Source organism: Sus scrofa, chromosome 6, assembly GCF_054392235.1.
Source record: "Sus scrofa isolate SSC_HxYL_T2T_F1_AM1 chromosome 6, Sscrofa_HxYL_maternal_Yorkshire_Landrace_v2.0, whole genome shotgun sequence".
Taxonomy (NCBI): domain Eukaryota; kingdom Metazoa; phylum Chordata; class Mammalia; order Artiodactyla; family Suidae; genus Sus; species Sus scrofa.
The window spans coordinates 15,580,204-15,703,562 of NC_139388.1; the positions used below are offsets into that span (position 1 = coordinate 15,580,204).

Genomic DNA, 123,359 nt, shown 5'->3' on the forward strand with positions numbered 1-123,359 from the left:
TTATTTTTTTCTCAGCCCAGCTTCTGTCTGGACGCAGAACTACTTTTCGTACATAGTTGTAATCAAAGCACATGTTCAACTGATGTTAATTTTTTTCCACTTAAGTTAATCAGATGTTTATATAAAGTCGACTAGTTAACTGGCAAGGAAGGGTGACCTAATAATAGCTCATGGAGTACTCAGGCCCTCTTGCCACTAAATTAGGCTGCTTGCCATCGTAACTAGCTAACCCCCTTCCTCTCATTCCTCAAGACATTCTAGTCAGTAGCTTCACCTTCCCCTGAATCCTGGGTTCTGTCCATTCTCATCCCTCTCAGAGCCATTTCTAACTCCTAAATCTCTAGGGGAATCCCTTTACTCTCCTGGGCCGGGCTTGTCTCAAAGTTTCCCGAGGTTCCCAAGAAGAGCTTCACAAGACTGTCCAGGAAATGAGGATCGCTGACCACCACGCCTCAGGGCTCTTTTTGTAGCCCCCAAAGTTTATTGAGTAGAGACTGCAGGGTCATTGTAGGGTCAGGGTGAGGACGCCTGGCCAGGCCCTATTCACGTGACCGGACCCAGGAGGAGGAGTTCGTTTTCCCACCAGAGGGGGCGCTGGGGGCAATGGGCGGGTAGCCAGCCTCCTCCCTTCCCCGGTACTCCGGGCATTGCTCGCCAGTCCGGGTCGTGACGTAATCTCCCCGCGCCGGGGGCGGTACGCGCTTGACGCCATCTCCGGGCGCCCGGCTGGGGGGGCGCTGGGTGTGGGGCGGCTCCGGCGCCGGGGATGGCGGCGGCCGCGGTTGCGGCGGCTCCGGGACAAGAGGGAGGAGCCCGGGGAGCGCCGTGAGATGGGCCGGTGAGTGTCGCCGGGAGTGGGGGCTACCGAGTCGGCCTTACTGCGGCCAATGAGGCCTGGGCTCGCAGCTCTGGAGGAAGTGGCCCCCCGGAGCCGGTTGCCCCGCGGACCGAGGGAGCGAAAGAGGCCGCGCCTAGACCCCCGACCGCTTCTCACTGGCCCGGCCCAGAGAGCGGCCCCAGGCTGTGTCCCTGTGGGCCGAGGTATCCGAGTCCTGGGGGCGGGAAGCTGCCCCCAAACAAGGAAGCATTGCCTGCGGGGCCTCGCCCCTGCCCCTCTGCCTGAAAGGTCGACCCCGACTTTCTGACCGCAGATTTCCCAAATTCGGGCCCTTCCTCTGTTGTTGAGAGGACTGAGGGTTCACGGGAAGCCATAACCCCTGGTCTCTTCTAAGCTCCTCTCTTTCTGGCGGGCGCACCTCTCTCAGCGAATTCGAGTCTTAGGCTGGGATCAGCCTCTTGATTCCGGGCTCTGCTGGCAGTGTTGGCAGTTCTCCGGAATGGTCCCCCTTTCCTGTTAGCTCGGTTGGGCTCGCAAGTTAGGTCTTCCCCTGGAGAAATCCTCATTGAGCCCCTACAGTGACGAGGTTTCAGATTCCGAAATGTGTTTTGCCGTCGTGGGAACCTGGTGCTCAGGCTTGGCTCTTTGTTGTCATTCCCGCAGACCTTTTGCCTCTTTCAGTCCTTTTATTAGCTTGTGATTGGCTAACCCCTCAGTGACCTAGAGGCAGGTTTTCTTTAATATTTTAATTGTATGGAGCAAGGATCATTCTGGGATTGAATGTGTGACCCCAGTTTCTCTTGGAAATGAGGGAGAAAGCTAACTGCTTTTCACTTACTGGAACTGCTGGCAAAGAGGGTATACAGACTGTGCCCACTGTGAAAAGTTGTGTTTATGGAACCAAAGATTTGTGTTTCTACCTTGTTTTCCTGTCTTGTCGCATTTATTGTACCCACGCACCGTGTAGATCTTGAGAGAAATGTCTTCAGTTTGGTTTGAGGCTTGCAGGGTTCTGTAGGACTTGGACAGCACAGTGGGTAGTTTCTCCAAGTACTGGTCAGTGCTGCTTTCTCTGTTTTCAGAGGTTAAGACTCTCTTCTTCAGTGCTTATTGTTTCTGGTGTGTGAAGATTCAGATATTGACAGCTTAACATGAATTTTGTTTCCCCATTGTTAGCTAGGTGAGGATGAAGGCAATGCTTTCAGTTTGTGTCACACTTGATTCAGCACTTAGTACAAAGTTGTCACTTAGAAAATTTTACACATGCACACACACACAGGAACCTGTTATTTTTTTTTTTAAACCCTGGAAATCTGTTAATAATGCTTCCTCTTGAGTGACTCCCCCTTGACCTCTTTTTCTGCCCCAGAAACATAAATAATTGTTCTTTTTCCTCTAGTACCGCTTTTCTCGTTTAAATAACCTCCACGTCTGTGTTTTCAACAGTGCTGAATCAAGTGAAATCCATGAGGTTGATTTTTCCTGCTTCCCTTTGTTCACATGGACACAATTTGAGTCTTCCACATTTATTTGTGCATTTACCTAAAATTGGGATTGGAAGTAAATTTAATCTTTGGGAATAGGTACAGATAGAGAATGACGAATACGATGTAGTTCTCATCATGGCTCACTGGTGACAAACCCCCCCTAGTATCCAAGAGGAGGCAGGTTTGATCCCTGGCCTCACTCAGTGGGTTAAATATCCGGCTTTGGTGTGAGCTGTGGTGTAGGACCCAGACGAGGCTCGGATCCCACATTGCTCTGCCTGTGGTGTAGGCCAGCAGCTACAGCTCCGATTCCACCCCTAGCCTGTGCACTTCCATATGCTTTGGGTGTGGCCCTCAAAAGGCAAAAAAAAAAAAAAAAAAGAATATGATGTTAATGAAAGCAGTGAAGTTTGACAGGTGGAAAATTTTTCGCAGGGATGTCTTCCTACAAATTAGAGCTTACTGGATGGCTTTTTCTCTGTTCAACTGCCTGGGCACTCTGGATAAATGTGCTGTTAACTCTGGAGAAAAGGACATGTCAGGGACTCCTAGACTTTTAATATCTTTGTGGTTTTTTTACCTTTCTTGATGATCCTGGAGAGGGTTAGATGCTAGACTCCTGCTTACTTTTTCTCTTTCCTTTTTTTTTTTTTTTTTTAGGGCCGTACCCACAGCATATGGAAGTTCCCAGGCTAGGGGTCTGATCGGAGCTGCAGCTGCCAGCCTGTGCCACAACCACAGCAATGCAGGATCTGAGCCATGTCTGTGACCTACACCACAGCTCACGGCAAACGCTTAACCCACTGAGCAAGGCCAGGGATTGAACCAGCATCCTCCCGGATACTAGTAGGGTTCGTTGACCATTGAGCCATGACGGGAACTCCCTTGCTTACTTTATTTCTATTTCTGTCTTTTAGACTCCCAAGCCAGTGGGGAGGACACTGCTTCTTACTACAGCTGCTCAGAAGCACCACTGGAAGCTCAGGTAACACAGATGCTTTGGATACCTTGTTGTAGAGAAACATCTGAAATTCAGCAGTGGAAAAACCAAACAGTGTAATATCATAGAAATCTCTTTGAAGATCCAAAGACCTGAAGCCTGATTAGAAGAAATAGGTGACAAATTTCATATGGGTTGAAGCATTCAGACCAAAAAGACACTTTATTGCAATGGAAAAAAGCATGTGTGAAAGGTGACAGAGAAAAGGGGGAGAGAACTTTCTTATGAATCACACACACTTAAGATAAATAAACAGGTATATTTGGAGGAATGGAACCAGAATTTTAAAAAGTGCTGCCTAGAGCAGACCTATAATGGAAAAGGAGCCACTGGCAAAGGAAAACACAAAGGAAAAAAGAAAGGGAATGAATGAAGAAGGAAAATTAAAGGTGGTTAATGAGAAGAAAGAAGCATTGCCAGACTAGGGAGTCACCAAGTCTGTGTGAGGTCAGAAGGGGTTTGTTTTGTGTTTTGTGGTTTTTTTATCTTTTTAGGGCCGCACCTGCGGCATATGGAGGTTCCCAGGCTAGGTGTCAAATTGGAACTACAGCTGCCAGCCTACACCACAGCCACAGCAACATAGGATCTGAGCTGTGTCTGCAAGTTACACTACAGCTCATAGCAACTCCAGATCCTTAACCCACTGGGCGAGGTCAGGGATCAAACCTGCATCCTCATGGATGCCAGTCAGATTCGTTTCCGCTGAGCAATGAAGGGAACTCCATGGTCAGAAGTTTTGTTGCTTTTTGGGATAGAGAGATAAATTGTAGAAAATGCCAGAACAGTCACTCTCCCTATAGGGCCCAAGTTTGAATGTAGTATTTCATGGGCAAAGAAGATACTAATCTTCATAACATGACATGTTTAGGGAACAACATTGAACAAACAAAGAAGACAGTCAGACCTCAGGGTCCTTGACACCTGAGTCCTTGGGGTACTGGTGATAGGAGGAAAAGGAGGACAAGAATTTAGCCTGGCCTGGGGTCGTGGGGATGGAGATAAGGAAGATCATAACCCGAATTAGGGTGGGGAAAGGAAACAAGGATGAGGTCATACATTTAGGAAAGAAGATAGCACAGTAGTCTTTGGTGGCAAAAGGAGAATCTTGGGAAAAGGAGCCAGCAGCAAAGACCTTGTATTCAAATTCCCCTTAGGGGAAAAGGCTTAGAATACTCAAGGTCCCCATTAGAGGCACAACTAATCATGAATTGTTGGTTTCCCTGAGCTTGTAGAGCCCACAGGTTATTTACGCATTGTCCTTGTAGGTCTTTGTGGTTCTGTGATTGTTTCTTTCGTGTCCTAGGCTGGATGAGTGAGAAGGGTAGCATTCTTTTCTGGCCCTTTCTCATTCCTCTCTCTTTTTTTTTCCCAGCAGTCTCTTTTGTTACATCTTTCTCCATGGGCGCAGTTTCTGCTCTTTCCTTTGACTTGGTTTACCCCTAGGTTATGTTTCTTTGCTTCTGATTTGTTCCCAAGCAGATGTGGGCGCCCCAGCCAGCAGCAGAGAGGGGTGCAGGGGAGCCACAAAGAAGCCCCTTCTGATGCCCCAAGGAGCAAGCCGACCACTTCCAGGCTCCAGGAACACCACAAAGCAATATGAAACCTGTTCATGAAAGGAGTCAGGAATGCCTTCCACCAAAGAAACGAGACCTCCCCGTGACCAGCGAGGATATGGGGAGAACTACCAGCTGCTCAACTAACCACACACCCTCCAGTGATGCCTCTGAATGGTCCCGAGGGATTGTGGTGGCAGGGCAGAGCCAGGCAGGAGCCAGAGTCAGCCTGGGGGGTGATGGAGCTGAGGCCATCACTGGTCTGACAGTGGACCAGTATGGCATGCTGTATAAGGTGGCTGTGCCACCTGCCACCTTCTCCCCAACTGGCCTCCCATCCGTGGTGAATATGAGCCCCTTGCCCCCCACATTTAATGTAGCGTCTTCACTGATTCAACATCCAGGAATCCACTATCCCCCAATTCACTATGCTCAGCTCCCATCCACCTCTCTGCAATTTATTGGTTCTCCTTATAGCCTTCCCTATGCTGTGCCACCTAATTTCCTTCCAAGTCCCCTCCTTTCTCCTTCTGCCAACCTCACCACATCTCACCTTCCACACTTTGTGCCATATGCCTCACTCCTGGCAGAAGGAGCCACTCCTCCCCCCCAGGCTTCATCCCCAGCCCATTCATTCAACAAAGCCCCCTCTGCCACCTCCCCACCTGGGCAGTTGCCACATCACTCGAGTACTCAGCCACTGGACCTTGCTCCAGGTCGGATGCCCATTTATTATCAGATGTCCAGGCTACCTGCTGGGTACACCTTGCATGAAACCCCTCCAGCAGGTGCCAGCCCAGTTCTTACCCCTCAGGAGGGCCAGTCTGCTCTGGAAGCAGCTGCTGCCAATGGACAGAGACAGCGAGAGCGAAATCTAGTGAGACGGGAAAGCGAAGCCCTCGACTCCCCCAGTAGCAAGGGCGAGGGCCAAGGACTGGTGCCAGTGGTAGAATGTGTGGTGGATGGACAGCTATTTTCAGGTTCTCAGACTGCGCAGGTAGAGGTGGCAGTGCCAGCACACCGAGGTACCCCAGACACCGACCTTGAGGTCCAGCGGGTGGTTGGCGCTTTAGCTTCTCAGGACTATCGCGTGGTGGCAGCTCAGAGGAAGGATGAGCCCAGCCCTCTCAACCTGTCCCATCATAACCCTGACCCTCAGGGTGAGGGGCGAGGCTCAGCCAGGAACCCTGCAGAGATGGCTGAGAAAAATCAGGCCCGAGGGCTCTACACACAGTCCCATCAAGAACCCATGAAACATAGACCTGTACCCAAAGCAATGGTTGTAGCCAATGGCAACCTGGTGCCCTCTGGAACTGACCCAGGCCTGCTGCCCATGGGCTCGGAGATCCTGGTGGCATCAAGTTTGGACGTGCAGGCCAGAGCCACCTTCCCAGACAAGGAATCAACGCCACCCCCCATTACCTCTTCCCACTTGCCCTCCCACTTTATGAAAGGCGCCATCATCCAGCTGGCTACCGGGGAGCTGAAGCGGGTGGAGGACCTCCAGACCCAGGATTTTGTGCGCAGTGCCGAAGTGAGCGGGGGGCTGAAGATTGACTCTAGCACAGTCGTGGACATTCAGGAGAGCCAGTGGCCTGGATTTGTCATGCTGCATTTCGTGGTTGGTGAGCAGCAGAGCAAAGTGAGCATCGAGGTGCCGCCCGAGCACCCCTTCTTTGTATATGGCCAGGGTTGGTCCTCCTGCAGCCCTGGGCGGACTGCACAACTCTTCTCTCTGCCCTGCCATCGGCTCCAGGTGGGAGATGTCTGCATCTCTATCAGTTTACAGAGCTTGAACGGTAACTCAGTTTCTCAGGCCAGCTGTGCTCCCCCAGGCCAGCTGGGAACCCCCCGAGAAAGGCCTGAGAGGACAGTATTGGGACCCCGAGAGCAATGTGACAGTGATGGGAAAAGCCAGCCGTCAGGTGAGAGCTCTCGAATGGCAGAGCCCTCGCAGCCAGAGCCAGGTGCTCAGGCCTGCTGGCCAGCCCCAAGCTTCCAAAGATACAGCATGCAAGGGGAGGAGGCACGGGCTGCGCTGCTCCGTCCCTCTTTCATTCCACAAGAGGTAAAGCTGTCCATCGAAGGGCGTTCCAATGCAGGAAAATGAACCTCTCCCAGACCCAGCCTGGGGCTCTACCCCAGAGCTGGGCCTCACCGTGAGCAGGCAGAGGATTTGCACATGCCGAGCAGGGGGTGGCTCTCTTGGCGGTAAGGTTGCGGGGGAAGAGGAGGCATGAAGGCAGCCTCCCAAGGCAGTGTCTGTTGCCCATTACCCCATGGCCTCCTTTCAGGACAGCCGCAGAGGGTGCTGTGATGGGGAGCAGCAGGCCTGGGCCAAGAAAGGAAGGGGGTGCACACAGAATGAGAAACATTCCAAATATCAGGGCCTCCCTGTTCTTTCCTCCCCATCCCTAGCTCCTGCAAGGGGAGAGTCAGGCTTTGGAGCAGGTGGCAGAGGGAGGGAGCAAAGAAAGAGCCAAAAATGATGATCCACAGCTTATAGTAGCAGTTCAACTGTCTGAAGTCTTTTTTCCTTTCTTTTTGTGATGGGAGGGCGGGAGGCCCCATGGTTGGAAATAAGAGGGTTCCCACCCAGAACTCCTCTTTTGAGAGCCGTGCACTTTAAAGGGTAGTTTTGTTACAGACGACTGTGGCTGGTTTTGGCTGGGGGACTCCCCTTGATCCTCTACTTCAGCCCTTTCCCGTCTCTCCCCACCATCCCTCCCACAAGGCTTCTAGCACCATGAGAGAGAAGCCTCGCCAGGGTTCAGTGTGAAGTACTGCCTTGACGGGGACCCAATCCGGGGCTTTGGGAGAGAGACCTGATGGCCAGGCCGACTGGGCTCTAGGCAGGGCTTCTAGAAAGGTAGCTGACCTAACAAAGCTCTTCCTGCTCAACGTGTCAGACCCACTTTGAAACTGTACCGAATCCCTAGTTGGTAATGATGACTTTTGAGAGAACCAGTGGACCCTTTCCCCAGAACCCTCCACCCCCTCCCTCCGTCTGTCTATGTTGTGCCTAAGTGCCTGCGCTGCCCCCACCCTCTCGCTGCCCTAACTTCTCTGCATGGTGTCTTGACCTGGGCCTAATTCGTAACTGCACTGCCTTTCCCCTTCTGCAAAACTGGTTTTGTCCACTCTGACCAAGACCTCTAGTTTTTGGTGTGTAGGGGTCTCTCTGGTTTCCCTCTCACTTATATTCTCTATTTTTAAAAACTCAGAATCATGTCCCTTTCTCTTCTGCAGCTGAGCTGTTTGGTGGTGAAACAAGAAGGGAACAGGGCAAATACAGCTGGCTGGGCAGTGCCCATCCTTGCGTTTTTTATGGAGTCCGTCTCTTACGCTACTCCCTCTCCTAGGAGTTCAGACTTCTCCAGGCTGTCCCTTCCCACAGCCAGCTCTAAGGTTCCGGGATGGTCTTGATAATCTTTCAATACCTGAAAAGTCTCCTAGATTTCATTTCATGGTGGAGTATTCCTCTGCAAAGAGTATTTTCAATCTTAGTTGCATTTGCCCCCCTGTGTCTTAAAGTCCACTTTTTCTTCAAAACTTTTAGCATCAGCTTGGACAGTGGGATTCCAGTGGATATTGAGGATTAGACTCCCCCCATCTGCTTTCAGATGGGTTGGGTGGGTTTTTTGTTTGTTTTTTGGGGGTCTTTAGACTCTTGAAGCAACTCAGGGTATTGTCCACTTAGCTCTCTGGTGAGGCTTCTCCCAGGGTCTAACCCTGGCATTTCCTTTCGAGATGGACTGGCCGAGGCCTGGCCTATCATCAGGAGTCCCAAACCTCCGAGGTCTGATCTCTGCTCTGTCAAAGACTTTAGGCAAGTCTTGTGACCTCTCGCTCTTTCACTTCCTCCCCAGCTGCCAAATGGGGATAAATAATCTTACCTACCTCCTGGGGGAGGGAGAGTTCTGAGAATGGAGTCATTCTTAATGTTCAGGTGCTACAGGTTGTTCTCCTGGGGGAACAAAGTGACTGAGACTGGCTTGTTTGCTACAAGCCCTACACTCCATTGTTTCATTCCTTGAGAGCAGTTACCTGGTCAGCTTTTGGAGGCCCGCCCAAAGGAAGCTGCTGACCTGACCCCAAGTACTTAAGCATCCGGTTCACCTCGGAACCAAACACCACCCCTGTCTGGAGAACACTCAGCCTTGTACGTGTTTGGGATCATGTCCTTTCCCTTCTCTGTCCCCATTCTCTTTGAATGCTGCTTTCTGTGGCTTGTTCCCTCCAGGGGGCCTGTGAGACTGAGTCCCGAGGAGTCTTCTCAGATGGCAGCCCCAGGAGAAGGCCTCACTAACTGTTCCATGAGCAACTCATTCCTAGTGTCTCATGCATGGGTTTCTCAGAGACATTCTCATTAGGAAGGCTCATCAGCTGAATATAGTGACAGGCACACAGTAGACACTCAAGAAATATCCACCAAGGATACCAACTGAGCTTCCTCCTTATGGGAGCAAACCTGTATCTAATGCAGGCCAAGTAGTTAAAATCAAACAACCTTCGACTTCCTAGCCCGGCAACTTCCACTTGATCCTAGAAAGAGGAAATCTTGTGCACCTTGCCAAGTTGGGCCCTGAACTCTGCTAATATTCCTCTTCTGTCTCTTGCTGGTGAAGCAATACCAGCAGCTCCCCTAACACTGTGCTGTGCATTTGTGGTATGTTAATGCTTGATTCTGCTGAGCTGCAGAGGTGGCTTTCGTAAAGTATGGCCTCCAAGGGAAAGAAGCTCTGTGCCATAAAACTTGGCAAGAGCGGTGGCATTCCTCTTACCTTTTCCCTCTGGTTCAGTCTTTTCTTCCAGGCATGAGGAATAAGAAGAACCGATGGTGTGCCCATTCTTCCTTATAAGGATTTCTTAGGCTTTATTGTAAGAGACCTAAGAGCAGTTTTGAGAGAGAGCATTTTGGTGGCAAGCTATCAGGTTTGGGGGGAATTGGGCGATTGAACAAGGCCCACGTTAGTAGTAGAACAGCCTGAGAGCTTAGGGATAGAAAGGAAAATGGCTAATTCTGACACTAAACAGAAATGCCTATACCAATTTGGGCATTAGGGGAACCGGGTAGAGGACAGGTAATGCATTCAAGTCTTGAATCTTCATTCCTATCAAGATTAGTGTCAACAGGGCGGGGGGGGGGGTACTGGGAGGTCAGAGCTGAGCACTCATACCCGAGGGAAGAGGTTCCAGTAGGTCTGGACTGACCTTTCTACACTCTTGGTCCCAGTTGGCTGTAACACCAAGGGCTGTGGTCTGTGCTGCTTTGCCACTGCTGCTGTCTGCTCACTGTCCTGCCTGCTGCCCTTTATAGCTCCCTGTCTTTCTGTCTTTGGCCATTTAAATGAAATTCAGGCATTCTGTCTATTCTTACATGTGCAGGTGTTATTTTATATCAAAGTCATTGAGTAGGGATAGTATGAAATGCTGCTGGTGGGCTGATAAATCCAAAGGGATATGGCTTCAGTGCTTGTTGGGAGCCCTTTGGCTCTAAATATCTGACTCTTTTGAAGCAGAGACAAGCAAGTCCTATTAGTGGGTGTTTTCTGTGTATTAACTTCTTTCCTTTATGCTATCTTGTATCCTGTTTTAAAAAATAAATGATGAGGAACCAGGTTAGGGCCCGTGTCAGCATCCCAGGGAGGTTTATCTGGCTCCAGTAATATGGATTCTGGGGTCGGGGAAGGGTTTGAAGTTTGAAATAGCCCCTCAACTGGGGTTCGGTTTTATTTTTACCACTGGGCACCGTAGGAGATGCACAGGGTGGTGGTATAAAAACCTGCAACAAGCAGGCATGTTGAAGAGTTGAGTGATCACACTGGAGATAAAGGGTGGACATGGGTTGACTGGGAAAGCACCTGGGTCCATTAGAGTAAAGATCACCTGATTGATTGGATTGGCCTTGGGAGAGTAAGTCACAGTCTTAAAAGCAAAGTAAATTGGGCAAAGGCCAAGTTTTTCGGGAGACGTCTTGGCCTCCTAGGGGTAAGTTTACCAAACCACACTGAAGCTACAGTACTTTCCAGATGGGAAAAAGTGAACACTACAGTTGAGCAAAACCGTGCTAGGTTGGATGTTGACCGGGAACCTATTAGCCCTTTGCTGGGAAGCCTTCATCCTTCAGCTTCCCTGGGGTAGGGAAGGCTTCCCACATTATGCAATAATAAAATAAGCATCTGGGTCTTCACAGCTGTCAGTTGCTCTTTCAGCTCTAGAATCCATCTTTGGGCCAGAAGCCTGGTCTGGGCCTAGAATGATACTGGCCCTTGAGATGCTAGAGTTGGCTGCACTCTCTCCTTACCTGCAGACTATGCACAGTGCCTGGGGCGGAAGGAGGAGAGGTGGTGCGCTTTGCCCTGCTGAGCCTCCCCAGCAGGAACAGTAGTAATAAATGCACTTTTCACACTAAGGTTTCTTTATTAGTTCTCCTGTTGAGCCTAGATCCTTCCCCGGTAGATTGCAAACTCAAAGTCTGTGTGATTTCCCCAAGCCATTCTACTGCAAATGCCCAGCAGTGAAGATGGCCTCAAATTGGGTTCCTGTCTGCAGTGTGTGTGGCGGCAGCCCATGTGCCTTTACCTATTGTCAGACTTGCAAACATTTATTTCTGTCTTTATGACTCTCATGGGGATTGAGGTTCTTTAGAGAGAGAGAGTGCAAGCGCAAGCGAGCTGATGACACAGTGGTTTTACACCCACTCCCTGGACAGGGAGCTTGCATGTAGTTGTGAGCTGTGAGTGGTTGGTGCATCGCTGGTGTTACTGAAGGCAGGGTTCATCCCTCATTTGCTTGACACTCGCATTCAAGAGAAGCTTGTATTGGGGAAGATACTGACTGTATTCGTGGCAAACTTGAAGTATTAAAAATAAGGCTGTCCCTACAACCTTTCTAGTCACACACAGGTTCCCTGTAGCCAAAACAGTATATGTTCCAGCTGCAGAGAGCAGGTTGCTCTCAGCTTGCACAGCACCTTAGGGGAGGGAAGAATAAATGGATGGGGAATGGGGTGGAGAAAGGAGGATGGGAATGTTGTCATCCAGGTGGCTTTAGGGTCCTGAGGAGTAGAAGAGAAGGACGCCACTGGGGAGGTCTGACGGATGGATCTAATTTGTGTAGGAGTTCCCTGTAGATAAATTACTGATCTCCCAACTACTATCCCCAGTATGTAATGGCTAAATTAATATGTAATCAACTGCATTGTATCTAAAGCCTTAGAACTAGTCAGGTGCTCCCCCCACCCAATACCATTTCTTACCCTCTAATCCTACCTGATCTTTAACAAAGCATTAATAATTCTGAGGATAATCTCTATTTTGTTGTGCTTTTTTGTAACTGTTTTAAATAAATCAATTTGTACTGTATATTTGTACTTTTGTGAGATCCTTTTTGCTGTTTTACCATTTTAAGTCTCTGTACTTGGCTACACACAGATTGTATTTTTATTGTTAATGCTCTTCTTATGGATACCTGCATTTAACTTGTGGACTATGTAAACACAATATATATATATATATATATCTCAATATCTATATATCTATATATATCTATCTATATAAACTACTAGCTTTTCCTTTTGGTGTTTGCGCCTTCTTCCTGTCCCAGCCTTAGATGGTGGCCATTGGGTGGGGGCTAGAAGCCCTAGGCGGCAGAGCTTGTAATAGCAAATGGTGCCCATCTTCGTGTGTTGGCCTGGGGGCATATTGTGCACGCTGGTCCTGGAGCATCGTCTGCAGGTTCTGTTGCTCTGTATCTTGGAGACCTGGAAGTCCACCTGTAGACTCAGATACTCTACTAACACAAACAGTCACACAGGGGCCTGTCGGTGCCCCCACTGCTGGCCTCTTCTCCAGTTCTTTTCTCAGGAATACTGCTGGTAATTTCTGGAATAGGTCAGCTCCAATCATAGCTACTGCTTCTAACCTAGGAAGCTGCCACTAGTAAGAGGTCACTCAGATACGTGATAGTTACTCAGACATTTATTGAGCACTTGCGGTGTGCCACCAACTATCCTAAGTGCATTATATATTAACAACCATTTGTTGCTGGTACTATTTCCATTTTTGTTGTGGGTAGGGAAACCAAGATGTTTAAGTAACTTGCCCCGAGTTCCAGCTATTAATTGGCAGTACAGAATGTTAAATCCAGACATCTGATTCCTGAGTTAGTGTTAACTCACAGATTGTTGTGAAAATTAAATGAGATAATCCACTAACGTGCTCAGAGCAGTCAATGACACAACCACTGCTCAACCATTTTGAAACATTCCAGATAGGACTTCAGTATGGGGCTCTGTGAGAGAAGGCCATTGGCTTCTGGCTCAATTAAATGTATTCTTTTAAACGTCCAGTATTTTCTTATAAGCTTATTAATATTTTTGTATTTTTCAAAACGACTCATAGGAATTAACTAGCTTGGTGGTTCGTAGGGGGAGGCGGGGAGTCAGTTAACACTCTTAAATAGCCGTGAACCTATGGAGGTCAGAGAGGAGTCCAAGTTTCCTTGTTATGATATTGGAAGAGATCCACATTCCTGGCATAGTTATTTTTCTGGCTACAACTTAACTAGGGCACTTCCTTCTGGACCTCAAGATCTATAATTATCTAAACTGTACACAACCTTCGGTGCAGGCTAAGGAAAGTTCTGTGCTTGTTCTGTACCATCACAGAAGCTTTTTAGAAATGACCTCAGTTCTTGTCTCCTCCATGGTTTGGCAGCCAGCCAAAGTGCCAGAGTAGTCATTTTGCTCTGGCCTTGACCACCACTGACTGGAGAGCTCATATCCCCTTAATTTTGAATTTTCCTCCATGGGTTTTATTATCTTACCTTGGCTCTGGGGAATAAATAAAACCATGGGTTACCTCTTCTCTAAACATGAGTTCTTGGCGCTATGGACCTTAACATTGCAGGTATTTCTATGACAATATTCCTTAAGGCAGCTGACTGCTATCTGGGGTAGAATTTTAAGTTTGGCAAAGTGAATCCTGATGGGAAGAGTAGCCAGTACCTAGTCTAAATGCTGCATCCTCTTTAGCAAATGACAGTTATGAGGAAAGGCGTCTACTTCTGAGTTTGGAAAGGTAAGTTAGGTTGAAAGAGCTCTTGGGACCACAGGTGATCTTCATTAGGGTCATGGGAAGGGACCCTCACAAATTCCACATCGGTTCGTTCTTCATGCCACCATTGACTTGTGAAGGCCCAAAGCGGGATCTCTGCCTGGAGAGCCTCTCTTGAGGACCACCCTCCCTCAGAAAAGGACAAGCTGCCAGAAGTCACTGACTGAAAATGTCCAGCTGGGTCTCCCCTAGATCACGTCCCTTGCTGGAACGAAATCAATAGAAAGGCAGGAAAGGGCCAGAAAAGATAAAATTAATTTATTTGCCCTCGACTGGGAGGCTGCGCAGGGGGCTCCAGTCCTACGTGCATGCCCTGCAGCAGAGGGCGGGGAGTCCGGCTCTCTGGAGTGCCTGCTCCCTCGCCCATAGCTGCCTTGAGCCAGGTCCCTCCTGACCCCATCATCCTGCTCCCACATGCAAGGGGTACACAGGTCCACCTGCAACACACTCAAGCCTGCCTCCGGCAGCAAGGACGGAGCCCTGTGGGAGGCTGGAGCATGAATCCCTGTGGGCTGGGGTGGCTGGGGAGGCAGGCAGGAGGGTACGGTTCAGTGCAGAGAGCTGTTGTTTTGCTCTTCAAAGGCCATCTTTCCCAGAAGCTGGCTGTCCAACTCCACCCCACTCACAGGTAGCTGGAAAAAGTTCATCTCAGCTGCTAAGGCTGCCATGGCAGAAGGGTCCTGGCCAAACTGAGCTCGCAACATCATGTCCATTTTCTCCAGCCTCCTCTTGAGCCGCTTGGCCTCCCGCTCCCGGATGAGCCGGGCCTGCCGCTTCTCCGGGGTTTCATTGGCGCGCTTCAGTCTCATGGCCTCCCGATCTCGCTGCAGCCGGCGTGCCCGCTGCTCATCCGTCTCCTGCATGCGCTGTAGGCGCTTGGCTTCCCGGTCCCTCATGCGCCTTACCTCCCGCTCCTCGGGGGTCTCATTGTCCCGCCGGCTCTTCTTCGCTGTGCGCTCTCGTTCCAGCCGCTGCAGCCGGACTTCCAAAGGCTCGTTCTGTCGACGCAGGGCCCACTTGCGTACACTGGGGGTCTGCGCTTCTAGCAGCTTCCGGTAGGCAGCACAGTTGTTGCACACAAGCAGAATTCCAGCAGGGTACACTGGAGGACTAAAGGCAATGTCCTTCCCCTCGGCACTGGAGGGGCCCTCACTGTGGGCTGGGGGCAGGGATTCCATATTAAGGACTTCGGGAAGCTTCTCGCTGGAAAGCAAAAATGGTGAATGGTTAGTGTCACCGTCCAGCAAGGCTCCAGTATCCAGGCCTGGGTAACTGTCCTACTAGGCCAGCTGCTCCAAGTTCACCAGTAGGGGCCAAAGAGAATGCTTGGGAAACCTCCCCTAGCTTTCCACCCTTGCCCTTCTCTGGGCTAGGGAGTCTACCAAGTCTTAAAGCCCATATGGAATTAGAGACTGAGCCAACCGCCACAGCCAGCCACCAGAAATCAGACAAACCCCTACAACGCGTGGTCCGTTCAAGCCAGACTGGTGGTACTTATGGGAGCTGTGCAGGGCAGTCCCCTCTGAACTAGAGGCTGTCCAGTCTACTGGCTCAACCTCCCCTCCGCCCACCCTGTGTTGTACACGAGCAAACAAGACTCGGACACAATTCACATGGTTCTAATCCTCCGGGGACACAGTGGTACCCTATAACTCCTTTCTCCACGCTTATCATGAATGTTCTTGGACTTCCCCACGTCTCATTCTAGATGAAAACATTCTGACAGAGAAAAGAAATGGGAGTTCATTTTCCTTTGGGGAAATCTAATGGAAAGGGCCTATTTACCAGCCTCAAGGCTTGTATCTCCAAAGAGTCATGGGTCAGTTGCCTTTGCGTTTCCTAGCTCTAGTCTTCACTTTGACTTGGGAGAGCAGAACCTACACCCAGTAATTTGTTCCCAGCACAGAGGGTTAGGTGCCCAGCTAACCTGTTAAATGTGGCATGGCTGGTGAAGCGGGCTCCACACACAGCACAGTTAGACCGCTGGTCCTCCGAGTGGATTAAGAGGTGGCGACCCAATGACCCTGGGGAGCTAAGGGCCCGGCCACAGACAGGACACATATAGCTCTTGGCGCTGACCACTGCTGCAGTGTGCTGTAAAAGAGAGCCTTAATCGGTCAACTCACGCCACGGCTAGGACAGTCTACACCCTCTTAGGAACTACTTTTGGGGAAGTGTTCCCTTTCCTTAGTCTCAAGTAACAAGGGACTTATTTAGCACCTGGAAGAGTAAGAGTCTCTTGGGTCATAAAGGGTTGGACCATCCAGACCACTGTTCAGATTTCATTCATTCGCATTGTGACCACCTTCTGGGACACGTGGCTGGCTTGGGGAACAAGGGGACTCCAGAGCCAGAGCCCTCTTCAGAGCCTGAGAAGAATTCCTGTTCAGGATAATTTCTCATGGTCTGCTTGCCTCATGTTGTGGAGGTACAAGAGCATTTTGAGGGAAGGTTGAAGGCCAACTCCAGAAGCTGGCTTGGAAGACTGGTCTCCAAAACGTATTTAAATGCACTGCCTTTCCTTCAGTCTTTTAAAATCAGTCTTCTGAAGAAATGCTTCTCTTCATGAACCAATTATCTTTATGGTAAAAGTCAGGCTGCCATATGTGCTGATGCTTGTTCAATACACATCCTAAGGCGCATGTGCTTTGCGACTGGATCAGGGGGAAAAAAATCAAAAGTTTGTCTTGTTCTGATACCCTGGTGTTTACTAACTTTCTCCAGGATTTCAGAAACAGTTAATTCATTTTTTTCTTCTTTGAAACAAAGCCCTCATGATTAATGAATGTTTCTATTCCTGTATTTACAATATGCATTAATTAATTTAGAGAAAAAAGAGACTTTCTTTTCTTTCTTTCTTTCTTTTTTTTTTTTTTTTTTTTGCTGCACCCATAGCCTATGGAAGTTTCCGGGCCAGGGATCAAATGTGAGCTACAGCTGCAATCTACACCACAGCTGCAGCAATGCCAGATCCTTAACCACTGCACCAGGTCCGGGATTGAACCCTTGCTGCCACAGAGGCAAAGCTAGATCCTTAACTCCTTAACCTGCTATGCCACAGTGGGAACTCCTTTCTTTCTCTTTCTCTTTTTGTGATACTTAATTTTCACAGTGTGTCTGCCTGGAAATCCAGAACATATTCACCCAACATATCCCACTTATTCTGTAAAACGTTCTGAGGATTGGAGTGGAGTCTTGGTGGACGCGACAACCCAAGGTTCTTTCAGGAGCTGGTGATTAATCAAGTTGCTGGCCCTCGTGTCCCCACACACATGCACGCAGCTCCCCATGCCATACCTGGTATACGTGCGCAATCAGCTGCTCCCGACTCCCACAGTCTAGCTGGCAGAGGGGACACTGGCAGAGCCCAAGTAAGGGGTCAGAATTCAAATTCTCTGTGACCTGCAATTTAAAAGCAGACAATTCATTAGGACAGTTTACCAGTCTCTTTCCTGCCCCTACTTCTTTTAAGATAGTATCCTGTTAAAAGGAGCACAACCACTTATCACACGTTATTGCTAGGGTCCCCTTGTGAACTGAAGGAAAAAGTAATATGGGAAAGGGAATTAAATTTGCTCCCATCTTCATTTTCTCCAAGGCTTCCTGCCATGAAGACACAGGATTCCTCCAGAGAGAGCTTATCTAATTTTTTCCTTAGTGTAAACTTTATAGAGAGAAGATTAGCTTCCCTCCTGCCATGCCTTTTGCGGGAATCCTCAGGAAACAATTTAGCGAAAAGATGGCACCTCAGTTAACACTTCCACTTAAATTTGCAAGCATATGCAAGAGTACACCTCAGGAAATCAGCTAATAGTTTTACAAAGGTGGATGTTCTTCTGGAAAGGAGTGGGGAGCTTACGAAGGAGAGCTGTGTGTGGGTGTTGTGATATGTGGGTGGAAAAGGAAAGCTGGGTGTGAAGAGAACTGTGTGTCTGAGGTTTGGGTAACTGATGTTGTGAAGAGAGAGGCTTCCTATGAAGGCCCAGGAGAGCTTCAGAGGCAAGAGTGGTACACGTGGAAGAGAGGCATCAGGGCAGAGCAGACGGGTAAGGGGCTCCCGGACTCAGGAGCCATTTGTCACTTGCCTCATGCTCTACCACTTTGTTCCCACCAACAGGCTGTTCTGCATTTTCTAACTCTTTTTCCACTTTGACCACCCCTCCATCTTCCTCTGATGTGTGGGAAGAAACTTCATCTTGTGTGGTCTCCTCTTCATCACCCTCACTGTCACCTGGAACACACAAACTGGTCACTTGTTCTGACTTTTGCATGAATACATCTTGCGTTGCTTTCCACTCTAGAATTTGCAGCTATAATGGAAAATACTTTCAGATCTTCCATAATATAGTTTGTATCAGTGCTTATTTGGGTACAAATCATGTTAAGTGGAAGCCAGCTATAACTGTTGTTTATAATGTCATATACACACTAAAGAGAAAATCGGAGGCAAACTGCAGTGGAAAATGGTTATTAGGCCCTGTGTATTATCATTAAAAATGATAACTTCTTTCACGTAGTTCCCAAATATCTCACACTTCAAATCACACCTCCCACGCACCTCATACCATGCTCATTCCCACACATCGCTTCTGACTTACCAATACTTCTCATTGATTTTATTACTTAGTCTTCTCTGTAACCTCCCTGCACAATTTCTCCATGGTGTCACATATGCTATTCTATTCTGAGACCCACTAATCTGTCCTCTCCCAACAAACTCCAAGGCACACTTACAGAAACGCCAACAGGTTTTTCTTTCCTCTTATCAGTAAAGGTGACAGTAGGAAACTAGGTGGAAATGTTACTTTATTGGGAAAAAGCTGCTTAGTACAGTGGAAAAGTTAGTTCAGCAAGAAACGCTGGGCATTTTGCGATGGTATTCGACTCACTGTGTCCTTACCCTGCTAGTAACTCATCATTCTAAGCTAAATGAGTCCATTGTTTCTGTTAGTTCTTTGGGTGATCTGATGGATAATTGAATGCATTTAAGTGGAGGGAATGGGACATTCATTACTTTAGGATGAAATATAATTTCTTGTGACTAAGGTAAGACTTGTATTTGTTTTAGTTTAGAGGCCAGAATGTGGCTATATGGAGGTTGGCCTATGGCTGGAGACCTATGGCTGCAAGGTTTGTATGAGCTGATTTTTTTCCCTATTATTTATCAAATAGGAGAAAATGATTAAAAAACCACATAATAACATAGGGAATTCTTTCTCAAAAAAAAAAAAAGAGTTCTAGTACTCTGAAGGTCAGGAGAGGAAGCCAAGCCTAGGGAAGCTATCAGACTCCGGTCCCATCTCAACAACACCTAGATCCTGGACTCCTGGGCATGACGGTCAGCAAGGGAAATACAGGATAGAGTTTTACCAGGCTCTCCGCATCAGCAGTGAGACTCTGCTTTCCTAGCTAACAGTGCTTATCTTTTCTCTACTATCTCTTGTATAATTTCTAAATATACCAGTAACTGGATAAGTCTGGTTATATTCCCTGTCTTCAAAAGAAAATTGAAATCTAACCAAATTATCTGGTAGTAGTTACATGTGTCTCTGTCAAATACTCCACTTGGTTGGTGGACTGGATGTGTGCCCTAGAAAGATCTATAGTATGTATGCCTTATTCCTCAGTCCAAAGCTTTAGTTTGAATCCATCTCAGTAATAAGGATTGGCACGGATTAAATCACACCACATTTTCTCACCAGCTTATTTGGAATACTTGTAGTCTAAGACAATATTGTATCAAACACTTTTTGTAATTTATCAAAAATATCCAAATATATCTCTCTACTAGAAAGATTTTTTTAAAAATTAAGTATGCCATCTAGAGGGATGATGCAACTCTTCCAGAATGGAAACCTACCAGACTTTTATAGATGCTGCCATTCCTACCTATTACTCAAACTCATGGCTCCCATAGGCCTTCTAGATTATGTGGGTTCATTTTTCTGTACTTAAGCAATTACTTGTTAAATTACTATTATTTTTGTTGCTGAAGTGTTAGTTTGAGTAGAAACTGCAGTTCTACTTGAGAAGAATGCAGAACTCTCTCCCTCTTCTTTCTTTTTCAACCCCAAATGTGGAGAAAAATCAGAAATGCCAACTTGAATTGACTCTAATAATAACCACTATCAGATGGATCAGATGAACAAAGTGTGGAAATCATCCTAGGAGATAAGACATCTCAGAGTGACTTTGTTCAGGTAAGCTATGGAACAGATGATCCACGAGGCTCAAAAGGTTACCAGCCACTGTCTTTTCCATTTCTTAACCAAAGGGATCTACTTAGGACTTAAGACCTTGACATTAGCATTTTATATGCTGCATAATCTCACTAGTAAAGAAGTCCTTGGGAGCTCCCATCGGTGGCTCAGCAGAAACAAATCTGACTAGCATCCATGAGGATGCAGGTTCGATCCCTGGCCTCGCTCAGTGGGTTAAGAATCTGGCGTTGCCATGAGCTGTGGTGTAGGTTGCAGATGTGCCTTGGATCTGGCGTTGCTGTGGCTGTGGTGTAGGCTGGTGGCTACAGCTCTGATTAGACCCCTAGCCTAGGAACCTCCACAGGCTGTGGGTGCGGCCATAAAAAGCAAAAAAGAAAAGAAATCCTCTTGTAGCACATTAAAACTGGGTCCTCAGGCAAAACTTTCATTAATATCACTCTTACATTTTATTAATTATGAATAAAAAGATCCTAGGAAATAGGGATTTTTTTCCTTTTAATTTGACCTAACCTAGGGACTGCCTGAGCACTAATTATTCTTATGCCCTATCAACGTCACAACAAACCTATCTCTATGTGGCACTGTGCCAAGTACTGCAGTCCAGGAGCTAAAAAAAAAAAAAAAAATGCCAAACCTGTTCTCTCTAGACAAGCATATGCCCATACACCTTAGAACACCTTGGGGAACCTGAGGATCCACAAATCTCCTTCTTCATGTCTTCCTCCCAACCCCCATGCACAACCCCAGAGCACACACACTCTGATAATTCTTCTCCCATTGCCCTGAGTCATTACCAGAAGGTGCAGAACTCACTGCTACTGGAGTCCTGATCTCTTAGTTGTTGGATAGCTTGTCGCTGACTGCCAAGGTCTCCAGGAAAATCAGTTTTCATCATCGCCTGGCGGGCTTGCTCTTCTAGCCCAGCAAATACTTGATCCCCTGGTGGTCATAAGGAAAAATAGTCAGGCCACCAGCTGGGCAGCACATCCCCAGGCAAGCTGGTTGGAAAGTCAGACCATTCAAAGGCAGGGGACAGCCAGGTACCCTGTGGTGGGGCCATTCATCTCCAAGTCAGCTTGTTGCCTCCAACTGTTTCTGGGCACAGCTACTCTTCCTGGGCAATAAGCCAGATGCTCTAGGAAGCATCATTTGCTTCTTTTAAATCCTAAACTTGACTCCATTTAAAAGGTCATCAATTGCGCCTTTACCAATTTAACTTCAAAATCTCAATCCCATTTATAACCTTCCATCAGAATTGGGGAGACAGAGGCAAGAGGAGGCAAAGTAATGGAGTGAAGACAGAACAACAAACCTGGGCACAATCTCTGAACCTCAGCGTAGTAGCAACATGGCCCTGACTCTGTCTCCTTCTGATTATAAACAAGCGCTTCAAATAATCCATCTAAAAACAGTACCTCTTGGAGTTCCCATCATCGCTGAGTGGTTAACGAACCTCACTAGCATCCATGAGGATGGCGGTTCGATCCCTGTGCTCAGTGGGTTAAGGATCCGGCATTGCCGTGAGCTGTGATGTAGGTTGCAGACACAGCTCGGATTTGGTGTTGCTGTGGCTCTGGCGTAGGCCGACACCACAGCTACGATTGGACCCCTAACCTGAAAACCTCCACAGGCTGCAGGTGTGGCCCTAAAAAAAAAATAAAAATAAAAACAGTATCTCTCACCCCATCTTTTATCCATTCTCCTTACAAGACATACTCTGGAAGTTCTCCCTTAACTTTCTCCCATTTATCAGAATTAGTCATGAGCAAACAAAAAAATTGGCTGAATAATGGATTGAAAGGAAAACAGGTAATACTGGATCTCATTTCCGCTGAGGAACGAACTTCCTGAAACATTCCAACCAACTGGCAATGAATATTTCACCTTGTCTCCTTGGTCTACTATTTTTTTTTTTTTTTTTTTAAGTATGGAGTATCCAAAAGCCCTGGGCACATCCATGACCATGCATTTACTCTGAGGGACCCTGTCTGGGATCTGTGGTTACTGAAGAGTTAACATCTAAGTGCTCTTTTATTTCCAAGAGGCCAGGCATAAGGAGAAAAGAGAATTGGGTTTCTCCAGGTTTCCATTATCTCAGTCAAGAGTGGAAACTACAGTCCCCATTCTCTAACCACCAAGAGAGAATAATAAAAAGCTCTGGTGAAATGTCTGACAATAGACTAGGTGCTTTCTTACTGAAGTCAGAAAGAAAAGTAAACAGGCTCAGGTTCCAGGGCTGATACAGTGATGTAGGAGGAACAAACTGGTCAGGTGACCGGTACAACTAGTCCCTGGGCAACGAAAGAACGGATGTGAAGTAGGTTTCATGTGCGATTCACTTAGGTATTTGTCCAGCAGTCACTGAACATCTACTATATGCTAAGGGCTGGAGGCTCCTAATAGTGATTATTTGATACTTCCTAGTTCCAAGCTTTATGTTAAGTCCTTTATAGTTACTACTTCACCTTAATTCTCTGCAAAACTCTCTGTGATAGGTATTACTATCTGTATTTTAGTTATGAGAAAACGAAAGTCTCTGGTGGAACTAAGTATTCACACCCCGGTCTGTCCAAATCTAATAACCGTATTTTTCAATTGCTTTCTAGTAGAGATGTAAAGAGAAGTTTAAGCAGTTCATTAAATGGTTTTACCAAAACCAAATGCTTGTTTCTGTGTGAAAAGGATGGCTCTGATCCTTGCATCAGTGCTACCTTCCTACCATGAGAAACTGATACACAGAACTCAAACATCTCAGTAATGTTCTCAGGGCCAGTACTGACCAAAGGAACCATCATTTTTATGGTTCTGATTCCTTGGGATGATCTACCATGCCTGGGTTAGAAGGTACTAATATTACGGCTACTCTGATACTGTGAGTGGGCGTAAAAGACTTCAAATGTACCTCTAGCCACACGGTCCTCAAGGAAAGGAAAAACAGGCTACTTTAAGTCCATTTTCATAATATTCAAAATGACATACTGGATATAAATTATCACTAGGGAGAGAAAAAAATGAGTTCTGTGTTATAGCGCCTTCTCTTTCCTTTTTGCAAGAATAAAGCGTTTAATTTCTCCATGTTGGTTCCTCTGTAACCACAAGACTGTAGCCAACTGGAGTAGTTACTTAATTCTTCTAAGGAAATGCATGTTTTTGGACCTAGTGGCCATGGGCAGTTATAACATTAAGGAACATTATATGTAGCAGCATATAATTATCAAGGGGCAGAGCATTCTCATCAGTGACATCTCCCCCTCTTTCTTTTTTTTTTTTTTTTTTTTTTTTGTCTTTTTGCCATTTCTTGGGCCGCTTCCCGCCGCATATGGAGGTTCCCAGGCTAGGGGTCCAATCGGAGCTGTAGCCACCGGCCTACACCTCAGCCACAGCAACGCCAAATCCGAGCCACGTCTGCGACCCATACCATAGCTCACGGCAACACCACTGAGCAAGGCCAGGGATCAAACCTGCGACCTCATGGTTCCTAGTCGGATTCGTTAACCACTGAGCCAGGACGGGAACTCCCTCTCCCTCTTTCTTAATAGGGAATCAGCACTGGATTAGAAGGATATCTAAAAGATATGTACCTTTCAAGATCAGCTATAATCCAGTTTAGCCTCCATCAACTTGAGCTGAAAATTTCTGTCTGTCGAAGTTGTCTAAATATTTAGATCCTCATAGAACAGAGTCTGTTTGATATAGCTGCCTATCTAGGATTGTGGGGCAACCTCACCTAGGATAGTTGGAATATATTTATTCTGTCATTCCTTTTTGGCAGTTTGGAAAGAAAAGCTATGCTCTTCTATTTTATTCTATTCCTGATCTGGGAAAAGGCTAAGGCAGACTTTATTCCTCAGGGCTATTCTTCTTTTGAATATCAACATAAAGTAGGGAGTTACCATCGTAGCTCAGTGGAAACAAATCTGACTAGCATCTATTAGGACGCAGGTTTGATTCCTGGCCTCACTCAGTGGGCTAAGGATCCAGCATTGCCATGAGCTGTGGTGTAGGTTGCAGACGTGGCTTAGATCTGGCGTTGCTGTGGCTGTGGTGTAGGCCAGAGGCTATAGCTCTGATTCAGCCCCTAGCCAGGGAACCTCCACATGCCGAGGGTGCAGCCCCAAGAAGACAAAAAATAAAAAATAAATAAATATCAACATAAAGCAAAAATATAAAAACCATAAAGAAGTGATTCTGGCAGACCTCATTAAAAAAAGATATGTGGGAGTTCCCGTCGTGGCGCAGTGGTTAACGAATCCGACTAGGAACCATGAGGTTGCGGGTTCGGTCCCTGCCCTTGCTCAGTGGGTTGCCGTGAGCTGTGGTGTAGGTTGCAGACGCGGCTCGGATCCCGCGTTGCTGTGGCTCTGGTGTAGGCCGGCGGCTACAGCTCCGATTGGACCCCTAGCCTGGGAACCTCCATATGCCGCAGGAGCGGCCCAAGAAATAGCAAAAAGACAAAAAAAAAAAAAAAAGAAGATATGTGAATGATCTCCCAGTAGTCATTATTTACCTAATCCCTAAATCTGGCTACCCAGAATTATCCTTCCAAAGGAAGACAGAGGAGTTCCCACTGTGGTGCAAGAGGATCCCTAGTGTCTCTGGAGCACTGGGACACAGGTTCAATCCCTGGCCCAGCACAGGGGGTTAAGGCTCTGGTGTTGTTGCAAGCTGTGGCATAGGTCACAACTGTGGCTCAGATCCAATCCCTGGCCTGGGAACACCACATGCCTCAGGGTGACCAAAAAAGAAAAAAAAAAAGAAGGTAGAGATACTTGCTAAAAGTATGTCATATTAACTCAAGTACAATGTGATCTATAGAGATACTAGTGATTAAAACGTATTATACAGGAGTTCCTGTCATGGTGCAATGGAAACGAATCTGACTAGGAGCCATGAGGTTTCAGATTCAACCCTTGGCCTCACTCAGTGGGTTAAAAGATCTGGCATTGCCATGAGCTATGGTGTAGGTCGAAGACTCAGCTCGAATCCTGCGTTGCTGTAGCTGTGGTGTAGGGTTGCAGCTGTGGCTCTGATTCTACCCCTAGCCTGGAAACCTCCACATGCCACGGGTGTGGCCCTAAAAAAAAAAAAAAAAAAAGTATTATACAATTGCATGCTTTTATAATGAAGTATTATTATTTCTTCTATTTGGAGACTGTTGGAGTAAGCTAGAAAAAAATCCTCTGGTCTCTAGATATAAGGTAGGGCAACCATCTTACTTAACATGGGTATTTATTTGTCTCTTAATAGTTGAGAAAGTCATCTAAGCTCCATAGTGAAAAGCAAGCAAGGAGACGTGCTACCTCTCCTTTTTGTGGTATGATTTTGGCTAAGGTTTGTCACACCAGATAAGAACAAGGCCACGCAAGTAAGTTTATAGAACGGAAACAAAACTTGAGATGAAAGTTACTGGAGAGGCCAAGATTTTATAATTCTCTTTCTTGAGTCCTTGGTGCAGTTAAATAATGCAATGTCTGGCTGACAAATTAAGTAAAGCAGCTGAGATGTATTCTAAGAGAGCAGATGTTAAATTCAGAAAAAATGAGCTAGTATTGGGAGTGAGGCACTTAGGATTCCACCTCTAGCTGATGATCTCTATAACCCAAAGTGCTATCGCTTGTTGGGGACAGAAACATTTCCCTCACAAGGACACTGATAGAATGAATGAAGACAAAACAAGCTGCAGTTTTTTGAAGAAAAGGGACTTTAAAGGCTTTTTTACCTACTTTTTTGTAAAAGGGGAAAACTTTAATTGAAGTTGGAAGCTTTTAGTCTCATATATACTCTGTAATCTGAAAACCAAAGTCTCTAAAAAAAAGTTTTCCTTTACTTAGTGGTTTGCTTGGAACAAAGTATGCAAAGGATTGCATTTTCAACCTCTCTAGGAACAGTTTACACAAATCTGTACTCAGAAGGGGGTGAGATGAGGAAGGAGGGAGGGGAGAGGTCTAACAGCAGCAGTTCCTCTATGACGAACAATAATTCTAGAGTTATATTCCAGTAGCTCTGCATCAAGTCTATTAACAAACTGGGCAAAACACAAGAGTCTGCCTAGATGTTTCTGGGGAAAGGAGAGATCATGATGGAAATTTAGATACAAAGACAGTCCCGAGGAAAGCCAAGTATATGCCAAAGCAGCCTGCCCGCTGGCTTCTAAAGTGGATCTGACAGATGCTGCTAGGCTACAGCAGTGAGATTCTTAATATATTCTTTAAGGCGGGCTTTGAGCTTCATGCCACACAATCCTCTTCTTCCCAGAAAGCAGATCTAATGGAGCTCAGCCACTACTCTGCTCAGATGCCGACTGGCTCTGACATTTACGCAAAGCTTCTGCAGACTTCCTGCCTCACAGACCTTGAGTCCATTCCACTTACTTTAAATAGATGAGCAGCATTAAATTCAATATGTTTGACTGGTTCTGTTTCACTGCTAGGGGACAGGAGACTCACAGCGAGAAGACTGAAATTACCTATTTCTATTTGTCATTATTGTCAATAAGAAGTATTATGAGAAGTCAATGGACAATGAGAAGATGACCTTTTAAAAAAGACAGGATCAGCTTCAGCTCCAAGATAGTAAATAAGCAGAAGGCCTTCAGAGACCAGCAAACCCCAGTGTCTTTCTTCTTTCTTGGCCCATCACTGGAGATGCCTTCACGATTCCCTGCCCAAAAGCGTCACTGACAATAGTCCCTCCCTGAGGGGTCTGCTTTTGAACTGCACCTGTTCACAGCCCTCTTAACAGTCACCACTGCAGAATCTGCAAAGTCCAACCAGCTCCACAATACCACAATGTTCACTCGATCAGCTCTGGAAAATACATTTCTGTAGTTGAGGATATGATACTCTCTCCTTCTCTGAGGCCTTTTGTCCATCTGTTTTCCAACTCCAATACCAGCTCATCCTGGCTTTGACTGACTATGGTGGGAGGAGATGCAGCTGATGGATTTATGCTATGTGGGCGCAGGCACAGGCAACACAAGCATTTACTGGCTCCCCTGGGTGCTTACCACATCCCTGCCAGCTATTTTCTTCCAAGTCTCTTTGGGCAGGTGGCTTTCATAGGTAAATGCTCAACTCCTATGACTGCCTTATTTGTGAACCTGTCACTCTACGAAAAGTTTCTTTCCTGCCCTGCCTTCTTGGGGTCACATCTGTGTCTTTTATCAATACACATCTCCAGCCAGAGAGAAGACAATCCTCCTGAGCCTCTGAGCTGGATTCCCTAAGTTAGAAAGAATTCATTTGATTTTTCTTGACAATCCTCACATTCAAGGCCCACTAAATTTTACTGTTTAGCAGCAGTTTCTAAATCCTTCCTGAACTTCTTACCCGAATACTAAGCAGCCTTCCAATCCACCTATCCCAGAACACTCTCCTAGAAGCATCCAACTTAATCTCTCCTATAAAACTTTTCTGGGACTTTGAATGAAGAATTAATTGTATATGAAGGTTTGCTCCCTAATCTCATTTAATCTTTAAAACGTTGTGGGGTTTTTTTTCTTTTTTTTTTTTTTTTTTTAGGGATGCACCCTCAGCATATGGAGGTTCCCAGGCTAGGGGTCCAATTGGAGCTGTAGCCGTCGGCTTACGCCACAGCCACAGCAACACTAGATCTGAGCTGCATCTGCGACCTGCACCACAGCTCACAGCAACGCAGATCCTTAACCCACTGAGCGAGGCCAGGGATCAAACCTGCGTCCTCATGGATCCTAGTCAGATTCATTTCCACTTAGACATGAAAGGAACTCCAATCTATAAAATGTTGAAGTCTTCTTAATTCCTCTGTTCCTACTGTTTAATCTCCTACTCTTCAAATTACCCAATAAGATAAGATAAGGTACATACTGCCTGGCATATAGTATGTTTTTAATAAATTTTAGTCCTCTTAACTCCTTGACTAATCTCTCCTTTCAAATGTCGATTTTTTCCCTAAAAAAAAACACTTTCATATGTTATACCACTGAATTCTCCTCAAATGTTGCTGTACTTTCATCAGCCCTTCATAGTAACAGGGAGCTATTTGTCTCTCTTATGGGCATTTAGATGAGGATACTAATATCCCCAGATCACAGGAAACTGGTTAACAGTCTAAAATCTGCATATTAAGTTAATTTAATAAGGCACTTTTGAACACCCTCTATGAGAAGTGGCAGAAGTAGAGAGGGAGCATGGGAATATACATGGGACACAGTGTCTGCCCCCTCTCAATTTGCAATTCAATAAAACATACATATGACACTGCTGGAAATAATGCAAGGCAACAGTGCATAGCTGGTCTTCCTGTTACCAGTCTCTACCTCATGTGATCCATCCCACACACGATTGTGCAGTCCCAAAACACTGCATTCTAAATGTCACTCCACTTTCCCTGCTTAAAAACCTTCAGTACCTCCTTACAGAATGAAGTCTGATCTTGGCCTGGCCTTCAGGCTTCTACAACAACATAGAGTTAAATGAAACATATGAAACTTCTGCTTCATAGAGTCTTCCTGTCCCCTGAACATATCACATACATTCTATCTTTACTCACGTAGTTTTTCCCTACCTGATTTTACCTCTCCTTTCCTCTTTTAAAAAAAATCCACTTTCTACCCTCTAAGGTCCAGTTCAAGTTCATGGTCTAGGTTCCAGTTCAAGGGCCTCTTCCATGAAGTATTCCCTCACCACCTCAGTCCATGGAGCTCTCTCCCTCCTTTTAACTTCTGTAGTATACACAGTCTGTAGCATCCCTATTTGGCACTTGGCATATATTATCTTGCTATGTGCCTGCCTATTTCTCTATCTATCTATCTATCTATCTATCTATCTATCTATCTTATCTATCTATCTGTCTGTCTGTCTATAGCTGTGGTTACATTATAATCCTATAAATCTTTCTATTGTTTTATAGCTTTGGCATCTAGCACAAGGCTTTGCACAGAGTAGGAATCTTTTAAACGTCTGTGACTACAAACACTAAGGATGAATTAAGTACACCTATTCCTAAGACAGCTTTCTAACATCTCCAACACAAACACATTTTAAATCCATCATGTTCAACACCTTTAAGCCTTTTTTCTTCACAAATTAGTGTGAGCCTCTCACCTACTCTTCCATTCCAACCCTCAATGCTCCCAGGTTCCAGAAGACAAAGACCAATACTCACAGTGAACTTTATTTGGATTTGTCTGTTTCCGACGGGACATGTTTCTCTGATCCAAGAGCTCTGGTCTTTCCCAGTTTCAGGACTGGATGTTACTATCTCCTTGCGAGGTGCTAACCTACAATAAAAAGGATAATGTTAGCACATGCCCAGAAATTATACACAATTAAAAGACAGAAAGACTTAAAAAAAAAATAGTTCTTAGTTTCCGTCATGGCTCAGCAGTTAATGAACCCAACTAGCATCCATGAGGATACAGGTTCCATCCCTGGCCTCACTCAGTGGGTTAAGGATCCGATGTGGCCATGAGCTGCAGCGTGGCTCGCAGACATGGCTTGGATCCCACATTGCTGTGGCTCTGGCATAGGCCGGTGGCTTCAGCTCCGACTGGACCCCTAGCCTGGGAACCTCCATATGCCTCAGGTGCGGGCCTAAAAAAAAAAAAAAAAAAAAAAAAAAGCCATTTAAAAATAAATAAATAGTTCTTTATCATGTGAAACTCACCAGTTAACAATCACTGAACTACTTAAAGAAAGAAATGAATAAATCTCTAGCATCAAGGTTCCAAGAAGTCTGGAAGGCAGTTAGGCTCACCATGGTACCACCAATGCTAGATTCCAAGAATTTTGAGAGGGGACTTCAGAGGACTTAGGGTATTCCACTCTAAATCCACCTGTGGAATCCAGAATATTGTTAAGTGATCACGATCAAGGTCATAAGAGTAGATAGAAAAGGAAGGAAAAAATTCAGGCAACCAGCGTTAGAAGCACCTCGGGCTCAAAGGGATCATCCCCACGAATTGTAAAAGGAAGCAAAAAGAAGCTAAAGAGGTGGCAGCTCACATGTCACATGCCCTCTGAAATCAAGCCCTGCAATCTGCACCAATGGGAGCCTCCAGATGTTTTTTTCAAGTTATCTCTCCCGGAGGTGACAAAGGCATCATATCCTTGTGGGACAGGAAACATCTCAAAACTCTTAGGCTCTGTAAATGAAAACATGAGAAAAAGAGCCTCTGTCTAGTGATGCGGACACAGTGCTAGGCACTGAGGATGACAGGGCACTAAAGCAAATCAGACTTGCAATGCTGAAGATGCACTTTCACCAGAAGAGCCAAGTGCTGTCCACATTGTTGAGTACTTATTCAACACCCCAATGTGAAACATCAGCCTGAACCTGCTCACATGTTTCTGAGCAGTGGTCAAAGTTAATAACTTTAGTGCCTCTTCTCAATCCAGCCTCTATGTAGGAAGAATAAAGAGAAAAGGTCCCCAGATGAGAAGTGCTGCAGAGACATGCACCTGCTTCCATGAAATAGGAGGGAAGAGATACTTCAGCCTGGAGGTACCTGGTTAGTTATAGGAAAGATTTTCCCAGCATTAGGTGGTATTAGAGAGTCTGAAATGGATTAGTAATGGAAGCTATGAATTTTCTTTGAAGGATAGAGGCAATAAACAGATAAAGATTAAAAAGAAAGATTTTTCTCTTTCCTACTAAAAACAAGAACATGGATCTGGTCATCCTCTACCTTTTCTTCCAGTTCCTGCCTTCTCAAATTGTACTTGCACTGAATAAGCAAATATAAAATTGTAGCTTATTGCCTTAAGAGGAATTACGAGAGACTACTTACTACCAGCTATACTTTGCACTCTAGTTAGTGAAGACTCACCTCCTGTTATGCCAACTAACTCCTCTCTGTAGCTAGAAAGGACCTCAGACCTGTAATCAGATCCTGCCTTCCCTTACCAAAAGAAGAAAGAAACCGCAAATGGCAAAGACAGGCCTCCACAGGAAGTGGTAAAGGAAGCAGCTTTCAGGCAGTCTTCTATCATATCTGCATATCAAACACAGTTCTTTTTCAGACCTTTAATTAAAAAAAAAACAAACAACTCCAAATGTATACAGTAAAAATCAATTTTAACTATTTAGGGGGGAACTATGCTGAAGGCTAATGCTAATGAAATGTGTTCTCTAAGTTCTGTTTGTGTAGATCATCAGCATCAGCAGTTATTTATTAACCAAAGCAGTGAATGAATTTTACACTCTTGGTTTTTTCCTGTAAGTTTGTGGAACCACAAGTGGAAAGCTGAATCAAGTGCAGGATGCCTATCATTACTTTTCCTAAAATTTGTAAAGCTACAGCTCTCTATTGTATGAGAAAGAAAATGAATTCTTAACTATTCCTTTTTTTTTTTTTTTTGGTCTTTTTGTCTTTTCTAGGGCCGCTCTCACGGCATGTAGAGGTTCCCAAGCTAGGGGTCCAATCGGAGCCACAGCCACCAGCCTACACCACAGCCACAGCAACGCCGGATCCACAATCCACTGAGCAAGGCCAGGGATCAAACCCGCAACCTCATGGTTCCTAGTCGGGTTCGCTAACCACCACGCCACGATGGGAACTCCCTTAACTATTCTTTAAATTTTCTTCGCATCAAGATCAGAAATTAGGAGTTCCCAACATGGCTCAGTGGTCAATGAACCCGACTAGAATCCATGAGGACACAGGTTTGATCCTGGGCCTTGCTCAGTGGGTTAAGGATCTGGCATTGCCCTGAGCTGTGGTGTAGGTTGCAGACATGGCTTGGATCTGGTGTTGCTGTGGCTGTGGTATAGCCAGGAGCTGTAGCTCCGATTCCATCCCTAGCCTGGGAACCTCCATATGCTGCAGGTGTGACTCTCAAAAGCCGAAAAAAAAAAAGCAGATAATCTTGGTGAGACAACAGTTCTATACTAAAGCTACAAGTCAGAAACAAAAATCACCATCTTCATATTTAAATCGCCAGTGTCCACTGCATCTCACAATCCTCCTAGTGGCCAAATGGGGAACCAAGCAGATGGTACCCAGTGAGACTTCACACCTGAGGGATTAAGGGGAAAAAATAAGCAAATACTCTTTCCTCCCTTTAAAAAAAGAAAGCCTATGGAGCTGTGGACTCCGGAAAATAAGCTAAAAATTATTTAATTAATTAACAATAAATAACTAGCCCTGGAGCTACATTCTCGATTGCACAACAAGATCTCTGAGGTTAAACAACAGTTTTATAGGCAGTAAAAGCTAATAAAGCCATGGATACATTGCCCTATAGTTCACTAACTCAGTTTTACTTTCAACACTGCCTCAATTCCCAGGGCTGAATCTGAAACCAACATAAAAATGTAAAAGGAGAGCCTGAACATCACCATCTGGAAGAAAAACAGGATGGGAAGAAAGGTAACCGGTGAGATTCAGGTCTACAAGAGGTTCCATTTACAAAGGGAGGCAGTTTTGTCTGTCTTTAGAACGAGGTTAAGAATCCTTGGGAGCGAGGCCAACGTCTCCCTTTAACACTATTCCTGCTCTCCCACAGGTGTTAGGTTGCAGCTTCCAGGACACACTGGACTTTAGCAAGGGAAAAACGGGTGAAATCCAACCTTTCAAAAAAGAGGGTGCATTCTTACCTCCAGCTCTGGTGCAGTTCCCACGGAGCAAAGTTAATTTGCCTGAATCCCAGTGATTTGTATCTGCCAAAAAGGAGAGGACAGGAAAGCCGGTCACGTAGCCGCCTCACTGCTCACCCTGTTCCCACTTGTGTTTGGTCTGGAGCGTGCGTATAATCAGCCGAGATGGTCCCTCCGGCATCTTCAAGCGTGAGCACAGGTAGATTCCCGGGAATTATCATACAAGAGACAGAGGTCTTCCGATGCGGCTCAGACAAACCCCAGACAACACGGGCTACTCAGAAATCTAAATTTAGAAGCCCGTTTGCGAGACCCAGACGCGGGACAGATACCCCGATCTGCACTCCCACGCCCATCCTCCCCCTCCCCCAGAACAGCCTGTCAGACGCCGGGGCCGTCCCGGCGGTGCCGACTGAGCCCGACCTGGGCCCACGCGGGGAGGGCGGCGGCGCGGACGCCCCTCCCTCGCCCGAGACCGCCGGAGAGACGGAAAGAGGAACGGCCGCCGCGGGGAGGCAGCCAGGTCAGGCCTCGTCGCGGGAGCCCGGGGCAGGGGGAGGGTCAGAGCCTGGGCTGCCCCCGCCCCCCAAGCCGGAGCGAGCCCCTGGTCCCCTCCCCAGACACAGACAGACAAAAGGGCCGACAGCCGGCGACCGAGGGTGGGGGGTGAGGAGCCCTGCATCCTCTGTCTGGCCTGGGAGGGAAAGAGTCGAGGGTCTTTTTACCCGGCGCCTCCGCGCTCCGCGGCTCTCCGGGTCCCTGGGCCCCGCCTACGGACAGACGGACCGCCGGACAATGGGCCACGGGCCGCAGCTCAGGCCGGCCGAACCGGGGCTTTCCGGGACTGGGCCCCAGCGGGCAGAGGGCAGCTCCGGGCCGAGCCGGTGGCGGGGAGCCGAGGGGTGGCGCTGCAGACGGACAAAGCCCACGGCAGACAGACAGACGGAGGGGGAAAAGATGGCGACGCGGGCGGCGGGAGCGCGCAGCTCGCGCACCCGCAGCGAGTGGGGCGCGTGCACGAGCCTCTCCTCTCCCTCCCCCTCCCCCCTACTCCAGTTCGGTCCCCCTCCCCGCTCCCAGGCGCGCGCCCGATGGCGTGGGCGGGGCTTGAAAGGCAAGGGGTCCCGGGAGGTGGGCCTTAAGGGAGCATCCAATCACAGACATTGGAGAGGGGCCTCGCCTCCATCCTCGCGCCGGAGAGACCCCCCCAGCCTCGTACACTCCCACGTCGCGCTATGGCCCTGTCGGCCCCTCAGCTCCCCTATCCTCTCCTGAACCTGAAACCTCCACCGGGACTGTCAGCTCTGAACCTGGTTTCTTACCCCACCTTCGAGTTCAGCCACAAAACCCACATCCCCCAACCACAGCTCCACCGCAGCCACCCCTTCTCCTTCGTTCAACCTTAGTACCCAACTCCTTTCCCCAACCCAAACCCTCTTCCCTTCATTTTCCCTCACCTCACGGTTTCTTCGGCCCCCAAGGAGTTTAATGTGACGGAGACCTAGGGTCCACGGGCCTTTGTGGGAGGGGCTAAGTTCAGCTGTCAGAACCTAAGAGAAAAAGCTTTAGATTTTTTTGACGTTTGTGTCTCCTACATAATTTTTTTTTTTTTTTTTTTAGGGCCGCACCTGTGGCATATGGAGGTTCTCAGGCTAGGGATGGAATCAGAGCTGCAGCTACTGGCCTACGCCACAGCCACAGCAACGCCAGATGCGAGCTGCATCTGCGACCTGCACCACAGCTCATGGCAACGCAGGATCCTTATTAACCCACTGAGCCAGACCAGGGATCGAACCCGCGTCCTCGTGGATACTGGTCTCTCCTACATGATTCTTAACTAATAAAATAACAGTAGCTGTAGACCTAGGGGCGTAGGATTAATTTAGAAGGGTAGCTTGTGCCTCTTTTGCCACTAAAGAGGCATTTTGGGATAATTGAGAGTGGTTAAGCTCACCTCCTAATAAAACACTTCCCCTCTCATCATCCCCTTCTATTTCCTCACCACCTTCCTTCCTTTCCTCCCATTCTGTCGTCCTGTAGAGTGCCTAAGCCTGCCTTTGATATAGCGCACTTGGAGAAGGAGGGCATGCAATGGGAAGAAGATTGGGTCTGACTTTAGAATATCCAGCTTTGAGTCTCAGCTCTCTGCTACTGACCAGCCTGATTACTTTGGGCAAGCCACTTCCCTATTCTGAACTCCTTGGTAAAATATAAAATGGATAATGATGTAATAATTCCTGGCCTCTATTCTCTTATAGTTGTTGTGCTAATTAAGTAAAATGAATATATGAAAGTATTATGCAAATATTCCTTGTGGTCACTGGCCCCACAAAGACAGAGCTAATGAGGATACCGAGCCTTGCTTATAAAGCAACAAGTCCTTGTATTTGCATAAAGCGTTCTTGCAAAATGTTTTTTTCAGAAATCTCTAAGGAGATGATACCATTGTCTTCATCCTGTGTTTAATGTGAAAGGATCTTGGTCCTTCAAATTCTGTGGTGAATGTCTTATTTACTCATTCATTCCTTTGGCTGGGATGAGCTGGGAGTTATTCTTAATTTCAGTTAAGAAAACTTGTAAATTTCATTGAAAATTTTAATTCCTGGGTAGCCAGAAAATGGATTATTCTCATCCCCCCAGAAGGTTTTCAGACAGTGTAAGAATGCAAGCTGGAATAAATATTGGCTTTTGTACTTAACAGTAATTCCTGATGAGTTTAGACTGAGGAATACAGATATAGCTTTATTATGTCACTTTAAATTTGAAGTAGTTGATATTTTCAACATGAAAATAGCTATCAGGTAAAGCATTAGGAGAGAGCCTCCAGTGAAATTTCTTGGCTTCTTCAAATAATAATGTGTAACACTGGGCTGCTTGTTTCATCTCCTTGAGCTGAAAAAAAAAAAAAGGAATCGTAATAAATGTTCATGTGTTCTAGAAACACCTCTGAAGTGTTGTGATTCAGGATTATAGTCAAATGAGGGGAAAATTGTTGAATAAAGAATTAGTTTATTTTTCCTCTGTTCTCACCTAAACTTGTTCTGAATCTAGAAGACTTTTTCATGAGTCATGGATTTTTTTTCAGCTTCATTTTTAATTTCTACTTTCCCAGTCTACTCATGGAATTATGCTATTCTGACACTTTAAGTATATAAACTTTCCCTTGAAATATCTTCTGGTTTATGTTTATTGGCTCCTAGGAAGAACTTGTTAGGACTTTACAACAGTATTGGTAGGACAATTTAAACTTCATTTAAAAATTTATTAGGATATAATTCACATACAATGAAATTCACCCTTTTAGAGTGTAAAAATGAATTTTTTTTTTTTTTAGTATCTTCACAGGTTGTGTAACATCACCGGTATCTAATTCCAAAACATTTTCATCACTATAAAGAGAAACCCCATACTAATCACTTCCCATTTTTCTTCCAGCCCCTGACAATCACTAATCTTTCTGTTTCTATGAATTTGCATATTCTGAGCATTTCACATAAATGGAATCATACAATATGGGGCCTCTGTGTCTGGCTCCTTTAACTTAGCATGACGTTTTCAAGGTTCATGCATGTTGTAGTATGTGGGTCAGTTCTTTGTTCATTTTTATGGCCAAATAATATTCCGTTGTATAGATATAATACCACATTGTCCTTTGATTAGTCAGTTGATAGATATTTGTGTTTCCACTTTTTGGCTGTTTTAAATAATGTTGCTGTGAACATTTGTGTACATTTTTGTGTGAATATGTGTTTTCACTTCTCTCCAGTATAATATAGCTAGGAGTGGAATTGCTGGTACATATGGTAACTGTGTTTTACACCTTGAGTAATTGTCAAAGAGCCTGCATCATTTTGTATTCCTACCGGTGAGGCATGAGAGTTCCAATTTCTCCACATCCTCTGCGAGGCTTGTTATTGTCTATCATTTTTGTTACAGTTATTGTAGTGGGTATAAAGTGATATTGCACTGTGGTTTTGATTTACATTTCTCTGAGGTCTAAGAATGCATGTGGAAATTCCTGGGTGAGGGATCAAACCCTTGCCATGGTAGTGACCCAGGCTGCTGCAGTGACATGTCCTTAATCTGCTGTGCTACAAGGGAACTCCTTGAACATCTTCTTGTATGCTTATTATTGACCATTTGAAGAGTGCCTATACAAATCCTTTCTCCATTTTTGCATTGAGCTATTTGTCTTTTTGTTGTTTTGTAAGATTCGTTTTTCTAATATTCTTGGTACTAGACCGTTATGGTGTATGTGATTTACAAAAATCTTCTTCTGTTCTGTAGGCCGTCTTTTCACTTTCTTGATAGTGTCCTTTGAAGCACCAAAGTTTGTGGGGTTTGTTTTTGTTTTTGTTTTGTCTTTTTTAGGGCTGAACCCACGGCATATGGAAGTTCCTAGGCTAGGGGTTGAATCAGAGCTGCAGCTGCTGGCCAGCATAGCAGTACCAGATCTGAGCCATGTCTGCAACCTATACCGCAGGTCACAGCAATGTCAGATCCTTAACCCACTGAGTGAGGCCAGGGTTTGAACCTGCATCCTCATGGATACTAGTTGGGTTCATTACCTCTGAGCCACCACAGAATCTCTTGTACACCTATATTTTCTCCTAAGAATTTTATAGTTTTAGCTCATGTATTCAACTCTTTGATTCATTTTGAGTTAATTTTTGTGTAGGTGTAAGGTAGGGAATTTCAACTTTACCTTTTTACATGCAGATATGCAGTTTTCTCAGCACTATTTGTTGAAAAGTTTATTCGTTCCCCATTGAGCTATATTGTTATCCCTGTTCAAAATCAAGTGATCACAGGAGTTCCTTGGTGGCACAGTGGGTGTTGTCACTGCTGTGGCTCAGGTCACTGCTCTTATGAGGGTTTAATCCCTGGCCCAGGAACTTCTGTATGCTGTGGGAGTGCCCCCCACCGTCCCCTGCCACTAAAAATCAAGTACAAATTCAAGTGACCACAAATACATGGATTTGTATCAGGGATTTTCATTTCCCTTCCATTGACCTATGTCTGTCCTTATATCTGAGTCATAGTCTTGATAAGAGGCTCATATTTCAAGGAGATAGTTTAAACTTTTAAGTTTATATTTAGAATCTAGAGTTATAAGTTTTCATTCCCTTTTTTTTTTTTTTAAGGGCCGCACGCAACATGCGGAGGTTCCCAGGCCAGGGGTCCAACTGGAGCTGTGACTGCCAGCCTACACCACAGTTACAGCAAGGCCAGAGCCAAGCTGCGTCTATAACTGACACAAAGCTCTCCGCAACACCAGATCCTTAACCCACTGATCACGGCCAGTGATTGAACCCGTATCCTCATAGATACTAGTCAGGTTCCCTTTTTTTTTTTTTTTTTTTTTTTTTTTTTGGTCTTTTTAGGGCCGCACCCGTGGCATATGGAGGTTCCCAGGCTAGGGGTCTAATTGGAGCTGTAGCCGCTGGCCTACACCCCTTGTCGGGTTCTTTACTGGTGAGCCATGACAGGAACTCCAAGTTTTCATTCCTTTGAATTCACTTAAGAAGAAAAATTAAGTTTTTAGGATGATTGCAATTATGATAAATGTCATGAAAACAATCTGATTTGAGAACTCCCTTTTGATCTGATATGTGAACCCAAGTCAATATTTGTAACTGTGATTTAATGCATTTTTCAATGCATTTTTCTTTTCATTTATTGAGAAATTCTGTATACACAAATTGAAGGTAAAACTAGAATGCAAAATATTATGGAAATATGGATATATGAAAATTGTATGATGTGGAGTCTCAAGATCTGTGTTTAATACCTGATCCTGGCACTTAATGATATATATATATATATATATATATATTTTTTTTTTTTTTTTGGCCTCACCTGTGGCATGCAGAACTTCTGGGGCCAGGGACCAAACCTGCATCACAGCAGTACCGTAGCCACTGCAGTGACAATGCCAGATCTTTAACCCATTGAGCTACCAGGGAACTCCACTGCTGTTGATCTTAGATTGGTCACTTTACAGCTCTAAGCTTCATTTTCCTCCTATAAAAACTAAAAGACATTTCTAACCTACAGCTGCTTCATAGGAATGTTGTGAGCCTCCAGTTGAGGTATTGTGCTTGTAAGTAGCCTGTAAACTGAAAAAATGCCATGGAAATATTTAATATGTGTACATTACCCTAATTGTTGATATTGGTAAATTCTCTGAGGAATCATTTCATAGGTGCTCTTTAAAAAATTCTCTCAATTTTTTTCTAGGTCTTAGGAAGTTCAGTTTCTATTTCATTTTATATTTTTTAGTCTAAAAACTTTATAAGACTTTCCTATTTCTAAACGTTAGTATCTAAAAAAAAAGGGCAGAGTTCCCGTCGTGGCACAGTGGTTAATGAATCTGACTAGGAACCTTGAGGTTGCAGGTTCAATTCCTGGCCTTGCTCAGTGGGTTGAGGGTCCGGCGTTGCCGTGAGCTGTGGTGTAGGTCGCAGACGTGGCTCAGATCCCGCGTGCTGTGGCTGGGGTGTAGGCTGGCAGCTACAGCTCCGATTAGACCCCTAGCCTGGGAACGTCCACATGCCTTGGGAGCAACCCTAGAAAAGGCAAAAAGGGGGGGGGCGGCAAATTACTCAATTCTCATCATCTTTCCCTTCTCTCTCATAGAGTGTGTGAGTCAGCACACATTCTACTGTGGGAGTCAGCAGACTTTTCCTGTGAAGGGCCAGGTAGTAAATATTTTAGGGTTCTGGGTTCTGTCACATATTCTTCTTCCTTTTTTTTTTTTTTTTTTTTGGTTTTGTTTTATTCTTTACAACCCATTAACAATGTAAAAGCCGGAGTTCCCGTCGTGGCGCAGTGGTTAACGAATCCGACTAAGAACCATGAGGTTGCGGGTTCGGTCCCTGCCCTTGCTCAGTGGGTTAACGATCCAGCGTTGCCGTGAGCTGTGGTGTAGGTTGCAGACGCGGCTCGGATCCCGGATTGCTCTGGCGTAGGCCGGTGGCTACAGCTCCGATTGGACCCCTAGCCTGGGAACCTCCATATGCCGAGGGAGCGGCCCAAGAAATAGCAACAATAACAACAACAACAAAAAAAGACAAAAGACAAAAAAAAAAAAAAAAAAAAAAACAATGTAAAAGCCATTCTCAGCTGGAAGATCTGTAGAAAAACAGGCCTGCCTGATTTTGTCCTACCTGCCTGTCACAGATTTTTATTTTATTGGGTTTCAGTACTAACTATATCATGTTTTGGTAGCAGCCACTAGTTACAATTGTGTACGTAAAAAAGTGTTAGTGGTTAGTTAACCTAAGAAATGTTATGTGTTATTTTTTATCCTAACAGCGAAACAGGATTTTCTAGAGAAACAGTGTGAGTCAGTTTGTTTTTTTGGATTATGCTCAGCTTCTGATTGAAACTGGTCTGTTCAGCCAGGGACAGAGACATTGTTTTGAATAATTGGTTGGTTGTGGTACAATTCACACTGGTATATTTTAGGCTGTAAATAATTAGGGCAGAACACAGGTGAAGAGTGCTGAATCCAAGCAACTGCTGAGTAGGAATCAATTTTTTTAAGGTAATGTCATTTTTAGCAAGACCTGGGCTCAATGACACTTTTTACCCTACTTTTAAGGTTTGTTCAGGATGCAGTAATGTCAAGGATTCCAAAAATTATCTAAGCACATGGTGTTACCAAAGGCATGGGGAAATAGAAACCTCACATACATTGGTGGTGGTGGTGGTGGTGTAAATTGCTACTTCCTCTCTGAAGGGTAATTTGGCAATATCTATCCACATTAAAAATATACCTACCCTTTGACCCAGTTCTTCTGCTTCTGGGAATTTACCCAATAAATGCAATCCATGCAAGCAAATATCTGGTTTTTGTAGCATTGTTTATAAAGGCAAGATTTTGGAAATAACCTAAATGCCCATCAATAGAGCAGTGCTTAAAAAACATGGTACAGGAGTTCCCATCCTGGTGCAGTGGAAACGAATCCGACTAGGAACCATGAGGTTTCGGGTTTGCTCCCTGGCTTCACTCAGTGGGTTAAGGATCTCGAGTTGCCATGAGCTGTGGTGTAGGTCACAGATGCGGATCAGGTCTGGTGTTGCCGTGGCTGTGGTGTAGGCCAGCAGCTACAGCTCCAATTTGACCCCTAGCCTGGGAACCTCCATATGCCACAGGTGCAGCCCTAAAAAGCCAAAAAAAAAAAAAAAAAAGGTACACATATGCAATGGACTATTATGCAGCCCTTTAAAAGAATTATTGATAACTGCTAACATGGAGCAATATCCAAAAGACATTTTTTTTTTCCTTTTTAGGCCTACACCTGTAGCATATGGAGGTTTCCAGGCTAGGGGTTGAATCAGAGCTGCAGCCTACACTTCAGGTTGCAGCAACACCAGATCCTTAACCCACTGAGTGAGGCCAGGAATTGAACCCACACCCTCATGGATTCTACTCAGGTTCTTAATCTTCGGAGCCACAACAGGAACTCTTCCAAGATGTATCTTTTTTAAAAAATTTTGGAGTTCCTGTCGTGGTGCGGTGGAAATGAATCCGACTAGGAACCATGAGGTTGCAGGTTCAATCCCTGTCCTCATTCAGTGGGTTAAGGATCTGGCATTGCTGTGAGCTGTGGTGGAGGCTGCAGACGTGGCTCGGATCCCACATTGCTGTGGCTGTGGCACATATCCCACGGGTTCGGGAACCTCCATATGCCGCGGATGCAGCCCCCCCCCATTTTTTTTTTTTTTTTTTTTTGCCTTTCTTTAGGGCTGCATCTGCAGCATGTGGAAGTTCCTAGGCTAGGGGTTGAATCAGAGCTATAGCTGCAGCCCTATGCTACAGCAACATGGGATCTGAGCCGTGTCCGAGACCTACACCACAGCTCACAACAACGTTGGCACCTTAACCCATTGAGCGAGTCCAGGGATTGAACCCACATCCTCACATTTACTAGTCGGATTCATTTCCATTGTGCCACAACAGGAACTCCATAAGATATCTATCTTAAAGCAAGTTGTAATAGTATAAACGAGTTGCAGGATACAGTCAGCCCTCCATATCTTAAAAGTTCCACATCCAGGAGTTCCCGTTGTGGCGCAGTGGTTAACGAATCCGACTGGGAACCATGAGGTTGTGGGTTCGGTCCCTGCCCTTGCTCAGCGGGTTAACGATCCGGCCTTGCCGTGAGCTGTGGTGTAGGTTGCAGACGTGGCTCGGATCCCGTGTTGCTGTGGCTCTGGCGTAGGCCGGTGGCTACAGCTCCGATTCGACCCCTAGCCTGGGAACCTCCATATGCCACAGAAGTGGCCCAAAGAAATAGCAAAAAAAAAGACAAAAAAAAAAAAAGTTCCACATCCACAGATTCAATCAACCTCAGATCAAAACCATTGGAAAAGAAACTTCCAGAAAGCTTCTAGAGGCAAATATTGAATTTTCTTCACACTGGTGACTATTTTCATAGCATTTACATTGTTTGGGGCATTATAAGTAATTTAGAGATGATTTGAAGTATATTGGAGGATGTGCACAGGTTATATGCAAATACTATAGCATTTTATGTAAGGGACTTGAGATTTTAATATCCTTGGGAGGTCCTGGAACCAATCTGCTGCTGACACTGGGTGACAACTGTAGTATGTATGGTATTTGTTAAAAAAAAAAAAAAAAAGAGCGTTAGGTATACAAATCATTTTACATGCAGATAATATCACTGGAAGGATTTTGATAGCATTAAACATTGTCTGTCTGACACTGTTTTAAGAGCTTTTCATAATTAATATATTTAATCCTGGTAGCAATTTTATTAAGGTAGGTAATGTTATTCCCATTTTACGGTGAAGAAAGTGAAGCACAGAGAGATTAAGTGACTTTCTCAAAGGCACAAGAATCTGATAATGACGGTTTCTCATAGAGCAAGGGACTGAAGGACTAAGAGTCAGAAAGAGGAGACAATTTTCAATATACATCTTTTCCAGCTGTGTGTTATTGGGGGGTGGTTTGACTTGTTTATATAATACTTTAAAGGTTATTTTTAGGAGGTCCCATCGTGGCGCAGGGGAAACGAGTCGGACTAGGAACTATGAGGTTGTAGGTTCGATCCCTGGCCTCCTTCAGTGGGTTAAGGATCCAGCGTTGCTGTGAGCTGTGGTGTAGGTCACACACGCATTGCTGTGGCTGTGGCTGTGGCTGGCAGCTATAGTTCCAATTCTAGCCTGAGAACCTCCATATGCCTCGGGTGCTGCCCTAAGAATGCCAAAAAAAAAAAAAAAATTATTTTTATTATTTTTTGTTGCTTTGTTTTGGTTTTTTTGGCCACATCCATGGCATGTGGAAGTTCTGAACCCCTGCCACAGCAGTGACCCAAGCCACTGCAGTGACAATACTGGATCCTTAACTCATTGAGCCACACAGGAACTCCTAAACATTATTTTTTAAAGCATCTGCACCATTAGGAAAATGGGCAAAAGACTATCATGAGTACTATTTATAAGACAGTCAATCCTATAACTTCTTAGCTTCAAAAGATTAGAAAGGTTGACAGTACCTGCTGTTGGGGAGTATGAGGAACTGGACATTAGGTGGATAAAGTCATACAACCTTTTGGGAGAGAAGTCTGTTAATGAGTTTTGCTAGTTTGCCTGTGATGCCATAACAAAGGACCACAAACTGGTGTGTGTGTGTGTGTGTGTGTGTGTGTGTGTGTGTGTCTGACTTCAATTCACCTTTCTGTAGGGTCACAAATCATACTGGATTAGGGCGCACACTGATGACCTCATTTTAATTTGAGTACCTCTATAAACAGTCTATCTCCAAACAAAGTCACAAAGTGAGATACTAGGGGTTGGAACTTCAACATGTAAATTTTCATGGAAACACAAATCAAACCACAAATAACATGTGTACCAAAGTTTTATACGTGCATGCCTTCTGAACTGGCAATGCCACTTATGGGAATCTGTCTTTAAGAAATAATCTGTGTTGTGGCACAGTAGAAACGAATCCAACTAGGAACCATGAGGTTGCAGGTTTGATCCCTGGCCTCGCTCAGTGGGTTAAGGATCCAGCTTGCCTGAGTTGTGGTGTAGATCACAGACACGGCTCAGATCTGGTATTGCAGTGGCTGTAGCTGTGGCCAGCAGCTGTAGCTCCGATTCAGCCCCTAGCCTGGAAACCTCCATATGCTGAGGGTGTGGCCCTAAAAAAAAAGCCAAAAAAAAATAATAATAATCTGAGGAGTTTTCATTGTGGCTCAGCAGGTTAAGGACCCGATGTTGTCTCTGTGAGGATGTGAGTTTGATCTCTAGCCTTGCTCAGTGGGCTAAGGATCTGGCATTGCTGAAAGCGGTGGCATAGGTCTCAGACATGGCTTGGATCCATTGCTGTGGCTATGGTGTAGGCTGGCAGCTACAGCTCCGATTCAACTCCTAGCCTGGGAACTTCCATATGCTACAGGTGCGGCCATAAAAAGCCAAACAAACAACCCTCAAGATGCATTAAAGACCTAAATTTAAGACTGGAAACTATAAAACTCCAAGAGGAAAACAGGCAGAACACTTTGACATAAATTGCAGGAATATTTTCCTAGATCAGTGACTCAAGGCAAAAGAAATAAAAGCAAAAATAAATGGGCCTTATTAAGCTTTGCATAGCAAAGGAAACCATTAACAAATGAAATGAACAGACAACCTATGGAATGGGAGAAAATGCTTGCAAATGATGCAAACGATGAAGGGTTAATATCCAACATACACAGACAACCCATACAACTCAATATTAAAAAAAAATAAAAATCAAAAAATGGGTTGAAGGCTTGGCCATTTTTCCAAAGTACGGATGGCTAACAGGCATATGAAAAGATGCTCAACATCTCTATTTATTAGAGCAATGCAATTCAAGGCTGTGGTGTAGGCTGGTGGCTACAGCTCCAATTGGATCCCTAGCCTGGGAACCTCCATATGCTGTGGATGGGTCCCTAAATAGACAAAACAAAAAACAAACAAACAAAAAAAACCCAACAAACCATAATACAAATGACTGTATATACAAAACAGAAGCAGACTCACAGACCTAAGAGGGGGAAGGGTCAAATTAGTGTATGAGATTAACAGACACAAACTAATATACATAAAATAAACAATGCTGTAAATCAATTGTACTTCAGTTAAAAAAAAAGAAAAATTTCCCTTTTTAACTGGTTATGCTGAAACAAAATCAGTAAAAGTTAAAAAAAATACTTGATAGAGAAAATAGTACAAAAATAACTGTCATCTAATTCAACCATTATCAAGACTTTTGCCACCATTTTACCCCTATGTACAGTGTATGTTTTTTTAAAAATTTAAAAAGGACTTTTTGGGGGAGGCTGCTGTCAGCAGAAGCAAGTAACAGAGCTAGGGATCCAGCCAAAACCACAGCAGAGCCTCCAGCTGCTGCAGTGACACTGCCAGATTTTTCACCCGACACACACAAGCGAAGTCCAGAAAAAGGGACATTTTCTTACAAAATCTCGATGACATTTTCATGCTTAACAAAATAACTCCTTGGCATCATATAATACTTGGTCCACAAACGAATTTTTCCAATTGTCTAAAAAATGTCTTTGTTAAGAGACTGTCCTGGCTCAGTGGAAACGAATCTGACTAGCATCCGAGAGGATAGAGGTTTGATCCCTGGCCTAGCTCAGTGGTTTAAGGATCTCACATAGCAGTGAACTGTGGTGTAGGTTGCAGATGCAGCTCAAATCTGGCGTTGCTGTTGGTGAGGGGTAGGTGGGCAGCTACAGCTAGGATTCTACCCCTAGCCTGGGAACCTCCATATGCTGCGAGTGCAGCACAAAAATTTTAAAAAAGATTAAAAAAAAAAAAGGTCCATATATTTGTGTTTCTAAGGCTCTTTAAATTTGAGCAAGCCGCCTCCCTCCCTTTTTTAAGAGGCCATTATTTTATTGCAGAATGGATTCAATTGGTATATGCATGTATTTACAAAAAACAAACAAAACCCACACATTTTAAAGGACCCAAACACTGTGTATTTTGAGGTTCTGGAAGCTGGTTTTAATTTAGAAATAATGCAAGTGGTTGTAAAGACACATTATTTCTAAATTCATGTAAACCTCATATGGTTGAGTGTAGCTCCATCCTTGTCATATGACCGCATCACAATTTAGCAAACCACAATTTTGGGCTCGGTAGATGCAGCCTGTACAGCAGGGGGCAGGATTACCTCATTCTGGAAGCCAAGAGCTCAGGAAAGCCCTTCCAATGCTAGACAGAGAATGGCTTTCAGGTTAAACACAAAGATAAATGAAAAAGTTTTCTCTAAATACAGAGTTAAGGTAAATTCCCAGAAAACATGGTACTGAGTAAACATCTTAAACAATACAGATTGAAAGAGCAACCAGACTTGGTTTAAAAGCAGGGTAGGGAATATCAGAGTGGATATGAGGGCTGGTGGGCAACCTAAGGGAGGAAGGTGAAGAGTTGGATAATAACCGAGTTGCCCGAGAAGGGTAGTCAAATCTCCTCAGCAGGTCATCCTCCCCGCCCCCCACCCATGAAAGAAACTGAGACTCAGGAGGAAAACGCCCACGGCAAGTGGAATCGAGAGAGGGAGAGAGCAAATCTCAGGGGCTGTGAGCGTTTGAGGGTACTGAAACCGACTGTAATGTTTGTTGAAAAGGCAGTGCTGAAGCCGGTTTTTCCAGGAACTGGAACAAACCGGAGCAAGGCACTGGGCGCGGACTCTGAGACTAAGCCTCCGCGGCCATCCTGGCGCCCAGGGCAAGACCTGTGACACCCAGGGCGCGCCCAAGTAGGTGACTCAGCCGGCGAGAGGGAACTCTGCCGCGGACAGTATCTCTGTTGTCGCAAGTAGTCCCCAGCCGCCCAGCTCGGAAAGGAGCTGAGTGAGAGAACCCGTAGGGCCTTGGAGCGGTGAGTCCCGGGCCCTGCGGGCGCGCAGCCAATCCCTGGAAAGGGGGCGTGGCTATCCCCCCCCCCCCCGCCGCCGCGGATCCCTCCGCCCGCTCTAGCAGTGCTGAGGCCGAAGGAGCGGCCATTTTGGATGTTAAGTCTGGATTTCGAAGTCGAGTCTCTGCCTTTTTCGCGTCCAGATTTGGCCAGGTGAGTGTGGCTTCTTCAGCGTCAACGGTCTTTGTTTTCATCCTCACACCGCGCTCTGATATTAGTAGTCCCTACCCCCGGGTTCGAACGAGGTGGCAGGTGAAAGAAAAGGCTTCCGGATGTGGGGGTCGGGCCGGAGGGCCGCGGCACCGGAGGCTGGTTAGGCCCGGCCCGGGGGCGTGGCAGGGCCGCGAGCCGCTTGGAGACCGCTGGTCCCGGATTCTTGACGCCGCCAAACTTTCCTGTTGTTCTCCCTGCCCCGAGGCGTCTCCTTACTGGGGTGGAAACGCCGCGGCCTGGGCTTTGGCCCCCTCCCGTGACAGGGCCGGGCGGCGCTCTCGGCGACTCCCTTAGCCAGCCTCTTCTTTCCCGACAGACTTCGCTAAGGTCCTGTCTCCACTTCCCGCAGGAGTCTGTTCGCCTCCGACTCCGGGAGCCTCCCCTGGGCGGGACTCCTTGCTGGGGTGGTACCTGGGGGCCCCGTACGAAATTGCATTTTTCTTTAGCAGAAGCAAAAAGCGATCTCTGCCCCGTTTCGCCGATTCCTGCCTGTCTGATAAGCAGTCTTGAGAGGAGCCTGTGGCTCCTCTCTTCTTTCTGTTTTCAGCGCTCCTCTTCCGGGGGGCTGGAGATGAGAGGACTTGAGAGTCGATTTGCATAAAGTTTTACAAGGATCCAGAGGCAAGAGCGCGTTTTTAATAATTAGATAGTAGGAAGGGCTCCGCCACTACCACTCTCTGTAGTAGTAAAATTGAAATTAAGAGCTGGTCTTGACTTTTGGGGGATTGTAGTTTAACTTACTGGTAAAATTTCAGACAGACCAAGCTGAAGAGTGTAACGAATTCCCTCCTCGTCCAGCTTCATAAACAATCAGTTCATGGCCAATCTTGTTTCATCTATACCCCCGTTATGCATTTAATAAAATAATTATTTATATATATATCTCCCACCGCACCCCACACAGGCCTTTTGACTCCTATGCCTACGGAGAAATTAACACGGGAAATTGTGTTTACGTTCTCAGAACCCCATCTTCTGGGATAAGAGGACTTAGTAATACCCTTTTATTAGAGGAGAGTGTTTGAAACATCAGTGTTAGTATTCCTTTTTTTTAAATTTTTTTCTTGGCCGCACCCGTTAAGGATCCGAAGTTGACCCTGATCTGTGGTGTAGATTGCAGACGTGGCTCGGATTCACAGTTGCTGTGGCTAGGCCTGCAGCTTCAGCTCTTATTCCACCCCTAGCCTGGGATCTTCCATAGCCACAGGTGCAGCCCTAAAAAAAAGTACACCTTAAGGGAAATTTTTGGTAAAAAGCACACCCAATGAATTTTTTGTTTTGTTCTGTTGTTGTCTTTTTAGGGCCACACCTGCAGCATATGGAGGTTCCTAGGCTAGGGGTGGAATTGGAGCTGTAGCTGCTGGCCTACACCACAGCAACGTGGGATCTAAGCCACGTCTGCAACCTACACCACAGCTCATTGCAACGCAGGGTCCTTAACCCATTCAGCAAGGCCAGGGATCAAACCTGTATCCTCATGGATGCTAGTCAGATTCGTTTCTGCTGAGCCAGGGCAGGAACTCCCCCAATTGATTTTTTTGTAATTTTTTATATTTCATTGAGAAACAAGATAAAGTGCTTTCATAATGCCTACGCATTTCAGTATTTATAGCTTCTTCCAGAAAATCTTGGTGGCTTCTGAATGCTGAAGCCTGCACTTTTTTTGTGAGTTACACATGCTGCTACTGGTTTTGTGGTCCTTTATTAAAATTTTCAATTTTAGCTTAGTCAGTGAAGATTTGATTACAGTTTATAGTGTGAAAATAGAGTGAACTTGGCCTTCTGTAAATGAAACAGTTTTAAGAATTTGACAGTATTTAGAAATGCCTTCTAGCTGGTTTCTACCTTTGTCACACCTTCATATCTGCAGTACCTAAATCATGCCTAAATATGTTCATACCACTTACAACAAAGAAATATTCAGGATAAATAATACATTTCAAAATGGAAGTTTTCCTATATACTACAAAATTATTCTAGCTACTCTTGCCTCCCTCCCCACTTGGTTCTTTTGGAGCCACAAGCTGGTATCTTAGGACCTAAGGGTTTTTTTTTTTTTTTTTTTTCTATTTTTAGCTACATTAACGTTTTCAGGATTACTGCCTCTGGGCAGCTTTACTGTTTTGGGTAGCTGTTCTGAGCTACAGCAGTCTATCCCTTCTTCCCTAAATAACATGAGGAATGATCCAATCCATAGTTTTACACTTTCCCTTATTCAGAATGGAGAGATAATCCATTTTTGTTGTTGTTGTTGTTGTTGTTGTTGTTTTCTTTTCTTGGCTGCCCTGCAGCATATAGAGTTCCTGGGCCAGGGATCAGGTGTGGCAGTGCTGGATCCCTAACCCACAGTGCAGGGTCAGGAATTGAACATGCCTCCCAGCACTCCAGAGAGGCTCCCAGTTTTATTTATTTAATTATTTATTTTGTTCTTTTTTTGACCACACCTGCTGTATTCTGAAATTCTTGGGTCAGGCATTGAACCTGTGCCACAGCAGCAACTGGAGCTGCTGCAGTGACAACACTGAATCCTTAACCTGCTGAGCCACATGGGAACTCTGAGATTATCCACTTTTTGTTGTTGTTTTGTTTTGTTTTTTTCTTTTTAGGGCCGCATCCACGGAGGTTTCCAGGCCAGGGGCGACTCCGAGCTGTAGCTGCTGGCCTATACCACAGCCACAGCCATGCTGGATCCGAGCTGCTTCTGCAACCTACACCACAGCTCATGGGCAACGTCGGCTCCTTGACCCACTGAATGAGGTCAGGAGTCCAACCTGCATCCTCGTGGATGCTAGTCAGATTCGTTTCTGTTGAGCCACGATGGGAACTCCCATTTTTTTTTTTTTTTTAAAGTCCAGTTTTAAAAGGCTTCTGAAGCTGAGTGTTGCAAGAGAGACTAGATAAGTTTGTTGTCCCAATGTTAAGGACTGGGTTAAAGTGAGGGATTGGAAAGAGCCAAGAAGAGCCCATAAGATTGCTGATAAATGTGTGACATAATGGTGTTACATTAATAAAAATAGTATAATACTGAGAACTAGGTTTGCAATCACTAGTTCATAATCCTTTTATAAAGTTTATGTTACAGTTGTTTATGCGTCGTATAGTTTTTAGATTGTGAGCCCCTTGAAGCACTAGGGTCATGTCTGTCTTAGGGTCATGTCTCTTGTCTGTGTTGGCTTAGCACAGTACTTGATAGAATAGTGATCACCATATTTGTGGGTGAATGAATGACAGTAAGGATTGAGGCACCAGTGATCTCTCTGAATCAAAAGGGAATTTTAACTTCCCTATCAGACAGTATTAATATGTGGTAATGTATTCACATATACATATATTTGCTTAAATGTATGTTTTATGTATGTAGATGTTTGTATATGTATAAAACAGTTATTTATCAGAATAAGACTAGTTTATTGACTTTTAGGTTATTCCTGAAATTAATATTACTATTGAAGTGAGGTAAAAAGTTTATGGTAAATAGCTGTAGAACCACAGGTTCAAATCCTGAAATTAAATTGATCTTTTGTATTAGGTTAGTTTTGGGTCTCATGATGTTTTATATATATTGGTAATTATTTAGGACATAGCCTAAATAAAGTAAATAATAGTCATTACCTTTGTGTTTTTGTTTGATTTTTGGGCTGCATTTGCAACATGCAGATGTTTCCAGGCCAGGGATTGAACCTGCATCATAGTTGGGACCTGCGCCACAGCTGAGGCAACACCACATCTTTAACCCGGTGCACCACAAGGGAACGTCTGCCTTTGTGTTAGTGTCATTCTCTTTAATGATTAGTTTTTGTAGGATAGAAATCGCAAAGTTGAAAATCCTCAGAACTTAAGTTACAAAATATTTCAACGAATATTCCTTTCCTTTCTTTCAATCTAAAACAAAACTAGATTTTGTAGGTTAGTGGAATTCAAGAAAACAACATTACATTTAGTTAAATTTCCTATTAATTAACATAATCGAGTGACATCTTTCTACTAAGTGCTATACCAGCAGTATGGGAGTAACAGTTATACTGATTATATACAGTTGAATATAATCAAAACAGGTTAATCAAAAAAGTTAAAGCAGGGGGAAAAAAGATAAAAAGCATACCTTGAACATTTTATTTTAACCTAAAACACATAAAAGTCAGTAAGAGGAGTATAACCTTTAAAAATTGTGAATCACTATATTGTACATCGATTATACTTCAATTTTTTTGTGTTTTTGACTGGACCATGTGGACTTTTCCTGGACCAGTGATTGAAACCACACTCCAGCTGTGGCAACACCAGATCCTTAACCCACTTTGCCATAAAGGAACTTCCTATACTTCATTTTTTTTTTAAAGTTCATTTATCACCTTGTCTTTAGATGATTAGATCTTTTCTTTGAGTATGAGTTGGTTGACTAGAGTTTATTTTAACAAATGTTTATACAGTGCTTACTGTGTACCTATAACCCTATGTGCTAGGCGCTGTCCTCAATTCTACAAATTTTTATATTGGTGCTAATTTTCCTTAAATGTTTGATAGAATTTTCTTAAATGTTTAACAGAGAAGCTACCTGGGCTTTGATTTTCTTTTGGAATGGTTCTAAACTTGAATTCAATTTTTGTAATGTATGGGGCAGTTACATTTTTTTGTTTCTTTGTGTCTGTTTTGGTAAAATGAGTTTCCAAGAGATATGTCCTTTTTGTTCCATTGTTGAATTTATAGGTGTATGTTAGTAATAATATTTACTTTTAATATCTGTAGTTTTAATATCTATAATGATAATCCTCTCTTTCAGTCCTGATACTGGTAATTTGTATCTTCTCTCTTTCCCTCTCCTAACCTTCCCCTCCCTCCTCCTTTTCTCTTTCAGCATTTGGTTTTATTGATTTTTCTGTTTTTCCTTTTTTCACTTTCATTATTTTTCCCCCTCTTTTCATTATAGTTGATTTAGTATTCTGTCAATTTCTACTATATAGCAAAGTGACCCAGTCTTACATATATATATATTCTTTTTTTCATGTTATTCTCCATCACGTTCCATAACAAGTGACTAGATATAGTTTCCTGTGCTATACCACCGTATCTCATTGCTTATCCAAAGGCTGTAGTTTGCATCTATTAACCCCAGACTCCCAATCCGTCCCGTTCCCTCCCCCTTGGCAACCACAAGTCTGTTCTCCAAGTCCATGTGTTTCTTTTCTGTGGAAAGGTTCATTTGTGCCATATATTAGGATTCCAGATAAAAGTGACATTATATGGTATTTGTCTTTCTCTTTTTTCTTTTTTTTCTTTTTTTTTTTTTGCCATTTCTTGGGCCACTTCCTTGGCATATGGAGGTTCCCAGGCTAGGGGTCAAATCGGAGCTGTAGCCACCGGCCTACACCAGAGCCACAGCAACGCGGGATCCGAGCCACGTCTGCGACCTACACCACAGCTCCCAGCAACGCCGGATCCTTAACCCACTGAGCAAGGCCAGGGATCGAACCCGTAACCTCATTGTTCTTAGTCAGATTCATTAACCACTGAGCCACAATGGGAACGCCTGTCTTTCTCTTTCTGACTTCACTTAGTTTTGAGAGTCTCTGGTTCCATCCATGTTGCTCCGAATGGCATTATTTTGTTCTTTTTTATGGCTGATAATATTCCACTGTGTATGTATACTATATCTTCTTAATCCATTCATCTGTTGATGGACAGTTGGGTTGTTTCCATGTCTTGACTATTGTGAATAGTGCTGCAGTGAACATAGGGGTGCATGTATCTTTTTCAGTGAAAGTTTTGTCTGGATATATGCCCAAGAGTGGGATTGCTGGATGGTGTGGTAGTTCTATATTTAGTTTCCTGAGATACCTCCATGCTGTTTTCCATAGTGGTTGTACCAATTTACATTCCCAGCAACAGTGTAGGAAGGTTCCCTTTTCTCCACACCCTCCCCAGCATTTGTTATTTGTAGACTTACTTCATGCCATTCTGACTGGCATGAAGTGGTGCCTCATTGTAATTTTGATTTGCATTTTTCTGAAAATTGGTGATGTTGAGCAGTTTGTCATGTGCCTGTTGGCCGTCCACATTTCTTTGGAGAAATGTCTCTTTGAGACTTCTGCCCATTTTTCTTTTCCCTTTTTTTTTTTTTTTTTTTGTCTTTTTGCCTTTTCTAGGGCCGCTCCCGTGGCACATGGAGGTTCCCAGGCTAGGGATCTAATTGGAGCTCTAGCCACCAGCCTACACCAGAGCCACAGCAACGCGGGATCTGAGCCACATCAGTGACCTACCCCACAGCTCACAGCAACGCCGGATCCTTAACCCACTGAGCAAGGCCAGGGATCAAACCCGTAACCTCATGGTGCCTAATTGGATTCGTTAACCACTGCGCCACGATGGGAACTCCTTCTGCCCATTTTTCAGTTGGATTTTTTTTTTGTTTTGTTTGTTTCTTTGTTTGTTTGTTTTTTGCTGTTGAGCTGTTTTGTATATTTTGGAGATTAGGCCCTTGTCAGTTGCATCATTTGAAACTATCTTTTCTCATTCTGTAGGTTGCTTTTTTGGTTTGTTTGTTTTTTATGGTTTCCTTTGCTGTGCAAAAGCTTTTCAATTTGATTGGGTCCCATTGATTTTTTGGTTTTTTTTCTATTGTTTTGGGAGATCCCTTTTTTGGGAGGGGTGCTTTTTAGGGCTGCAAGTGGGGCATATGGAAGTTCTCAGGCTAGGGGTCGAATCGGAGGTACAGCTGCTGGCCTACATGACAGCCACAGCAATAGTGCAGGATCCAAGCCTCGTCTGTGACCTACACCACAGCTCACAGCAGTGCTGGATCCTTAAACCACTGAGTGAAGTCAGGGATCGAACCTGCATCCTCATGGATAGTAGTCAGATTCCTTTCTGCTGAGCTACAATGAGAACTACAACTTTTTTTTTTTTTTTCTTTTTAACTTGGTTTTATTGTTTCCTTCTGCTTATTTTGGGGTTAGTTTTGCTCTTTTTACAGTCAGATTAGGTTACTAATTGGAGACCTTTCTTTCTCTTTTTTGTTTGCTTTTTAGGGCCCCACGTGGGGCTTATGGAGGTTCCCAGGCTAGGGGGCCAATCACAGCTACAGCTGCCAGCCTACACCACAGCCACAGCAATGTGGGATCTGAGCCGAATCTGTGATGCACACCATAGCGCATGGCTACTCCGGATCCTTAACCCACTGAGCAAGGCCAGGGATCGAACCTGCGTCCTCATGAGTACTATTCAGGTTCATTTCACTGAGCCATGACGGGAACTCTTTTAATTTTTTTTTTTTCCTTTTAATGAGAACTTTTAAGGTTTATTCTCTTAGCAGCTTTCAGACATGCATTACAGTATTGACCATAGAAGCACACTACATGACATGCTCATTATTTATTTATAAGTGGAAGTTTGTAACAAAATGGCTGGTGGGGCATCAAAAGGTACAACTTCCAACTTTCTTTTGATAAATGTTTGATATGCTTTTTCATTCTTTTAACCTACTTATTGAAGTAAGTTGCTTGTTGACAGTATATAGTTGAATCATTTTTTGAACCATTCAGATGCTCTCTCTTTTAATTGTCATCTTTAGATCATTTCTGTTTAATTATTTCTGTAATTATTAGTATATTTGAATTTAGGGCTACCATTTTATCATTGTTTTCTGTTTTTTCTCTTTTTCATTTCTTTTTATCTTTTTTAAAAATTTTATTTATTTTTTTGGCTGGGCCTGTGGCATGTGGAAGTTCCTGGGCCTGGGATTTAACCCATGTGCCCCTGTGCCACAGCTGCAGCAACACCAGATCCTTAACCCACTGTGCAACAGGGAACTCCTGTTTTCATTTTTGATGTATGATGTATGTGAGTTGACTTCCCTGGTTTGGGCAGAGAGACTCCAAATCTCTGTACACACCAGGAGTCACGTTTTTGGTTTCTCAAGGCAGGATGATAGAGGTTCTCTTGATGCTCTTGCTTTCTGTGCCAGTGCTGATTTCTGGGTTTCAGGTTGCTTTTCATCTAGGCCAAGAGTATGAGAAGGAAAAAAAGTGATGTTTATTGCCACTTTAATGGTATGTCACATTCTGGTCTTTCTCCATCTAGCTTCTATTATTTACTTTTCAGACTCCTTAGACAGCTCCTCTGCACATGCTCTTCAGGATTTATAGCTTCATCCAGTGGCAGAAATTCTGAACCTAGAACCCTGTTTTTCACTTTTTTTGTTTACATTTCTAAAGACTACTCATATTGCTCTAAGTGTAGCTAGTTCCTTAATTTTGACTGCTGCATAGTACTCTGTCATGTTTCTGTTACATTTTATATGTCTTGTAATAGACACTTAGTATTCTTCTAAGGCCTTACTACCATAGAATCTATATACATGTGTCTTAATGGTTCTATGTACAAATTTCTGTGGGGGTATATGTTCAGCAGTGGGATTGCTTGATCCTTAGGGTATGCATACATTTACCAATAAGACATTATTTTAAAAAAAATTGGGGGAGTTCCCATTGTGGTGCAGCAGAAAAGAACCAGACTGGTGTCCTTGAGGATGTGGGTTTGATACCTGGACTCACTTAGTGGGTTAAGGATCTGACATTGCTGTGATTATGGTGTAGGCCAGCAGTTGTAGCTCTGATTCAAACGCTAGCCCGGGGACTTCCATATGCCGTGGGTTCGGCCCTAAAAAAACCCCAAAACAACAAAAACAAAAAGATTTCCAAGAGTTGGCTTGGATTAATCTCAATTATCTATGCCTTTTTGCCTATTTCATATAATTCAGCACCATTGGATATTTAGCATCCTGCAGAATTTTAGGATTAAAAGGGACTTCAGAGGTTATATTGTAGGAACTTCAGTTATGTTCACTGTACTGTGTTTTATTATTGTAGAAAGGACATATAAACACACATTTTTATTTTTTCGGACAATTCATTTACCTACAGTTTTCTAACCTGGTTAACTGAAGTCGTAGTACAGTGTAAGTCTGTGGATCTTTGGTGGATCTAGGTCCTGCCTTTTTTGTTCTTGTGTAAAAATGCAGTCCTTGTGCTGGACATCTTCTCTTTCCTCCTCCATAGCCATTTATCATCCCTCTCCCTCTGATCTATATCCCTGGAGGTACACTGGTGCACAGTGTGTATCAATTCCTTTGGTTTCTTCTTCCAACAGGGGTAGGGGGTTAATACCAGTAGGAGTGAGAGCTAAGTATTTATTCCCCTGCTCCTTCCGGCGAGGTTGTTGCAAGTTGTCTGCATGCCTCTACCAGTGATTCTTATTTGGTGGCCCTTTCCCTATAGTGATCCTCTAGAGGGTTCCATTTCCTCATCTTTCCCCTTCAGACCTAAAGCTGTTAATGGTTCTGTGGCGATACACTGTCCTTTGTTGGTTTCTCTAAACGTTATGCACACCTTTGTAAGTAAGAGCTTATTAAAATTCTCCCCACATCACGCAGGTGTGGATACAGTGTGTTTCTAGCTGGTCTCCTGATTGTTAGACTTCTTGAAAGGGCCTATGATTTTATTCACTTTTGTAAATTTGAAAAAATAAATGTTGTTACTGAATCATAATACTTGTAATATGTGTTCGTTTTTACCTGCTTTCTACAATACACTTGTAGTAGGATTTTGAGGGAGTGAAACTCCTCCACACATTCTCTGCCAAGAGATTAACAGCGAAATGTAGACCTAACTGGAGTTCCCATTCTGGCCCATGGAACAGAATCCATCTAGTGTACATGAGGATTCAAGTTCCATTCCAGGCCTTGCTCAGTGGCTTGAGGATCCCACATAGCCCTGAGCTGTGGTGCAGGTCACAGACCCAGCTTGGGTCCTACATTTCTCTGGCAGTGGTGTAGGCCTGCAATGGTAGCTGCAATTTTACCTCACCACCAGGATATTCCACATGCCTTGGATACGGGCCTGAAAAGCAAAAAAAAGAAAAGAAAAAGAAAAAATATAGAATTCATTTGAATATTTTCAACTTTATTCACAAGTTGGATTTATCTTTGCAACATGCTTTTTTTTTTCTTCTCTTTTTAAGGACCACCCCTGTGGTATGTGGAAGTTCCCGGGCTAGGGGTTGAGTGGGAGCTGCCGAGCTGCCTGCTTCTGCCACAGCCAGAGCCAGATGGGAGCCGTGTCGTGTGCCTGCCTCGAGGCTCACGACAAACTCAGACGCTTAAAACCCACTGAGGGGGCCCAGGGATCAGACCTGCGTCCTCGTGGATGCTACTCCGGTTTGTTACCACTGAGCCACAGCGGGACGTTTTAAAGATCTTCATCTCTGCTCATGCACTCAGCCCCTCCTTGAGTGAGTGAAAATCGTTTTGGAAACATATTAGACGTTTAATGGTAAATTCCGGGTTTGAGAGCTCCCCGTTTGAGGTCGCTATGAATCTGATCATGCAGTTTTGACTCCTACTGTCTGTCCGACATTCATCTTGGGACGATGGTAGTGCCTCACATTGGCCACAAGGTGGCGGGCTTGCCCTTCTGAAGAAGTCTCCCTCTTCTTGCCCATCCCAACTCAGCTCCCTCTGTAGCCTGGAAGAGAGGGGTGGCATAGACTCACCGGTTGATAGAAGCGGGCAGAGTTCATCGCCCAATCCCCCTTTGTGAGACCTGAGGTGTCTGGCTCCAGACGTTTTTGCTTCTTTTCCTCATTCCAGAGTTTGGGGAGAAATGATTGAGTAGAGCCCTGGGTATAAGTTTCAGGTGTACAGTGTGGTTGGACCTGCATACATCATGCAGGGTCATTCATGGCTCCCTGTTTTTCTATATATGTTTTGTGATTCAAGACTGCGAGTCCACTCTTCTTAGGAAGGTCGTTTCCTCCAGGCAGGATTTGTGATTGCTTCTACCAGGTGCCTGGAAACACCATTAACCTGGGACCAACATAAAGTAGATTTTTAGCTTGCAGTTTTGGGGCGCACCCAGGCACTGTGAATTCACATTGCAGAGCCACAGAGGGACCGGCTCGTGGTCCTCATTTCTCGTGGGTGATCTTTTCCATGTCTTCCCCTCGTGGCCAAGGATTGGAACGGGCAGTTTACCTTGCAGTCTCGACCAGGAGGGTGTTGACACCTGGAGTCCCAGTTCCAATCGGCCTGTGTGTGTGTGTGTGTCTGTGCCCATGCGCGGCCCCCCCGCCCACCAGAGGGCTGTTAGAGACCCTGCTTTGGATGGGCTTTGAGTTTGGTCCCCAGGTGCCTGTGATTTCAGGACCGAGGAAGATAGAGCTCAAGTTTGCCTCCTCACTTGTCAAATGACTGCCAGGTGAAGACTAGCTTTCAGTGTTCTTCCCTGCAAAGTTATCACTTTGGCTTCTTTTTTGGCCTGTGTATTCCTGGTTTTCCAGCTTTCGGTGCATTTAGTTGTGGAATGGGCACTGCCGAGCTGCCAGCTTTCATCACAGCCATGTCCGTAGCCAGATGGGAGCCGTTTGGTCTGTGTGACCTACACTTCAGCTCTCTGCAACTTGGTATCCTTAACCCACTGAGTGATTCTTTGGATCAAACCCATCCTCACGGACCCTGTATCATGTCCACACAGTCCCAATAGATATATTTACCTATACAACTGATTCCCTTTCGTGTATACCTGAAAGTAATACATCATTGTACGTCAACTATGGTGCAGAGAAATTACATTTAAACATTTGTATCAATTTTGATCATTTAAAACATTTATGTATGTCATACTACAATTTTTAGTGTCTCAAATAGTGTTGCACTATATGACTAAGATCATTCACTTGCGTTTAAGAGTTCGGATGCACTTAGGTTTTTTCTTATCTCTGCTGACTTGTTACTCTTATTGGGCAAGTGTCTGGTAGAAGAAATGACTGTAATAGTTACTGTTTTTCTGGCTGTCTTTCTATTTCTCAACCATTTTTGGTTTTGAATACTTGGAGAATAAAGATAGTGTCTGTAGCTTGTCAGCACTAGAACCTCCTATAGCACCAGACATCTTATAGTTGTTGAATCGAAGTTTTAAACTTAGGATTATGAGGTGTGTGACATTAGCTATAATTAATGCCATGCTTTAACTGTACTAAACTTGTGTTTCTCATAAACCTTCTTCTTCTCTCTGGTACTTGGATTTTACATACAACACTCCCCACCTCTTCGTCCTGGGTTAGGATAGTCTCATCCTCTTTTTACCTCATGCATATCTTGTTTGTCCTTCAGGACTTGGTTTGGGCTTTTTCTTCTGTTAGAGAGCATTCTGTAACATCCCTAGTCAGATTGCATGTCTCTTTTCTAGGTTTTTTTATCCTGGAACCTTTGACATTTGGGGCTGGATATTCTTTGTTTGGGGTTGGGTGTTGTCCTGTTCATTGTCGGATGTTTAATAGTGTCACTGCCCTCTATCCACCAGATACAAGTAGCGTGGCCTCCAATCATGACAACCCAAAATGTCTCTAGTCATTGCCAGTTGTCTCCTATGGGCAAAATCACTTCTGGTTGAGAATCACTCCAGAATTATAGTCCTTACGAATAATACTGTAGTTGCCAGATTTTCTTTCTTTTCTTTTTTTGTCTTTTTAGGGCTGCACCTGAGGCACATGGAGGTTCCCAGGCTAGGGGTGAATCGGAGCTATAGCTGTCAGCCTACGCCACAGCCACAGCAGTGAGGGATCCAAGCTGCGTCCTACACCACAGCTCACAGCAACGCTGGATCCCTAACCATTGGGAACTCCAAGGTGATAATATTTTTTAATTTGGTTCTAAATTTTATAATCTTTTACTACGTGTCATGTGATTTTTAGGAGAAGCAGGATTGATACTCTTTCATCCATTACTAAGTTTCATCTCTGTATTCATGATAGAGCTCAAATCCCATCACTTCCATCATCATCACTGCTAACTTTCTCAGTCTAAGCTAATTTCCATCTTTTGTTTGGACTATTGTAGTAGTCTTGTCCTTGGACCTCTTGCTCCCATCGTTAGCCTTCCCTAATCAGTTCTTCCCACAGCCAGCCAAATGACCTTTAAAAAATGTGAATCAGATCCTGTCATTTGCCTATATAAGAAAACTTCTGTGGTTTATGATGTAAGATGATCCACCCTCTAATTGGTTTTAAGTCCTGAACTAAGTTTCACTTGAAAATAGTCATTGTGCTTCTTAATATTTTTCTAGGAGGAACAGCACAGCATGTTGGGCTCTGGATTTAAAGCTGAGCGTTTACGAGTCAATTTGAGATTAGTCATAAACCGTCTTAAACTATTGGAGAAAAAAAAAAGTGAGTAATGAATGAATGCCTTTCATTTTATTTCCCAAATAACAAGGTAGCTCATTCTAGACTAGATGGGATGGGACTGAATTTGATAAGGGAGAGCGACCCAGGATATAGTAGAAACACGCTCTTCTCTCTTGTGGGGTGGCTGTCTGCCTGCAGGCCAGGGCCAAGTATACTACTGCTGGGTGACTGGAGTGGGATTTGTGCTTTAGCGGAACTGGCCCAGAAAGCAAGAAAAGAGATTGCTGACTATCTGGCTGCTGGGAAAGATGAACGAGCTCGAATCCGAGTGGAGCACATTATTCGAGAAGACTACCTTGTGGAGGCCATGGAGATCCTGGAGCTGTACTGTGACCTGCTGCTGGCTCGGTTTGGCCTCATCCAGTCTATGAAGTGAGATTTTAAAATCTTTTTTCTTAAGCTTCATTGAGGTATAATTGATAGAGAAAAAGTCTGCACATGTTTAATGTATACAGTTTGATGAGTTTAGACATAGGCATGTATCTGTATACCATCATCACAATCAAGTTAATAGTCATCACCTCCAAAAATTGCCTTGTTTCCCTTTCTTTCTTTCTTTTTTTTTGCTAAGAATACTTAAAATGAGATCTCCCTCTTAAAAAATTTTAAGCATTCAGTGCAGTATTGTTTAAGAAGTAAGATATTTTGAAGACCTAAATCAAATCACCTCTGGAATTTGAGAAAGGAGTATAATACTGGTTTCTTCTTAAACGTAGGAGGCTAGCACCAAGGGACACACCCAATGACCTTTCCCTACTGTTCACTTTGAGGGTTTGATCTCAGTGTAGACAACTGTTGAAAAGAAAATGTGGAGTCTGAAATCAAGAGGCCTGGGCGGTGCTGTTGTGCCTCAGCTATAACGAATCTGACCAGTATCCATAAGGAGGCGGGTTTGATCCCTTGCCTTGCGCAGCGGGTTAAGGATCCAGCATTGTTGTAGGCTGGCAGTCACAGCTCCAGTTCGACCCTTAGCATGGGAACTTCCATATGTCATGGGTGTGGCCCTAAAAAGACAAAACAAAAAAAAGAAGGAGTTCCCGTTGTGGCGAAATGGTTAGCGAATCCGACTAGGAACCATGAGGTTGCTGGTTCGATCCTGCCCTTGCTCCGTGGGTCGACGATCCGGCGTTGCCGTGAGCTGTGGTGTAGGTTGCAGACGCAGCTCGGATCCCTAGTTGCTGTGGCTCTGGCGTAGGCCGGTGGCTACAGCTCCAATTGGACCCCTAGCCTGGGAACCTCCATATGCCACGGGAGCGGCCCTAGAAAAGGCAAAAAGACAAAAAAAAAAAAAAAAAAAAAGAAAAGAGAAATCAAGAGGTCTGAGTCTTGGCTTAACCATTTTCTGATTTTGTGACTTTGGGTTTGTCACTTAGTTTGAGTTGTGTCCGTCCCAACAGGATGACAGAGGTGGCTAGAAACCTAGAGTTACCGTGAGAATCCAGTGAGATTTGTGAAACAGTTCTAGATGCTTTCAAGTATATAATACAAATGATAGGGTTTTGTTGGTTTAACAATGTTAAATTTTATTAATTTTTTCCTTAATTAGGGAGTTAGATTCTGGTTTGGCTGAATCTGTGTCTACGCTGATTTGGGCTGCTCCTCGCCTCCAGTCAGAGGTGGCTGAGTTGAAAATAGTGAGTATAACTTCTTTCAGTGATGTATGTAGTTTTTCATATTGTTAGGAAGGTTGGTTAACATAAGTTATTTCTGCTTATTTGACCCGGTTTTTGATGCTCTTCCCATGCTGCCTTTGAAAAAGGCTTTATAAATTTGTGTTTTCCTTCTTTTCAGCCCCTATATCATAGAATAGAATAGTTTTGCAAACTTGAGTAATTTTTCTAAGGGGCAAAGTTACGCATACCCCTGTTTTTTGTTATTTCGTGTGTGTGTGTGTGTGTGTGTGTGTGTGTGTCTTTTTTACACCTGCACCCATGGCATATGGAGGTTCCCAGGCTAGGGGTCCAATTGGAGCTGTAGCTGCCGGCCTCCGTCACAGCCACAGCAACGTGGGATCCAAGCCATGTCTGCATCCTACACCACAACTCAGGGTGACGCCGGATCCTTAACCCACTGAGTGAGGCCAGGGATCGAACCCTCGTCCTCATGGTTGCTAGTCAGGTTTGTTACCACTGAGCCATGACGGGAACTCCACATACCCCTGGTTTTGCCTTATTTTTATTGAAATGTTTTTTAAGTAAATGAAAATAGAAGAGTTCTTAATGGTTAACCAATAAAGTTAAAATGACATTAAAGGAACAGATGTTTTGCTTTATTCATTCCACTAATATTTATTAAACAGATGTTATCAGTTAGGATGGCTCTAGGTACAGTGGTGAGCAAAATATGACACCAGTCCCACTCTTGTAGCCTGGAGTCTAGTAGAAAAGAGAGAGATTAACTGAAAAATTGCCTGCTACAACATGTCTGTGGTACTGACTGCTGAGGTACAAATTCAGTTGAGTTGCTTTCTCTACTGTTTTTGCCAGTTATTCACTAGGAGATTGTCTCACTCTTATCTCTCAAACTATCTTTTTAGATTTCCTTTATCTTCTGTTTGTTTTTATTTTTATTTTAGTTTTTCCTTTTAGGGCTGCACCTGTGGCATATGGAAGTTCCAGGCCAGGGGCCAAATCAGAGCTGCAGCTGCCAGCCTACGCTATAGCCACAGCAACACTGGATGCACGTCAAGTCTGTGACCTACGTCATAGCAGCTTTGCGGCCACAGTGGATCCTTAACCCACTGAGTGAGGCCAAGGATCAAACCCAAATCCCCATGGATACTAGATGGATTCTTAACCCACTGAGCCACATCAGGAACTCCTTTTTTATTTCTTAAGAGCTCTTTTTAATTCTCCAAATATCTTCTTTTTTTTGGCTGTGCCCATGGCATGGGGAAGTTCCTGGGCCAGGGATTGAATCTGAGCCACTGCATCGACCCAAACTGCTGCATTGATAACGCTGGATTCTTAACCTGCTGCACTACAAGAGAACTCCAAATATCTATTTTATTAATAGTTATTTTTTCTTCATGGCTATAGTATCTTGTAACTCGCTAAGAATTTTGTGGTTCCTTTTTAACTTTTCTTGTTTTTGTAATGTTTGTTTCCTTTTTTTTTTCTTTTTTCTGTTTGTCATAAGTATTTATTTATTTTTATTTATTTTTTAAATGTAAATGATTTTTATTTTTCATTATAGTTGGTTTACAGTGGTCTGTCAGTTTCTACTCTACAGCAAAGTGACCCAGTCACACATACATATGTACATTCTTTTTCTCACATTATCTTCTATCATGCTTCATAATAAGGGACCAGTTATAGTTCCCAATGCTATACAGCAGGATCTCATTGCTTATCCATTCCAAAGGCAATAATTTGCATCTACCAACCCGATTCCCTCCCCCACGGCAACCACAAGTCTGTTCTCCAAGTCCATGTGTTTCTTTTCTGTGGAAAGGTTCATTTGCGCCATATATTAGATTCCAGATATAAGCGATATCATACGGTATTTGTCTTTCTCTTTCTGACCTAACTTAGCATGAGAGTCTCTAGTTCCATCCATATTGCTGCAAATGGCATTATTTTGTTCTTTTTATGGCTGGATAGTATTCCATTGTGTGTGTGTGTGCACATATATAGATAAATACACACACACACCACATCTTCTTAATCTGTTGATGGACATTTAGGTGGTTTCCATGTCTTGGCTCTTGTGAATAGTGCTGCAATGAATATACGGGTGCGTGTGTCTTTCTCAAGGAAAGTTTTGTCCAGATGTATGCCCAGGAATGGGATTGCTGGATCATATGATAGTTTTATATTTAGTTTTCTGAGGTACCTCCATACTGTTTTCCATAGTGGTTGTACCAATTTACATTCCCAGCAACAGTGTAGGAGGGTTCTCTTTTCTCCACACCCTCTTCAGTATTTGTTATTGGTGAATTTGTTAATGATGCCCATTCTGACTGGTGTGAGATGGTGTTTCCTTTCTGTTTCCTAGATTTAGACTATTTTTATTTTTTTTAATTTAATTTTATTTTTTTGTCTTTTTGCTATTTCTTTGGGCCGCTCCCGCGGCATATGGAGCTTCCCAGGCTAGGGGTCGAATCGGAGCTGTAGCCACCAGCCTATGCCAGGGCCACAGCAACGCAGGATCCGAGCCGCGTCTGCAACCTACACCACAGCTCACGGCAACGCCGGATTGTTAACCCACTGAGCAAGGCCATGGACCGAACCCGCAACCTCATGGTTCCTAATCGGATTTGTTAACCACTGCGCCACGACGGGAACTCCTAGACTATTTTTATAGTAGAGACTTTTCTTAAAGCTTGGTGATGACCCTTGGCTGTCTATATTTAAGAGTGAAGTACTAGAGAGAATTCATTACTAGTGGTAATGAATCCAATTAGTATCCATGAGGACGTGGGTTCAATCCCTGGCCTTGCTCAGTGGTTAAGGATCCCATGTTGCCGTGAGCTGTGGTTAGGTTGCAGTCGCGGCTCAGATCTGGCGTTGCTGTGGCTCTGGTGTAGGCTGGCAGCTGCAGCTCTGATTCATTCTCTAGCCTGGGAACTTCCATATTTGGAGTTTTTAAAATTTTTTCTTTGTTTTCCTTGCCTGAGGAGACATATCCAAAAAAAAAAAAAAAAACGACCAAGACTGATGTGAAAGAGCATGTCAACTTTTTTTTTTTTTATGGTTTCAGTTTTTAAATTTAAGTCTTTAGTCCATTTTGAATTTATTTTTGTGCATGGTGTGAAAGTATCCCATTTGATTCTTTTGCATGTAGCTGTTCAGTTTTCCCAAAACCGTTTATTGAAGAGACTGTCTTTCCCCATTGTATATTCTTGCTTCTGTTGTAGATTTTTTTTTTTTTTTTGTCTTTTGTCTTTTGTCTTTTGTTGTCTTTTGTTGTTGTTGTTGTTGCTATTTCTTGGGCCGCTCCCGTGGCATATGGAGGTTCCCAGGCTAGGGGTTGAATCGGAGCTGTAGCCACCAGCCTACGCCAGAGCCACAGCAACGCGGGATCCGAGCCGAGTCTGCAACCTACACCACAGCTCACGGCAACGCCGGATCGTTAACCCACTGAGCAAGCGCAGGGACCGAACCCGCAACCTCATGGTTCCTAGTCTGATTTGTTAACCACTGCGCCACGACGGGAACTCCCTGTTGTAGATTAATTGCTCACATAAGTGTGGATTCATTTGGGGGCTTTTTATTGTATACTGTTGGTCTCTTTGTCTGTTTTTGTACCAGTACTCTACTGTTTTGATTACTGTTACTTTTTAGTATAGCTTGAAATCAGGGAGCATGATTCCTCCAGTACTAACTCACTGTTGAATTATCTGAGACCATGAGGAAACTCCAGACTGTCAAGAACTGGTTTTCTTTCCTTGGGTTGGTCATTTTCCTCAGAGAGGAAGTCTTTCTTCTACCTGGAAGGTTTAAGTATTGGCTGGCTGCATTTTTGAGAGCACAGGGGAGAAGGAATCCAAAGGTATCATTCTTCTCCTGTAGAAGCCTTAACACTTAATTCTTCGATTGCCAATATGTATCTCTGCTCTCTGTGCTGGAAGTCGAGTTCCTTTAGTTTAAGCCCTGCCAGAGAGCAAGCCTCCTGTGTTGTAATCGGGTAGGGAGGGTGGTCACAGAGCTTTGTGGGTAGAGGAATGGGAATGTGGAGGCAACCTCTTCTTAAATTTTTAACCTAAATCTCGTCTGTTGGCTTTCCTATACTCCTCCTTTATATCAAGATTAATTCCAGATAGAGGTTTACATGTCTTTTTTTTTAAAATCATAAAATAATTAGAAGAAAATTTGGCAAATTTAAAAAAATAATCTCGTAGTGGGAAGAGCCTGAATATGCCACAAAATCCATAAGCCATAAAGAAAGAGGGATAGATTAATATAAGTAAAATAAAATTTCCTACACAGTATAAAGCAAAACAAAAACCATTATCAAAAGAGAAGTAACAGGGAGTTCCCACTGTGGTGCAGCAGAAATGAATCCAACCAGGAACCATGAGGTTTCGGGTTTGATCCCTGGCCTCACTCAGCAGGTTAAGGGTCCAGAGTTGCCGTGAGCTGTGGTGTAAGTCACAAATGCGGCTCAGATCCTTTGTTGCTGTGGCATAGACCAGCGGCTACAGCTCCGATTAGACCTCTAGCCTGGGAGCCTCCATGTGCTGAGGGTGCGGCCCTAAAAAGACAAGTAACAGGAGTTCTCTTGTGGTGCAGTGGGTTAAGGATCCACCAGTGGCTTGGGTTGCTTCTGTGGTACAGGGTTCAATCCTTGGTTTGGGAACTTACACATGCCACGGTGCACCCCCTCCTCCCAGAAAAGAAAAAGTCACAAACTTATAAGTACCAGGTATCCTGGAAAGTCTGCCTATTAAACTTTGGGTGCTGTCTCACTGAACTAGGTGTTGGGACCACTCTGGTCCAGTAGCACTTGTCATGTCCTTCCTGTACTGTTTACTTTTTTTTTTTGGCTTTTTACGGCCGCACTCGAAGCATATGGAGTTTCCCAGTCTAGGGGTCTAATTGGAGCTGTAGCTGCTGGCCTTCACTACAGCCACACCAGATCCGAGCCACGTCTGTGACCTATACCACAGCTCACAGTAACACTGGATCCTTAACCCGCTGATCGAGGCCAGGGATCAATCCTGCAACCTCACGGTTCCTCGTTGGATTTGCTTCCACTGCACCACGACGGAACTCCATCATGTTGTAACGTCTTAAATGTTCTTTCTACGTCTGCTTTGGCTTCCTTTAGTTTCTTCAACATTCCAACAAAGCACTGATCTGATCCTGTTGCTGCCCCTTGCTTTACAGCCCTCTAGTATCTTTCTGTTATACTTGTAATAGAAACGAAATTCCTGATAAAGCTTGCATGGCCCTGCATTATCTGTCCCCCATCTACCTTCATTTCCTACCACCCTCTTCCTTTGGGCTTTGCACTCGAGGCTCACTTGATTTTATTTCGGTTAGAGGATTGGCCTTGTTTTCCAGTAGAGGCCTTTGCACATACTGATTTCTTTTCTTCCTTCCCTCCGTGTTTAGTTAACTCCTAATCATCCTTACATCTCAGTGAAGCATTGCTTTCTTCAGGAAGCTTTTATCTGAACTTGCTGATCAGATCTGATTCTACCGTCGTAAGCTGATAGCGTGGCGTACTTTTCCCCTTCCACAACTGCGTTTGCCCCTTTATCTTTGTGATTATTTGAGTCATGATTGTTTTTCCCTAGAGACTGTAAGATTCTATAAGATTAGGGATAATGTTTGTTTTTGTGCATCATTTATAGGGTATAGTTTAAGCTTATAATAGAGTTTGGCACATAATTGCAGCTCAGTGGATGAATAAGTAAATGAATTAATATTTACCTTTTAAATAAAAGCTTCACAGACCCAGTCTTTAGGAAATCTTGTAATAGAAGTATGTTTCCTGTTTTTTAATTTTTGTTTTTGGTCTTTTTAGGGCTGTACCTAGCCAGAGGTTCCTAGGCAAGGGGTCAGTCAGAGCTGTAGCCTACACCACAGCCACAACAAAGCGGGATGCAAGCCGAGTCTTCCGACCTACACCACAGCTCATGGCAACACTGGATCGTTAACCCACTTAGTGAGGCCAGGGATTGAACTTTCGTCCTCATGGATACTAGTCAGACTCTTTTCTGTTGAGCCATGACGGGAACTCCAGAAATATGTTTACTGTTGATAGGAGGAAGCTTGAAACCCTCTGTAGGAGTGGTTTCCATTTTTATTTACTGTTCTTTTTTCTCTGTAGGTTGCTGATCAACTCTGTGCTAAGTATAGCAAGGAGTATGGCAAGTTATGTAGGACCAACCAGATTGGAACTGTGAATGACAGGGTAAGAGACATACTTGTTAAACATGAAGCAGTGGGTAGGGTGGGGGCAGATTATTTTATTACCTGCAGTTATTCTACTGGCCTCTCTGAAGTAGGGTTAATCTAGGGTGGCACATTTCACAGTGAGAAAGGGAAGAGGGCTGTCTGGTCGGCAGTGCAGTCATTTCCTTACACTTAACATTGTGGGACTCTGTCGTTGTGTGTCATTCTTTATTTTGTCTCCTGTCCTTTGCGCTGCCTGTGCTCTGTGGAGGTAGAAGTAAGGTGGGGGGAAAAGTGGACGAATTCCAGTGTGGAAGGCAGCAGTATCCATCTTTTACCAGAATTTGGGGCATATGTAACCCATTAAACACATGGGTCTTGTAATGTGTTTTATGATTGAAAAAAATAATTTAACTGGTTGGAGCTTCTTTTTTCCCCTCAGTTTACTTGTAAAATGAGAGGAACCAAGTTCAGAAGTGAGACAGGTTAGGCTTAGGTTGGTTGATATAGATCCATCTCAAGTCTTTTACTTATAGCTAATGCACAAACTGAGTGTGGAAGCCCCACCCAAGATCCTGGTGGAGAGATACCTGATTGAAATTGCGAAGAACTACAACGTGCCCTATGAGCCTGACTCTGTGGTCATGGTAAGTTTAGTCTTTTAGAGTACCAAGGAAAATGAGTCTGAAGATAGCACCGTCTTTGGAAAAGAACCATATTCTTTGCACTTAAGTTTGTGTTCGGGAGAGTTTAAGCCTTTGTCCAGTTATTGCCTTTTGCAGTAACAATAAATATGCCTGTGAGAGAATGAATCAAAGCACTAGGAAAAGGTACAAACCCTAAAACAAATATAAAATGGCATTATTGTTACTTTTCGATGAAGTTCGAGCAATTGAAAGATCCCCCTGTGTTCTGCCCTAATACCTGGAACAGATCCTGAAACATTTTTTGGATGCCTGCCATGTGCACAGAAAGCTCAGAATATAGAGAAAACATGTTAACAAGTTTCCCTGTTCTGAACAGGCTTACAGTGTAAGAAGGGCAAGTATGCAGATAGTAATTCACCAGTTCACATTGCTGGGGTGTAGAAGATACTTTGATGCACTACTCAGAGAACCGTCCCCCAAGCAAATATATTCACACTTGAGAACAGTAGTATATATTCCCCCAGCTCTTGAGACTCCCACTTGTGGTTCATACACAAGTGGTTGTCCCTCCAGCAGGAGCCGTCAGGAGAAGAGTGCTTCCTTACCCAAAGTCTTCTCCTGGGGCAGCTTGTATTTGGTAACTGGTCATTGCAGCAGTTTAAGGCTTCTACCCCTTTGCCCCAGTTGGGGACACACGCTGTAGGCTGTCTTAGCTCCACAGCTCTCTAGGGGATTCAGCTGAGGCCTTTGTTGTGACTGCATGGCAGCCCCACTTCCTTCCCTTCCCCGCAGGTCTCAAAGCCAGGAAACCGCTAATCTCTGTCTCAGTGTCTGCTTCCTAAGGAACCTGGCCTGTGACAGGGCCTAATGGTCTGGGTTCTCTCTTTCTCTTAGGCAGAAGCTCCTCCTGGAGTAGAGACGGATCTTATTGATGTTGGATTCACAGATGATGTGAAGAAAGGGGGCTCTGGAAGAGGAGGCGGGGGTGGGTTCACAGCACCAGTTGGGGGACCTGATGGAACGGTGCCAATGCCTATGCCCATGCCCATGCCATCTCCAAGTACTCCTTTCTCGTACCCGCTTCCAAAGGGACCAGTAAGTATACCTACAAATAAGTATAAACTCCAGAACATGTAACAGAAGATGACAATTTGGTTCTGTGAATAACTCAGAAATTGTAAGCTGTCAACAGAAATTAGCCGTAACACTTGGTATTACCCTAGGAATCATATTGTGGAAAAAAAATATTGGGATTCAGAGAAGGTCTTTTGGTTCACCTATTGGTAATTATAGTTGGACAGTCTTGATAGAAAAAACTTTCTCGCTAGGTTTATCGAACATCTTTAGGACTTGTTGTAGGCACACGAGTAGCTTTTTCCAAATGTCAGTTGTTACCACTTATTACCAAGTAGAAAAACCTCCTTTATAAACAAGATGGAAGTCATTGCTAGTAAGAAAGTCTGGTAAGAATCTTCTCCTGTAGACATTGAGGAATTTCGTAATCAGAAGAATAGCCTTTAGCTACAAATCTTTGAAAGTCTGGAATGCTCCTGATCACACGTGGTATATTTAGGCACGTTTTTTCCCTTTGGGGGCTCTTGAATATATTTAATATATCTTAAATGTATGTATTCACTGTACATATATTCACATTGAGAAAATAGTTCCACAAACACCCTTATTTCTCCCTTCCCATACACAGACTTCAGAAATTGCAGATCGAGGGCAGTGTGTCTGACGTTGCCTTTCTCCTCTTGCAGTCGGATTTCAATGGATTGCCAGTGGGAACTTATCAGGCCTTTCCCAATATTCATCCACCTCAGATTCCAGCAACTCCCCCATCGTATGAATCTGTAAGTGCCTGAGCCTCTTTTATAAGCATCGGGAGAGTGAATCCCATGAAGAGAGAGCAAAATAATGGCTACAGGGAAGGCAAAGTTTTGATCAATTCCTCATACCAGCATTGCTCTGTGCTTTGGATTCTTAAATTGCTTTAGAATTTCCCTGGAAATGGGGAGTGGTGGTGGTGGTGGCAGCAGCATCATTGGCAGTGCTTTGTCTGCAGTCAAGCCAGGAATCGGGAAGGAGCTGCAGATCCCACAAAGTTCTGGGATGGCACTTAACCAGACTTTTTTTTTTTTCTTTCCAGACTAACTAGGCAGAGAATCATGTTGAACTGGTACAATTTTGGTGCAAAAATAATTAAAACATGTTTTGTAAATTCTGAACACTGTAAAGGAATGACAACCAGATTTTAATCTTAAACAGAAGTGTCTATAAATTACAGCCAATAGCATCAATTTTATATTTTCATCTTGTAGTTAAAACTTGCTGTACTAGCAAATAAGGTAATGATGCCTTGAGCAGTAGTGTAAGACCTGTGGTTCAGAATTAGATGATTTCTCCCTGCCTTGTTTCCTGAACGAGGGAGATGTCCCTGTTCCTGAGCTCATCTAGTGTTCTTCCCTTTGGTTTTTATGTTTTGCTTTTGCACGCATCGAAGCATTGCCTGCAACTGTTCCTGGCAATGAGGTAGAAGATCTTCGTTGCTATTTGAGGACTTGGTTCTTAGAGATGGATTTGGTGGTTTAGTGCTTTTTCTCTGACTGGAAGGTGAAGGTTTCAGATGAAAGAGAGGTACTGTGGTGGTAAGAATTTTCTTTTTTTTTTTTTTGCTTTTTAGGGCCGCACCCTCAGCTTATGAAGCTTCCCAGACAAGGGGGTCCAGTGAGAGCTACAGCTGCCAGCCTGCACCACAGCAACACCAGATCCGAGCTGCATCTATGACCTACACCACAGCTCACGGCAACGCCGGATCCTTAACCCACTGAGTGAGGCCAGGGATTGAACCCAAAACCTCATGGTTCCTAGTTGGATTGTTTGTTGTGCCACGACGGGAACTCCCAGAATTTTCTTTTTCTGTGCTTGGCACTTAACAAGTTCAAAGTGGTATCGACCTGGTTGGAAGATCGGGAAGGTAGTGGAAGGCCATTTTCTTTGGAAGAGGTTTTGTTGCTTTTGCTGAGCAGCTAGCTTTTGCAAAACACATGGGCTAAAACCATTGCTTTCACCCGTGGTGCCTTTGCTTTCTCCTGTGGTAATGACCTTTGTGTTTCAGGTTGATGACATTAATGCTGATAAGAATGTCTCTTCGCAGATCGTTGGTGAGTGTGGGTCAGAAACCCTCAGTGGTCAGTACTCAACCCTCTGCTGTGTTTTCCCATCGCTGCTCCCTTAGACTGTTTTTATGTTTGGGGATTCTGCCCACACGCCCTGTCCCTCCCACATGTCATGGTGAAAACCAAACTCATGATTTCCTTCTTATAAAAAGAAAAGATCTTGCCTGGCTCCAAAAAAACCTCCCAACTTCGCTGTTTCTAAGTAGTGGTATCATTATTCTTTGTCACTGTCTAGTTTCTAGTCACCCTCACGTTCTTTATGTTCTCATTGCTTCACCTTTCACTGTGCTGGGAAATACCAATTTTTTTTTTTAAAAATTTGGGCTTTACGAGTTCCCATCATGGTGCAGCAGAAACAAATCCGACTAGGAACCATGAGGTTGCAGATTTGCTCTCTGGCCTTGCTCAGTGGGTTGAGGATCCGGTGTTGCCATGAGCTGTGGTGTAGGTCGCAGACATGGCTTGGATCTGGTGTTGCTGTGGTTGTGGTGTAGACTGGCAGCTGTAGCTCTGATTGGACCCCTAGGCCTGGGAACCTCCATATGCCATGGGTGCGGCCCTAGAAAGACAAAAAAACAAACAAAAAAAAATGGGCTTTAAATAGGGGGAAATAGACAAAAATCGTAAGTAAGTAGCTCAATGACTTTCACAAAGCAGGCATGCTCATGAAACCATTCACTCAAAAAGTAAAACACTACCAGCACTCTAGAAACCCAGATTGAGGGTACTTTTTAAAATTGGGGATAGTTTAATTTACATACAAAAAATACACTGGAGTGTATGTTTTCTTGAGTTTTGATGTCGGTGTGTACACAAATGTATGTTATGTAACCACCATCTCAGTAAACATACAGAACGTTTCCATCGCTCCAAAAGGTTACCCTGTGTTCTTTCCTAGTTCTGTTCCACTCCAGGTGCAAGCACTGTTCTTATTTCCTAAAACTACAGTTTAGGTTTGTTCTAGGACTTAGATAAACATAGAAACATACTGTAGGTAGTGAGGGCAGGAAGTATAAAAGCTAAGACTAGGAATCACATTGTGTCACATTAGACATTCCTTGTCAAATTTTTTTCCCTTTAAAGAGTAACTCATCCCAACAGAATTCTAGTACCACTCCTTGGTCTTTGTTACTGTGGGAACAGACCTTTGTGAAAGGCAACAACCCATTTAAATGAGTCTAGCCCCATGCACCCACACCTTGACTTTCCCTTAAAACCTTTTTCTCATGATGGGAAAATAAAACAGACTCAACTGTAATTAGAAAATTAAAAAAAAAAAAAAAAAAAAAAGGAGTTCCCGTCGTGGTGCAGTGGTTAACGAATCCGACTAGGAACCATGAGGTTGCGGGTTCGGTCCCTGCCCTTGCTCAGTGGGTTAACGATCCGGCATTGCCGTGAGCTGTGGTGTAGGTTGCAGACACGGTTCGGATCCCGTGTTGCTGTGGCTCTGGCGTAGGCCGGTGGCTACGGTTCCGATTTGACCCCTAGCCTGGGAACCTCCATATGCCGCGGGAGCGGCCCAAGAAATAGCAACAACAACAACAAAAGACAAAAGACAAAAAAAAAAAAAAAAAAGAAAATTTAACAGTTAATTCTAAAGGTAAGTAAGTTTTCAGGACAATTTAAGTAATAATAATTGTTTAAAAACCAGTGTTTCCTCCAGTAAGTATTTGGATTGTTTCTGCCAAAGGGGATTGTGGGCTTTGAGGATCTGAGCCATTTCTTTGGGGTCTTTTAACACCATGCTGTTTACTCTAATTCATCTAGGTCCTGGACCCAAGCCAGAAGCTTCTGCAAAGACCCCTTCCAGGCCCGTGGATACCCATGACAACTTTGTACTGCCAGAACTGCCATCTGTGCCAGACACCCTACCAACTGCATCTGCTGGTGCCAACACCTCAGCATCTGAGGATATTGACTTTGATGATCTTTCCCGGAGATTTGAAGAGTTGAAAAAGAAAACATAGGACTCCTAAACCAGGCTATGTCCAAGTTCTGGGAATTGAGACTCAGCAGTTTCTCCTTGTAACAAAGAATCTCCGTGAAATTGTTTCATCTATTAACCATCTCTGAGCACTCTCTTCCTCTGGACTCTCTTTCTGTTCTATCCAACTCTGCTGCTTTCCAGTTCTCTGTCGCTGCTGGAGACTAACAACTGGAAATACTAAGGTTGGAGCACTTGGCTGCTGGCAACTGTGCTTGTCCATTTCCTGTCAGCTTGATGCCTGGTTCTCTTTGCCTGTTCCACTGTCCCTCCATAGGGAGTGAGAAGGTCAAAGTATTGTGAGGAGAGCTGTCAAAGATGGCTGGATAGTGGACAAGAGTGCTTCACAAAGTATCTCAGTCCTGTACAGAGGGATTTGTGGTGCGATCCAACGCCATGGTGTGTACTTTCTCACTTTAATAGAAATGGGAGAGCGAGCAGATGGCTCAGGAAGCCAATTTACCAGTTCTTGGAAGCTGGGTCTTTCCATTGACATATACACTACTCTTTGCTGCAGGGCACTGCTGTTCCACCTGGATCCAGTTGCAAAGTTTATTTGGAAAGTTGAAGGCCTCTCTTAGTCTACTGGATTCTCAGGGAGCCCTCTGTGGCCTTTTGCTTTATTTTGAGTGCTGCATCTCCCTGTTTAGTAGAGGCAGCACTATATAAATTCCTGTTTTTCCTCATGCATGTTCTGTTGGATTGCATTACTGGCCAGGGAAGGACAGATCACATGATGGGCAAAAGTCACCATTCAAGGCTAAGGTGGGCTTCCAGTAGCTTAATAGAAATATTCAAGTTTCTTGGGTAGTGGTCTGGAAAGCCTACAGGGGAAATAGGGTTCCTGTTTTCATTTGAAAACTTTATGATTAGAGAACCTTTCAGAATTGAGCGCAGATAATTCTGCTGCCGAGGGCTGTAGGTGTCTGCTGCTTTCCTTGATGGATAATTGTCTTGCCCCCTTGGTAAGGCCATTTTTCCCCACAGGGGTGGCTTTGGGATTGGAAAATATGACTTCGGCTTCCGTGTGGTGTATCTGTACATACTTGTTTCAGGCAACTTTTCTTTAATGTTTTTGATTGATTTGTATCTCACATCACAATAGCTGCTAATAAAAGTAAAAATTCTGTGCCCTGCTTTCTCCACTGTTTTGGTCAAATCATGAGGGGACAGATTTGGATTTTAGTGGAGATTATTTTTAAGTAAGTGACCCATACTGGGCATAGGCTAACCTTACCTTTGGTTCCTTGGGTAGTGTGAATGGAAGCCTACAGCAGTGAGGAGCCCATTTCAATCTCTGTATTTAAGCCCAGGTGGTATCTCTGAGTTGGCTTGGTTACCTCTGTGCCAGGGCTCCCCATTAGCCTCATCTCATGCTTGTGTCTTTAAGTAAATTGCAGTGAGCTTACTTCTGACTCATTCATGTTTTCCACAGTCCTGGAACCTGAGTGGTCAGTGCTCTCTTGCTGTTTGGCAGCAGAGCTGGTTTATCCTGTTACCACTCTTGCAGTTTTAACCCTTTTCTGACAGTACCAAGTTCCATAAAGAACAATTTGTAGCCAAGGGGATTTTGATTCTTCACTAACAAAATTAACAAATTGCAAAGATCAGTATTAATAATCTAAGAAGTAATAATAAGCCAAGGTAACAGGATTAAAATAGTTCCTCTTGTAAAAACTTCATTTGTCAATGGCCATTGCTGGTAAAGATGTTTGCTCACGTGTATTCTGGGCTGGATTCCTAACAAACTTGAGAGCTTCTGTAGCAGCATATCTACCAGTGCAGCTTCTTTCTTCTGAGTCTATTCGAAAACAAAGAAAAGCAAGGAAACAAATTGTTGTTCATATGTTGGGAAAAAAGAACCAAAAATATATTTTTTTAAAAGTAGCTATTAGAGTGTTTCTGCTACTTAGTTGAGGGCCAGCTATATAAGGACAGGGGATATGGAACACAATGTAGTCTTGCTAAATTGGGTTTCCTAGGAAGATGGTGGGCAGACCTATAGAAACCAGTAAAGGGAATATGCGGATAGTGTGCCTTATATCTGCAATCATAGGAGCAGCTAATTTTGAGTTTTCCCAGTGATAGAAAAATCATAATGTGGTTTATATTTCAATTATTAAGCCATAGAGTTACCTACTTTAAGAGACTTTGTTTACCGAGGCCGTTAAAATGGCAGAAACAGAAAGGTTAATGATCACAAATACCATCAAGACGACACTAGCAAGGATAAGGAGCCCAGGCCTGGCTTTAAAGCAATAACCTGGAAGACAGTGGAACACTTTGCATGTCAACAATGACAGTTTAATTTCTACTTAAAAAATTTAAGTTATATGGTAATGTTTGGGATATATTTTTACATAAAACATTGTCTCGTGGAAGGTAGGGAGAGAAGCAAAAATACTTAAAAGGAAAATACTTTTGAGTGGACAGAAGAGCAAAAATGACTGACTCTAAGGATGTGTAAATAGGAGTTCCATTGTGGCACAGTGGAAACAAATCTGACTAGTGTCCATGAGGATGCGGGTTCAATCCCTGGCTTCACTCAGTGGGTCGGGGATCTGCATGCTGTGGCCGTGGTGTAGGCCTGCAGCTGTAGCTCCAATTTGACCCCTAGCCTGGGATCTTACATATGCCATGAGGGTGGCCCTTAAAAAACCAAAAAAAAAAAAAAAAGGGTTGTGTCCATCATTGTGCCTTCAGAGTTTTCACAAGAGGAAAGCAGATGAGTTGCAATCAAATTATAACTCAAAGCCCATGTGAGTTTTGGCAAGGCTAGAAAATTGTCTCAACACGGAATCTTCAAGGAGTAGCAAAAGTATATTCAAAGAGTTCCCTGGTGACTCAGTTCGTTAAGGATCTGGCATTGTTGCTGCCGGGCATGGGTTTGATCCCTGGCCTGGGAACTTCCCTGGGCTCCGCCAAACCAAGAAAGTATATTAGAAGAATATAAAGATACCAAGAAATGATAATGAAAAACTGTCTCCACCATTCCTTGCACTTTCTACTCTGACACAAGAGTATTCCATTAAGATTTGGAGTTCCCGTCGTGGCGCAGTGGTTAATGAATCCGACTAGGAACCATGAGGTTGCGGGTTTGGTCCCTGCCCTTGTTCAGTGGGTTAACGATCTGGCGTTGCCGTGAGCTGTGGTGTAGGTTGCAGACGCGGCTCGGATCCTGCGTTGCTGTGGCTCGCGTAGGCCGGTGGCTACAGCTCCGATTCGACCCCTAGCCTGGGAACCTCCATATGCCGCGGGAGCGGCCCAAGAAATAGCAACAACAACAAAAAAGACAAAAAGACAAAAAAAAAAAAAAAAAGATTTAACATGTTAGCATAAAAAACTGGTCTTTCATGGTTTTGGGGGGGAGGGTTTTTTTTTTGTTGTTTTTTTTTTTTTTTTGGTCTCATTGTTATCTTGAGAAGTGTCATTACTGAATTTTTCCATTATTTACTTTTCAGCACAGAGATCTTTCTGAAATTTAGGGCTTAGAATGGTTTCCATGACAGTATTCTTTTATTTTAGGTATTCCTTTTAAAAATGATGATTATGGAAGTTCCCATTGTGGCTCAGTGGTAATGAGCCCGACCAGCATCTGTGAGGATGCGGGTTTGATCCCTGGCCTTGCTCAGTGGGTTAAGGGTCCAGTGTTCCCATGAGCTGTAGTGTAGGCTGCAGACGTGGCTTGGATCCGATGTTGCTGTGGCTGTGGCGTAGGCCAGCAGCTGTAGCTCTGATTTGACACCTAGCCTTGGACTTCCATATGCTGCAGGTGCAGCCCTAAAAAGCAAAATGGAAAAAAAAAAAAGGTTTTTCTTTGGTATTGCCTCATCCATTGTCCACTGGGCTCTGTTTTAATAAGACACCCAACAACTTAGAGAATGAATACCTGTAATAAATACCACGGTGATGGGAAATCTGTATGACAACATTTTTCCAGTACCACCTTTTTATTAATAAAGAGCTTAATCGTAACTCCAGGTCACACAAGTAGCCTGGCAATCTGCAAGTTTGTGATGTAAGACTTTTCCCAGTATGTTATACTCCATTTTCCCTTCACATTGTGTGATCTGACTCGAACAGGAAAAAAACATTTTAGGTCAAAAGTAGGTGTTGAAGGCACCCGGTGGCAGGGTCCAGGGCAGTAGGCTCCATGTCGGGCCGTGGAGGTGTCAAGGAGCAGCCCCAGAAACAGGCCAAGGAGACGGAGGAGGAAGATGCGGCATTCAAGCAGAAACAGGAGGAGCAGAAGGAACGTGAGGAGCTGGAAGCGAAGGCTAGTGGGGGGAAAGGCCCCTTGGCCACAAGTGGAATTAAGAAATCTGGCAAAAAGTACACTGTTCATTGTGCCTGAGGAAATGATGATTCCATTATTCCTGTTTAAACATCTGGATTCCCTGCTGTTTTTTGCCACCTACAACTAGAATGAAATGTTGTCTTGGAACCTATTGTACATTTAAGAATAAACTTTTACCAAAAACAACAACAACAACAACAACAAAAACCCAGAAAAGAAGTAGGTGTTAAAGTTCCCATCATGGCTCAGTGGAAACAAATCTGACTCACATCCATGAGGATGTAGGTTCGATCCCTGGCCTCACTCAGTGGGTTAAGGATCTGGCATTTGCTGTGAGCTGTGGTGTAGGTTAGATCTGACTTTACTGTAGCGGTGGCATAGGCCAGTGGCTACAGCTCCGATTCAACCTCTAGCCAGGGAACCTCCATACACCTTGGGTGTGGCCCCAAAATAAGTAAATAAAATAAAAAAGTAGGTGTTGACAAAAGTTAATTATTCTGATTAAAGGTCTTAAGGAAGTTAGTGTTCCAGAGGTTGAGGGCTTCATCCCTAGTGGCTGGGGCTAGAATCACATCAAAACAGTCTACCCAAAGGAGCAGTTGTATTAATCTTTCTTAGATCTCAGGAAGGGGCTAACACTCTACTTTAGAAACTATGTTAATTTACCCGTTTTATTTATTTATTTGCTTTTTAGTGCAGCCCCTGTGCACTAAAGTTGGAAGTTCCCAGGCCGGGGGTCAAATTGGATCTATAGCTGCTGGCCTACACCACAGCCACAGCCACGCCAGATCCTTAACCCACTGAGTGAGGCCAGGGATCAAATTGGAATCCTCATGGATACTAGTTCGAATTGTTACCACTGAGCCACAACAGGAACTCCAATTTACCCATTTTAATTAGTAACATGTGGTTTTTAGATTATCAGAATGGTACAGTTTGATGAAAATCTTGGCAGTTTCACTTTTTTTTGGGGGGGGAGGTTTTTTTAGGGCTGCACCTGCAGCATGTGGAAATTCCCAGCCTAGGGGTCGAATTAGAGCTGTAGCCAGTGGCCTGCGCCACAGCCATGGCAAGGTGGATCTGAGCCACATCTGAGATCTACACCAGAACTCATGGCAGTGCCAGATCCTTTAGCCCACTTAGCGAGACCAGGGATCGAACCCGTGTCCTCATGGATAGTAGTTGGGTTCATTACACTGAGCCACAATGGGAACTCCCAGTTTCACTATTTTAAAATTGTAATTTTTTTCTTTGATCAAACCTATATATGCTATTGTTTGGGAACCAAATCCTCATCTGGGTTTCCTACTTTATTTTATTTTTTTCTAACTAGAAAGGGATTTGGTAGGTAGTCCCTGGGAGAATATAATAGCCTCTCTGAATGAGTATAACTCTAAAACAGAAATACTGTGTTCTTCCTGGAATTGTACTTAATTTTTCTTGTAACTTATGTCCAGTATACACTTAAAAGGGCCATTGAGAAAGCAACACAAATCATGTTAATCTGGCTAAATCTGAGAGTACACGTCCAGGCTCAGTGTCTTTGGCAGTAAGGTTAAGGATACGAGAAGTGAGGAAGGGGGCACTATGTGCTTAGAAAAGGGAAGGATTTCTGAAAGTAACAGCCACTCAGAAGCTATAAGCATAAGTAGTACCATAAAGTAATAGCAAAGGATCTAAGATCTCTCCTGTTTCCAGTATGTGGTAGTTCAGTAGGGATTTGCTTCTATAAGCAGTTCCCTCCTTGTTAAATATATTAAGCCAAATAGAATTCTGCAGGGAAATCAAGATGAGGGTTTTTACCTTATGATGAGAGATTCCCATCAGGAGACCGACGACAGTGACTGCTGAGCTGAAGAAAGTCCAGTAGTTGGAGCTGCTCCATCCAAACAGCAGGTTAAACTGAAAAGAAGAGAGAACAGTCAGGGGTGAAGAGCAGCAGAGCAGACTGCAGCTCATTTGGTCCTGGGCTGCTTGGTGAGGTCACTGTAAAACCAGTGCGATGAAACTCAAATTCCTTAGTGGTCAAATCACCAGGCCTAAAAACTACAAAAACGGAGTTCCCATGGTGGCTCAGTGGTAACGAACACAACTAGTATATATGAGGACGTGGGTTCCATCCCTGGTCTTGCTCAGTGGGCTAAGGATCTGGCATAGCTGTGAGCTGCAGATGCAGCTCGGATCCTGCATTGTTGTGGCAGCTGCAGCTCTGATTCCACCCCTAGCCTGAGAACTTACATATGCTACAGGTGTGGGACTAAACAAACAAACAAACAAAAAAAACCCAACAAAAAACCCAAAAAAACTAAATAAAATTCCTCTGTAATAAGTGTTTTTGCATAATTTTTTTTGACTTTCACATCCTGTGATTTAAATTTTATCCCCATTGAGAGATGAGTCAAATGTCTTGAGTTTCCCATGCTTCTATTTAAGTACGGACCTACACAAATAACATCATCTCTCTTAGGTCACTCGTTACTCTCCAGAACCCAGTGCCAACTTCCACTTACGGTTTTCCATAAAGTGACCTCTTCTAAAGGAAGCAATGTGATTCCAACAGCAGAGAACTTAGGCAAAGACAGACACTGGAAGCGGGTGCTTACAGCAATGTCGTAGCCTGTCGGCAGCATCAGGATGACCAGAAGAAGCCCTGCACCTCGGCCCAGGCTTTGCTATGAGCTCTGCCAATGACTTGCAGTCCGGAGATTTGACACAGCAGGTTCCATAGCTGAACAGTTGCCAATAGAACCAGGAAGCCCATGAGGTGAATGACAGCTAAGTTCACGTTTCTTGCCTCACAGAAGCAGATGAGCCTGTACCAAGGAAAAGCTGACAGTCACTCAGCCTGAAGTGCATGCCATCATCAGGTCCTGCGATGTCAGCGTCTCCATCGCTCCTACTGCTCAAGTGCAGCAACTCAGTCCCGTGAGGTCAGGTCCAGTGTTCGTTGATGCTGCTTGCCAGTGTGGCTGCTTTTACTTGTGAACGTGACAGTGTTGGCACAGGCCACATATTCAATGGGGAGCTGTGCTGAAAAAGCCTTAAAATGTGACCCCTAGCTGATCACTCAAGATTCAGATTCACCCTCTGAGTTGAGCCATTAAGAATTAGGACGGACCAGCCTCTTCCACTGCTCTGGTTTGAGTTAAATCTCTCCTCTCAAAAAGAAGAGGAGGAGTTCCCGTCATGACTCAGTGGCTAACAAATCCAACTAGGAACCGTGAGATTGCAGGTTCGATCCCTGGCCTTGCTCAGTGGGTAGGGATCCAGTGTCGCCGAGAACTGTGGTGTGGGTTGCAGATGTGGCTCGGATCCTGAGTTGCTGTGGCTCTGGTGTAGGCTGGCGGCTACAGCTCTGATTGGACCCCTGGCCTGGGAACCTCCATGTGCCGTGGGTGCTGCCCTAGAAAGACGAAAGACAACAACAAAAAATAGATTAAAAAAATAAATAAATAAAAAGGAGGTAACCTAATGAGATTGGTAATTAGTCTGTTTTCTGTAACAACACTCTAATCCTATTGTTCTCTGACAGTAGATAACTGATTCTATAATAGGTTAACAGTGCTGAGAGGTGATTAAACTAGAAGTGAGGCGTGTTACTTAGCAATGAAGTTTTGTTGATTTTTGTTTAACCCATGAGGGTTTTGTTTTGTGAGAGATGCATTCATAATTTTATGTTGCAGCAACTAGCGTACTTGGAGAACCCCCATAGGGATTAGCAAGTTGGCACTCCATCACAGCTCTCTTTATTGTCTAAGACCAAGGCAGTGTCACAGCAACAGGCTAGACCTCAGATGACAATGCCGGTCAAACCGCACAGACCCCCGACCCTGCATGAACAGCTCTCTATAATGCCTTCCTGGGACAGTGCCTCAGTCATTGATAGAGCAGTGGCCCAGACTGTTGACCACTGAGGGGCTGGAAAAGCACCACAGGTCAATACGTGGTCTGGGAAACAAACATTCTTCCCCACGAGAAAGACCAGAAAAGGTGCCTAAGAGGCACCAGACTGCTTCCCGGGAAGGATGAACGAACACATCAACTCCTACCCACTAAGCAACCCCCGCGGATGAGAGGGTATTCTGTTGTGTTTGTACCTCAAGGATGATCATTTGTCATTTTCAAGGCTTTATTCCTTGGCAAGGGTGCAAAACAAAGGCCCAATTCCAGGCCCTTGGCTTTGTGAAATTTAAGGGCCTTAACCTTGATAAGCGTATCCCTGAGTACTATGAAGGCCGAAGAGCTTTTCGTAGATGATTAGCGGTATAGATGGTTTCTAGCTCATTGTTTTCTCTGCAGTGCACGGTGGTCTGAATTCTGTGTTTAACTCTGGTGTTTTACAGATAGAGATCTGGCGGAGCAGTAGAGGAGGAGGAAGAGTTTGAACGAGTATTTGTATCAGCAGCAAATTCTGGACACTGCTCCTTAGGTTCCGTCTTACCTGTTGTGGTCATAGCAGGACTGTGCCGCGTTTCTCTTATGTAGAGAAAGAAGCTTCACGTCAAGGCCCAAGATGACAAAGCGATTGAGGCTTATGCTCATGCTTAGAATGTTTCTTTTCCCAGTGAAGAACTTCCGCCTCTGCTCTTTCAGCTGGAGACCCTAAGCATAGACCCCACAGTCGCTATCGCTTGCCTCAAGGCCTCGCTAGATCCTTCCCCCAGTGAAGTGTCAGGAACACGGCAGAGCTCTCAGCCAGGGACTGTTTAGATGCCTGACTTGGGCACAGTGGCTTACGGTGCTGCTCTGTAGTCACTCAGGGCTGCTACTCAGAGAAATTCTGGCCTTCTCTAATACAACCTGCATTCATCTCTTCCTTGTTGCTTCAACTTAAGGATAAATAATAAAGTTTCTAAATCAGCAACCCTGAAAACCAAACACTGGGTTCGGCTTACGGGATGCTCTCTTTCGAGTGCAGTCATCTGTATTTCTCAGTACTTGTGCTGTGGACCATTGCTATTACCTTGCTAATACCTTGCTATTATTACCTGGCTTAGGGGTAATGTAATTCTACAAAAAATATTCTTTCTATAAACTTATTTTTTTTTTCTTTTTAGGGCTGCACTTGCCAGCGTATGAAGGTTCCCAGGCTAGGGGTTGAATCAGAGCTGTAGCTGCCGGCCTACACCACAGCCACAGCAACAGGGGATCCGAGCCGCATCTGCGACCTACAGCACAGCTCACGGCAATGCTGGATCCTTAACCCACTGAGCAGGGCCAGGGATTGAACCCGTGACCTCATGGTTCCTAGTCAGATTCGTTCCCACTGAGCCACGACGGGAACTCCAAACTTAATTCTTGAAATCTTGAAAACTCAAAGAGCTACTTGGTGGATAGGCAGTAGCTTTAACTGAATTCAGGGTTCTGGAAAGGACCAAAATCATAGCCATAATCCTAATAACAGCTCATTGAAAAGCTCCCCAAATAGGACCTGTCGACCTTGAGACTTCCTTAAATCTGACATTTTCAGTTCTCCTGTACAAAGGCATAGTAACAGACTAGCAGATAATCGGTGACTTGTGAGATGACAGACCAGGCAAGGTCCTTTGATGTCCGAAGGCAAGTTAAAATGTCCAGTCTCACCGAGGTGGAGAAAGCACCTGAGAGTAACAAAGAACACGTGGAGTCAAAAGCCTTTGCAAGTTTTGCCCCCTTCCCTTCCAGCTCCATCTTGGAAATAACCCCAACTCTTCCCTGTGTCATCAATTTCAAATATTCCTGAGTCTCTACACTCCACTTAGGATTTCTCTCGAGCAGTCAGGAATATTCAACGGGATCTTGTATGCAGAGCTATGTGAGACCCGTGCTGACTGCACCAGGTGTCAGTGGAGGGAGAGGATTATACTGCGGATCCCACGTAGAGGGCAGCGTCAGCGCCTTCACAGCGGCTGCAGGTGTGACTCTCGCCAACTCGGAGTGGCTGCGGAGGTGCAATGACGTTGCCAGGAGAGAAGTGGTGACTACAGGGTAAAGCCCGGGGAGGACGGAGTTACATGTAAGCAGGGAGCTTTGTTTAAGGCTATTTAGATACGTTTCTGAAATTAGTATAATGAAAACGCTTTGAGCCTTTTCAAACTTAGAGAGTTCTATATGTAAAGCACCACTGTTATCCCATGATGATAAGAGCAGCATCCTGGCATATTCAGATGTTCTGGGAATAGACTAAAAAGCCTCAGACGCCACCTTGAAGGACAGTGAGATTGTTCAAGGCTGTCAGATCATGACATGTGAGTGTACACTTTTTACAAAGTCCGCAAAACAGTAAAACTAAGACAGGCCTCCTTGTAGTACAAGTACATTTAAGAACAAAAGCAGCTCCTACTTTACACGGCTAGCTGCTAGGACTTTCCTAGTTTCCACATTTTGGGGGTCGTTACTAACAAAAAAAACCCCATGCAGACCCTCAGGAAGGCTTCATGTTTCACTTAGAAATAAGTCTAGCTGGAGTTCCTGTTGTGGCTCAGCGGTAATGCACCTGACGAGTATCCATGAGGATGTGGGTTCGATCCCTCGCCTCGCTCAGTGGGTTAAGGATCCAGCGTTGCTGTGAGCTGTGTTGCAGGTCACAAACGTGGCTTGGATCCTGCATTGCTGTGGCTATGGCGTAGGCCAGCAGCTGTAGCTCCGATTCGACCCCTAGCCTGGGATATGCCGCAAGTGTGGCCTGAGAAATAAAATAATTAAGTATAGCAGAAATGGTCTACTTTGTGTGGTTTGGGAGGGAAAAAATTCTGATTACAAGTTAACACCTAGTGGGCAAATTCTGGGGGAGAGAAGAAAGGAAGGAGGGGCAAAGCGGCAGAATTAGGACAAACTTCCTGTTATAGGTAAGGGGACTGACCTTACCCGTCTCTTACTAAATGCCCCTCCCGGCTCTTACTAAATGCCCCCATGACAGGCTAGAGTAAAAAGTGACCCAGGGAGTTGCCGTCGTGGCGCAGTGGTTAACGAATCCGACTAGGAACCATGAAGTTGCGGGTTCGGTCCCTGCCCTTGCTCAGTGGGTTAAGGATCCGGCGTTGCCATGAGCTGTGGTGTAGGTTGCAGACACGGCTTGGATCCTGCATTGCTGTGGCTCTGGCATAGGCTGGTGTCTACAGCTCCGATTCGATCCTTAGCTTGGGAACCTCCATATGCCGCAAGAGTGGCCCAAGAGATGACAAAAAAAAAAAAAAAAAAAAAAAAAAAGAAAAGTGACCCAAAGCTAAGAGGAGGGCAGATGAAGGTGACAAACTTGAAAACCAGAAAATAGATGAATGATGCTACCTTCGCCGATTCAAGAAAGCTGAAACCTAAGCCAGCAGTGCAGGAAACCCAGATGTGAGCCAATTCTTACCACAAAAGCCCTACAAAGGCTGAGAAACTGGAGGTTATCAGGTACCTCTGAAGCTAGAAAGTCAAATGGAACCAAAAACAGAATTTATTTCAAGTGTGAACATCATCATTTAAATCCCAGGTTTCCTCTATTCCCTTTGAAAGCAGGTATTTACCACCTATCCTGCCTTCTACCACCCTAAGACTCAAGGGCTAGTTATTTCCTAGGAATGTTCAACTAGAGAGATGCTGACCTCAGGACACCAAGGACATCTGCCAGCAGTTGTCTGCTGGAAAAGGGAATGCAGAGAGACAGTTCATGTACTGCATGGCCAGGTCCTTCCCACTCCCCTTCCTTTGACGGGCTCTTCAATTCTCATGGCAGGAGCCTGGAGGGGCCCTCTCTGTGCAAACCGACTACCCGATAGCATTTATTTGCTTTCTACTGCCTCCCTCATAAATATGAAAGAGCAACCACCTCTAACATTGAAAACTGGAGATCAAAACACCAAAAAATTGAAGAAGCCAACAGGAATTATAGGAAGTGAAGAAGCAGAAAAAAAACCAAACCTATAATATCCTTAGAGAGTAGAGAGGATGTTGCATCCATAAAAGAAACATTGAAAAAGAAGCATTAGGGCAGTTCCCATTGTGGCTCGGTGGTTAACAAATCCGACTAGCAACCATGACGTTGCAGGTTCGATCCCTGGCCTTGCTCAGTGGGTTAAGGATCCAGCGTTGCTGTGAGCTGTGGTGTAGGTCATAGATGTGGCTCAGATCCGGCCTTGCTGTGGCTGTGGCATGGGCCGGCAGCCACAGCTCTGATTCGACCCCTAGCCTGGGAACCTCCATACGCCGCGGGAGCAGCCCAAAAAATGGCAAAAAATAAAAATTAAAAAAAATTTTTAAAAAAGCATTAGGTATTTATCCTTGTGGCACAGCAGAAACAAATCTGCCTGGTATCCATGAGGACGAGGTTTTGATCCCTGGCCTCAATCAGTGGGTTAAGGATCCAGTGTTGCCATGAGCTGTGGTGTAGGTTGTAGACGCAGCTTGGATCCCATGTTGCTGTGGCTCTGGTGTAGGCCGGTAGCTGTATCTCTGTTGACCCCTAGCCTGGGAACTTCCATGTGTGGTGGGTGGGGCCTTGAAAAAGCAAAAAAAGAAAAAGACATTATGAGAACAAACAATTTTTTGGAATTAAAATATTCCAAAAATGGCTTGCAAACTGAACAGTTTTGAAATTGAATTTCTCAGAAACTAGAAGGAAAAAATGAAAAATAAAACCAAAGATGTAAGCAAGTCAGAGGATCAGGTCATGAGTTCCAACATCAATTGCCAAGAAAAATCAGGAAGAAAAAAAAAATAGAGAAATTAAAAAAAACCCTCTCAGAACTTAAGGACCCATTTCCAGATCAAAGGACTCACCATGAATTCCTCTTATAACTTTGAGGACAAAGAGACAATTCTAAAAACCTTTAGGAGCAAGGGCATCATCACACTTCTTTATGGCAATATGAGAAGCTAGAAGACAGAGGAGCTATACTTTTTAAAACTCTGAGGGATAATTGTATCCCGACAGATGAGCAATCAAATGCGATGGGAAAAAAAAAAGTTGGGCATATAAGGCTTCAAAAAATGTTACTTCTTGAAGTTCCCGTCATGGCTCAGTGGTTAACAAATCTGCCTGGTATTCATGAGGACGAAAGTTCGATCCTGGGCCTCACTCAGTGGGTTAAGGATCCAGCATTGCCACGAGCTGTGGTGTAGGTCGCAGACGTGGCTGCTGTGGCTGTGGTGTAGGCTGGCGACTACAGCCCCGATTCGACCCCTAGCCTCAGAACCTCCATAGGCCGCAGGTGCGGCCCCCAAAAAACAACCAACTTAACTTTCTGGAAATGCACAAGAGAAGTGTTAGAGGATATGCTCCAGCAAAGTGGGAGAGTCAACCAAGAGAGGAAGACAGGGACTGAGAAGGAAGGTGATCCAGGAGAGGAGACGGGAGACAGTCGAGGGAGCGTCCAGGCTAAGAGCCCCCGAGGAGGCCTCGAGATGTATTTTCCACACCAAAACAATGAAGGGCCTCCAGAGAAAGTCTCTTAACAAGATAAAGTGATAGATTACTTGATAGTTTTGAACAGAATGAGATTTTTACTTCTAGGAAGAGTCTGGAGGTCAATGACACATGCATGTAAAACCCAGCAAATGAAAACAAAATTGTCAGTTCTAGGGCAAACAAGAAGTGGAAGAAAGGAAATTTAATTGTAATACATGCCTCATCTTTGAGAACATTTATATAATCACAGTAATGAAACTTATTAATCACTGATTATATTACTATGTTGGGAGAATGAGCATTACTACATTGGGGGAATATTTTCATATGTTTCTATGTTGGGATATATGTGGGTTTAAGAAATGTGAATTCTCTACCTACATCAAATGCTTTCACTGATAGGTGGAATCTGAAAAAAGGACAGACTGAACTTCTTTGCAGAACAGATGCTGACTCACAGACTTTGAAAAACTTATGGTCTCTGGAGGAGACAGTTGGGGGGTGGGGGGATGTGCCTGGGCTGTGGGATGGAAATCCTGTGAAATCCGATTGTTATGATCATTGTACAACTACAGATGTGATAAATTCATCTGAGTAATAAAAAAAAATCTGAATTCTCATAAAAAGAGATATCAAAAACTGAAGATTCATGAAATAGCTAATAAGCACGTTAGTAATTTTTTTTTGTGGTTTTTTTTTTTGGCTATGCCTGTAGCTGCAGACGTTCCTGTGCCAGGGATTGAAATCATACCGCAGCTCCAACCAGAGCCACAGCAGTGCCGATGCCAGAGCCTTAGCCCACTGAGCCATGAGGGAACTCCTTTTATGTTTTTTTCCCTCTAGTTCGTTTACAGTGTCAGTTTCAAGTGTACAGCAAAATGACTCAGTTACACATATATGTTCTTTTTCAGATTCTTTTCCATTGTAAGTTGTTAAAAATATTGAGTACAGTTCTTTGTGCTATAAATTAGGTCCTTATTGTTTATCTATTTCATATATAATAGTGTGTTTATGTTACTTCAAAGGTAATTTATCTCAGAGTTCCCCTTGTGGCTCATCAGAAACGAATCTGACTAGCATCCATGAGTACACAGGTTGGAACCCTGGCCTCGTTCGGTGGGTTAAAGATCTGGGGTTGCCGTGAGCTGTGGTGTAGGTTGCAGATGCGGCTCGGATCTGGTAGGCCGGCAGCTGTAGTTGCGATTTGACCCCTAGGCTTGGGAACGTCCATATGCTGTAGGGGCGGCCCTAAAAAGCAAGAAAAAAATTTTAAAAATAAAAACAACCCTAATTTACTTCCCCCACAACCTGAAACATGTTCATTTTTAAACTCCACAGAATCAGTTAAACACACCTGCCTCTGGAGAGCAGTAATGAAGCGGACACGAAGGGAGGACTGCTAGTAGTTCCTGCCTTGAACTATTTCGCTTTTAAAATTATGTGTAATGACTTTAATTTAAATAATGTCATTTAATGGCGTAAGATAGAGAAAGAAATAGGGTCTTCTCCTGAGACACGCAGGTCACAGAGGGCAGAGAAAGGAGGCCTTCGTACCCACCTTGCTGGACTCCAAAGTCAGGGTCTCTCCACAGAACAGGTTCACGCTGGAAAGCGAGGACCGCAAATTCCGCAAAGAGGCTTTCGGTGCAGCGGTCTAGCCAGCGGCTCTGCTCACGCGGCTGCGGAACTCGGGGAAGGGGGAAAAGGCCTCGGCCTCCCGCCGCCGCTCACACAGCACGTGAGAAGCTGCGTTTCCCCATCTCGTCCGCCTGCAAAGTAGGATTTCTAACGTCCCACCTTTCACTCGTGTTAACACGAATGTAAGACTACAAAAAAAAAAAAAAATTAACGTTTTCACAATAGTATTCACACCAAAGATAAATGTTCAATAAAACGCGTCTGGCATTTAAGGTCTGAAGCGGAATTAATTTCATACGCAATGTCAACTACTTGTATCTGAAGTGTTCAATGCTGCGCTTCGCCAACAGCTATTCAGGTGCAAGGAGCTAAAATGCCTCTGTCGGTTCTGAGTAATTTCTTGCTGTGAATATCAATGAAGAGAAAATCATTTTCACCTGGGATTTTTCACACATAATGACAGAGGCGCTCAGGATTCACGGCAGTACCACTCTCTCTGGCAACCGATTTTGGCATTTGAACTTTGGACTGATCATGGCTCCTGAAGGTCAGTGTTGCCTCTTCAATTTGAATACAGTTTGCTCAAGCTAGAGTTTGAGTTCAACCGCAGCTAGAATTGAAACTACTTTGTTTTTCCAGATGAGAAAACGAAGATTTGGCAGAGTTGCAAACCAAAACATACTTGTAGTTTGAAGTTGAACAGGGAATTTTTAAAGATACATTTCCTTAAAAATCTAAAAAGTGTCTACAGGAGTTCTCGTCATGGTGCAGCGGAAACGAATCTGACTAGGAACCATGAGGTTTGGGTTCGATCCCTGGCCCTGATCAGTGGGTTAAGGATCCGGTGTTGCCGTGAGCTGTGGTGTAGGTCGCAGATGTAGCTCGGATCTGGCGTTGCTGTGGCTGGCGTTGTAGTGCAGGCTGGCAGCTACAGCTCTGATTGGACCCCTAGCCTGGGAACCTCCATATGCCGTGGGTGCAGGCCTAGAATGACAAAAAATAAAAAAAAATAGAAACTGTATACAAGTGTCACAGACAGTATAGTAGCTGTCAAAACTACTTAAAGGGGTTCTTATTATTTTTTTGTGTGTTCTCTTAGGGCCACACTTGTGCCATATGGAAGTTCCCAGGCTAGGAATTGAATCAGAGCTGTAGCGGTGGGCCTACGCCACAGCCACAGCCACATGGGATCTGAGCCGTGTCTGTGACCTACACTACAGCTCACAGCAACACCGGATCCTTAACCCACTGAGGAGGCCAGGGATTGAACCTACAACCTCATGGATACTCGTCAGGATCGTTACCCCTGAGCCACAATGGGAACTCCAGGTCCCTAATCCCCAGTTGTCCTAAAAATGAACTTAAGCAAACATCTTCGTCCTCCGGCTCAGGTTCACTCACCTGACTGCAGGACTGGAGTTTCTTCCAAGTCTCACAGCGTATCCTCCTCCTGAGTAAGTGGTAAATTCCCCTTGATGGGATGGCCACCCACGATCTCTGGATTCTGATCATGCCAAATGCAGCCTGTTTTTGTGTTGTTTGCATCAGGGGGCCCCGAGGTAACCCCATGGTTCTCTGCATCATCCTGATCTTGGTGAGACGCTTCACTTGTTCTTGGAGAGACACTGTAGTTAGAAGGAGTGGGGCACCAGGAATGCAAATCTGACGAAGCAGAACATTGCCCAGAAGAAAGGAGTTCCCATCAGTAATAAACCCTAATGAGAGAGTACAGGAAAACATTTTAAAAATTGCTTTATTAAGTTAGGAACAAAGCAGGCATATTTTCACCACTACTTAAAAAAAAATTTTGGAGTTGCTAGCTAATACAATCAGATAAGCAAAATAAATGATACAGACATTTTTTAAAAGATAAGAAACTGGAGTTTCCTTGTGGCTCAGCAGTAATGAACCTGACTAGTATCCATGAGGATTCAGGTTCAACCCCTGGCATTGCTCAGTGGACTAAGGTGGGATGGACTGGGAGTCTGGGGTTAGTAGATGGAAACGATTACATCTGGAGTGGATACGCAATGAGGTCCTGCGGTAGAGCGACTCTATCTCGTCACGTGCGATGAAACATGATGGAGGATAATGTGAGAAGAAGAATGTATACAGATTATGTGTGACTGGGTCTCTTTGCTGTATATACCAGAAATTGACAGAATAATGTAAATCAAATATAATAGAAAAAATAAAAACCTAAAAAAAAAAGGATCCATCATTGATGCAAGCTGTGGCTTACATCTGGCGTTGTGGCACAGGCCGATAGGTGCAATTCCGATTCAACCCCTAGCCTGGGAACTTCCATATGCCGCAGGTGCAGCCCCTAAAAAGAAAACAAAAAGGAATGAAAAAAAGAAAGGAAGGCAAGGTAAAGACATTCTCAGAGAAACTAAAGATGGGGGAGTTCATCCCTGCTGGATCTGCCTCCCCAGGGATGCTAAAGGGGATTCTTCCGGTTGAAAGGGAAGGATGCTATGTAACAACCTGAAAATATGTCAAAGCATAGAATTCACCGGTCAGGGTAAATACTTCGTCAAATTCAAATACTGTATGGTGGGGTGTAAACTGCTTTTATTTCTAATATCAAAGTTTAAAGACAATAGTATTAAAATAATCTTCACTACAATAATTCGTTAATGAATACATAATATTAAAAAGAAGTGAAGTGTGACATCAGTAGCATAAAATGGGGAGGAGAAGTAAAGTTAGTTTTGTAGGTAAAGTTAGTTTTGTAGTAAAGTTAGTTTTGTAGTAAAGTTAGTTTTGTAGTAAAGTTAGTTTTGTAGTAAAGTTAGTTTTGTTAGTTTTGTAGTTTTGTAGGACTGAAGGTATCAGGTTGTTACTGGCTTCAAGTACCCTGTAATAACTCTAAGATGCTTTATGTCGACCCTATGGTAACTGCCTAACAGAATCTGTAGTAGATACATAAAAGAAAGGGAATTAAATCACTACAAAATTAATCACACAGGAAGACAGGATAACAAAGAAACGACAAATGAGAAAACAACAAATTGGCAAGATGAAATTCTTACCTATTATGGAGTTCCTACTGTGGCTCAGTGGGTTAAGAACCTGACTAGTATCCAGTGAGGATGCAGGTTCAATCCCTGCTTTTTCTCAGTGGGTTAAGGATCTGGCTGAGCCCTACAGAACCAAATGGACCCAGCAGACGTGCAACACATTCCCTTCGGCAGCACCGAATACACATTCTCCTCCACTGCACATGGACCGTTCTCCAGGATGGATCGTATGTTGCACCACAAAGCAAGTCCGAACAAACTGAAGACCGAAATCACATCATGCATCTTTTCTGACCACAACAGTTTCAACCTAGAGATCAGCTGCGGGAAGAGAGCTGGAAAAGTCACAAGTACATGGAAATTAAACAACATACTCCTGAACAATCAGTGGGTCGAAGAGAAATAAAAAGGGAAATCATAAAGTATCTTGAGACAAATGAAAATGGGAAGTACGAACATCATACCAAACTTAGGAGATGCAGCAAAAGAGGGAAGTTTACTGCAATAAACGTTTACATTCAGAAAAGATAATCTGAATTATACAACCGAGCTTTACTTCTCAAGGAACTTATCAAGAACTGAGCCCAAAGTTATAAGGAGGAATGAAATAAAGATTAGAGTCGAATGAAGGACTAGGAGGACAAGAGTTGGTTTTCTTGAAAAACCAAAGTGACAAGTCTTTAGCTAGACTAACCAAGAAAAAAAAAGAGGACTCAAAATTTTAACCGAAAGAGGAGAGATTACAACTGGTATCACAGAAATACAAAGGCTCATAAGAGCCTACTATGAACAATTACATGCCAAGAAACTGGGTAACCTAGAAGAAACGGATAAATTCCTAAAAACCCAGCAACCTCTCAAGACTGAACAGACTAAGTAAGGAGACGGAAGCAGTGATCAACAACCTCCCAACAAAGAAAAGCCCAGGACTGCAGCGTTTCATCAGTCAATTCTATCAAAGATTTAAATCCTTCTCAAACTCCTCCCAAAAATTAAACAGGAGGGAATACTTCAAAACTCATTTTATGTGGCATTACTCTCATACCAAAGCCAGACAAGGACACTACAAGAAGAAAAAATTAGAGATCAGTATCCCTGATGAACAGAGACACAACAATCCTCAACAAAATACTAATAAACTGGGAGTTGTCATCATGGTGCGGCAGAAACGAATCCCACTAGGAACCATGGGCTTGTGGGTTCGATCCCTGGCCTTGCTCAATGAGTTAAGGATCTGGCGTTGGCGTGTAGGTCGCAGACGTGGCTCAGATCCGGCGTTGCTGTGGCTGTGGTGTAAGCCGGCAGCTGTAGCTCTGATGCAACCCCTAGCCTGGGAACTTCCATATGCTGTGGGTGCGGCCCTAAAAAAAAAATACTAGCAAACCGAAACTCGACAGCACATTAAAAGGGTCATACATTACAACCAAGTGGGATTTATCTCTGGGATGCAAGGCTGATTCCAAATACAGAAGTCCAGAATTCCCATTGTGGCTCAGCAGGCACAAATTGGATTAGTATCCATGAGGACACAGGTTCAATCCCTGGACTCGCTCAGTGGGTTAAGGATCTGGCGTTGCAGTGAGCTGTGAACTGTGCAGGTCACAGATGTCGCTTGGATCCCGCATTGCCAGTGGCTACATGTCCAATTTGACCCCTAGCTTGGGAACCGCCATATACCACAGATGCGGCCCTAAAAAGACAAAGACCAAAAAAAAAAAAAAAAAAAAAAAAACCAAACCAAACAAACACCTGGAGTTCCTGTCATGGCTCAGTGGTTAATGAATCCACCTAGGAACCATGAGGTTGCAGGTCCAATCCCTGGCCTTGCTCAGTGGGTTAAGGATCTGGTGTTGCCATGAGCTGTGGTGTGGGTCGAAGATGCGGTTCAGATCCTGAGTTGCTGAGGCTTTGGCATAGGCTGGTGGCTACAGCTCTGATTAGATCCCTAGCCTGGGAACCTCCATATGCCATGGGTGTGGCCCTAGAAAAGGCAAAAAGATAAAACAAACAAAAAACACCAAACAGAAGTCAATGAACATGATGCTCCATATTAACAGAATGAAAGATTAAAATCATATGACGATCTCAATAGATGCAAAAAGAGTATTTGACAAAATTCAACATCCTTTCCTGATAAAAACAAATTAGGGAAGAAGAAATATACCTCAACATGATAAAGGCCATATATGTCAAGCTCACAGCTAACATCACCTTTGAATGCGAAAAGCTAAGAACTTTTCCTCTAAGATAGGCAACAAGGCAAGGATGCTTACTCTTGCCATGTCTATTCAACATAGTCCTGGAAGTCCTAACCAGGGAAGTTAGGCAAGAAAAATGAACAGGGGGTTCCCTTGCGGTGCAGTGGGTTAAGGACCTGGTATCACTGCAGTGGCTTGGGATGCTGCTGTAGCACGGTTTCAATCCCTGGTCTGGGAATTTCCACATGCTGTGGGTGAGGCCAAAAATAAATAAGAAAAAGGAGTAAAAGGCATCCAAATAGGGAAGGAGGAAGTAAAACTGCCTCTGTTTATAGATAATGTGATCTTATACATAAAAATCCTTCAGGACTCCACCCAAAAACAGTTGCTAAAACAAATTTAGTAAAGTTACAAAAATCAAAATCAATATATAAAAGTCAGTTGCATTCTGTTATACTAACAATGAACTACCTGAACAAGAAGTTAAGAAAACAATCTTATTTAGGATAGCATCAAAAAGATTAATACACTTCAAAATAATTTTAACTGATAGCCAAAAAAATAATAATAATTTTAACTGAGGTGAAAAATCTGTCTGATGAAAATCTATAAAACACTGATGAAAAATAAAGACGACGCAAGTGGGAAGATGTCCCACACTCATGGATTGGAAGAGTTAATATAATTAAAATGTCCATAGTACACAAAGGGATCTCACAGATTCAAAGCAATCTCCATCAAAATTCCAATGACATTTTTCACAGCCATAGAGAAAACAATCCTAAAATTTGGGTGGAACCACAAAAATTCCCTGAATAGCCAAAGTAATCGTGTTAAAGCAGAACAAAGCTAGAAGCATAACACTCCCTGATTTCAAACTATATTATGAATGTGTAGAAATCAAAATAGCATGGTATTGGGGTAAAAATAGATATATATAAATGGAACTGAATAAATGGAACTGAACAGAACCCAGAATTAAACCCACCTTATTTGGTAACTAATCTATAACAAGGATGGCAAGAATATACAAGGAGGGAGTTCCTGTTGTGGTTATGAAGCCAACTTGTATCCATGAGGACACAAGTTCAATCTCTGGCCTTGATCAGTGGGCTAAGGATCTGGCATTGCCATGAGCTGTGGTGTAGGTTATAGACTCTGCTTGGTTCTGGCATTGCTGTGGCTGTGTTGTAGGCTGGCAGCTGCAGGTCCGACTCTACTGCTAGCCTGGAACTTTTCTATGCCCCAGGTGCAGCCCTAAAAAGGAAAAAAAAAAAAAAAGCATGCACAATGGGGTTAGTCTCTTCAACAAATATTGCTGGGCAAATTGGATTTCTACATGCAAATGAATGCATTGGACCCCTTTTTTGAATGCTATATACAAAAAGTCGATCCAAATGGATATACAACTTAAACCTTAGACCTAAAACTATAAAAACCCCTACAAGAAAACAGAGAAGTTCCTTGATGCAGGTCTTGGCAATTTGGGGACAATTTTGACACTAAAATTACATGCAACAAAAGCCAAAACAAACAAGTGGGGCTACATCATACTAAAGTTTTTGCACAGCAAAGAAAGCAATCAACAAAATGAAAAGGCAATCTATGAAATGGGAGGAAATATTTACAAATTACATATCTGGTTAAGAGGTTAAAATCCAAAACCCATAAGGAATTCATACGACTGAATACAAAAAAAAAAAAACACCTCATAAAAATATGAGTAAATGACCTGGATATGCATTTCTCTAAAGATGACATATAAATGGCCAACAAGTATATGTAAAAATCACTAATCATCAGGAGTTCCCATCGTGGCTCAGTGGTTAACAAATCCGACTGGGAACCATGAGGTTGCGGGTTTGGTCCCTGCCCTTGCTCAGTGGGTTGAGGATCTGGCATTGGCGTGAGCTGTGGTGTAGGTTGCAGACGAGGCTTGGATCCTGCGTTGCTGTGGCTCTGGCGTAGGCTGGTGGCTACAGCTCCGATTCGACCCCTAGCCTGGGAACCTCCATATGCCACGGGAGCAGCCCTAGAAAAAGACCAAAAAAAAAAAAAAATCACTAATCATCAGAGAAATACAAATCAAAACAGCAACGTGGTATCAGCTCACATCTGTTAGGATGGCTGCTATAAAACCGCCAAGAAACACAAGCATTGGTGAGGGCTGAAGGAGCCAACTCTGGGTAGTAACATAGACTGGTACAGCCATTGTGGGAAACAGCATGGAGGGAGTTCCCTGATGGTCTCATGGTTAGGATTTGGAGCTTTTACTGTTGTGTCCTGGGATCAGTCCCTGGTTGGGGAACTGAGATCATGCAAGCTGAGTAGTATAGCCAAAATAAAAAAATAAAAGTCTCACTAAACAAACAAACAAACAAACCCAAAAAACCAGCATAGAGTTTCCTCAAAAAAAAAAAAAAAAAAATAGATCTACTAGGGAGTTCCCGTCGTGGCTCAATGGAAATGAATCTGACTAGTGACCATAAGGATGTGGGTTCGATCTCTGGTCTCACTCAGTGGGTTAAGGATCCAGTGTGGCCATGAGCTGTGGCATAGGCTGGCAGCTGTAGCTCTGATTTGACCCCTAGCCTGGGAACTTCCACATGCTGTGGATGCAGCCCTGGCTTTGTCACCTCCTACGGGCTGAGGCAAGTCACCCAATTAATCCAGCTTTCTCATCTTTCCAAAACGAAGTCTAGACTGAAGGCTCTCTAGCCGAAGGATCTATTCCAGCTCCAAATGACATGGTACAACCGCCAAGATCACTAACAACAACAGAGTGGGTGTTCTGAATCAGCAAAGAGCCTGCGAGGGTGCGGGTGGAACTTACAACTGGCAGCCCAGCAGTGAAGAGGTGCCATTTCAGCAGCTCTGTTCCTGTGTTAGGCCTATGCCAGAGCCAGAAAAATCTCCTTCAACAGGAGAAGCCTGTGGTTAAGGGATAGGCTTTATCCATTCTGATTATTTTCCAATATATATATTTTTAATACAAAAGAGTAGCTCTTTACCAAGACTTTTCAGTACTACATGTTACATTTATATCCAGAGTGTTTTTTTTTTTTTTTGGTGAAAAATATATCTAGGTCCTACTTATATATATCAGAAAGACCTAACTTTTTTTTCTTTTTCTTTTGGTCTTTTTAGAGCCATACCCATGGCACATTGCAAGTTCCCAGGCTGGGGGTCAAATCAGAGCCAGCTGCTGGCCTACGCCACAGCCATAGCAACTCAGGGTCCGAGCCTTGTCTGTGACCTCTACCACAGCTCATGGCAATACCAGATCCTTAACCCACTGAGAAAGGCCAGGGATCAAACCCACATCTTCATGGATACTAGTCATATGCGTTACTGCTAAGCCATGATGAGAACTCCATTTTTAATGTTTCTAAACTACAATGTAGCCCTTCTGATCTTGTACTAAGACTTACTGAGCTATCTCTGGGCACTATCTAAATCTAAGATCAGAAATAAAATTCAAATATTACATTGCATATATACTCACGATATAAAGTTTGAAATAGGCATGACCCATTGATTTAATTGATACTTTCAGGACATTACATCCCAAAATCCCACTTTTCAAGAGTGCTTGGAACATTCTCAAAGATCGACCACAAACTGGGGCACAAAACTAACCTCAACAAATTTCAGAGTATAGAAATTATTTCAAGCATCTTCTCCGACCACAATGGCATGAAACTAGACATCAACCACAGGAAAAGAAATACCAAAATCGGACTACCTGGAGACTAAACAACATGCTACTAAAAAACCAATGGGTCAAGGAAGGAATCAAAAGAGAAATTAAAGATACCTCAAGAAAGAAAAAGAAAACAAATTACCTCAAGAACAATGACAATGAAAATACAACCATTCAAAATCTATGGGATTGGAGTTTCTGTTGTGGCTCAGCAGTAATAAACACAACTGATGTCCATGAGGATGTGGGTTTGACCCCTGGCCTCCATCAGGGGGTTTAGGGTCCAGCACTGTTGTGAGCTGCGGTGTAAGTCAGAGACATGGCTTGGATCCTGTGCTGCTGTGCCTGTGGCGAAGGCTGGCAGCTACAGCTCTGATTCAACCACTAGCCTGGGAACTTCCATGTGCCACAGGTGTGGCCCTAAGCAAACAAACAAAACTATGGGATGCCGCAAAAGTAGTTTGTTTTTTTTTTTTTTCCCTTTTCTAGGGCCGCTTCCCACGGCATGTGGAGGTTCCCAGGCTAGGGGTCGAATTGGAGCTGTAGCCACTGGCCTACGCCAGAGTCACAGCAACACGGGATCCAAGCCACGTCTGCGATATACACCACAGCTCACGGCGGCAACGCCAGATCCTTAACCCACTGAGCAAGGCCAGGGATCGAACATGCAACCCCATGGTTCCTAGTCAGATTCGTTAACCACTGCACCACGACGGGAACTCCAAAAGTAGCTCTTAGAGGGAAGTTCATAGCAATACAGGCCTCCCTCAAAAAAAGAGGAAAAAGCTCAAATCAACAATTTAACCTATCACATAAAAGAATTAGAAAAAGAATAAAACCTAAAGTCAGCAGAAGGAAGGAATTCATAAAGATCAGAGAGGCAATCAATAAAATACAAATTAAAAAAACAATAGAAAAATAAATCAATAAAACCAAGAGCTTGTTCTCTGAAAGGGTAAACAAAATTAACAACCTCTGGCCAGACACACCAAGAAGAGAGAAAGAACTCAAACAAAATAAGAAATAAAAAAGGAGAGGAGTTCCTGTTATGGCTCAGTGGTAATGAACCTGACTAGTATCCATGAGGACTTGGGTTCTATCCCTGGCCTCGCTCAGGATTAAGGATCCGGCATTGCCATGAGCTGTGGTTCTAGGTCTCAGACTTGGCTCAGATCTAATGTTGCTGTGACTATGGTGTAGGCTAGCAACTGCAGCTCTGATTCGACCCCTAGCCTGGGAACCTCCATATGCCACAGGTGCAGCCCTAAAGAGACAAAATATGAAAAAAAAAACAAAAAAGAAAAAAAAAAAAACAAGAAAGAAATGAAAAAGGAGAACTCTCAACAGATGCTGCAGAAATACAAAAAACCATAAGCAAATACTATGAACAATTATGTGCGAATGAATTGGACAACCTAGAAGAAATGTACAACTTCCTAGAGACATACAGCCTGTCAAAACTGAATCAAGAAGAAATACATCAACTCAACAGACTGAATGCTAGAAATGAAATTAAGTATGTAATAAAAACACCCTACCAACAAAAGTCCAGGACCAGATGTTTTCACAGGCAAATTCTACCAAATGTACAAAGAAGAACCTATACCCATCTGACATTTTTTGTTTTGAATTGGAGTGGGATTTTTTTTGAATTGGGTTGAAATGGAGCTGCAGCTGCCTGTCTACACCACAGCTCATGGCAACATGGGATCCTTAACCCACTGAGCCAAGGATTGAACCCACTTCCTCATGGATACTAGTTGGGCTTATTACCACTGAGCCACAACAGGAACTTCCAATATACTCATCCTTCTTAAACTTTCCCAAAAGTTTCTTTTTGTCCTTTTCCCATTTCTTGGGCCGCTCCTGTGGCATATGGAGGTTCCCAGGCTAGGAGTCGAATCGGAGCTGTAGCCGCCAGCCTATGCCAGAGCCACAGCAACGCGGGATCTGAGCCGCATCTGCGACCTACACCACAGCTCACTGCAATGCCGGATCATTAACCCACTGAGCAAGGGCAGGGATCGAACCCGCAACCTCATGGTTCCTAGTCGGATTCATTAACCACTGCGCCACGACGGGAACTCCTCCCAAAAGTTTGAAGAAGGAATAATCCCAAAGACATTCTATGAAGCCACCATCACCCTAATACCAAAATTTGACAAAGATTCTACCAAAAAAGAAAACTACAGGCCACTATCTTTGATGAATATAGACATAAAAATCTCAACAAAACTTTAGCCAATCAAATCCACTAACACATAAAAAAAAAAAATCATATAGTATGACCCAGTGGGTTTCATCCCCAGTTCACAAGGATGCTTCAACATATGCAAATGAATCAACATCATACACCACATTAACAAAAGCAAAGTCAAAAGCCACATGATCATCTCAATAAACACAGAAAAAGCATTTGACAAAATCCAACATCTATTCATGATAAAAGTGGGTACAGAGGGAACATACCTTAACATAAGCAAAGTCATTTACGACAAATGCACAGCCAATATAATACTCAACGGAGAGAAGGCAAAAGCCTTCCTGACAAAATGTGGAACAAGACAAGGATGCCCACTCCCACCACTTTTACTCAACACAGTATCAACATCAACACAACATCAACCTTATAAATGTTATCTTCTGTCTGTCTTTCAAGGTAATAGAAATAAAAACAAAAATAAAACCAATGGGATCCAATCAAACTGAAAAGCCTTGACACAACAGAGCAAACCATAAAAAAAAAAAAAAAAAAAGACATCCTACGGAATGGGAGAAAATAACTGTAAATGATGCAACTGACAAGGGATTAATCTCCAAAATACACGAACAACTCGTACAACTCAACATCAAAGAACCAAACAACCCAATTGGAAAAACAGGCAAAGACCTAAATAGATACTTCTCCAAAGAAGACATAAAGATGGCCGATGGGCACATGGAAAAATGCTCATCATCACTAGTTATTGGAAAAATGCACATCAAAACTACAAAGAAGGAGTTTCATTATGGTGCAGCAGAAATTAATCCACGAGGTGTGGGTTCAATCCCTGGTCTCGATCAGTGGGTTAAGGATCTGGCGTTGCCGTGACCTGTGGTGTAGGTCACAGACATGGCTCAGATCCCATGTTGCTGTGGCTATGGTGTAGGCCGTCGGCTACAGCTCTGATTAGACCCCAGCCTGGGAACCTCCATATGCCGCAGGAGCAGCCTTAGAAAAGGCACAAAGACAAAAAAAAAAAAAAAAAGTTCTTTAATAAAGCATCCACCAAAACTGATTTTTTTTGCACTTAAGTACTTTCCTATCCTTTTTAGTCAACTATATCCAGAGCACTCAACAAGACAGAGTAGAATTCTGGCAGGGGACTCACCAGGAGTGTCAAAGAGAGGAATATTCCAAGATGTGCACCATGAGGGTAAGAAAGTACTGACGAGATTGGCATAAGCAGGCTGGTGACACAGGGTTGAAAGATGAGTGGCTACAATAGGAAAAAGAAAGTCGGTTAAGTTGAAAAGTCTGGGATACAAGTATTTCTATTTTACTTGATTATTATTGGCTAAAAACAATGCAAAGTGTTGAATACAGTAAATCAAAGTGATCCTTTTCCACTGCTGATGCACCTGCCGACAAAGCCAGAATCCTGGAGCAGAACCATCACATCGTTAAGGTCCAACCCCTTGCTGACTCTACCAAGAGCCAAAACTTCTATGAAAATAAAGTTAGATCAATTACAAAGTCATCAGAATATAAACATTACTGCAGCTCTATCTGCCTCATAATTTTACCCGAAGGAGAAGCTCTTAATTAGTCAAGAGCATATTTATTTCTTTTTTCTTTTATTTTTTTTCCACACCTGAGGCATGTGGAAGTTCAGGTCAGGGATCGAACCCACACCACAGCAGTGACAACACAGGATCCTTAACCCACTGCACCACAAGAGAACTCCCAGAGCATATTTCTTTTTTTTTTTTTTTCCTTTTTGTTTTTTTAGGGCCACACCCTTCGCATATGAAGTTCCCAGGCTAGGGATCCAATTGGAGCTGTAGCTGCTGGCCTATACCCCATCCACAGTAATGCCAGATCCAAGCTACATCTGAGGTCTACACCACAGCTCATGGCAACACTGGATCCTTAACACACTGAGAGAGGCCAGGGATCAAACCTTCATCCTCAGAGATGCGAGTCCGATTCATTTCCACTGAGCCATGTTGGAAACTCCAGGTAGAGGGTACTTCTGATAGACTTTGAGAAAATGATCATTTACAACATTTGACCAGATCACCATTTTTGCTTTCATTTTCTTTTCCATATTTTCCAGTAAGAAAGCTGATCTGAGGGCACTATCAGGGTATGAATATGCCTATTTGCTGTGAATTTATTAAGTTGACTTCTTTCAAGGCATAAGCCTCTAGACTCGTTCAAAGTGACCTGGCTATAGCAAGCCTACTTTGCCCCCTCTCTTCTTCTACCATTCCTTCTGTTGTTCACTGGACTGAGCTGTGTGTTTAGCAGCAAAACTCGCTGCAGCTACCACTGTTCTGAGAGGTTCTCCTGACCAGATGCCATGTTTTTTTCCTACCAAATGAGCAGGATGGAGGATTGAAGAAAGAAACTGGATTCTTTTTTTTTTTGTTTTTTTTTTGTCTTTTGTCTTTTTGTTGTTGTTGTTGTTGTTGTTGCTATTTCTTGGGCTGCTCCCGCGGCATATGGCGGTTCCCAGGCTAGGGGTTGAATCGGAGCTGTAGCCACTGGCCTACGCCAGAGCCACAGCAACATGGGATCCGAGCCGCGTCTGCAACCTACACCACAGCTCATGGCAACGCTGGATCCTTAACCCACTGAGCAAGGGCAGGGACCGAACCCGCAACCTCCTGGTTCCTAGTCGGATTCATTAACCACTGCACCACGATGGGAACTCCAGAAACTGGATTCTGAGTCAAAGACTTGGGGTCCAGAGCTGGCTTGTCTTTACTAAAAGTATGTAGCCTTGAGCAAGTGACTTAACCTCTTTGTTTTCTCATCTGGAGAATGGGTGTACTAGTATCCAACAACATGCAAACTGAAGTTATGAACGTAGAATTCACTAAACCAGCACCTCAGATTCGGGTCATTAGGATGATCGCTCCCTGAGCAGAGGGAACTGACCCTGAACTTCAACTGCAGATCCAGTGAGGGCTTATGACCACTAAACAAGCCAAAAGGCTGCTCATCTTAGGGTGATCCAATTTCTTATTCGTAGACAAACATTGTTTTGGCACATCTTGCCTTAAAGATAGGGAAAAATAAACAAAAGGAAGCCTACTAATAGCACTTCAGAACCTGGGAATTGCCTCCAAAAGACTCAGAGGAAAATGTACACCTCTGAAAATTATGAACAGCAAAATCCAGGAAAACACTTCAGAAAGCCATCAAACGTCCTTAATTGAAACAGAAAGACTTAGAAGATAAACAAAGTGAAGCTAAAATGCACAAGAATGAGGTAGATTAAAAGAGAATTAATGGTATTTGAGGATTTTAAGAAAACCAAAAATGCTACAGAAAACTTAAAATCCATGTTGGAGGTAACACACAACAGGACTCGTGGAAAAGTCGTATCAGCGGTACGCAAGGTCAGTGTGAGGCGTTCTCTAGACAGGAAAAACATGGAGGGCAGAAACCATCGGATACTACAGGGATAACTGGTATTTCTTATGGACAAAATCAGAGCAAATGAACTAGAGGGGATAAACGTAGAATAAAACTTTCCTGAGCCAAGAAAAATGTATACATGTAACATCACATTCGAGGCAAAAATCAGAATCATGCTAAGAAAATTTCTTTACTACAAGGATTAAACAATTCTGACAGTAGAATTCATCCATGGCTACAGTCTGGTCCAAGACACTTTCATCAATCCTGGGCTCCCCCCCCCTTTCTTTTTTAATATGGTGGAATAGTAGGACTGGGGCTCAACTTCTCTCCTAAAAACAACAAAATTCACAACCAAATGCTGAGCAATCTTCAACCAAATGGACTGGAAACTTTCAAAAATATATTCTACTCTAGAAGACAAAGATGAGGCCACATCAAAAGGTAGCAGGGGTGATTACGTGATATAAGCAACCCCATACCTCCTAGGTGGGACGCCCCACAGACTGGAAAGTAACTGTATCACAGAGACTCACCTAACAGGAGTGAAAGTTCTGAGCCCCACATTAAAACCTAACATGTGGGGATCTGGCACTGGGAGAAAGAGCCCCTGGAGCATCTGGCATTGAAGGCCAGTGGGGCTTGTGCACAGGAGCTCCACGGGACTGGGGAAAACAGAGACCTCATTCTTAAAAGGCACACACGGACTTTCACATGCACTGGGTCCCAGGGCAAAGCAAGTCTCCATAGGAATCTGGGTCAGACCTGACTCAGTTCGTGGAGGTCCTCCTGGGAAAACAGGGGTGAATGTGGTTTGTTGTGGGGGAAGAACATTGGAAGCAAAGCTCTTGGGAATATTCAGCAGCATGCCTTTCTCTGGAGGTGGCCATTTTGGGAAAATCTGGCTCCACCCATAAGCACTGAGAAGCCCCTGGTCAAACAACAATCCAGGTGGGATCACAGCCCCACCCCTCAGTAAACTGGCAGCCCCAAGACCCCCCGCCCCCAGGCACACAGCTGCCTCTAATCTCACCCAGAGACAAAGCCCCACCCACCAGAGGGATAGGAATCAGCTCCCCAGACCAAAGGGCAGGCACCAGCCACTCCCATCAGAAAGCCTACAGCAAGCCTGCCCTGTATCAACTTCAGCCACAAGGGGGGCAGACGCCAGAAGTAAGAGGCTACAACTCTATTATCTGTAAAAAGATCACCACACCAAAAACCTGTAAAAATGAAAAGGCAGAATTATAACTCAGATGAGGGAGAAAGAAAAAAACCCAGAAAAACAGCTAAGTCATCAGAAGATTCTCAGCCTCCAGGGAAAAGACTTTAGACCATTGATGCTGAAGATGATGCAAGACATTGGAAATAAACTGGAGACAAAGATGGATAATTTATGGGAAACACTGAGCAAAGAGATAAAACATAAAACTTAAGCAGAGAGGAGTTCCCGTCGTGGCGCAGTGGTTAACGAATCCGACTAGGAACCATGAGGTTGCGGGTTTGGTCCCTGCCCTTGCTCAGTGGGTTAACGATCCGGCGTTGCCGTGAGCTGTGGTGTAGGTTGCAGACGCGGCTCGGATCCCGCGTTGCTGTGGCTCTGGCGTAGGCCGGTGGCTACAGCTCCGATTCAACCCCTAGCCTGGGAACCTCCATATGCCGCGGGAGCAGCCCAAGAAACAACAACAACAACAACAAAAAGACAAAAAGACCAAAAAAAAAAAAAAAAAAAAACTTAAGCAGAGATGGAAAATACAATAACTGAAATGAAAAATTCACTAGAAGCAGCTAACAGCAGAATATAGGAGGCAGAAGAACGAATAAACGAGGTGGAGGACAGATTAGGGGAAATACAGTTGGATGTGGAACAGAAAAGAGAAAAAACATTGGAAACAAATGAAGAGAGTCTCAGAGAACTCTGGGACAATGTTAAACGCACCAACATCTGTACTATAGGGGTGACAGAAGAAGGAGAGAGAAGGGGACAGAAAAAATATTTGAAGAGATAATAGCCAAAAACTTCCCTAACGTGGGAAAGGAACCACTCACTCAAATCTAGGGAGCACAACGAGTTACCATATAAAATAAACTCAAAGAGGAATGCCCCAAGACACGTATTAATCAAACTGACCAAAATTAAAGACAAACAGAAAATATTGAAAGCAGCTAGGGAAAAGAAACAAATAACATACAAGGGAACCCCAATAAGGTTATGGCAGATTTTTCAGCAGAAACTCTGCAGACCAGAAGGGAGTGGCATGATATGCTTAACGTGATGAAAAAACCTCCAACCAAGATGACTACCCAGCAGCTACAGCTCAGATTTCACACCTAGCATAGGAACCTCCATAGGCCACTGATGCAGCCCTAAAAAGATTAAATAAGTAATTTTAAAAAAAGGATACAATATGCTATTTGCCCAAGACAAACTGACTCACAGACATTTAAAAACCTTAAAAAGGGGCAGGTTGGGGCCAGGAGAGATGGGCTGTGGATTTGGGACAGAAACATAAAGTTAGGTTGTGATGATGGTTGTACAATTCAATTTAATATTCCCCGAGTTAAAAAAAAACAAATATTAAAAAAAAAGATGAAAATAGGCACCTTGGCAGATGAATCCATCAGAATAAACACATAGAAGTGAGACAGCAGCTTTATAAAGAAATAATGCTCTCTGTGGGGGGGGGGGATGGGGAGGGTCAGTAGTGGGAACTAAAACGTTTCAAATACCAAGAAAATAAGAGTTTGCTATTTAGGTACAAGCTTTCTGAGCAGAGGACTCAGTCGGGGCTACAATGAGATTGGTGCCAGGACATTTTCAGTTTTCAAAGTTCAGTAAGTCTTCATTTCCTGACACCCTTATAAACATACATACGTTTTAGGCTTTTTTTTGGGGGGGGTGTCTTTCGTTCTTTTTAGGGAGGCTAGGGGTCTAATCGGAGCTGTAGCCACTGGCCTAGCCCAGAGCCACAACAACGCCAGATCCGAGCTGTGTCTGCGACCTACACCACAGCTCAGTTGCCGGATTCTTAAGCCACTGAGTGAGGCCAGAGATCGAACCCGCAACTTCATGGTTCCTAGTCAGATTCATTAACCACTGAGCCATGATGGGAACTCCCAGATATACTCTCAATCCATTCTTTACCTAAAGCACAAGCACTCCACCAAAATGTTTAACTTAAATGATCCAAAAAAAACTGGTTAGAGTGTTGTTCAGACTCAAAGAACCAACCAGTAAGCAGTCAGAACGTCCAGATTACAAACCACAGAAGAGTTCGCACGCGCCCTAGCTGAGCGCTCTGCCCCTGGGCGACTCTCCGCCCAGACGCCGGGAGGTCGAATTTGCTGGCGGAAGAGGCGTGATCATCGCGCAAAGCGTCCAACCAGCTCCTAAGGGCAGAGCAGGGCCTTTTCCCGCCTCGGAGGAAGCCAGCCCCACCCTCCTGCCCGGCGATTGGTGAGTCGGAAAAGGGGCGGGGATTAGAGGACTCACCACCATCCTCTCCAATGGAAACGAGACAGAGGCGGGCCCAGTGGAGGAAGAAGCATGGCGTGGCGACAGCTCAAAGTGAGTCCAGCTGGTGCTGATGTACAGCTGAGAGGGAGGACTACTGGGATGCGGACCGAGGGGAGGATGGAGGGCTAGCCTGGGCCAGGTGTGGACCAGAGGCGCTCCAAGAGCATAGACCTCTTTGGCACATTGTCTGACTGTGAGGGCAGCTGCAAATGATCGTGCGTGTGCATTTACACGTGTGCTTGGTCACTGTGTGTAAATGGCAAATGTAAGCCGATCTGTGTCAGCGCACTCGGGCCTTTGTTAAGCCTGGCATAGGGACGCTAGTGAATACAGGACCGCCTAGCCCCCTGTGTTGGATCCAACCTGGAACTAACTTTAGTAAGACACGGCCCCAACCCCTTTAGATAAAATTTTAGGGCAGGGTCTGTGTAACGGCGCTCAGCTATTTGTTGATCGACCTGAGGGGCGTTCCTACAATCTGGAGTCTAGAAGCAAGAAAGTAACTGCTGCAGCTATGTTGATGGCTAGGAATGATCCTTAAAGGCACATCGGATTAGGTCTTTATTACTCCCTTGTTTAGGGAACAAAACACATCTTTATGCTGGCCAAAAATCCCTGCCTGTCTCCCCAGCTTTTTAAGCCATACTTTTCCTCACTCCTTGGTTCCAGATAAACCTTTCCCCATCCCTCATTACTTGGATGCAGCTCATTTTCCTGTGCAGCCAGAGAGAAAACCTGTACACACAGCCATCCCCATCCCCTGTACACACAGCCATCCCAAAGTAACTTCTATTTATCCTATGAACATCGGCTTTAAGGCACTTCCTCAAGGAAGCCTTTCTCTTACCTCTCAGATTGGGTAGGTTCTGCCATCACCCTTTGCTCTTTTTCATAGCACTGTCACAGTTACGTCTGCATGATCATCGATTTGTCTCCTCCTGAGGTTGTACTTTCTCATTAAGACAGGGACTGATAGGAGTTCCCGTCGTGGCTCAGTGATTAGTGAATCCGACTAGGAACCCTGAGGTTTCGGGTTCGATCCCTGTCCTTGCTCAGCGGGTTAACGATCCCGTGTTGCTGTGAGCTGTTGTGTAAGTTGCAGACATGGCTCGGATCCAGCATTGCTGTGGCTCTGGCGTAGGCTGGCAGCTACAGCTCTGATTCGACCCCTAGCCTAGGAAACTCCATATGCCGAGGGAGCGGCCCAAGAAATGGCAAAAAAGACAAAAAAAAAAAAAAAAAAAAAAAAAAAAAAAAAAGACAGGGCCTGGTAGGTTTAGGCCATCTTTGTTCAGTCACTATGCACTGAATGATCGCATTAATGGATTAGTAATTCAGCATCTGGCAGTGATAGAGAAAAGCATTATGAGCAACATCTGAGCTTGATCCTAGAAGACCCGACAGTCCTTTAAAAATTTTTTTTTTTGCAACTTTGTTATCTTGAAATGTAATGTCCTAACTTGGATGTAAAACAGAAATGAATTTATAATAAAATATGTATTTTGACCCATAAATGGTAGGGCATGAGTCACCTAGGTAATGAGTCTGGTGTTTAAACCTCTACTTAGAAATTCTAGTGTGACAGGTACATTTTATTGTCAAACTCAAGCAAAGCACTGAACCATTCTAGATGGGATTTTCTGAAATGGTGAGTGATTCTTGGTAACATTCTGTGCAAAACAGTACAGTCATTCATTAATCTACAAGGTAACTGCATTCCTAGAAAGTCAATGCAGATGAAAACCAGACAGGAGTAGGCATTCCCATTGTGGCTCAGCAGTAACAAACCTGACTAGTAACCATGAGAATGCGGGTTTGATCCCCGGCCTCCATTAGTGGGTTAAATATCTGGCGTTGCTGTGCACTGTGGTATAGGTTGTAGACACAGCTTGGATCCTGCATGGCTGTGGCTGTGGTGAAGGCCAGCAGCTGCAGCTCTTATTCAGCCCCTAGCCTGGAAACTTCCATATGCCATATGTGTGGCCCTAAAACTCAACAACAGCACAACAAAACAAACAACAAAACCACACACAGGAGATTGTGTTGATAAATACAATAAATAGAGTTGGTGGCTCTAGGCTCAGCTATTTTTACCTAGTGAATGTCAGTAGGATGTTCAAATGTCATACGGGTTGGAGACAATTCTGACTTTGCTGGTTGCTGCTCACTAAAAGGATTAGCATTCTCCTCCAGATGCCTACCGCATGTCCCTAGAGGGCAGTACTGCCCCTCTTGAAACCTCTAGCCTGCAGGCCCTCGGCCAGAGGAATGTGTGTCAGCACAAGTGGAGATACAGCCTCCGACCGTGAGGCAGAAACGGAGGAGACCAGGGTTATCCCAAGGCAAGGGACACGGCTTCCCACGAAAGGCGGTCATGTCCTCTCTGTGCAAAGGGCTCCGAGAGGGTGCTGCAGCCTCACCCTGAGGGGGACCCACTGGCTCTCTTTTCCAGAAGCGGGCCCAGGATGCCATGGTGATCCTGGGGGGCGGAGGACTTCTCTTCGCCTCCTACCTGACAGCCACGGGGGATGAGCGTTTCTACAGGGAACTCCTGATGCCGGCTCTGCAGGGGCTGCTAGACCCAGAGACAGCTCACAGGCTGGCCATTCGCTTCACATCCCTGGGGCTCCTTCCTCGGGCCACGTTTCAAGACTCTGACATGCTGGTAGGTGCTCCTGTAACACCTTGGGCAATAGATACAAGGGTCAAGGTCAGAGTCCCCTAATGTATTCAGCTGGGGCTGATCCTCTTGAAAACTAGAGCCCCAGGTTAGCCCCTCCAAGAGTCATCCCCATCTACAGATCAGGAACACTGAGGCACAGGGTAGTTAAGCGACTTACCCAAAGGCACACAGCTGGAAAGTGGCAGAGCCAGGATTCAAACCCATGGAATCTGGCTTGGCATCTGTCCCCTTGGCCACCATTTGCCTGGCCGAGGTCTCAGTAGCTTGGGGCTCACTTCTGCTGAAAAGGGAAGCGTGCCAGCATCTAACATGACGTCAGCACGTCTAGCCAAGCCCTTCGAGGAGAGCATGCAGCTCCTGTCCCAGCCTCATTCCGTGCTTCATTCAACACACAGGCCCCAGCATGGGTCCCCTACTTTTCTGTGTGCTGGGGTCTCTGCAGCTAACAATGTGGAAGCCTCCACGTCCTCATCTCTTGACAGTTTTGAGAGGCTTCTTACCAAATTGGGGGTGGGGGGGGATTACAAGGATTATGAGCATGAAGACAACATCAACAAGCAGCACTCACCTCCTTGGGGAAGGGTTACTTTATCCAAGAGGCCTTTTCTCCATTTTCCCTTTTCATTTTAGAATCTCGTTTACTTCCCGTCTTAAAGTTTTCAGCAGTTGTGTCACCTTTTTTTTCAAGAGGTGAAAATCCTCATTGTATTCCTTTCCGTTCGAGAAAACGGGTACTAAGGTAGGTCTTTCCTCAAAGCCAAGTGGCATAAAGAGACCTTTGGCAAAGCAGGGGGGGTCCCTCTACACAGAGGCTCTGGCCTCATGCCAGCCCCATCTGACCTCCATCGCTGGGCATGAGGACTGTAGGCTCCCTGGAGGACCTGTTGTACAGCCACCCTCCCTGCCACCCAGCCCCTGAGGCACACTCTCAGCTTGGTTTCCCCACTTTTGGGGGGCAGCCTTTCTTCCTCCTGCTTCCAAGAGCAGAGGGTGCCCACCCTGGACCCTTGCCAGTTCCGGCACAGGCCTTCCTGCCACATCAGCTGACAGTGGCGATTCCATCGTCAACCGCTGGCTTTATGATACCCCGATTCTTCTCCAACCTTTTCACGTCTGGGTCTTGCTACTTGATTCGTTGACTCCATCAGGTGGGAATCGTGAACCATTCAGGACTCTGGCTGGACCTGACAGTAAATAGGCCCCGGTCACTTTCACTCTGGCCTAACAAACTGGAATCCCCCCACCCACACACATCTACCAGGGAGGAACCTGCCTCCAGCCCCCTCTGGTTCTGGGGCCCAGCAGCAGGTTCTGCCTGGCCCAGTGCTCTCCTCCCTCTCATACCCTCAGGAGTCAAGGGGACACTGCTGGGGCTTCCTATCAGCTGCCTGAGGAGGGGGAGAGTGGGGGCTGCCTTACTAAAATGATTAAAGGGTTTTGCTGCCTCACTGGTTCACAGTAGTACTATTTGGGGGATGAAACCAACCAGCCACTCTCATCCACCAAGGAAAATGGCTAAGAAGGTGCAATTCTTAACTGTAACTGGAAAAGACAGCACCCTTCTCCTGCTCAATAGGGGAAATGCTGTTTTTCTCCTCAGTGATGATAAAGCCTGATGGTTCTCAAACTGGCTGGCATCAGAATCACCTGGAGAGCACTGTTAAAAATAGAAGCCATCAGAGTTCCATCCTGCCCCAGAGATTGATTCCTTGGTCCAGGGATGGGCCCTGGGATCGGATGTTTAACAAGCAGGATGCAGGTGTGCTGGTGAACATGTTTTGAGAGATACCAGCATAGCCCTGTGTGCCGGTAACTTTGTCTCCCGCTCCTTAGGAAGTGAGAGTCCTGGGACATAAATTCCGAAATCCAGTAGGAATCGCTGCAGGATTTGATAAGCACGGGGAAGCTGTGGATGGCCTTTACAAGATGGGCTTCGGTTTTGTTGAGATAGGCAGTGTTACCCCCAAACCTCAGGAGGGAAACCCCAGACCCAGGGTCTTCCGCCTCCCCGAGGACCAAGCCATCATTAACAGGTAGGTGAGCCAACAAAGGTAAGGCGGCCTTCTTCCTAGCCGGGCACTCCGGGCTTTTTATGTCACGCAAGATGGGCATTTTTCTGTTACTTGGAGTGTTTGGGAGCCTTGCTTAGCTTCCACTCTGTGTAAGCACGAAAACAGGTTTTATGATTTCAGTTTAACACAGACACCCGACGAGGCTCAGAGAGCTACACAACTTAGCTAGTGTCAGAAGCAGCAGGAGAACATGGGTATGGATTTTGGCCTCTGTTACTTTAGAGTTGGTGCTTTTCCTACACTGTTACTGCAGTGCCTTTGCCCAGCTCCGCCATGTATATAATTGCAAATATTCTAATAATCATATTAAAAGTGAAGTCAGACAGTGGGACACAAACATCATATGCTATCACCTATGTGGAATCTAAAAAAAGGGTACATGCACTTATTTGCAGAACAGCAAACTGAGACTTTGAAAAACTTACGGTTACCAAAGGAGACAGGTTGGGGGTGGAGGGAGAGATGGGCTCGGGGATGGAGATGGAAATGCTGTGAAACTGGGTTGAGATGATAGTTATACAACTATAAATATAATACAATTCACTGGGTTTAAAAAATTCTAATAGCCACAAGAAAATAGTAAAAAGAAATAGGTGAATATATATATATTTGATTTTTTAGGGCCAGACCTGCAGCATTTGGAAGTTCCCAGGTTAGAGGTTGCATCGGAGCTGTACCTACTAGACCTCAAGGTTGAATCACCGGCCTGCACCACAGCCATAGCAACACAGGATCCGAGCCCTGTCTGCACTACACCATAGCTTACGGCAATGCAGGATCCTTAACCCACTGAGCAAGGCCAGGGATTGAACCCATGTTAACCACTAGTTGGGTTTGTTAACCACTGATCCACAAAGGGAACTCACAATAATGTATTCTATTTATTATTTGCAGTAGTTATACTGAATAATACTTTATTCTAAATATTGTAATTTTGGCATATGAGCAGTACAAACATGATGAGCTATTTACCTTCTTTTACTTGTCCCAAATCTTGAAATGCGCTGTTTTCCTAATAGCTCTCAGGTTGGACTGGCCGGATTCACATGCTCCACAGCCACATGTGACTAGTAGCTCTGCTCAGACCTCTGCTTTAGTACCTGGAAAATTTAATTGGTATAGACAGCTGCTTTTAGGAGGAGACATCCTTCAAAAGTGTGTAAAGCCCTTCTCTTCATAATCCCTGGCAGTTTTCATGACAGCCAACTCAGCAAGTGAAGAAGTTCTGTTTTGATAACAGAATTTTGAGAGCCTCCTGGAGGGGATTTTGATGGGCACCTTTGAAACCATCAGTGACCTCCTGGGAGGCTGGCGTAAGGGAAGTTAAATTGGCCTGCATATCCTGTTTTATCCTGCTTGTTTCAAGGACAAGGGACACATCGCCATTATCTGCCACTAGACACAGAGGCAGAAGTCCCTTGTTCTCAGCCGTAACCCAGTAGGGGAACTGAAGCACACACACACCTCCTGAGCCAAGAGAAAGAGGTATGACGCGCTTCAGGAATGCCAGCGGGTGAGCAATCATTTGTGGCTGAGAGATCTATGCAAGGAGGGGGAGAGCCTTTGACCTGGGCCAGGAAGAAGCCATTTAACAGGCAGAAAGGATGGGGAAAGGGGGCAGCAGGATGGGTTCCAGGAGGCACGTTCTTGGGGCACAGGCAGGTGGGAAGATGGGTTATCAGCGGGGTGAGGGCCCCGCTGGGGTGGGGGCAGGTGGGGCAGCGGGGAGTAAGGAGGAGTGGGCTGTACCCTGACAGGGCTGATTACAGGGCTAGTTGGCCCATTTTCATCTTTCCTTTTGCATTTGATGGTGTTCTGGCATGTTCTCTAGGAGTTCCAAGGATGTTTAGAAGGCTAAAAATTGATTTTTTCTTTTCAGCTTATAAAGTCTTAAGTAGGAGCTCCCATCACGGCGCAGTGGTTAACAAACCCGACTAGGATCGATGTGGATGCAGGTTTTATCTCCGGCCTTACTCAGTGGGTTAAGGATCCAGTGTTGCCGTTAGCCATGGTACAGGTTGCGGATGCGGCTTGGATCCTGCATTGCTGTGTCTGTGGTGTAGGCCGGCAGCTGTAACTGTTTCGACCTCCTAGCCTGGGAGCCTCCATATGCCGTAGGTGCAGCCCTAAAAAGACAAAAGACAAAAAGCAAAAACAAAACCAAAACAAAAAACCCCAAACAAACCTAAGTAGATGTTGAAAACAGCCGCATAGCTGTCTCTCCAGAGTCCTTGCTTTCCACCTGAGGGCTCTAACCTTGTCCCCTCCCCATCCTCTTCTGTGTTACAGATACGGATTCAACAGTCACGGGCTCTCAGTGGTGGAACACAGGTTACGGGCCAGGCAGCAGACGCAGGCCAGGCTCACAGAAGGTACGGCGGCACCGCATTAGAGGGCCTTTCCTCCACTGGAAAGGAAGGAAACATGCAGGAGAAAGTCCAGAACATTCCTGGTAAAAATCAACATGGTTGAGCAATAGGAAAAACACTGCAGGTCAGGGCTCCTCTCCCAGAGAGATTTTCTTGGCTTGACGACAGCTTTCAAGCTTTTAAGTGAATTTCACAATTGAGCAAAGATGCACTTGGTTCCTACCTCGTTACATAACCTGTGTGAGGTCCTAACTGAGGCAGCCTGGAAGCAGGCAGCGCCTGTGAGCACGTAGGCGGTGGAGATGGAGCAGGGCCTGCGCGCCATCTTCCCGCGTCCTGCTCTCTTGTCCTTTCTCCGTTATATAAAATGACACAGGTTAATCCTAGATGCATTAGTGAATACAGTGAAGCATAAAGAACAGCACTTAAATTACTCACATGCTTCCTCACTCAGGAATAAGCACTCCTGGCCTTGGGCAAATATCCTTCACGTGTTCAGAAACACCAGGCATTTTTGAAGGCTGCCTCCTGAAGTGCTGATTCGCATTACCTGGGGCCCGCCCTCCCTCCCCTCCCTCTGTCTCTCAACCACCTTCCTTGTGGCCCCTCTGGACCTCCTCTGTGGAGTTTAGCCTCATTAGACATCTTGGTGGTGGGAGGAGAAAAACCTTTGCATATATATGGGAGTCATTTCAGGAAGCAAGGTTAAAAGGGCCGAGGCAGGGAGTTCACTGATGACCTAGCAGGTTGAGGATCCTGCGTTCTCACTGCTGTGGCTCTGGTTGCTGCTGTGCGGCGTAGGTTCAATCCCTGGCCCAGGAATTCCCACATACTGCCTGTGTGGCAAAAAAGAAAAAAAGGGGCGGGGGGCAAGGCAGTTAGCAACCTCCGATCTGTGGAGTAGGAAGTGACCTTGTTTGGACTCCCCAGCTCTGGTAGAGCCAGACCCCGCTGTCCTGCAGACCTTCCCATCGGGGGACGCAGGTGGTTTGTGGTCCTCTCCTACCTTGTCTCCCTTCATTGTCCACAGGGACCGTTGTAGCACTTGGCTCCCCTGTTCGTCTTTGCCTCTCCCCTCCCCCTACTCTGATGCTTGCATTTGTTTTGGTGAAAAGCAGCCCATCGCAGAACTCTGTGCATCCTGTTTACCAACTGGTAGAAGCCTTGAAGGCAGCTAATGCTAGCACCGTACCAAGTAGTTCGAGTTGTTACAAGCAGTAGTGCCCTTGGGGATGGAGTCATTCATCAGTTTTGTCTCAAAATCTTCTCATTTTGGGCAAATGACTACTAGTGCAAGACCCATCAGCTACATCCAAGTGCTGCTCTTTTAAGCCTTTTTACCTGTGTGGACAAGAGTTAGCACTTCCAAGGCATCTTCACTTGATTGGAGAAGCTTGGAGAGCTTGTTACATAACTTGTCTCACGGGCTTCCACACCCCCGCCCCCCACCCATGGACCTAGCTGCATCAATCTTATTGACTTTCGGGCTGATGTTAAAACAGGTGATTATACTGAGGGTATGGGAAGGCAGTGAGCAGGACTGGATGTTGTTTTTGATCCTTCCTGACCTGACACTTTTACTGGGTGTCCCAGGTCTTTTTCCAGCCAACAAGTGGAAAAAAAAAAAAAAAAAAAAAAAATCAGCTGGTACCATGGATACATTTTAGCCTTAGGAGAAATACATAGAAGCCCTTGCTTTCCCACAGAGCAGGTTTCTGAAAAGCCTTTTTCTCAAAGTTGAAAATTCAAGTCAGGTGATTAATTCCCTGGATTTTAAAGTAATGTGGCCAGCGAGTTAAGAACCCAACTAGTAGCCACGAGGATGCAGGTTTGATCCCAGCCTCACTCACTGCATTAAGTATCCGGTGTTGCCGCCGGCATTGGTTGCAGATGCCGCTAGGATCTGGCATTGCTGTGGCTCTGGCCTAGGCTGGCAATTGCAGCTTGGATTCTACCCCTAGCTCGAGAACTTCTATATATCGCAGGTGTGGCAGTTATAAAAAAAAAAAAAAAAAAAGAGTCAAGGGAAGTGACCCTATTAGTGTGCAAATTGAGAAAACACAAATTGAGTAGTCGTGCTGAGGCTTCAGGGGTCATCAGGGCTGTCCCGGGAGCACTAGGCTTGTGCTCACTAGGGAGAGATCCTTCTCAGAGAGCAGAAATCAGACCCTTATGCCTCTTCATCTTAGTCTTGAGAATTCAAAGTATCTTCCAGGATTTTCTGCATCCTCTTTGATTTTGCTTTTTCTTCCCAACTGTACACCCAGTCACTCGACTCAAGTCCAACAAGCAGCCCCTGAGGGTAAACACTTGCCCCTCTGGCATGCTATTCATTTCTCCTTTTTGGTTGCATTGCCTTTATTGGCTTACTTTCTCTATCACTAGTGTTTGCATTCCTCATTTCTCCATTTCTCACTAAATTTAAAAAAAAAAAGGGACAAAGCAGTACACATCCTAGTAGATACCCCAGCGTGGTTGCAAAGGTGGAAGGTGGGTTCTTGGTCAGCAGGCAGCAGCACCTCGCACAGTTCATGCTTATCAGCTGGGGCAGGGGAGGACCCACGTGGAGCTGGAAGGGCCTCTAAGGCTGTTTAGTCAAGGATGGCTTCAGAATCTTGCACAGGAAATGGTGTGTGGGGATAAAATCCTGACCCGTGATGTTTACAGATGGGCTGCCACTGGGAATAAACCTGGGGAAGAATAAGACCTCGGTGGACGCTGCCTCGGACTACGCAGAGGGGGTTCGAGTCCTGGGCCCCTTGGCTGACTACCTGGTGGTGAATGTGTCCAGTCCCAACACAGCTGGGCTGCGGAGCCTTCAGGGGAAGGCTGAGCTGCGCCGCCTGCTGACCAAGGTGGGCAATTACATCTGACAGGCCCCACTCCACCAGCCTGTTCTACCTGTTTATTCTCCACTGCGAGGCTTCAACACCAGTTATCCACTATCAAGGAGTTGTCCTTAACACTGGGCCCAGTTAGGACCCCTCACTCACCTCTCACCCCCTATATGACACTGATTGTGCTCAGTAGTGATCAATTGCTCAATTTTCCCTGCTGTTAATCCATCCTGTGAGAGCAGGGACCACACATCCCTCATTTACCACTCTGTCACTAGCCTCTAACACACTGAATGAACATTCAGAGGGTACTTGTGACAGTATCTGTTCTTTTAGGAACCAAAGTCTAAAAGCTTAATATATTAGCCAGTGATATCAAGGACTCATTCTGGGGTATCCCTTGGTGCAGGGGAAAGGAATCAAAATCCTTCTTGATGGGGTCTTTAGCATAACTGAGAGCTGTTTCCTGAAAAGGAGAAACTGCTTTAGTTTGACAGCTGGTATGGAAACTGATCTGCAGCTGCAGTCTCTGGGGTCCCCCTCTCTGGCTCCATGTTTGCTACAGGTGCTACAGGAGAGGGATGCCTTGAAGGTAGCCCACAAGCCGGCCGTGCTGGTAAAGATCGCTCCTGACCTCACGGCGCAAGACAAGGAAGATATCGCCAGTGTGGTGAGAGAGGTGCGTGTCAGGGCCTGGGGGACACCCTCATTGCCTGCAGAGGTCAGCTGGCTTAGGCCAGACTGCAGTCTTTGTGGTTTCCTTTCTGTTATATCGAGGGCTGGTTGGGTCTGTCATGATGTCACTCACTGCATAACAGGCATACCTTGGAGATATTGCTGGTTTGGTTCCAGACCACTGCAGTCAACCGAGTCACATGAACTTTTTGGTTTCCAGTGCATATAAAAGTTTACACTATATTGTAGTAAGTGTGCAATAGCATTGTGCTAAAAAAGTACCGATCTTGGAGTTCCCGTCGTGGCGCAGTGGTTAACGAATCTGACTAGGAACCATGAGGTTGCGGGTTCGATCCCTGCCCTTGCTCAGTGGGTTAAGGATCCGGCGTTGCCGTGAGCTGTGGTGTAGGTTGCAGACGCGGCTCGGATCCTGCGTTGCTGTGGCTCTGGTGTAGGCTGGTGGCTACGGCTCCAATTGGACCCCTAGCCTGGGAATCTCCATATGCCGCGGGAGCGGCCCAAGAAATAGTAAAAAAAAAAAAAAAAAAAAAAAGTACCTATCTTAATTAGAAAAAAAACTAACCTGACAACAAAGAATTGCCACAAACCTTCCAATTGTAAAAAACTGACTATCTGTAAAGCGTGATACAGTGAAGTTCAATAGCTCGAGGTATGTCTATAGTGAAAAGTACATGTTTGAATGGGTCCTGTTTTCCTCCCACCTCCCTCCTCTTCATCCCGCAAGGGCTTTAAGGTCCTGCTTGCATCCTTTCATCTTGGTCAGACTGCCGTGTTCTGTCTCCAGTCTAAAACTAGGTCTCTGTCTTAGGGGAGAGTCCTGGAGACAAACAGTCCAACAAACTTGGGTTCAAATCCTAGTTCCACCACTTACTCCCTGGGGGCTGTAAGATTAAACCCTGACCTGGGGCAACTACACAGGTGGTTGCTCCTGTCGTGTTGAGGCTCATCCGGACACTTGCCCTAGAAGCGTAGTGAGGCCAACTCTAGCTCTTGCATCTGGGGGCTTAAGGTGTGGGTACCCAGCCCGACTGCTGGCTCAGACCCCCAGGGAAGCTTCTCTAAGCCTGGGGTGCCCTAACCAGGGGACTCTTTCTCTGGCACTGCAGCTGGGCGTCGATGGACTGATTGTCACGAACACCACAGTGAGCCGCCCTGCCAGCCTGCGAGGTGCCTTGCGCTCTGAAACTGGAGGGCTGAGCGGGAGGCCCCTCCGGGACTTATCAACGCAAACCATCCGGGAGATGTATGCACTCACCCAAGGCAAGAATTCCGCCTCCTCATCTGCAGATCCACGTGGCTCGGGCTCTGGGGCTGTGAACCGCAGCACTCAGGAGGGGGCCGGGGCTGGAGCCAAACAGCCCCAAGTTCTTCACGCGGCCGGTGCTTCTCTGCAGGCAGCGTTCCCATCATCGGTGTCGGCGGCATCAGCAGCGGGCAGGACGCGCTGGAGAAGATCCGGGCGGGAGCCTCCCTGGTGCAGCTGTACACGGCGCTCACCTTCCGCGGGCCGCCAGTGGTGGGCGGCGTCAAGCGCGAGCTGGAGGCCCTTTTGAAGTGAGCGGGGGTCACGTGCGGCTCGGACCGGGAGACGTTAATGTGGTATCAACTCACACCAGCTTGATTTGAGTGACCCAATTCAAGGAGATGCCATTCACCTGTCTCTATTTAGTCTTCATTTAGAAAGCATTTGAAGGGCGCACCCCAAATGCTGGGGGAAATTGCTCCATTGCTTCTTTGGCAAAGGACAGCTGGCGCCAAGGAACTCAAGGTTACCTTCCAAGGCAACGGTGTTTATAGGCCAGAGGCTTCTGGCCGCATTCCCACAGATTCGATTCGGTATCGTTGGCTTGATGTCAGGGAGCTGTCGGTACTTAACACTGATTCCCCTCCTGGTCTGAAGAGCTGGGTGGATTCCTGGCAGGAGGCAGGGCGTTAGGGAGAGTGAGGCAGGTGCAGCTGGGGACCAGACAGAGCCTGGCTGAACGTGGGCTTCCGGTAAGAACGGGCCCTTCTTTCGCAATTTGCTGAAATTGCTTTATTTTCTTTTTCCAGGGAGCAAGGTTTTACCACAGTCACAGACGCCATTGGAGCAGATCATCGGAGGTGAGGACAGGTCAGTGGGAAGCCTGATGTGGATGGAACCTTCCTGCTAAATCAGGCGAGCCTTCCTGGCTGTTGGAGAGAGGAGAGTCACAGCCCGCAAACCACAAGGGCCCCTCCTCCCGCTGGATTGTAAAAGCCAAGCCCAGGAATCACCAGAAGCAATACAAGGCTTTAATTTCTTTCCAGACCATGAACTGCATCCATGATCTTTTTCTAGATTCAAATTCTACGATCTTTTAATATTACAAGGACATTAGACATTTGGGGGGAAATCATGATAAAATAAAGTCATTTAAAAACTGGACTTGGAGTTCTCTTGTGGTGCAGCAGTAAGGATGCAGTGTTGTCACTGCAGCAGCGTGGGTCACTGCTGTGGCAAGGGTTCAGTCCTGGCCTGGGAACTTCCACATGCCACCAGTGTGGCCAAAATACAAAAACGAAAAAACTGGATTTGAATCCCAGCCCTCTCTCAAGGCCACAGGCTTCACCCAAACTCTACAGGTCTTTCTAGGCCTCTGCTCCCTGGGGTCTGCAGTGGGCTGCCCAGGAGCTTGACTCTCTTTCATTCTATCTGTATTATTATTATTATTATTATTTGTATTTTGCTTTTTCTAGGGCCGCTTCCCAAGGCATATGGAGGTTCCCAGGCTAGGGGTCCAATTGGAGCTGTAGCCACCAGCCTATGCCAGAGTCACAGCAATGCAGGATGAGCCACATCTGAACCTACACCACAGCTCATGGCAACGCCAGATCCTTAACCCACTGAGCAAGGGCAGGGATCGAACCCGCAACCTCATGGTTCCTAGTCGGATTCGTTAACCACTGCGCCACGACGGGAACTCCTCATCCTATCTTTTTTTTTTTTTGGTCTTTTTTTTGCTATTTCTTGGGCCGCTCCAGTGGCATATGGAGGTTCCCAGGCTAGGGGGTCTAATCGGAGCTGTAGCCACCGGCCTACGCCAGAGCCACAGCAACGCGGGATCCGAGCCGTGGCTGCAACCTACACCATAGCTCACGGCAACGCCGGATCATTAACCCACTGAGCAAGGGCAGGGACCGAACCCGAAACCTCATGGTTCCTAGTCAGATTCGTTAACCACTGCGCCACGACGGGAACTCCTCCTCATTCTATCTTTAAGTTTTTAACCGTATTTTGAAACTACTTCCACCTTAGATACAAGTTGCAAGAATAGGGCTGGTGGCTGACTGTCCTTTCAGCGTCCCACATGGTCTTCCCTCTGCGTGTGTCTGGGTCCTGACCTCTCCCTAAAGGGACACTGGTCATGCTGAATGAGCACCCTCCCCAGTGACCTCATTTCAACTCGACTACTTCTGTTAAAGGCCCTGTATCCAAACAAAGTCATGTTTTGAGATACTGTGGGTCCAGATTTCAATATTCCAATTTTAGAGATTAGGAGGTAGGCTTGCTGTCCCCCTGCTTTAATATCTGTGACTAGGAAGCCACTGGGCGGGCAGGCCCCTGGGATGCTTGAAGATACCAGACAAGGCTAAAGAGTCTAGCCATGAACTAAAGAAACGGAAACACTAACCTTTTCAGAACTGAAAAGCAAACGGTGACAAGACGTTGAAACCTTGTCTGGGAAATGCTGTTGATGTCACCACGCCTTCATAACCAAGAGAAAATTACCTTCATTCCCTTCGTCTCAGTACAGGTTTTTTTTTTTTTTTAATTTATTTCTTGGTAGCTCTGTGAAGATGCCTGTAGCTGCTGAAGAGATAACGTGTCCTGTTGCCTCATTATTTAATCTCGGCCTCAGCCTCTGCCCACTCTCTCTGGCAAGAAACCACAGCCAGTCTCCTGCTTCCTTTTTCAAAAATCTTTTTCTGCTTTTTTTTTTTTTTTTAATGGTTGTACCCACAGCACATGGAAGTTCCCGAGCCACAGCTGTGGCAATGTCGGATCCTTTAACCCACTGTGTCTACCCAGGGATTGGACCCAGACTTCCGTAGAGATCCAAGCCGCTCCAGCTGGACTCTTAATCCACTGCACCGTGGCGAGAACTCTTTCTCCTGTTTTTTTAAAAAAGACTCTTAGTATGAAAAGAATATCTACTGATAAATTAAACAGTATAGCCCCCAAATAAATGTTGTCTTACTTCCTTCCCCCTGCCAAACAATTCCGTGTATCAGAGATAATCATTGTTCACTTTTTTATCTGTCTAAACTTTTCTAGACATTTTTCATTGAATATGAAAGCTCATATCCGTAGCTATTCTATCTTTTTTTAAATCTTCATACATACACACATGCGCACACACACGTTTCAGGAAGAATAGTACAAAGAACTATTTTTAAATACTGAATCACATGAGATTGCTAATCTGAGGCCCCATCACCCCAAATATTTTAGCGTGGATTTCTTAGAAACAAGTAAATTCTTCAGCCAACCACAATACAACCAACCAAATCAGAATATCTGCCCTGATACATTAATTCCATCTAATCTTCAGGCCTGGGGTAGGAAGAATTTCTAAAATGGCTTCTCTCTCCCCAAATGCCCCATAGTAGTCTCCATGAGGATGCGGGTTTGATCCCTGGCCTCTCTCATGGGTTAAGAATCTGGTGAAATATCATGATACAGCAATCCCACTCCCAGGCATATATCCGGACAAAACTTTCATTGAAAAACATACATACGGAGTTCCCGTCGTGGCGCAGTGGTTAACGAATCTGACTAGGAACCATGAGGTTTCGGGTTCGGTCCCTGCCCTTGCTCAGTGGGTTAACGATCCGGCGTTGCCGTGAGCTGTGGTGTAGGTTGCAGACGCGGCTCGGATCCCGCGTTGCTGTGGCTCTGGCGTAGGCCGGTGGCTACAGCTCCGATTCAACCCCTAGCCTGGGAACCTCCATATGCCGCGGGAGCGGCCCAAGAAATAGCAACAACAACAACAACAAAACACAAAAAGAGACAAAAAGACAAAAAAAAAAAAAAAAAGAAAAAGAAAAACATACATACACCCCTGTGTTCATGGGAGTACTTCACAATAGCCAAGACATGGAAAAACCCTAAATGTCCATCGACAGATAAATGGATTAAGATAATGTGATACATATACACAATGGAATACTACTTGGCCATAAAAAAGAACAAAATAATGCCATTTGCAGCAACATGGATGGAACTAGAGACTCTCATATTAACTGAAGTCAGAAAGAGAAAGACAAATATCATATGAGATCACGTATATCTGAAATCTAATATATGGCACAGATGAACCTTTCCACAGAAAAGAAACTCATGGACATGGAGAACAGACGTGTGGTTGTTCTGGGGGAGGAGGAGGGGGTGGGATGGACTGGGAGTTTGGGGTCAGTAGATGTAAACTATAGCATTTGGAAAGGATAAGCAACAA

At 44.7% G+C, this 123,359-nt stretch overlaps 4 protein-coding genes and 1 long non-coding RNA gene across 52 annotated transcripts; 3 read left to right on the top strand and 2 right to left on the bottom strand.

The window, feature by feature from the left end:
* Window positions 1-739: 739 nt before the first annotated feature.
* On the top strand, window positions 740-12,245 carry ATXN1L (ataxin 1 like). 2 transcript variants are annotated; one of them, XM_084959672.1, is made up of 3 exons: window positions 740-2,550; window positions 3,075-3,310; window positions 4,805-12,245. In XM_084959672.1, exon 3 carries the CDS (start codon window positions 4,922-4,924, stop codon window positions 6,986-6,988), a length of 2,067 nt encoding a protein of 688 aa, XP_084815798.1. In that variant the 5' UTR covers window positions 740-2,550; window positions 3,075-3,310; window positions 4,805-4,921; the 3' UTR covers window positions 6,989-12,245. The 2 variants fall into 2 exon arrangements, with proteins under 2 accessions (XP_084815798.1, XP_005664427.3); XM_005664370.4 differs by having other exon boundaries at window positions 740-838; window positions 3,243-3,310.
* Window positions 740-74,982, top strand: IST1 (IST1 factor associated with ESCRT-III). 6 transcript variants are annotated; one of them, XM_084959696.1, is made up of 11 exons: window positions 740-838; window positions 3,243-3,310; window positions 60,076-60,178; window positions 60,388-60,568; window positions 61,743-61,830; window positions 67,976-68,059; window positions 68,577-68,687; window positions 69,582-69,782; window positions 70,448-70,540; window positions 71,806-71,851; window positions 73,634-74,982. In XM_084959696.1, the coding sequence occupies exons 3-11, from the start codon at window positions 60,091-60,093 to the stop codon at window positions 73,831-73,833; spliced, it is 1,092 nt and encodes a 363-aa protein (XP_084815822.1). In that variant the 5' UTR covers window positions 740-838; window positions 3,243-3,310; window positions 60,076-60,090; the 3' UTR covers window positions 73,834-74,982. The 6 variants fall into 6 exon arrangements, with proteins under 6 accessions (XP_084815822.1, XP_084815825.1, XP_020949513.1 ...); XM_084959699.1 differs by lacking the exons at window positions 740-838; window positions 3,243-3,310 and adding an exon at window positions 33,266-33,317 and having other exon boundaries at window positions 60,335-60,568; XM_021093854.2 differs by lacking the exons at window positions 740-838; window positions 3,243-3,310 and adding an exon at window positions 33,266-33,317.
* ZNF821 (zinc finger protein 821) lies at window positions 14,241-33,785 on the bottom strand. 27 transcript variants are annotated; one of them, XM_084959680.1, is made up of 11 exons: window positions 33,520-33,785; window positions 32,795-32,857; window positions 32,117-32,214; window positions 31,103-31,220; window positions 30,202-30,341; window positions 29,363-29,477; window positions 21,032-21,157; window positions 18,083-18,228; window positions 17,295-17,399; window positions 15,925-16,091; window positions 14,241-15,200 (listed from the first exon to the last, which is right to left on the bottom strand). In XM_084959680.1, the coding sequence occupies exons 6-11, from the start codon at window positions 29,400-29,402 to the stop codon at window positions 14,546-14,548; spliced, it is 1,239 nt and encodes a 412-aa protein (XP_084815806.1). In that variant the 5' UTR covers window positions 29,403-29,477; window positions 30,202-30,341; window positions 31,103-31,220; window positions 32,117-32,214; window positions 32,795-32,857; window positions 33,520-33,785; the 3' UTR covers window positions 14,241-14,545. The 27 variants fall into 27 exon arrangements, with proteins under 27 accessions (XP_084815806.1, XP_084815809.1, XP_020949493.1 ...); XM_084959683.1 differs by lacking the exon at window positions 32,117-32,214 and having other exon boundaries at window positions 31,103-31,190; XM_021093834.2 differs by lacking the exon at window positions 32,117-32,214.
* On the bottom strand, window positions 72,592-119,407 carry LOC102158108 (uncharacterized). Of its 11 annotated transcripts, XR_014805549.1 has the most exons (16): window positions 119,138-119,407; window positions 114,166-114,387; window positions 112,953-113,080; window positions 111,012-111,092; window positions 110,477-110,583; window positions 110,066-110,188; window positions 109,738-109,909; window positions 101,451-101,558; window positions 92,191-92,513; window positions 90,557-90,870; window positions 89,076-89,343; window positions 83,681-83,747; window positions 82,589-82,749; window positions 80,751-80,960; window positions 79,951-80,049; window positions 72,592-75,651 (listed from the first exon to the last, which is right to left on the bottom strand). It is a non-coding gene; the product is annotated as an uncharacterized LOC102158108 (long non-coding RNA). The 11 variants fall into 11 exon arrangements; XR_014805550.1 differs by lacking the exon at window positions 114,166-114,387; XR_014805551.1 differs by lacking the exons at window positions 72,592-75,651; window positions 79,951-80,049; window positions 80,751-80,960; window positions 82,589-82,749 and adding an exon at window positions 95,365-95,633 and having other exon boundaries at window positions 83,443-83,747; window positions 110,066-110,185.
* On the top strand, window positions 107,229-120,289 carry DHODH (dihydroorotate dehydrogenase (quinone)). 6 transcript variants are annotated; one of them, XM_084959676.1, is made up of 10 exons: window positions 107,229-107,276; window positions 109,678-109,890; window positions 111,742-113,493; window positions 113,860-114,094; window positions 114,270-114,352; window positions 117,017-117,204; window positions 117,752-117,865; window positions 118,989-119,142; window positions 119,277-119,436; window positions 119,935-120,289. In XM_084959676.1, the coding sequence occupies exons 4-10, from the start codon at window positions 114,090-114,092 to the stop codon at window positions 119,987-119,989; spliced, it is 759 nt and encodes a 252-aa protein (XP_084815802.1). In that variant the 5' UTR covers window positions 107,229-107,276; window positions 109,678-109,890; window positions 111,742-113,493; window positions 113,860-114,089; the 3' UTR covers window positions 119,990-120,289. The 6 variants fall into 6 exon arrangements, with proteins under 6 accessions (XP_084815802.1, XP_084815803.1, XP_084815799.1 ...); XM_084959677.1 differs by having other exon boundaries at window positions 111,742-112,747; window positions 113,968-114,094; XM_084959673.1 differs by having other exon boundaries at window positions 111,742-112,796; window positions 113,899-114,094; window positions 118,989-119,436.
* The last annotated feature ends 3,070 nt before the right edge of the window (window positions 120,290-123,359 follow it).

What these genes read in the sequence shown, in the direction of transcription:
- IST1 (XM_084959696.1), top strand. Translation starts at nt 60,091, where the DNA reads ATGTTGGGCTCTGGATTTAAAGCTGAGCGTTTACGAGTCAATTTGAGA. An exon ending in GGCCTCATCCAGTCTATGAA is followed by an intron (nt 60,569 to 61,742) that starts GTGAGATTTTAA and finishes TTCCTTAATTAG; the next exon opens with GGAGTTAGATTCTGGTTTGG. An exon ending in AGGTGGCTGAGTTGAAAATA is followed by an intron (nt 61,831 to 67,975) that starts GTGAGTATAACT and finishes TTTTCTCTGTAG; the next exon opens with GTTGCTGATCAACTCTGTGC.
- ATXN1L (XM_084959672.1), top strand. Translation starts at nt 4,922, where the DNA reads ATGAAACCTGTTCATGAAAGGAGTCAGGAATGCCTTCCACCAAAGAAA.
- ZNF821 (XM_013998199.3), bottom strand. Translation starts at nt 29,402, where the DNA reads ATGTCCCGTCGGAAACAGACAAATCCAAATAAAGTTCACT. An exon ending in AGATCAGGACTCCAGTAGCA is followed by an intron (nt 18,229 to 21,031) that starts GTGAGTTCTGCA and finishes TGTGTGTTCCAG; the next exon opens with GTGACAGTGAGGGTGATGAA. An exon ending in ACAAAGTGGTAGAGCATGAG is followed by an intron (nt 17,400 to 18,082) that starts GCAAGTGACAAA and finishes TTTAAATTGCAG; the next exon opens with GTCACAGAGAATTTGAATTC.
- DHODH (XM_021093828.2), top strand. Translation starts at nt 107,256, where the DNA reads ATGGCGTGGCGACAGCTCAAA. An exon ending in TTCAAGACTCTGACATGCTG is followed by an intron (nt 109,891 to 111,741) that starts GTAGGTGCTCCT and finishes CCCGCTCCTTAG; the next exon opens with GAAGTGAGAGTCCTGGGACA. An exon ending in GACCAAGCCATCATTAACAG is followed by an intron (nt 111,942 to 114,269) that starts GTAGGTGAGCCA and finishes TCTGTGTTACAG; the next exon opens with ATACGGATTCAACAGTCACG.